General features: G+C 35.8%; 4 protein-coding genes across 5 annotated transcripts; 1 reads left to right on the top strand and 3 right to left on the bottom strand.

Moving 5' to 3' along the window:
• Positions 1-817: 817 nt before the first annotated feature.
• LOC132558768 (hornerin-like) lies at positions 818-3,135 on the bottom strand. The gene is given in 5 exon segments (XM_060223369.1): positions 818-1,385; positions 1,387-1,439; positions 1,620-1,930; positions 2,455-2,844; positions 3,072-3,135. Coding segments are annotated over 5 exon segments (1,386 nt in total).
• Positions 2,958-53,743, bottom strand: LOC132558786 (cytosolic phospholipase A2-like). Of its 2 annotated transcripts, XM_060223391.1 has the most exons (19): positions 53,600-53,743; positions 32,872-32,928; positions 27,840-27,977; positions 20,691-20,715; positions 16,935-17,013; positions 16,579-16,725; positions 15,878-15,996; positions 15,496-15,533; positions 13,860-13,992; positions 13,452-13,588; positions 12,975-13,197; positions 12,689-12,803; positions 12,148-12,285; positions 11,888-11,980; positions 10,955-11,213; positions 10,508-10,647; positions 9,829-10,007; positions 9,082-9,268; positions 2,958-5,643 (listed from the first exon to the last, which is right to left on the bottom strand). In XM_060223391.1, exons 1-19 carry the CDS (start codon positions 53,704-53,706, stop codon positions 4,940-4,942), a joined length of 3,018 nt encoding a protein of 1,005 aa, XP_060079374.1. In that variant the 5' UTR covers positions 53,707-53,743; the 3' UTR covers positions 2,958-4,939. The 2 variants fall into 2 exon arrangements, with proteins under 2 accessions (XP_060079374.1, XP_060079375.1); XM_060223392.1 differs by lacking the exons at positions 32,872-32,928; positions 53,600-53,743 and adding an exon at positions 28,128-28,160.
• Positions 53,744-81,132: 27,389 nt separating this feature from the next.
• Positions 81,133-87,792, bottom strand: LOC132558778 (spliceosome-associated protein CWC15 homolog). Its single transcript, XM_060223379.1, has 7 exons — positions 87,712-87,792; positions 86,119-86,287; positions 85,096-85,199; positions 84,733-84,818; positions 82,853-82,951; positions 82,383-82,498; positions 81,133-81,850 (listed from the first exon to the last, which is right to left on the bottom strand). The coding sequence occupies exons 2-7, from the start codon at positions 86,247-86,249 to the stop codon at positions 81,724-81,726; spliced, it is 663 nt and encodes a 220-aa protein (XP_060079362.1). The 5' UTR covers positions 86,250-86,287; positions 87,712-87,792; the 3' UTR covers positions 81,133-81,723.
• A 2,985-nt stretch (positions 87,793-90,777) lies between these two features.
• On the top strand, positions 90,778-132,236 carry LOC132558783 (tyrosine-protein kinase RYK-like; the record flags this gene model as incomplete). Its single annotated transcript, XM_060223389.1, has 4 exons — positions 90,778-90,839; positions 128,765-128,889; positions 130,774-130,876; positions 132,102-132,236. Coding segments are annotated over exons 1-4 (400 nt in total), but the record flags the coding sequence as incomplete, so codon positions are not given.
• Between the last annotated feature and the right edge of the window lie 11,943 nt (positions 132,237-144,179).

Genomic DNA, 144,179 nt, shown 5'->3' with positions numbered 1-144,179 from the left:
TAACATGATAACAATGCTATGGTCTGGGTGTCGTTTTGTCATCAATGACATGATAACAATGCTATGGTCTGATAAAGGTCATGCTATGGTCTGATAAAGGTCAAGGCGTTTCCACTATTACAATCATATTGGACGAGGTAATTAGTATGATCGTTTCTAATTCAATAGCAGAGATAGGCGACTCAAGACCAACATCTTTTGATTTCTTCTTTGTCTTCGATACATTGGATTTTGTCGACCAATTCCGAAATCAGAGGAAAGATAATGCGCAAGCGAAATTCGACAAAACAACAGAAACTGTATAAACAAATAGTTTGACGAAGTCCAATAAGTAAGGAGTTCGTAAGAAAAACTCACCAAGGTAAGGTAAGCTTTCCAAACGACGGGTTGACTTTCAATTCAATACAACTGGCTCAATGTCAGATACCTTTTATTGTCGCTTTACGTCCTATTAACAGCCATGGTTACTTGAGGACGTTCTAGGTGTGGATGGTTGAGGAGAGCCGGTGTTGCCGGAGAAATGCTTTTTTGAACCCCTGAGATTCACGTGTTCCCGTGACCGGACATAAATACCACTGAAATTATCATAAAACCCTTTACATCCGTTAGATTTGAAGTTGAATTCATTTATATCATAGTAACTATCAGCGGGATTCAAACCCATGTTATTGTATCGTTAACCTTACTGCCAAATTAAGTTATGATTACAAGCTGTATTTACGTGAGTTTGACTGTTTGATCACATATCAATACATCTATTACACCTATATAATATTCATGTACATCTTTATCAGAGTTACCTCTTTTGTGACTTGATTTAGTCACCACTTGCGTGATTTGATTCTGGTTCACCACTTGTGTGCCTTGATTTACAGTTATCACTCATGAGATTTGATTCTGGGTCACTATTTGTGTGACTTGATTTAGAGTCACCACTTATGTGACTTGATTTAGAGTCACCACTTGTGTGACTTGATTTAGAGTCAACACATGTGTGACTTGATTTAGAGTCACCACATGTGTGACTTGATTTAGAGTCACCACTTGTGTGACTTGATTTAGAGTGACCACTTGAGTGACTTGATTTAGAGTCACCACTTGTGTGACTTGATTTAGAGTCACCACATGTGTGACTTGAACTAGAGTGACCACATGTGTTACTTGATTTAGAGTCACCATTTGTGTTACTTGATTTAGAGTCACCACTTGTGTTACTTGATTTAGAGTCACCACTTGAGTGACTTGATTTAGAGTCATCACTTGAGTGACTTGATTTAGAGTCACCACATGTGTGGCTTGATTTAGAGTCACCACTTGTGTGACTTGATTTAGAGTCAACACATGTGTGACTTGATTTAAAGACACCACTTGCGTGACTTGATTTAGTCACCACTTGCGTGACTTGATTTAGAGTCACCACTTGCGTGACTTGATTTAGACTTGATTTAGAGTCAACACATGTGTGACTTGATTTAGAGTCACTTTCACATGTGTGTTATTTGATTCTGAAACACCACTTGTCTGATTTTACCATTTGGGTGCCTTGAATTTTAGTTACCAGAACAGAAGCAATACACCACTTGCAAATAAAAATGTGACTTGATACATCTCTCAGTCACCACTTGCACTTGAACTAGAGTCAACACATGAATGTGACTTGATTTAGAGTCACCACTTGCGTGACTTGATTTAGAGTCACCACTTGCGTGACTTGATTTAGAGTCAACACATGTGTGACTTGATTTAGAGACACTACTTGTGTGACTTGAACTAGAGTGACCACTTGAGTGACTTGATTTAGAGTCACCACTTGCGTGACTTAATTTAGAGTCACCACTTGTGTGACTTGATTTAGAGTGACAACTTGAGTGACTTGATTTAGAGTCAACACATGTGTGACTTGATTTAGAGTCACCACTTGTGTGACTTTCTTAAAAGTCAATATGTGTGTTATTTGATTCTGAAACACCACTTGTCTGATTTGATCCAAAGTTACCATTTGGGTGCCTTGAATTAGAGTTACCACTTGTGTGACTTGAGAAGCAATACACATGTGTGACTTTTTTTATTTAAGAACAAATTGTGTGAAATTAAAATGTGTGACAAATAAAAAACTGACCAATTTCTCTCATGACCACATGGTTTAGAATAACTTGCGTGACTTGAACTAGTGACCACTTGTGTGACTTATATCTAGATTGACCACATGTGTGACTTTCCTATTGGAAACCTTCAGTGACCACTTGTGTGACTTGAACTAGAGTGACCACATGTGTGACTTGATACTGTGATGAATGTTTTTTTCATCATACAAATTCTCATGTGTGACTTTTCCAATTCACCACTTGTGTGACTTGATCCTAGAGTGACCACATGTGTGACTTGAAATAGAGTGACCACTTGTGTGACTTGATTTAGAGTCAACACATGTGTGACTTGATTTAGAGACACTACTTGTGTGACTTGAACTAGAGTGACCACTTGCGTGACTTGAACTAGAGTGACCACTTGTGTGACTTGAACTAGAGTGACCACTTGTGTGACTTGAACTAGAGTGACCACTTGTGTGACTTGATTTAGAGTGACCACTTGAGTGACTTGATTTAGAGTGACCACTTGTGTGACTTGATTTAGAGTCACCACTTGTGTGACTTGAACTAGAGTGACCACATGTGTGACTTGATTTAGAGTCACCACTTGCGTGACTTGAACTAGAGTGACCACTTGTGTGACTTGAACTAGAGTGACCACATGTGTGACTTGATTTAGAGTCACCACTTGTGTGACTTGATTTAGAGTCACCACTTGAGTGACTTGAACTAGAGTCACCACTTGTGTGACTTTCTTAAAAGTCAATATGTGTGTTATTTGATTCTGAAACACCACTTGTCTGATTTGATCCAAAGTTACCATTTGGGTGCCTTGAATTTTAGTTACCACTGAACAGAAGCAATACATTTTTATCAGACATTTTTTTATTTAAGAACAAATCGATAAAATTAAAATGCAAATAAAAATGGAAAATTTCTCTGACGTATAACATAATAACTTAAGTACTTAGGTATTCTTGCCATTTACATCTCTCATCTGCACCATATATCTTATATTCTCGTCTTTCCTATTGGAAACCTTCATTCTATTTCTTTAACTGACGGAATAAAATAAAATTTGCGGTGTAACATATACTGTGATGAATGTTTTTTTCATCATACAAATTCTCATTCCGTACTTTTCCAATTCAACTTCTAATCTGTCATCCTCCATTCCATCCATATTATTGAAATACGTTTTCAAACACTTTCATTAACACACCTCTGACTTACGACTACATAAATGATCATATACATGATTTAACCCACATTAACATTCATATCTTCGAACTCGAACCAGCATACGTATCCGTAAACTTACAAAGCATTTCTGTTTTGCAAGTGTTCCGGGATTATGCTTTTACACTAAACATTTCTTACCAGCTTTTTTTACGGTATTGCGCTTCCTTTTGTGAAGGACATTCTTATAAATCACAATGTTTTATTGATCTCCAAATCAAAAAGAAAATCAAATGTTGACTAGGTAATTTCATCAATAGATCCCACAAGTATCTTGGCGCTCACATTTTTTTATTTTTCAAATCAACTTTGATCATTACTGTTAGATTCTCTTCTTTTCTGTTTGTTTTTCTCTTCGTTATATAAAAAATTCGCTCTCGAGAAATAGCGACGTTAATCTTTATCTGTCAAACCCAAGATAGTCGCCTCCCGGCAAATCTGGGTTTTATCTTTATCAGTCCAAAATCAAAAGGGCTCAACTAGGAACAAAAGAACCACCATATGAAAGAAAGATCCAGCCAGTAATTCTCATGAAATAGAAATAATCATTTTTCATAGACAACATCCAAAATGGCCGTCTGTCGGCCATTTTGTTTTTTCATATTAATTCCAAAATGCACAACTGGGTTCTAAGAGAAACCTGCATATGAGTTTTAAAATTATCCATCTGTTACTTTTGCAATAATAGCGATAACAGTCTATGAATGTCAATAACCAAGATGTCGTCTTTCAGGTGCTTGTTCCTTCGACCGATCCAAACATGACCTATTATGCTAAACAGGAGACGACGGGTAACGAGCAAATGAAAATTCACAAATAATTATAACAAAAATTGTTTAAGGACGGACGCACGGCGATTTGAACAGCTTACCATCTGATGAAGTGGGCTGATAATGGAATCAATATAGTAAACTGTCTACTACCAAATACATTCTACTACAATACTTTTCATTTTATTCTTAGCAATACCATATATGATGGTAAAATGATGAGATATAGTCGCAGTTTGTGAAGGTACATATTAAAGTTATAGAGGTGACCAGAGGTGTCGTTACTTGATGCTGTATGGATGATATTCAAAGTATGATGACTGATGAATCCTGCAAAACTTAAAATGGCTTTCATACGAATGGAGTTAAAAATGGTTGTTAAAATGGACCTTGTGTATATCTGCCGAAGATGTGATGTAAATATATATTGTTCATCAGACCACAGCAATAGTAAAACATTTGAAATTGTATTCGATGTATTAACTTCAATGTTCACAAAAGTCACTCCAATATCCAACGAATCCCTCTAAGACAAGAGACAAGCAACTCCTCTTTCAAACACACGTTCCTCTTTAGATGGTGTACCTTGTTATCTATTCTCGTGTCAACAAGCAATACATTCGACATGAATTTACATGCTGTTTTGTTTATTCTGCGATATTTTCCTTGGTAATATCATCAAGCTCAGCTCTGTTGAGAGTCGGCTTAAGCTCAAATAAATCGATCGTTCTGCATGTGATTTATTCAATATTACCACATGAGCATGGCGCTCAATCGTGGGCGGTATGTTTGAGCAAAATACCTATTTTTAAGGGCTGTAGTAGGTAGAGCACATGACCATCAAATAACATCTGACATGACAGAGTAAAACTGATCGTTGTCACTATCTTCATCGATAGAATCACATGTAGCATCCTCCCACTGTTCCTCCCCATCTCCTTTAGTATTTATTTTCGCTAGTCTACCTGGCCTACTCCTCAGCGTTGCGTCTTTTGCTTTTCCGTCATATTCGTCATCTTCCAAAGGAGAAGATAGCCCTCCAAGCGCTGCGAAATCATTACGGCGTGTGTGTGCGAGTCTTCGTTTGCTCTTGGTCATGGGTTTTCGTTCCGGATCGTCCCTCCGGAATCCCGCCTCGTTCGCTGACTTGGCCAGATTCATTTGCTGACTGGGACTAGAAGGCGAACCGCCACTGCTTGAGAGCACGTCTCCTGAACTGGTAACACGTGATCGCCTTGTGCCTAATTGGGACAGGTATCTGCTTAACCTCTGCCTGTTTTTCACACTGACACGGCGTAAGTTATTCACTTCCTTCAAAGAGCATGGTAATCTAGTAGGATTTTCTCTCTTTTTGACGATTTGGTCTGCAATCACAGACTTAATATCCTCTATGTGAAGCAAGGTGTTGAATTCTGTTAGCTTTGATAACTTCATGAATGCGTCATGTGAATATTTAAAATTGAATGTTGAATATGGCGTCGCAGGGTCATCAAAAATGTCGAAGTTTGCAAATTCAAGTTCTTCTTCTGTGACTCTTGGCACGCCTGCAACGTAACACACAAACAACATATTAGTCGAAAATTGATGCTATCTTTAGAAATGTTAAGGCTATATGTTCGGGACTGCTGTTTACCAAAATGTGGATAATTCTCGCAGCTGATTTAGCACCATATCTGCATGATTGACGTCCTTTGGAAAATTAGTGGGTTTTTTTATTTGAAGAATGTTGGACAATATTTGAGGGTAATGTCTCGAGTGATGTTGGACAATATTGAGGGTAATGTCTCGACTGATGTTGGACAATATTTGAAGGTAATGTCTCGACCGATGTTGGACAATATTGAGGGTAATGTCTCGACTGATGTTGGACAATATTTGAGGGTAATGTCTCGAGTGATGTTTGACAATATTTGAGAGTAATGTCTCGAGTGATGTTGGACAATATTTGAGAGTAATGTCCCGAGTGATGTTAGACGATATTTGAGGGTAATGTCTCGACCGATGTTGGACAATATTTGAGGGTAATGTCTCGAGTGATGTTGGACAATATTGAGGGTAATGTCTCGACTGATGTTGGACAATATTTGAGAGTAATGTCTCGAGTGATGTTGGACAATATTTGAGAGTAATGTCCCGAGTGATGTTGGACAATATTTGAGGGTAATGTCTCGACCGATGTTGGACAATATTTGAGGGTAATGTCTCGAGTGATGTTTGACAATATTTCAACGTAATGTCTCGACTGATGTTGGACAATATTTGAGAGTAATATCTCGAGTGATGTTGGACAATATTTGAGAGTAATGTCCCGAGTGATGTTGGACAATATTGAGGGTAATGTCTCGACTGATGTTGGACAATATTTGAGGGTAATGTCTCGAGTGATGTTGGACAATATTTGAGAGTAATATCTCGAGTGATGTTGGACAATATTTGAGAGTAATGTCCCGAGTGATGTTGGACAATATTTGAGAGTAATGTCTCGACCGATGTTGGACAATATTGAGGGTAATGTCTCGACTGATGTTGGACAATATTTGAAGGTAAAGTCTCGAGTGATGTTGGACAATATTGAGAGTAATGTCCCGAGTGATGTTGGACAATATTTGAGAGTAATGTCTCGACCGATGTTGGACAATATTTGAGGGTAATGTCTCGAGTGATGTTGGACAATATTGAGGGTAATGTCTCGACTGATGTTGGACAATATTTGAGAGTAATGTCTCGAGTGATGTTGGACAATATTTGAGAGTAATGTCCCGAGTGATGTTGGACAATATTTGAGGGTAATGTCTCGACCGATGTTGGACAATATTTGAGGGTAATGTCTCGAGTGATGTTGGACAATATTTGAGAGTAATATCTCGAGTGATGTTGGACAATATTTGAGAGTAATGTCCCGAGTGATGTTGGACAATATTTGAGGGTAATGTCTCGACTGATGTTGGACAATATTTGAGGGTAATGTCTCGAGTGATGTTGGACAATATTTGAGATTAATATCACGAGTGATGTTGGACAATATTTGAGAGTAATAATGTTGGACAATATTGAGAGTCTCGAGTGATGTTGGACAATATTTGAGAGTAATGTCTCGAGTGATGTTGGACAATATTTGAGAGTAATGTCTCGAGTGATGTTGGACAATATTTGAGGGTAATGTCTCGACTGATGTTGGACAATATTTGAGGGTAATGTCTCGAGTGATGTTGGACAATATTTGAGAGTAATGTCCCGAGTGATGTTGGACAATATTTGAGTCAATATTTGAGAGTAATGTCTCGAGTGATGTTGGACAATATTTGAGGGTAATGTCTCGGTTGGACAATATTTGAGGGTAATGTCTCGAGTGATGTTGGACAATATTTGAGAGTAATGTCTCGAGTGATGTTGGACAATATTTGAGAGTAATATCGCGAGTGATGTTGGACAATATTTGAGAGTAATGTCTCGAGTGATGTTGGACAATATTTGAGGGTAATGTCTCGAGTGATGTTGGACAATATTTGAGGGTAATGTCTCGAGTGATGTTGGACAATATTTGAGAGTAATATCTCGAGTGATGTTGGACAATATTTGAGAGTAATGTCTCGAGTGATGTTGGACAATATTTGAGGGTAATGTCTCGAGTGATGTTGGACAATATTTGAGAGGTAATGTCTCGAGTGATGTTGGACAATATTTGAGGGTAATGTCTCGAGTGATGTTTGGAATGTCAATATGTTGAGAGAGTAATGTCTCGAGTGATGTTGGACAATATTGAGGGTAATGTCCCGAGTGATGTTGGACAATATTGAGGGTAATGTCTCGACCGATGTTGGACAATATTTGAGGGTAATGTCTCGAGTGATGTTGGACAATATTTGAGAGTAATGTGATGTTGGACAATATTTGAGAGTAATGTCCCGAGTGATGTTAGACGATATTTGAGGGTAATGTCTCGACCGATGTTGGACAATATTTGAGGGTAATGTCTCGAGTGATGTTGGACAATATTTGAGAGTAATATCTCGAGTGATGTTGGACAATATTTGAGAGTAATGTCCCGAGTGATGTTGGACAATATTGAGGGTAATGTCTCGACTGATGTTGGACAATATTTCAAGGTAATGTCTCGACCGATGTTGGACAATATTTGAGGGTAAAGTCTCGAGTGATGTTGGACAATATTGAGGGTAATGTCTCGAGTGATGTTGGACAATATTTGAGAGTAATGTCTCGACTGATGTTGGACAATATTGAGGGTAATGTCCCGAGTGATGTTGGACAATATTGAGGGTAATGTCTCGACCGATGTTGGACAATATTTGAGGGTAATGTCTCGAGTGATGTTGGACAATACTTGAGAGTAATATCTCGAGTGATGTTGGACAATATTTGAGAGTAATGTCCCGAGTGATGTTGGACAATATTGAGGGTAATGTCTCGACCGATGTTGGACAATATTTCAAGGTAATGTCTCGACTGATGTTGGACAATATTTGAGGGTAAAGTCTCGAGTGATGTTGGACAATATTGAGGGTAATGTCTCGAGTGATGTTGGACAATATTTGAGAGTAATGTCTCGACTGATGTTGGACAATATTGAGGGTAATGTCTCGAGTGATGTTGGACAATATTTGAGAGTAATGTCTCGAGTGATGTTGGACAATATTGAGGGTAATGTCTCGACCGATGTTGGACAATATTTGAGAGTAAAGTCTCGACTGATGTTGGACAATATTGAGGGTAATGTCTCGACCGATGTTGGACAATAATTGAAGGTACAGTCTCAACTGGACAATATCTCGATCAGTATCTTAATTCAAGACAGTATTTTTGATCTATACATAGTATGTAGTATACAGAGATGAGTACGAAATCACACATTTAGAATTTGATACAGTAAAGCCAAATTATTGTCAAAAAAAATGTTCTGTTTCTGTGATATCGCGAAAAATTTGAGGAAATGTTTAAAATAACATTTGGTAAGATTTTCTTACCTGGGCTGACAAATTTCCGGAACTCAATGTTTACGAGGACGAAGTGGAGAACTATAGGACAGTAGGGATCGTCCGGATGTCGGAAGATGTAAAGCTCCTTCATGCCCTCTCTATCAAAGACAGTGGAGTCGATCGGTGGGAAGGAAAGTTTATTTAGTTTCGCCCATTTCTCCGCTAACAGAAGTTCCTGAAAATACAAACCAAAGTATACATACTCTAGGAATTTACCGAACTCCAGTTGTCAATCTATTCGATGTCATTTTAAACGTGAATGTTTTTTCATATTAATATCATATATCAGCACGCACAACTAACATGTTAATTTCTATTTATGAAATAACAGGTTTATCTGAAAGGACCTATTTTTATTGCTAAGATTTGCGTAACTTGCCATGCATCATTCAAGTTATATTGCCATTGAAGCGATTGTTGAAGGGCCAAATAAAAATAATACATAAAAATATATTTAAGGTCTTAAATACAAACTATGATGTCTGAACCTGTATTGTGTTGATGCTTTAGACTATCCAAGTAGTAACACATTTGTGAGTCTCTTGAAGTGAAAGTAAATAAAATCAAAACTTATGTCAAAATCGTTAACATTTACATTGTTAACGCTCAGAAAATGTCTACCAACTAATACTTTGTGCGTAGCATGTATCAACAAATAAAGCAAAGGACTTAACCACTGACTATTTCTGATTTGTTTTGAAGTTATACTCCATAGCTGTACAAGGGACGTTTTACCTTGAATGGACGAGTTGAGTCCCCTGGTCTGGCACTGAAGTCAAAGGACAGTATAATATTACAGCACCTCTGCGGACGGAGGACCAGAGGATAGGGTGAATTAAATGTAAGACCAGCGTCGACCATGTACAGGTGTTTCACATTGGTCGGGTGCATCTCTAGAAGACCACTGAAATCATCTGTAAGTATAGACACGGGATTATATACCAGAGATCACGGTGGATAAACGACAAGTTATATACACATCAATCCAATATTGACAAAATCTATCTTCTGTAATAGATAGCAATATCTATTTTACTTAAGTTAATTGGATATCTACATATGACAGTGTATCACGATATGGAATTCGCAGTAGATTCAAAACAATTAGATTATTACAAGGCATCCCAAGATATCATATTTAGTGTTAACTAAATAAGCAGCACATACATTATGTAATAACCACGACAAATGAACATTTCGTTCATATTAAGTATATTTCACGCATAATTGATAAGAAAACAACGTATAATACATCAAAGACAGCTTTCATAATGTTTTAAAAATAATAAGAACATTTTCAAAACTGACTTAATAATATATAGAAATATAAGCACAACTGATAACAGATAAATGATATTTCTTGGGAAACTGCTGGTTCTGGCTGTCTATACACTTACTGCAAAATCGTACTCACCACTGACTCGTGTGTCGGTTGTGTTGTCTGCAGGCGTGAACGGGGATAGTGGAAACGTCTGCTGCAGGGAAAGTCCTCTCATGAAGTTATGTACAACGCCTGCACGTCCCGCACGAGTGTTCAGTAACTCAACCTTTTTCCTGTGACATTACGACCACATTTTAAGTCAACGGCATTTAGATGTTAGAAAACTAAGAGTATTTACAGCCATTTTGACTACATTGTAATGCGTTTATTGCCTGTTTTACTTGGAAATAGTTTTGTTAAAGCTTTCCTTTTCCATCTTCCGACCTTTGCAAGCCATTTACATTTCCACAACATCAAGGTTGTTCTTATCATTTGGAATCAGAGTATACAAATTCATTATTTTCGTTTTGTACAATTCATTTTTTTAGATATAAACAATTTCAAAGCAATGCCGTTTCAACAATGTCATCATCAACTCACTCTAGAATTCCGGTGAGGAAAGATTGCCAGTAGGTTTTTTGCTTTGTACGTCGAACTGTCTGTTTCCGGTTGATCTGGCGGGGTGGGCCATTGCCATTCTGCATGGCAAGTTTTTTCTGTGCTTCCTCACTGAACGAGAAACGGTTGCGAACAGCCGCTTCTCGTCGGCGTTTTACCTCGTCTGGTGTTATATCTTCTTCTTCTTCGTCTTCACTGCTGTCACTGCTTTCGTCCTCCTGGTTCAACTCTATTTGTTTAACTACAACACAAATAATCTACTGTTTAGATTGGAATTCTTCGTTTTACCGCACACACATATATATACACATACTTCTTGAATCGCCAAAGCTGTGTAATCCTATTTTACATTGAGACGACAAGTTGCTATTTTAAGTTGTTCCTATGCAAAAACACGTCATCATATATGTTTCCTTTTTATATTTAAGTTTTTATTTACATTGTAAGAGAAGTACGAATAACATGAAAAGTTACCGGATTGTTTAAGGCCAGACGATTTTACATTATGTAATAACTTGTGTGTAGAAATTGTCTGATGTAGACAATTACACGTACATAAAAAGTTTTCCATGGATAATCGGGGGTAACTTAAATGTTCCCATAAAGTATGCTTACACTGAAATATCGTAACCTTGATATGGTTTCATTACTTTACATTAAACTGACAATTCGCCATCCCAACATTACTGCAAGCTCATTTGACGCTAAAAGTCAAGAAGAGAGCGGCTTCAGCCAATGCTATAAAATCTAACTCTGATCTGGTTAAAGAACTCATAACCTTTTCTCCCTTAAGTGAATGTTTAACTCATAGGGCAAAAGAGATGTTGAAGAAGGTAGAGGCTGCTACACAGTGTTGTCTATGTATAGGTATTTTAACAACAAAATGCTTTATTGAAATCCTCAAGCTCTATTTACCCATTTCCTGACGAATCATCTCCACTGGATCCAACTTCCTGTTGTCATCCAGTAGTCGTTTGAACAGGATGCAGAAAGCACTGCCCCATATACCTTTAGATAAAAAAAAAACTTATCATCATTTCCATACAACACAAATACGTATTGCTAAAAACATAGACAGGTATTCATTTCCTTAGAATATTACTAAAAACCATAGGTAAACACGCGCAAAATGCAACAGCTGTTAAGGCCTAATGAGATTAAGAGGTTCAGCTTACCTTGGAGAAAATGTAGCGGGGGCTCTGGAAATTTCTTGCAAAGTTTTCCCAAAAAGAACTTGCATCCAAACATTTCGGATTTCATAAACGTTCCATATTTTGGCAATCCGATTTCAAACGGTGAAAATTCCACCCATTCTACAATAAGGAAATGTTGTGTTTTAGGACTTTCATAAATAGGTTTCCTAGGTAACAATAAGACGTATGCTTATCTTTCAATTAATTTGTCTCTGAATGGCAAATAAATTTGAGAGACAATTGAGAGTCTCTTCTATGTAGTAATAAATGCAGAGATTGCCCTTGAATAATTAACATAACTTGAATTTACGGTAACACATGTGACAAAAAACGAACCGTATATCACATAATTAACATTGGTCACCCTAAAATTATATACACGAACAAGTGTGGTTGTGATATACATAAATAACCTACATGTCAAGCACAATCATGATTCAAATACATTTATAAAGACTGTCATCTGAATATCCTGCTAACCACGCTAAGCTGGATCACAACCAATTCAAATAACATTATTTACCTTGAAAACTTCTGGCGGATCTGTCCATTTTCACGTTCACACATGTCATCAATGGAAGGGGTCGCTGCCCATCCGACAACTTCTCTTTCATGTCTGTCAGTCTAAAGTCCAACCGCTGAAAATAAAATGTCGGAGAATTCGAATTGATTTTTTTTTTAATGAAAGAAGTGTGGTTTTCTAACCGAAATGGCATTTTCAATTTTAGTACAGCAGACCAAACGAGTGTCCACGAACACTACATGGAACAGTCCATATCACTATTACGAAATTCGTGAAAGAAACTTACATCTTTTATCAGAGTTTCACCGACAAGATGTCCGAAGATGTCCGTGAAACTGACTGGCTGGCCGTTTCTCCGTTTTTGCATGAGAAGATCCAAATTTTTGTATATACTTTGCGGTGACAGGAACCACATCAGACTAGAGTCTATATTATTTTTCAGCTCTTCTTGCATGTCCCCAGGGTTCATTTCGGGCCATTTTTTGTGTGAATACAATGTCGATATGTACCTGAAATAGAAATTTCACCATGATGGTTAACCGAACTATATCTTATGTAAAGGAATACGGAGCATGGTTATAAAAAATGAACAAAAACACAGCAGACAAGCGTAGTTTTCTATGTGCCTAGAATTAGATACAGTACAACCGAGTTATGAATTAAATAACATCGTACAGACATTTCGTCCTGCGACAACGGGCTGAAACATTATTCCAAAAAAATGTTGGATATGTTCGTTTGAAGATACAAAGCAATAACTCACCACGAAGATCCCGAAAGGCCCGCCATATATGTAGTACAGTCGAGAATTCCAGTGTCGGCCAGGGCCTTAGCCACGCCGCTGTATCCCACCATGGCACGGAAACCCCCTCCGGAACCAATCACCCCTATCACGGGAACCTGTGGACAGATTGGATCAGTAATTTATGAAATTTTCTCACTTTTCGTTTTGGTGTCATATTTACCAAAATGATAATTACAAATTGTAGCGTTGTGTTGTGTTATTAGTACTTAGTTTTAACAGGTTTGCTACCCTCGTCGTATACAGTGATTGATTTGAGAATCTAGAATTAAATACTTAATAGATTCCTTTCAATTGAATTACGCAATAGTTACTCAAGAACCGTTTATATATGAATCGTCATTTCAGCAATTTAGACAATCGGTATACCTCATCTACGGACATGGGACCTTTGTCACCTAGAATTTCAGACATTCTCTCGCGCACACGTTCCTTCCTGCGCCTGATAAATTCCTTTTCTTCATCACACAGACACAAGCTGTACCGTAACGTGGGGTCCTGACTGAAAGTAAATCCGCATATAAACCATATATCACAGATGAACCCAATTACATGACCCACATATACGCAATATGTCAAGGATATCATGAATTATCACACCTTTATTGTACATCTTACCCAACCCAATACTTAAAACGTAACCTCAATATATTTACCCAATATAAAACATATTGACTAATTCTCACTCGTTAACACATTATATAACACGTTATATAATATATTAACACTGTATATAGCACATTAGCCTATAACATCACACATATCCCATTTTATCACACAAAAGCCCGTTATATATTATATTAACCCTTTATATAACACATTAGCCTATAACATTACACATTAGCCCATACTATTACACATTAGCCCATACTATTACACATTAGCCCGTTATATCACACAATAGCTCGTATTATCACATACTAACCCATTATATCACATATTAAACCAAATTATCCCAACCACCCTACATATCAGCCCATAACTACTGCCAAAATGTGAAAATGAAAAAGACCTATTGAGGTATTTAATACTTGGTTGTCAATAATAAATATGCGAGATATTTTCATACACCTATGAGTGAATTATTCTTTGTGACCACAAGAAATGAAGAACTATGTTGTGATTGCGCCTTAATACTTCCGTGAGAAGTAAATATAGTTTCCGTAAATGGACATTTTCCTACGCAACACAGCCTAGTTTTAGTGCATGGAAGATAAACAAATGACACTTTATTTCGTTTGCTGGGATTCATCAGTGTTAAATACCGGATTAAAACAATACATGTTTAATATCTTTCTACACCAGGTTTGTTTTTTCGCTCAAAACGGAAAAAAACAAGGACGGAAAATACAAGAACGGCTTGTCAAGGGCTTTTCATGTTGGCTTTCCTAACCTTCGCCGAGTATAGCTTTGTATTATGTGGTACTAGCTATTAATAATATTAATCAAATAAATCATATCTATACCCAATTACACATCAAACCATATATCACATGTTATACCAATGTCTCACACGTGAATCCATACATCACACATCAAACCACACACCACGTATAAACACTTCTAAAGAAATGATAATTACCATGTATCTACACTATCAAAACATATAAACATTTGAGTAAGTAACTGTAAAGTGTATTTGTCATAACAGCATAAAAATTATGAAACTTTGCAGTATAACTATATCATAACACCGGAGCTTTGTTGTTGTTGTTTTTGTTTTGTTTTTTTTTTTTTTTTAAAGTTTATGCCGTTCAAAGTGTCAAATATTCAAGAGTGTTATACCGGAAGGATTTGACTTGCAATAAAAACCGATGGCGGTTGAAATATGTAACAAATAATTGCTTCCAATTTTATTTCAGTTCCTGAATATAAAAACAATGGATAAGAAAACTAAGTTCAATTAAAGGCAGATTTCGTGTCATGAATATAGAACTTACACATACCGAATGGACTAGAAAAATATGTTTGAAAATAACATATCATTTGAAAACTTGATACTTACTCAATATGTGTTTCAAACTCCATGTCGACTTCTGATACCTGCAAGGTGAGACAAAATATCAATTAAAAAAATCTTCACATAGCGACGTTGATACAGCTTGATTTAGCCAATATTAAATAACTTTATTCGTGAATTTGATCGTTATATTTCTATATATGGTTACACAATGAAACGCACCATGAGTCGTACTCTAGTGTCATTGTCTTCAATGGTTGATCTAGTCAATATTCTCATACACCACCAGAGTACTTTTATGAAATAAAAATATGTGAGAAATTCTTCAATTCATTAGCTGTATACCAAGACGTCACTAGAATACGAGTGGTTGTCCTTGTGTTAGTTTCGTGTTGTTTAAACGAGAGGATTACTTGAGACCACTTACATCGTTAAAGACGAAGGTTTTCTGTACTAGTTTGCCTTTAGGTATTTCTGTAAGATCGAACCAGACATCTCCGATCTTCTGGTCGAACTGGCCAGGATTAGCCTCCATCAGTGCTATCTCTGAAACAAAGCCAACTTGCTATTGAACAGTCTACCAAAGGAATGTAGTATACTTATATGTATTGTCAGTCTAGTCATCACAATATGTCATTCAAGAACTGTACCCGAACATCGACAGGGAGAGTGATGCAGTGTATAATCAATGTTAGATAGGATATCTACTTACTATGACAGTAAGTTGAATCGCCGAAATATTCAGTGGATGTTAAAAATTAAGAATAATTATTCGATTCAAATTACTGTTTGGTATTAAATTAAGTAATAGGCTGTCATATCATGATATATGTTGACTTCTAATGTACCCTAATGTTGTTTAACTCTATGTTGAAAATGGTAAAGAATGCCGTTCTATATACAGGAGTATTATCGGAAATTATGAAGAGATAATAATGTTTGCTTTGCTTACAATACAGGTATATTAGGCTTTATATGATAAACGACAGTAATATAGTACCACCATCCACGACCTCATTGCTATAACTGACACAGAAGACAGCGGTTCCAGTGATTTTCTTCCTGTATGTGGTATTTAGTTAACTTAAGGAATTAAAACATTTGTCTAAATATAGATATAAAACTCACGGATTTCATTGTGTTCATTTTCATCCATAAGAAATGTGAATTCCTCCGCCCAGACAGGGTTAATTTCATTGTCAATAGTGGCCGTTCTCCGCCGTCCTTCAGGTGCTGTTCGGATCCTTAACACGATGTAAGGATCGGGCGTATCAACTGAAAAGGCATTCTATTAGTAAAACTACTCACTTTCTCCGGATAATGGCGGTTCCGTATACGTAAACGAATAGGATTTAATTTTTTTTCCAAAAATATATCAAACAAAAATGGTAAAGCAACGAAAATTGAAAGAAAGCTAGCAATCCGCAATTCAAATGAAACGCTATTTTATCAATAAAATAAATATGTCGACAGTTGACACTCACGTAAGTCCATCCATCCTTTCGTGATATTTCGTCCACACAGGACCCTCACTGTCAGGATCAAGCATGGCTTGTGTTCTACCTGTTATCGGAAATATTCCAAATAAATGTTATGTGTGAAATAAAATCAACAACATAGAATGTTAGTTATCTTTCCTTTGCATTCACGATACATCTAACAAAACGGCTATCCACAAGCTGGAATTGATGTTCCCAAAAATTAAGGTGACTTCTTGGTTTTGATTGTATTTCTTTTCTTCCGTCGCTTGTTGGGTCTAGTGCACCGGTAAGGAAGATCACCAAGAGACAAGTAGGAGCTGAACATTATGAATGAGAAGACATTTGGAACTGGCAGGGTGTCTAGCTATGGTGTTGTGGTTAGAACATTTCAATGTGCTGTATAAGTGTCAATATCATCTCTGTACATGAGATATTTTATTTATATTTTACGATGTAATCTCCACTTCAGCATTACAATCCGGTTATGCAAAGTGTTGTAATAAATTATACTGCTATGGGTATCACGTGTTTACATAAACCTGAAATGTTATGTTGGTCTGGTAACACTGACAACGTACAATGTAGAAGACGGTGACATAAAACATTGCTATCTGATACATTTGTCATCATGCTTATTGAAGTTGAAATTGTTACCCTTCACTGAACTCAAGTCATGAATCGTTGGTTGTCATGTAACGTTTCAGTTACATCCACTCTTTTTCTACCTAATATCAATTAAGGCTTGATACCGCCCCTCTGTACATATACATCTTATTCAAGTCGACTTAATTGGACCAACAATGTTAGCTTTGATTTATCAACAGAAAAGACACGCTTTGTGTAGCTTCCCAGTAATGTTTCTATACTCACCTATCATACTCTAATACTTTACTTCATTTGATAAATCGTTATCTAAGTTGTAAATGTATTGCCATCAATTTACTAAGAAGTATGCAATAAATACTTGAACTGAATTGTACTGTATATTTACTGTGGCTAATGCTACGTAACCGTTCAGATAAAACATGATAACTTTGGTGTTCCTTTAAGATATACTTGCTTTAAACAACACGATAGCGTAGGGACACTCTAAACAGGAAAAAATGGTATAAGAAAGCCATCTGTGATAACGATCAACACCTTGTCAAGTTACCGCGGTATTTTTAAATGACTCTGGGCATGTTTGTTTAATCGATCTTGTTCCGTGATCACAGTATATTTATGATGCCACCGGGAAGCCGTTGACCTCTTACATATAATGGAGGTGTAACTTTGTGTTTCGTAGGATTTACTTTGTATATGAAGTTTTACGTATCCGAGTTGAGGGTTTTTCTAAATTTTGAATATCTACCAGTATGATTTTTATCGTTGTATAGATACTGTGCACACGTTGCTGGGAACGCATTGCACACCGAGACGGGATTGATTTATCGCCGTTTTAACAAGTGGGTAGTTCTATCAATCATAATACTGCAGATGACTGTTGCTAAAAGATTTAAAGACTCGTCAGCTGTTCTAATGTACAAAAGTGATCGAAAAAGAATATTTCAATAAAGTCTGTAATTTATGAATGTCAAGATAATTTTTGTATTCTAAGCCAAGTCACTTTTGTTATAAATTTAAGTATGACATGCAGGTTACGACAACGGAAAATGCGCTTCCGGGCCTCAACAGTTACTGTCAGTAAAATGAGATATAACCCATTCTTAACTCAGTGATCCAGTCTTGAGCAATAAGTAAGACCTCCGTCAATATACAGTGATTTGCACCAAACTATCACGAACAACGAACAGTTACTGCCTGGTGTTTTATCATAAACGGGGTCGTTCTATAACTTAAGTACACCCGTCAGTGATGCACATGTCTTTTACCACAATCGTTTGACAAGTGTCCACATCCGACTCCGCACCGGCCGTCACTTGTTCACAAGTGTTGTGAGAGAGCGATCAAAGTTCCCTTTATTCATTGTTTGCATTTTACAGCATATATTATAACACCTAATAATATTATTTATATGGCCTCTTGTTAACACAATGCTAAATCTGGATTGTATACACTGAAATACAAATAAATCCTTGATCCCACCAGACATTTAAACTATACAACATTATTGTAATTCATCCTTAACACTGACTAGTTAACTTTTTCATTGTCATTGTAATTAATCCTCAACGTTATTGTAATTCTTCGTAAACTTTGACATTTACACGGTTCAACGTTATTGTAATCCCTCGTAAATTTGACAACTAATTACACTGTTCAACGTAATTGTACTTCATCGTAAATCTCGACAACTACACTATACGATGTTATTGTAATTCCTCCTTACTCGTGACAACTACACTACACGATGTTATTGTAATTCCTCCTTACTCGTGACAACTACACTACACGATGTTATTGTAATTCCTCCTTACTCTTGACAACTACACTACACGATGTTATTGTAATTCCTCCTTACTCTTGACAACTACACTACACGATGTTATTGTAATTCCTCCTTACTCGTGACAACTACACAACACGATGTTATTGTAATTCCTCCTTACTCTTGACAACTACACTACACGATGTTATTGTAATTCCTCCTTACTCGTGACAACTACACAACACGATGTTATTGTAATTCCTCCTTACTCTTGACAACTACACAACACGATGTTATTGTAATTCCTCCTTACTCGTGACAACTACACTATACGATGTTATTGTAATTCCTCCTTACTCGTGACAACTACACTACACGATGTTATTGTAATTCCTCCTTACTCGTGACAACTACACTACACGATGTTATTGTAATTCCTCCTTACTCTTGACAACTACACTACACGATGTTATTGTAATTCCTCCTTACTCTTGACAACTACACTACACGATGTTATTGTAATTCCTCCTTACTCGTGACAACTACACAACACGATGTTATTGTAATTCCTCCTTACTCTTGACAACTACACTACACGATGTTATTGTAATTCCTCCTTACTCGTGACAACTACACTATACGATGTTATTGTAATTCCTCATTACTCGTGACAACTACACTATACGATGTTATTGTAATTCCTCCTTACTCGTGACAGTTACACTACACGATGTTATTGTAATTCCTCCTTACTCGTGACAACTACACAACACGATGTTATTGTAATTCCTCCTTACTCGTGACAACTACACAACACGATGTTATTGTAATTCCTCCTTACTCGTGACAACTACACTACACGATGTTATTGTAATTCCTCCTTACTCGTGACAACTACACAACACGATGTTATTGTAATTCCTCCTTACTCGTGACAACTACACTACACGATGTTATTGTAATTCCTCCTTACTCGTGACAACTACACTATACGATGTTATTGTAATTCCTCATTACTCGTGACAACTACACTACACGATGTTATTGTAATTCCTCCTTACTCGTGACAGTTACACTACACGATGTTATTGTAATTCCTCCTTACTCGTGACAACTACACAACACGATGTTATTGTAATTCCTCCTTACTCGTGACAACTACACTACACGATGTTATTGTAATTCCTCCTTACTCGTGACAACTACACTACACGATGTTATTGTAATTCCTCCTTACTCTTGACAACTACGCATAAGAACTACATTGTAAATGGCGATCACTGTATATCTTTACATCTAACAGTTAACCTGTAACAGGCGATACATTATGCCCTCAACTCTGGTAGCTATTTGGAATAAAGACAGCGTAATACAATATAAAGACTACTCACCTCAAAGACTTGGTACGGATCAAACCTGCATGTAAAAAACGAGACGTGATTATACATTTTATAATAGGATAACAAGCAAGGATATTTAGCGTCGAATCACTAAAAGGTATAAAACACTAAGGTATTTAGACAGTTTAAATAAAGAAAACTGACATGTTTGCTGTTATCTATTTGATAATCAAGTCAACATGACATGGAAATAATACAGTTTTTTTTTTTTATTTCCTGGCATTTTCATGTTGTCAAGTCACACAGGTAAATATATTTGTGGGAAAACTTAACATTAAACACTCCACAAAAGAATGGATATTTTGTATCGTCCTTTTTATTATTTTGATTTCAAATGTTCTCTATACAAATTGTCTACAATGTTTTCTATGGTGGGTTCTAGGCTACCTCATGATTCTACGATGATCACCTTCTTACGAGTTCACATACTCAGGCTTAAAACTGTTTCTATTTGTGGGAAAAGTCCTTAACATCATCCACAAAAGAATGGATATTTTGTATCGTCCTTTTTATTATTTTGATTTCAAATGCCATCAAATTGTCTACAATGTTTTCAGTCAGGTCTACCCCTAACAGCAGTTAATCTAGATACAGTCAGGTCTACCCCTAACAGCAGTTAATCTAGATACAGTCAGGTCTACCCCTAACAGCAGTTAATCTAGATAAAGTCAGGTCTACCCCTAACAGCAGTTAATCTAGATAAAGTCAGGTCTACCCCTAACATCAGTTAATCTAGAAAAAGTCAGGTCTACCCCTAACACCAGTGAATATAGATACAGTCAGGTCTACCCCTAACATCAGTGAATATAGATACAGTCAGGTCTACCCCTAACAGCAGTTAATCTAGATACAGTCAGGTCTACCCCTAACATCAGTTAATCTAGATACAGTCAGGTCTACCACTAACAGCAGTTAATCTAGATACATTCAACCTTAAGCTGACAATATACACCCCGATTTCCCTTGAAACACAATCCATCCACAGAAAATGAAATCTGCTCCGTTTCGCGTTTATTGATACAAAGAAAAACCCGCTCCGACAGGAGAGGTTTGTGAGTCTGTTTCACACATATCATATTTGACAAACGACCTTAATCTATGATCTGCATTATAGACGCTGGGGACTATTGTAGACAGGAACTAAATTTAGGCTTAGCGTAGGTTTATAAGCTCTTTTAACCGCTACCTCGGTATCTTTTATAGAGATAGGTCTTAAACAAACAGTGTCTACACACAAAAGGTTAAAAATTGGATCATGTTGGCATTTAAGTCTATCGCTAAAGCCATCATTCGGAATAAGGCAGGACATTATCTTCTTATTTCCTATACTCGGACAACATTCCGCGCTGAAGAAATATTTATATACATATATGTTCATGTACAATATATCGTTTAGGCATTATAACTTGACAGTAAATCATCTTCCAGAAATTGATGACGTATTAAAAGAGTTTCACGGATTTCCCAGCAACCTAGCGGATTTTTTATAAACCCTCCATCGATTCACTGGTTTCCAGTTGCGCTCGTTCAATAATGCTCATACATGTATCATTTAAGGAACCAGTCATATTCATATATATATATATACAAATATATATTTAAACGTTTATAGGTGTGAGTGTTCACTCCTGTCTTGATGCCGACCCTCTTAGATCAACGGTTTACAATGACCTCTCTGTTTGTGTCGACATGGTTAGTGTCCCTGTTTACAAAGATTCTAGTCTTTTAGGCACTGTTAAGGCCAAGGTATGCAATGACAGCTGAGTTGGTACCGGTCCTCCAATGCTACTCCTTGACAACAACTCTGTCTTTGTTTCGGCGCTCTTATTGCAACGGTCGGAAGGACCATATCTAGATGTCAGCCCTGTTAGTCACAAGGTTTACAACAAATCCTGTCTATGTGTCAGCCTTGTTAGTCACAAGGTTTACAAGGACCTGTCTTGATGTCAGCCCAATTAGTGACAAAGACTACCACAACTCCTGACTTTGTAACGACCTTGTTAGTCACAATGTTTATAAGGACCCTGTCTATGTGTCAGCCTTGTTAGTCATAAGGTTTACAAGGACCTGTCTTGATGTCAGCCCAATTAGTGACAAAGCCTACCACAACTCCTGACTTTGTGACGACCTTGTTAGTCACAATGTTTATAAGGACCCTGTCTATGTGTCAGCCTTGTTAGTCACAAGGTTTACAAGGACCTGTCTTGATGTCAGCCCAATTAGTGACAAAGACTACCACAACTCCTGACTTTGTGCCGACCTTGTTAGTCACAAAGTTTATAAGGACCCTGTCTATGTGTCAGCCTTGTTAGTCACAAGGTTTACAAGGACCTGGCTTGATGTCAGCCCAGTTAGTGACAAAGCCTACCACAACCCCTGTCTTTGTGACGACCTTCTTAGTCACAAAGTTTACGAGAACCCCTGTCTTTGTGACGACCTTGTTAGTCACAAAGTTGACAAGAATCCCTCTCTTTGTGTCGGCTAGTAAGACAGTAAATGGTAATTTAGATCACAAGATTTTAAAAAAAGGGTTTATAATTTTTATTCTTAAAATGAATAAAGCAAAGAAATTCATTATTCTCTATGCAAAAAAATATAACCTATATGAATTTATCGCAACAGATCAGAAAATACCTTGGATTGACACAAGGTTGTAAAGACTGACATACAATGGATAACCCGTTACAATAATATATACACAAGCCTGCGGCAAACAATGTGTGGAACATGTATTTCTATTGAATAGGTTTTACTATCTGTTTTGCTTGATTGAACGATACTGCTTAATGAAGGATATTTAAATAAAACATCTGTGATTACCCTGAGTCTACATGTTATGTATATATACATGAATTCACAAGTGGAAAAGTCATGTCTGATTCAGTATGATATACGTGAAGTCGTTTCTCGTGACGCGACAAAGGGTTAACAACATCCTAGAAACGTCTTCTTGCTACAAGTACACACTTATATAAAACATGGAGACCAGTTATCCCCTGTGAGCTGTGATTGGCTTAATGTTCCCACTGTTTCCACTCTCGATTGTGACGTCATAAGCTCATGGTGTTACAATGTATATAAATTGTGACGTCATCAAAGAAAGGGATATAAAACCACACCATGTTAGATTTTGTATCAATCAACAGTAAAATGATGTATTCACGAATATAGCAAAAGTATATGTTGTGATAAATATAAGTTATCGTTCGTTTTTATTTCCTAGATTAATTATAAAAAACCACGTCGTTTTCATTAAACATCGACAAAGGTATAAAAAGGAAAAAGTCGAGGACTCGTTTCATAGATTAAGATTTTGTATATATATTAAGATTCTGTATTTATACAGAATAGTATGGCATTAACACTGTGGTCATGAGGTTCATGCCGTGACGTCATCAGTCCGACTATGATAACACTGACTTCCTTATGTCACGAAAAAGTTCACTGGTTGACGTCATGTGAGTAAAAAGAATGACCTATTTTACACTGTTGAATTGTCGTTTTTGAATTGTTTCAATAAACAGTGTTATCGCTTTATGACACGCATCGTTACTACAGACAACTTTACATAAGCATTCACGACTTTGTCAAGTTTCATGTTGTAGGACAATAATTTTACTAGGCTTTCACGATAAGCCTTGTTTTACATACAGGATCTAGGAATTATTAGTACTATGTTACAGAACACGGCCTTGTCCCTAACTACTCTGATTCCTGCATACGACATTGAATCGACAAAATATTCGTATCGACTCTAGAAACTTAAGGCGAATCTGAGTACAAATGGTGTGTTTTCTTTAATGGTTAAATAGAGGATATTTAAGAGTGTCTTCAGTAATAAAAAATCTACTTCACAAGTGTGTCAAATGTTTTAGTATCTTTCACGAGCGCGCAGCAAAATCCCTGGCATATTTAGAACAGATATAACAGAAGAAAGCTGACTAGGCTTCTCACGGACACTCAGTATACCTTTATAGTAAAATATGGCCTGTTTTTAAAAAATCATTAAAGAAATATTAACACATGAATGAATATCAGTGTGATTTATTTCTATATTCACAAAGCAATTTGTACTTATCAATGTCACAAACAGACAAAATTTGCAGTAAGACATCCACAGAGAGTTTCACCGATGACAAGCTACTACGCGGCGGAAAAAAATGGCGGCAACCTACAATTGTCGCTTTTCTCACGTGTTCGCTCCGCCTTTGACATTCGGCTGAAGATTGGATTTCATGTATTACACGGTAGTTAGTGTTACATTGTTTGCTTACTTTCATTAAAACGAAAGATTAACAAGGAATTGTATTACCTGTAACTAACAAACAACACCTTCAGGTTTCTGGTTTTGTATTTCTTCACTCGTGAAAAATAACACATTTCACTGGCATTTTTTTTTTTTTTTTTTAAGTTGGGTTCTTTTTTCAAAGTCGCGTCATTCAACTGAGCATATTGGGAATGTTTTGCCATTTTCGTCCATGAACAGGAAGGGCGAATTTTAGATGGAAATTTGTTACAATTTATATCTAATCCTCAGCGGGCGAAATGGACATGCGGCGTATCTGTGTGTAATGGTGCACGCATTAAATAGGGCGAAGACATCTCGGTATACAGTACTAAGGTATCATATGAGGTCACACACTAAATATCATAATCGGTTTATACTTGTTACCTAGTACAACAGGCTAGCGTAACAGATCAGCAGCCATGAAAGTCACTTCCATGTATGTGTGTATGTTATACACAATCACTTTTTAAAGCTTATTACATACGGTAGTCAACATGTAAAATACTCAGAATTTCAGACAGAAAACAACACTAAAAGCACTTGAATCATCCGGCTTATAAAGCCAAACTACAAATTTTGTAACTGTCGATCTGTTCTCCTCATCATGCTTGTATATACCGTATTAATCCTAAAAAAAAGTTCTGAAACGAATCGAACATTTATCGCCATAGCAACCGTTTCTATATAACACCCATGTCCTGTACAAAATATCTGAAGCATTATAACTCCTAGCAAATTGGAACATTCTTTTCCATCTCCCGAACTAGTCCATGGTTACACAGATTTTTTTCACAGATACTTTACGATTATTTTCTTCCGAAGTTCAAGACGTAATTTACTTTGAGTTTTGACACGATTTCTAAATCTTTAACAAGTACTGAACAAAGAATTAGGTACAGATGATAAAGTTTACCCATTATCGAAATCTAAGATGCGAGAAGAATATATGAGCGCAGATTAGTCAGTAAAACACTTCGGTAAACATGCTACCCCAACAATAGTTCTTAAATCTACTTTATCGTGTTTCGAAATGGCCCGACTACTTAGAGAATTAAACCTTATTAATTAGAATTAATTAGTCCTGTAAATGAGAATAAATAAACACTTACGTAATATTGGTTTGTCTTTCAGTCTAGTTGAGTTAATCAAACTCGGAGAGAATTTCACCTCACTATACTTATGACTTTATCCAACATGTTTATTCATATAAATGAATCACAGCATTTGTTTCATCAATAAAAAGTTGTATTAAATTTAGATTACATAATCAAAAATGGAAGTATGTCTCGTGAGAAACGTAACATTATGTACCAGGTCGTTCGCCTTTGAAATGACATTTTCCTGCTGGTGTGAATTAGGTAGCCCCCGTTAAACGTTGTTAAATGATGGATTTATTCTCGATAACTATGTACAACGCTAGCTACATTTTCGTCAACCTAATGTTACTGCAAGAGGTTCAGACAGACGAAAAGGTCAGACAGGTGTAAATTGTCCATTAAGTTTATCCACCTATAGAGCAGCCTTTAAAACCCCACAAGCGTTGAGATTCTAGTATGAGATAACACCATATACTTCCTAGGCATGCAGTCCCCTAGAACGATAGTATCTACTTGTAGTGGTCAGTAATGGTCACATTCTGGGTCATACAGGTGACCTGTAACACGTTTGTAATGATTTCTACTGTTCTACTAGAAAATCCAATCCCTCAATGGCTGTATAATCAAACGCTGTCAGTTAGAGAAATGCAATTAAACTTGTCATCAACCCGAGGGCGCCTTAACAACAGAATAGGGGATTGTTTTTACTTTATATAGAATAATCAAAAAATCTACTGTTAATTTTTGGCAACAAAATTGAAAAACTTTGACAGGTTGTTGATCTATATGGGCTTATTTGAGTGATTAAAATGTTTCCTAGAATTATAATTCACTATTTGGAACCGGAATACATGTTGCTGCCTCTGGTGTTATAGTTGCCCTGTATATATTATGTATAGCGTAGACTAGTTTAGACCCTTATACGTGTCGATTCAGTGAAAAGACGAGGACTTAAAGCTGAGCTACTCCTTTTTTAACATATTAAAATAACCTTTTTATGTAAACTGACAGACAAGTAGAAATATCCAGGTAAACAAGTGTTTGACCTAAATATAGACATGGAGCGATGTACTCCTTTGTGTATAGGACATTCTAGTGGTGTCAACATTATACAGGAACGTTCCGGTATATTGTATTTAAATGAGGAAATGGCAACGCATGATAATGCAGTCAGGAAAATGAAAGCCTTCTCTAGCACACATCCACAATGTCACCTTCCTATATATTGAAAAGTCCGTGTAATTTCCTCAAAAAACATAAAATCTGTACCACTCCCTGTTCTTTCTCCCTAACCCGGCAGTTTAACATTATCTACTTATTTAAGTATATATAGTAGCAGAGACCCGCCATCAATTAATTACACTCTTAAAACATAACGGAATGTTGAATGTGGTAGTCATATACCTGTAAATGACAGATGTATGTAGATAAACTAAGGTATCTCTGTACGTGGGCTGGCATAGGTATCTTATACAATCTCTTTCGTTACAATATCACATGTCCTAAAATATTTTTTTATAGAAGCAAAAAATACATTTATAAACATTTCAATGGATGAAAACCTTCACATTGTGGCAACGCCGGCTTCTTGTACATTAACACGTTAAGTTACCACAGGATTTCAATTTCATCCTTGAGTATCTTAAACGGTTAAAATTTGCCTCAAATATATAGTTAAAATATGCTAATTTTGCAAGGGAGGCATACAGCATAGTGTTATTGGTCAAATAGAATTAAGAAGGCAACTATACTCACACTTTGTCCAATGACATCTCCTTGGGCCTGTGTTTGCTGTGTTTGGGAGAGTGTGGACTGGGTGTAGGAGAGAACGGGTCACCGTCCACTACATCGTTAGCGACGCTGTACTGCGGTACTTTCCTAACGAGAGGCTCTCTGTCAAAAACAAACATAGTTTTAACACCTCCATAGAACACACACGACCTCGCCATAACTTTAACTTAAATAGAAGTAAGCGAATCATTTTCAGATTTCTTAGTCAATTTCTTCTGATCTGTAAATTTGAGTCATAAAATACGTAGTTACCAGGTGTTGACCGGATAAATGCACGCCAACTATCTGCTAAACCGTCCTAAAGCTAGCCACTACTATTTAATAATTGTCAGTCGACAGGCAGGGAGACTCTGACGTCATCGAACCGGAACCAGGTCCTCACCCGATATCACTTACCCTCGGCAGTATACAGGGGGCGTCTCAAAAGTTTTACACCTCTACTAAAGTATGTGAAACTTTTTAAATCACTTCTCAGCCATTCATCTCGTACATAGGTAGACAAGATATGAAAAATTCGCCATTTGTGCTCCCGTCCTTGTCATGGTAATATGGGAAAAGAGAATCGACACAGAATGGCACCTGTACTATTACAGGAAAATATATATATAGTTGGGGGGTTTTTCGGTCGATAATCTGAGACTTCTAATTCATGGTAACAACATATTACATAACATGGCATAAACATGTGGTTGATTAGCATTACAAACGACAACTTAATTTGTTGCAAGACCTTTCTTGTGATTTACTGCAGAGAATGATGTGGTCAGTTTAAGTTTTCAGCTGTCAAGATTTTTGATATACATATTAATATCTTTCTGTCAGACAACACTGCTACATGTGCATTTACAGTTTTTCATTTGCTATAGTGATATGTATGTGCATAAACCTTTGGATGAGAATTGGTGCAAAGTCCTCGTACTTAAAACGCTGCATCTCCGTAGTACCATTCGATTAGAATAAGGAAATTGATAAAGTATTGCTAAATATAAAATCGCACCATACCTCTATTTAATCAAATATTAGACTGCATAAGTTTGATTAAAACCTGTCTCAGCCAACATTCGACTTTCTGCATTCCTTTCAAATCAACATTCAACTTTCTGCATTCCTTTCGAATCAACAGACAACCTTCTGCATTCCTTTCGAATCAACAGACAACTTTCTGCATTCCTTTCGAATCAACAGACAACCTTCTACATACTTTTCAAATCAACTTATAACTTTGCACATTCCCTTTGGTTTGATACATTCGTAGAAGCCTGATGATCTAAACTTCTTACTGTAATGACACTAGCATACATATCTATATCTACTCGGGGTTAATTCGCCGTCAATACTTTGTGGAGACAGCTAATCCTTTAAGACAACAAATTTATAATACCATAGTGTCATTACTGTACCTTTAAGAACTAAACGAGATTTCTGAGGAGAGGACTTGGTATATTGTCACGACTACACACCTTCGTCCTCCTGTTCAAGACAACCCGGTTAAAAAATACGTGCATACACACACACACACATGAATACGTTAAAGAGCGTGATGCGGAATTACCATAATAAACGAAAGAAGTACAAGACTACAAAAACAAAAAAATAACAAAATTACTTGCACATCCTTAAACTTGACAAGGCCAGACATTACTTACCTAACAAAGAATTATATAACGCAGTGTTATGTTACACGGACTTCCTCGTCTTAATCAGCGCGATTATAAGTAGGCACTCTTATTGAGGCTGTTTGTGTATGCAATCTATGTGAACAGATAAAACTGAATTTCCCCAGTGAAACCTAATGCTGGACAAATCACATAACTGTATCATATAGAACAAATATACTTCCTTTTGCCTAGGTCACATCCAGCTTAAATTCTCATTAAATTTCAACTATAAATAGTTGCGACTCATGTTCGTTCACTGCATTTCATAGCCGACTGTATACGTGAGTTATATGTATCTCCGTGTTCACATATCTGTAAAGATCATTCATCATTATCATTCAAGATTTCAGAAGTTTATCTAATATTACTTATGAATATTTCATGTTAGGCAATCAACCACAACTTTTCATCTAACGCATGAATGAGTGTGCGTTTCTGAAAATTAGAAAATCGTGATTTTCTTTATTGTATTGATAATGCCGAGGAAGTCACGCCCTCCAACTATTGTTAAAGGTAAATAGTCCAATGCTTTATTGACTTTGTGTACTTAAATCTAACCTTCCGTAAAATCCAGCGTTAGTTAGGTTTTTTATGTATAGAAATAACTATAATTGTAAGTATTTATCAAGAATGTATACACAGTTTGGGTGTTAATAACGCGTTTTCTACTTTTGAAACGTAGACAAACACGTCTGCGCCCCAGTTAATATTTCATGGAGTGTAAAGTGTTTTGCGAGGATTCAGAATAGCTCGTGAACACGCGACAGATTCAATATTATCAACATTGTTAACTTTACAACGTGTCATTATTACATTGTTAGAGGTGGGGAAAGCCTGGCAGGTGGAATAACGCAATTAGTTACCCAGAGGGTTTTTGTTCGGGGGAAATAGGATAAGAGAATGGTTGTCTATACTTCTGAATTAAAATCGTTTTGATCTTGTTACTCCCCACCCCAACTCCTACCAAGCCCCTCCCCTGCCAAGTACATTCGAGTAAAAATCGTCTGCTTAAAAGTACGGTTGAAGGGAGGCAACTTTGTTGAAGGTAAACAATTCCAAGTTGTATCAGAACGAACTCCGAAAGAAATTGAAATTAAGGACAATATAAGATTATATCTATTTACCAGGACTTTAGGCAATGGTGTATAGGATTAAAAGTGGTTCACCACCGTGCATGTTTTCTACCACTTTATTTCAGTAGTTTAAATCGAAGTCAGTGACCTAATTATTTGTTATATAAGGTGAGGGTGTTTGTACTAGGACAGTCTGTGCAGTAAGAAGGTTTTACTTGTCTACCAGCGTCTTACTAGCCGTGATAAATAAGACCCCAGTATCTTTTGTAACCCATTCTTGTGGCTTTACCATAATTATATACAGTATAGTCATGCAGCAATACACGTGTTGCTATGTCTGATGTAAATTCCACCCGGAACTATATAATTATGTACACAACCACTAGACACGTCATCATGGTACATGTAGTGATGCTAATTATAGATGTATCCTGAGTTATCGGTCATTATCTATCCGCACAGACAGTGCTTATAAAATTTGGGAACAAAGTATGGACTTCCCAAGTCGTTATAGCGTAGAATTTGATATATGCCCACATTGGAAGGACAACGGGTCCCAACTTATCCTAATCACATAATCTGCCTGAATTCTCGTGATTTCGACCATGTAATAGTTTTTTGTGTATGTCACCAGTGTAATAAACCCGAGATTGGCGTTAATTGGCAGAGCCACTCAGAAACCCATTGTGATGTCTAAATGTGGACGATGGCGTTACGTCATGAATTGAAAGTAACATAAAATAACTTCCTCCGTTTGATATTGTCATCTACACCGTGGCTTCAATGCCTGTCAAATGAGTTATATGTTAAACAGAATATTAAATCAATGTCTGCATGATATTAATTTCCAAGACTCGTTTCAAAAACCTCATAAGAAATGAAAACTAATCTAAGATAATATGCATATTATACGATTGCCGTGTGTGTTATAAATGTGTAATATAGCCAATTGTGACGTCAATTAATTTATTGTAATGACGTCACATGTTCACAGATTCTATTTTGACAGACCAACGGGTATCAAAGATACAGAGTCGAAATGACTTCTAGTTTGACCCAGAAATGGCCTTTCTCTGCAGTATTTACCTGAATAATCGATTATGTGACTTTAAATTCGTTTCCATCATCCAATCATCCTTCCAGCCCCGAGTCAGACGCTCATTACAATCTACCATACTACAAATACTGACGATTTTCAAAGGCTATTTCACGTGGGATTTTCCCAATCAAAACTAAACTGAGGAAAACAGACTTATAGTATGTATCAATGATATATTAAATATATGTATGTTTGTAAAATTGTTTGTTCATGTTAAAAGATTTGTTTCGTTCTGATTGATATCGATCTTGAGTTTAAATATAACAATACCGTGAAGTTGATTAATTGTAAATCAGTAGATGTTTTCACGAATTGGACGAAGGGAGACAACTCAACACAATCGTAAATAACTAGCTGTACCACGTCATGCTTAAAGTCAGTTTTAAAATTGATATGCATACATATTTATTTTTTAAATACACTTAATAACATACCAGCACTAAGCATGCAATTTAATGAAAATAATACAAGTCATAGAATCATTAAGATCCATGCTTAAAACACGTATTCACATGTCTTTAATACCCATTATCGGTCTTTTGTCGTCAACAATGGGCTCATTTTTGTATAGCCGTTAATAGTCATACATATTACATACCAGGAAAATATTATACTTCAGAGTCGGTTCAGTAAACAATTATCATTATTTTCCTATGTTGCAAAGAAAAAAGAAAAAAACCTTCCGTAGGTAGTTATTTTTTCAGAATTTTCTCTTACAATGTACATGTCAATACAATTTAGTGCAATTAGGAAACCACTTGACTATCAAACGATTTAATGAACAATAGGATACCTTTCACCCACCAAACGACTGGATGAACAAGTATACCCCGTATCTTCATATACGTTAATGAGTTATCGCTCTTAAACGTGTATTTTGAGTTGCCCAGAGTTGTCATTCCTTGTACTAAGAAAGTGAGAGCTGTGACCAGATCACGGGTAATCATTCAGCTAGTTATCTACATATATTTTTATCTGTCTGTAAACAAAATCTCAATTATCACTGTACACACTACAGTGAGGTGGGAAAACCTGTCAACCAATAATTTTAAGTATAAGAAATATTGTCGTGACGATGTTCTTTAACAACGAAATAAGTATAGGTCAGTCTACGTATTACATTTGTGTACATGTAACTATTGTAACTAAGAAGAAATACGACTTACTTTGGTTTCCATTCTTCCCAGTACCAAGGGAAGGGAGGAATCTTCTGCATTCCGTATCTGTGAAATAGAGGGAAAACCATTAACTCACCCGTATGGCATTGAGTATACATTATATTTACAAGTATAGATATTTCAATAAATAAATGTATATATATTGTTTTACAGAGAATGTTTTCAAAAAACATTCAACTTCAACAGAACGAAGCTCGCAAGCTATACGGCCATGCCTCTCACATAGTTGTTCATTCGAACGTCAGACATAAGGTTCAACTTTTTTTTATCAAATTTATACCTACTAGAGGCTGGTACTTGCACATATACCTCGAGGTGATGACATTAATATAAACAATTATATTAAAGAGACATCAACATATCATATCTATACGCTTTGTTAACATTTCGGCACTTAAATGTTCGGTATATTCAATGCAATAATGTATGTACCAGTAAGTGTATCTCACGACTGGTCATATCGAAGTATTGTAATAACTGTTCGCATAGAGACAGGAAAAAAAACAATGAATATGCCGAGTTATTAAATATAATTTACGGTGTTTCATTATTCATTTAATTTCTTAGAATAATTCTACTAGAAGGAGACTTATTGTAATTTGTAATTTAATTTAACTATTAAATAAGGTTATACTGAACGAGCTCAAACGTTAATGATGAAGAACTTTAAATACATACCACATGGACATGAATAATTTGATAAAGTTGACTTGGTTAATTTAAGTTTTTTATTGATCTTGAGCCTATCGTTTCCTCGGATTAAAACAAAACATCATCAGTTTAACAGTATTTACAATATACTCATACATGTCCATCATCAAAAGTGTCATAAAATGCCGAATACTAAATACAACCGGCGAAAGCAACCATCCAGATTAACTGGCTCCTCAAAACATCAGCTGCTTTCAATTTCTTTTGTTAACGTTAAACAATTCTATCATTTTAAACACACTCGGATTTTAAAATAACTTTTCAAAAATATATTTCACCCGTCAGAATAGCGATGACGTTTCAACAAGATATTTTAGTATTTATACCGAGTTTTATCTAACTTCCTAAACCCTTCAACATTCATTTGTACTCACTCAGGGTAGACCAAGACCTCATAATAATGTATAGCTGAATATTATGTAATTGTAAAACGTTTTTAAAATCTCTACACATCAAAACCGGTAAATACCTATGGCGTGCAAATTTAAAATCTGAATAGTATTTCATTACAGTTCATTCACGCATATATACAATACAACACGAAATACAGAACACACTAGCAGTACACAAATATGAGGATTTGTAAACAAATTTTAAGTACTTCATTCTGAATATTAAATCAAATAGAATATTTCATTGCAAGTATTGTCAGTGGCGTATCAAATGCCAACAATCGTTATTGTATCATAAATAATTCATATTTATTTACTAATTGAACTAACCGCTGACCGTAGCACCATATGATAGATATATAACACATACTTACACTGGCATTATGAAGCGTAGACACTGTAACACTGTGATCACTATCGGATATTTAAATATTAAACTACGGCGAGCGTTAGTTTATATATGGCTAGAAAATGGCCTGACAGAGAGTTGACGCGCCTCAGTGATCCCGGATCTTTATTTACTATAAACCAAGGGCTAGTCCACTATTGTAACTTCACATGAATGGAGAAAATATATGTCAAATGCGGGGGTGTGGAAAACTGCACAGTAACGAGGAATTCCCCTTAACATGGAATGTGTATTCTACACATATACCACGCGATCTAACGTGAGATAGGAAGTACTTACAGGATAACAGAACAGAAATTCAAAGAATTCACAGTTTATTTGATAAATAAGTTAATACGAGAATATGTTCAATTTTCCAGCGTTAAAACACATACATGTACAATTGTCTAGTGTTGGGACGTGAAACACACAATATATGTACCATTTCATGTAAAGATTATAATTTCAGGAAATTCGACATTTGTGAAATTTAAAAAATCGCTATTTTGGAATAAAAGTAGGTTAACACAATGGACATTTCACCTTTTTCTAGCTAACTAGAAAAAATATATATTTCACTTTTTGACCTGCTTGTTTGCTAGGCGTTTTACGTCATCGCAACAACCAAGCATATTTGAAGACAGTGTAAACTCATTTAGTGCCATCCCACTGAAGTGTCATAATACGAACACAGAAGCTTGACAATCCACTTAACCTCTTAATACAAATACCAACATAATCATCTTTGCTTCCGTGCTTAATCTCGGCCTGGGGACGGAAGCCGTGGTTAATCTCTGCTTGGGGACGGAAGCCGTCGTTAATCTCGGCCTGGGGACGGACGCCGTGGTCAATATCGGTCTGGGGACGGAAGCCGTGGTTAATCTTGGTCTAGGGGATGGAAGCCGTGGTTAATCTTGGTCTAGGGGATGGAAGCCGTGGTTAATCTCGGATTGGGGACGGAAGCCGTGGTTAATCTCGTTCTGGGGACAGAAGCCGTGGTTAATCTCGTTCTGGGGACGGAAGCCGTGGTTAATATTGATCTGGGGGCGAAGCCGTGGTTAATCTCGGTCTGGGGAAGTAAGCCGTGGTTAATCTTGGTCTACGGGATGGAAGCCGTGGTTAATCTCGGCCTGGGGACGAACGCCGTGGTTAATATTGGCCTGAGGACGGAAGCCGTGGTTAATATTGATCTGGGGACGGGAGCCGTGGTTAATCTCGGTCTGGGGGCGGAAGCCGTGGTTAATCTTGGTCTAGGGGATTGTAGCCGTGGTTAATCTCGGTCTCGGGACGGAAGCCGTGGTTAATCTCGTTCTGGGGACGGAAGCCGTGGTTAAGCACATTCTGGGGCGGAAGCCGTGGTTAATCTCGGTCTGGGGACGGAAGCGGAGGTTAATCTCGTTCTAGGGACGGAAGCCGTGGTTAACTGTCGGTCTGGGGACGGAAGCCGTGGTTAACTGTCGGTATGGGGACGGAAGCCGTGGTTAAATGTCGGTATGGGGACGGAAGCCGTGGTTAATCTCTTTCTGGGGACGGAAGTCGAAGTCAAGTGTCGGCCTGGGTTCGGAAGCCGTAGGTAATATCGGTCTTGGGACGGAATCCGTAGGCAAGTGTCGGCCTGGAAATGTAAACCGTGGTTAATCTCGGTCTGGGGACGGAAGCCGTATTTAAGTGTCGGTCTTGGGGGTCCTCTTATGATTAAACATTGATCATCATTGTCAAAAGTTAATGGGCATTAACAAAAATAAATGAAAAATTTGAAGAATAAAGAACAATCCTTTATATAGTCGCCTCTTAATAGATCTGAGAATGCTGATTATAGCGAAATATATACATTTATGATTTATATAACCGCACAAGATCGAACTAATTCACAGTACATGTTGTTTCTATGCTCCATTAAATTACATCATTACATAATGGCAATGAACTATTACAAATGAATTATAGATGGTGTATATATCTATAACTGTATTCAGATTGCAAATGAATGTTCACCTAAATCATGATAATAAAATTTACTACAATTTCCTTAACGAATGTTAACGAGTAAAAACGTATCATTGAGACAGTATTGAAGAGACACATCCGTGTTAGTACATGTTTACATGGTGATTGTTATGTAACAGATCGGCACTAAAAAAACTGCTTAAATAAAACTTGGATCGTTATTGGTGTATTAAATATAAACTGTCCACCCATTGGTCAACTGTCGAGCAGTCGGATTGCTCTACACATGACTAACGACGATACACATTGTGTGTTATCCAAAAGTAGAATGACGTTAAGGAATGGGCTTGGTGCATATTATTGTTATCTATCGTAGTCACAAGTAGGACATGTGTATCGCGTGTTCAATTTCAGGTTAGCAGGTTTCAAACCGGCATTAGATCGGCCAGTGAAATGTACAACGTCATGTTAAAACACTTCATTATCTAGTTTAAGCCCCCAAAGATATTACGTTATATTGTTAATATTATTATCCAATGCCCATTTCCCGTACTCTTTCGAAGATGAAGTGGACAACGTGTTCAGCCACAACTCTCCTGTCATCTACCCATGACTGTCCGGCTTGAATTCATCACATTCAACCTTGGCGACTTCTGATTCGCCGTCTAATCTATGTTTTCCATCTGTTTCCGTGTGTAGTTATTCTTACTCAATGTAAGGGAAATAATTCGCACCAGCTTGCAGGAGGCGGACAGACTGGCATTTGATTTTGCCATGACAACATCGAAGGATGAATAGATCATAATTGATCGTAACCATGGAAAGATCTATCCTTGGTTCCATTCGGTATTTCCCCAAAGTCTACTTTCTTTTAAGAAAAATAAGCATTTCGATGTCATTCTTTATTGTATAGTCACGTGACTTTTTATATTTTCAAGTGTTGTATTATTTTTGTCTGAAGATGTTAAGGGTTTTAGTTAAAAAGAAAAAACACATGCGTTTATCAAAAAAGTCTGGTTTGGGTAACATGACTCCTGTTACATATGTCCTGAATCGCCACATTAGAAATAGCCCAATACAACAAATGTTACTTTTGTACAGGTAAACACGACCCAAAAATAGGCGTAAAAGGCAGTCCTATGCTCTGTTTGCAGAGACTGTGTAACGCGCCCATTTATAACAGGTTGCTAAAATGAAACAAGCACACCCATTCTGTTTATCTTGCACGGGTTTCCAACATATACACTTCGATATTGGTAGTGGTGTATCATCGTACTGGATGTCCTTTGTTTGTTGTAAACACATGGTAATAAAGAACGAATGTTCAATTACCATATTTCACACAACAAACAGAAAAAAATCTGAATTTGGTGTGCTTGCTTGCTTTTTTGACAGAAGCAAACACGAAATAGAAGATACAAAATATTTACTGAACAAAGTAATGACTCTAACAACAGTTCTGTCAAGAAACAGGGTGGACGAAGTCTCGAAACACCTTCTTCTTTCCAGATACACCAATGATATCAATGTTCGTGCAATAATTTGTATATAAAAAGATCCCTCAATTACTTCGTCAATAAAATCACTCGTCACTTTCTGCTATTGCCGATTACCTGTAGGAACCCTGGGTAAACAATTAAACATAAACAATGTTCTATCTGTAATTCCACAAGCATTCAGTTGGTTATGATACCATACTTCAGCTTTAATCAGTGTGGACTGACGCCAGCTGCACTTCCACTACCTGATTAGGTTCACTAATCCTGGTTTAAGAGGTGTAGTGGAAATATCTGGTTTACTGGCCTCTCCGAAGTCTGACACAGCTCCAACCAGTTAATGGTCATTTTTACCACCTGACTATGGACATTCATTAGTTTTGATAGTGGTACCACATACGTCTGACGACATCCAACTGAGTATAGCGCCATGATGAATGTTTGTTTAAACATTTTCATGAGTCCCAAAGACAAAATGAGAAATAAGTCTTTTAACTAACGAAGTAATGAAGTCTATTGTTTTGAAACAAATAGTGCATGTGATTTTTAACTTGACATATTTTATGGGAAGGATTTAAGTTTTAGCGATCGAACTTTTTGACAAAATATTACAAGAGTGACACGATTCTGAACTTTGTCATTGGCTGGAATGTTATAACATTACTACAGTTGAATACAAAGCTGTTCCCTCGGTAACAATAGAACTCCGTCACGAGGTGTCGTGCGTTTTCCTCTCGGAGCATCTTATCTAAACGTCGTTTCCGGGGGAAGCCAGACTTTTTAAAAATCCATGGTGAAATTGGAGGTCCAGTAGTGGCTAGTAAACGATATTCTGAAACCAGTCAGAACAAGGGGAAGGAGGAGTGCAGTATAGTATGAGGGGTACAAAAAGTGTATTAAAACTGGAAGCAGAAAGTTGGCATATCACACTCTATCCCGAGGCTAAGAAACAACACTGTTTAACCTAAAGTCCCATAGTGTAAATGATACCGACGCTGATGATAAACCTGTTTCTTGGGACAGATATACGACAACAGGTGGTCAGTGATACTCAGCGTTCGTTATAGAGTCAGTAAACAGGTAAACAACAAGTAGTTACTTACTTGTTCGTATTCATGGCCGACTGAGGTACAGCTATATCCCGAGAGAGATCTAACACTACACGACCCTGGTGTAGGATTAAGGCTCTAACGGTCACATTAAAATTAATACCAGATAGACGTGAAAGTTTAAGACCTGTGCCATTGCATAAGGAACACAAATACACATTAAATATATACATCGTTTCTGTCTACTACATCTAACTTCGATACACAGATTACAAGTTTAAAAAGAATATTCTAATTTTTATTTTTATACATGTTTTTCATTACTTTAAATATGGATCTATTTCTATGGGTTTGAATATCTCTCCGTCTATCTCTGTTTATCAAAAGTTATTGGAATGGATAGTTTTAATGGGAATAACGAGAAAGACGTCTTGTGGTAGGAACTGATTTCTGGGTACATGCTTTCATATCAAAGCATTTAAATAATAAAAACTATATATAGAAAATATAGTAACATGAAAAAGTGAAAATAAAGAGATAAATAGAATCTTTGCTCCTGCTGAGCGTCGAAACAGACACCACACATACAGCGAGGACCAATCAGGACAACTGGTCAGCGGTCAGATAAGGTCATCGACTCAGTCCTGTTGGTTAAGGCAAAGCAAATAGGACACAACAACGGAAACCTTGAATTTTGAAAATACCATAGGAGTGATTTGAAATTGATATGTTACGCTCAATGCGATTACTTTTTTCTATATACTAAGATTGTGTTAAGGGTATATGGCAGCACTAGAAACCTTCGGACATAATGTAATATTCTTTCTTTCTTTTCGAAATTATAATATCTACTTACATGTCTTCAGTGTATGATTTCTTTTCGCCGTCAGAAGAGTTGCACATACTTAAACAGTTGTGACCTGTGTAATTCTGCTATGCCTAGAAACAGGAATAACGAGTGTCGAAGTTGTAAACAGAGCGAGAGTAAATTTTGTTATCACAACAACGGTTTATATCAAAGGGATACAATTAGTGTCAAGTCCGTGTGACTTGGTTAAATTGGCTGGTAACAATGGTCACTAGTTCCACAAACATGTAATACCTGTCGGATGCAGACAGAATACCAATGGATAACACCAAACAACCGTTCGTGTTCTGATACCTGTAGGCTATAGAGCCCATTGTAGTAGAAAACGCCATCATGTGGGACCTAGTTCTGTCGTTACTATAAGACTTGCGAAATGCCATGAAGTTATTTCATTGTGAAGTGCTCGACTGTAATATATTTGGCACGTGTGGAAAATAATTGATGACGTGATGAACTTTGAGCTGACTGAAACTGCTAGTCGTTATTGATGTCTCGATGTCATATCACTTTGTATGTTAAATGCAATTCGAGGCTAATATGTAGTTCAAATGACCATTTTTTTGTAAAACTTCACTGATCCATGGTCAGCGAGTCAGAAAATACCTGTATAAAGGGGACACATTGAAATCTTATTGGAAGGACACATAAGGAACTTTGAATTCCTCAAATATTCTCTAGCTTTATCGTTCCTTGTGTCTTGGCCCACTTTCCTACATCAGTAAAACAGCGCTCAAAGTTTCCTTTAAAAACGTTTTCATTTTCTTCAGTTAATCATGAACTTATTTAAGTGTATTTCCCAGCACAACATGGTACTTATTTGCGTGCAGAACAGAATTTATAATTATAGGGTTACACCCTGTCAGAGACAATAACATAATTATATTCTTAAAAATAAGCAAAGGAAAAATATAAACCATTAATTATTTACTTCGGTTGGGATTCATTGAAACAACAACCCCGTTTACGCTAATGTACATGTGGTTCGGATTTTGAAGTTCCTGATAAGGTTGCTTTGAAGAGAGACCCTCGCCGTTCATACAATGCTTTGAAATAGGAAGATATGTTTTTCAAATCATACCACAGACTAAGGCTGCATGGGGTTTAGGTCTAACCAAATGTACGTATTTCAGGAGTAAGTACACCATGTAAAACAGACTTTTCGAGTGGGAGGGCAATAGGTCACTTGCTTCCCACACAGATGTCAAGGTCATTGTAAATCACACGTGTTTTTTTAGATTAAATCGTGGTCTTGTTTTTTATATGGTTAACTTAGCGATAACTAAATACTGCCGTTTCCATGGTACCGATAAGTTAATAATTGTTTTCGACCTTTTTCAATTGAATCAAACAGCTTTGTACCATGACTTTCGGATATTAAGGTAAGGATGCAAAAATCAACTATTTTCGAAATGTTATGATATGTGTATGAAGGAAATAGAAAGGGTGGTGAAATGTTTTATCTAATTAAACGTTTCTCCGTTTCCCAGTAACTTATACTTCAAGGATACGCGTGCTTTACAGATCGGCATTACAGCATCACACGACTACAAAGTCTGTGTGATTCACCTTGTATTTGTCTTTCCCATCAATACTAGATATATAACTACTATTAATTATTTACCAGACTAAAACATTGTAAATGAAATCTAACCGACCGGCTCGTATACGAAAAACATAACATATATCCTAATTTTCTAATTTATGTTGGTCTGGTCTAACAAATGCATTTGTTATGGTCACGTGATTGGTCAATTAGGTTGTCTCCTCTCAGTGAAAGTTCACGACATTAGAATGCTGGTGTTAACTCATACATTACATAAACCGGTTATAACACCCGATAGACACATTCACCTGCCGGACCTGTAATCTATTTATCAACAACATGTAACAGTAACACAATAGGTACATGTTTATGTCATCAATGTAGATATGTGTCACCAGATTTCAAGCCTTCAGATATTGACAAATAACACGGATGACCTCTTCAGGACAAGTAGCCATATTTCTACCTAGTGCGCTTACACTTGTAGTGTACAGTTTTAACGGAATACGAATGAACGGTAGCTATGTAAACAGTACCGACGTAAGCCTGGCCTGTGTGTGTCTTTCCCTTGTTAGTGTGTTTACCTATGTCGCTATAATGAGACCGAAATTCACCCTATGACCCGGTGTTTCTAAACACGAGATGTACACACGTGGTTATAAAATGGTTTATGATGCCAGGTTAAGTGATACTGCTCCGTCCTAGTAAAACAATAACAGTCATTTCACCATAGCGAGACAAATTCCTGATACATATTTATCTTAGTTACGTAGGGCACAATCACTATGTTCGGTGTCACTGGTTTATACAATATAAACTTATGTAATTTACAATATTAGTGAAACAAGTTATCCAAATTATACTAATCACACAAAGTGTCTAATTGTGGGAGGAGACTGGAGTACCAACCGCGATGATCGGGCAGGTGACACCTCAACTTTTCACGCCCGTTCGAGGATTCGAACCCCGGATGTCTTGGTAAAAATCGAGTGCATTACCAATGCACCAGCTGGGTCTAGCCATGTTGAGAATTATTAATTTATAATTGTCACAGCAATTTTGTAATAATCCAAGTTCCTCATACCTTATCAAATCATGATATCAATCAGACACCATGTGACTCTGATAAATGATTGATCACGTGTCTGATTTGTAATAAACTGCAACATCACATTCTCTCGATGTACGAAACGATTTATCTATTGATTATGGTTTCTGATGCCGCACCCTCTGACTTAAGACATGTGATATAACAATACAATCCTTTAGAAAACTGGGCGTTATAGATATAATTCTATTGTAAACTGTTCCAGCGGTACAATACTGGTACTTTATTTACATCATTAGGCATGCTGAAAATTTACGTGATCCGTCCATGTGTAAAATGATAATAACCATGTAGAAACACATTAGATATGCTTGTAGATTTTGTTATGTTTTGACATGATTTTAGCAGATAAGGAGTAAGAAGGCTTATAACCAGTTATGTACTAACAAAATTTCTTTACTCTAAACATTCGGTTAACGGTATCATGTTTTATGTATACAGAGTGAATAGATACACAAATGGCAAAGCTAAATACACAGAAACATATGTAACACACACACATATATCTCACCTGTGTACAATATTCCACACGAGATCCAGGTAATATGACAATTAAGGTTAACACACACAGACGTATACCCATATAGCCCTGCCACGCTATAGAATATGATCTGTGAAGCATGTACTACCGGTTCCGGCGTAGCCCGCTATGGTCTAGTTAGCATCACCGCGTGCATCGCTACTAACATCTAGATTGTACGTGTATGGCGAAATCACTGATGAACAGTAAGGTAAAATCAAACAGAATTCTTATTGAATCGTGTGTTTGGCTTCCGGCGCAGACGAGAATAGCGACAAATGTTATATTCACTTAAATCACCAGATAACACTGAAGCGTGAAGGAGACTTTTCATAATGATATTTAGAAGATAAGTTGTGAAAGGGAGGAATACTTTAAGGCATTGCCTGTCATATTCTTAATACATTTTCTGAATGAAAATAAAGCAATAAAACAAAAATGAACTAGTGTTAAAAAAGGCTTGGAAATATAAGTAAATTTTTGACATCATACAGTTTGACGTCACGCTTGACAATGAGACTACGTCATTTTAAATTGGCTGTTTTACGAGATATTCTATCATTTTATGCCGTTTTATTGTAAGGCTCGCTAACAAACCTGTTTTATATATCATTACACATACTTTTAAAAAACTAACTTATTGGACTATTTATAGCTAGCTGATGATGCTGGAAATAAATCTCTATATTTGGAGATAGGATTACATCTTCTATCAAAAAACTAAAAGCGACCACAAGATATCTATTCAATGTATAATATCCTACTATAGGATAATCCTGACGCATTAATAATTGAGGTGTTCTCATGAGTGATCGATTCCATGTTAAATGTCCGCCGTACATTTATACTGGTAATGCTCCAAATCTTAATTTTTAATTTCCGTATTCCTAACAATTTTGTTGTTGTTGTTTTTTTGTTTGTTATTTAATGATGAAAATTTATTTTCGGAGGTAAATTAACGACAGATTTTGAATAGGAATTTGGTACAAATAGGGTGATTTATTTATACCTACTAGTCTACCTACAATGATATATTTCTGTATTACTGAGAGGAGAATACTTCATAAGTTGTATAACTTTTGTCTAATCAATTAATCGATTTGTTTAAAGTTAACAAACAACAATAACAAACACACTAACATTTCCGCTCCCGCACCAACTCCTAAATATATGAACTTTTCATAATACAAATTGATTAGAAATAAATCGTTGTGATCAAGATGTCTTCTGTTCGCTGGTTTTATATATTTTGTTAAATTTGATATACTAAGCTAATGTTTTGTTTTCCATGGACAACAGCGGAATCATTTTAAAGAGACCTACAAAATTCGGCATGAAATGGTCTTTCAATGACAGAATGAAATTCATCCTCTATCTCATTCACATAACATATGGAACAGACTCTGTAATACCTTGACATTTGTAGTATGTGGTACGATATTCTAAATCTAAAATCACAAGGTCGAATTTTTTGGTACCACCAGAAATGTCTTGTCCCAAGGAACACACATGTGAAATATGAAAGTCCTATTTCTACCGTGCAGTAGTTATGGACAAGGTTAAAGTTGACAACAGACAAACAAACAGACAAACAAAAACAAGAACACAAATCTACACGGGGACTCATGGAAAAGTACAAGTAAAATAATAGCATGTGTTCTAGAAGAGAAAGCATCTTCTGCTTCATTGAAGACACCCGCTAGGCTATGTACATATTGGCCAATCCATGTTAGTAATGTTACGTTCTCAAATAAAAAACAAAAAATAAACAACAACGGAGCCAACAGGTAGGGCTAACTATCGAACACCAATCACGTCCAGCTTCATGTCGCACGCAGAAATAGAATTTTTCTTAATGTCATCACGATGACGACTGTAAAACGTTCCCATAATTTTCATCAACCTGTATCTTTTGAAACCTTGTGTTACGAGTTTGTCCGTCAGTTCACGAAAATCGTGATAAGTAGAATAACTTATTTAATATTACAGCATTATGGTAACCCTAAATTTCAGACGAATAGATAAAGATGCAAGCGGTATATAATATTGAAGACAGAAAATATTGTTTCAAAATGTAAATAACATTTCTTTCAAACCTTCATAACTTTAGATAATCCATAACAACCCTATTTTGCTGTTGATATGTCTTACGGATTTTTACGTGAAATTTTATGAGACGCCGAGATAATTGATCATCTACAATACATAATTTAACCGCATTGTCAGTGCTGTATTCAATAACATCTTCAGTTATGTCTGAGGATAAAGACTTAGCTGTATACCGGAGTCTAACACACTTTTTAAGAACTTCTGCTAAAATTGCCACATCATCCCAGTACTTCAGTAAGAAAACTATTTCAATGGATAAATAGTTCTTCTGCATTTCACAATCATTCATATATAGAGACAACATAAACGGTGACATCATTTCCTAATAAAACAATGGAAGCAGCTTAACATTATTCCATCGTATCTTTTACACTAAACAATATTATATAATGACCTAATTATTGATAAAATTTTCTCCATCTATTTGTTTTCTAATCAAATTGTACTTTAGATTTTGAACTACTACCGTGATCAGAAGTCCCTTTGCTGTCCCTGAAGCAGTCATGCACTTTCTTTCGTTTCGTTAATGTCTGCTTCGTAAAGTTTTTACGTGATATACAAAATAACACATCATAAGTAAACATCACTTTCCTAAAACTTTTGTCAAAATCATTAAATGTTTGGTTGCAAATATATGTATAAATATTATTCCAAGGCAAGACACCACCCCCATGCCTTAATGATTATTGATGTCACTAACATCACATTAAAAAGTGAAATATTTCCTTGACTCCATAAACAGGGGTTATGGACTGAACTGAAATTGTTAAATAACTTAGACACTGCTGGTGGACTTTAAGTCTCCGAGGTTTGTCGTAACAAACACGCCACGTTTTCATTCATTTGAATAGTGGCACAGCTAAGAATATGCACATGTACTTGACGTTGTTCTGAAATAATCTGATAATATCATCTATATTTGATTGTGGGGCTAGTGTACCTCCCCATCTAGATAATTTACTTTTCTTTCGATCACTTTGGAAACGCCTCAACTATCATCAACCGGTTAAAATCTCTGAAACGTCACAACTATCATAACCAGTTAAAATCTCTGACACGTCTCAACTCATCATAACCAATTAAAATCTCTGACACGTCTCAACTATCATAACCAATTAAAATCTCTGACACGTCTCAACTATCAGAACCAATTTATAATAAAAACAAACTTAAGTGTCTCTGTTATTAGCGCGCTCACTTTGAGAACGTTTGAAGTGAAACCCGCGATTTTGACGTCATGAGTGTTTAAACTGTGTCACAATCATGATTAAATGGATACAAATGACGGAGAACACTTTCCCAACTACAATTACCATTCCAGGGATCGGAGAAAAGTTTCCCACATTCAATGTTTAGAAACTGGAAATCCTGTATCATTGTTGAACACACCTCATTTCTAAACAACACAGAAGGAATGCAGTATTCCTGTATGATACAGTTACACTGTTACCAATACCAAGGGAGATCAACATATTGTTTACGTACTTGTAGTGAGTATTTTGGGATGGGATCGGCGGGTATTGCACCAATAGGGTTTATAATAAAATCTACTTGACTCTTTAGAGATCACAATAATCTCTTACTGAATACCTACCGCCAGTATTTCTAATACTGACCAAAGGGTTTTAATCTATTGAGCCAATTGTTAGAGAATGTAGCGGGAGAGTGTTAATCTAATGGGTGACGCATGTGTTGTGTGGCTAATAGTTTAGTCAGAATCTACGCTGTATATCTATATATAAAACGTGATTGTTTACGTTAAATGTTTGCACCAATAAATATCCATGTACGTCAAATCCAATTTTCGATCATTATAGCGTTCAAACAATACCCACGAGACATTTTTTTCTGTACTTTCATATGCTTTATTTCATAATCTATATGTAGTATATATTTTTGCTATAAAACATCAATACACTTCATGATGTATACTAACCTACATATCTTTTTGATATAAGATATTATAAACATTCTGTACTATTGTAACGTACCTATTTATACTATTCTACATCTGTACATATATATATTTAAAATTTCATATTAACATTTTTATTTTTCTACATATATTGACCCTGTTATTTTATAACTTGTACCTACGCTATGTACACACACACGTTTCTATATATTTCTTATACTCTTAATTCCTATATATTCAGTGCTTCCTTAAATAACTGCTAATTTGAATATATTATATAATCAACGCACTATCAATACAAACAAATGCACTGTATAGATACTAGCCTACATTTTGATACACTAACCTACATACTGATACACTAACCTACATATTGATAAACTGACCTACATATTGATATACTGACCTACATACTGATACATTAACCTACATATTGATATACTGACCTACATACTGATACACTAACCTACATATTGATATACTGACCTACATATTGATATACTGACCTACATACTGATACTCTAACCTACATATTGATATACTGACCTACATATTGATATACTGACCTACATACTGATATACTGGCCTACATACTGATATACTAACCTACATACTGATATACTGACCTACATACTGATATACTGACCTACATACTGATATACTAACCTACATATTTATAAACTAACCTTCTTATTGATAAATTAACCTACATATTTATAAACAATTGACAAATTACATATTGATATACTGTCCCACATATTGTTAACTAACCTACACATTGATATATTAACCTTCATCTTAATATACTAATACATCTTGATATACTAATACATCTTGATATACTACATGTTAATATTTATCTATTCTACGTATATTGATGTAAATGTAAAACACAGTACGGCACTGACTAGCGCCTCAGCAATATTTACTGAGACAGGTGATTTCATATGTGGACTTACGTATAAATTGTTGTTTTTTTATTGAGGATGGTGAACTCGGACACGACTTAATTGCTTCTGAGCGGAAAAAGAACTTCAACACAAAATAACTTATTGGGAAGATTGAGAACCTGAGCAAACATTTGAGAACCGGGTGCGATGTACAATGTGGCTACTGATACGGCTTGAATGCATTAGTAAAGCCATACTCTGGCATATTTTTTTTCTCAATAGTTGATTGATGGTTTCGTCTTAGTACACATAATTCGTTTTATGTTACTTAGTTTAGGACGTGGCAAGCACATTAAATGTAATATAAACCACATCCCCGATCTCCCCAACCCCAATTCCTAACAAGAACAGAAGAAAATACCAAGGTGTTGACAAACATTCTCGATGAACAACAGAAAGATTTATAAGGAGATCCCTGAAATAGTACAAGGAGCATGAGACCATGCACTCCGAGATGATTTAGAAATACTTTCTGCTTCATCAACGACATCTGTCTTACTAATCTTGGCCAAGACAAGTAAAGACACAACCTAGAAGTAAGAACGGGAAAACTATCAGATATAACACATCTAATTTCATTTTTCAGAAGGAAATTCACTATTTGCCGTTAATATCATAACATTGACCATGTCACTCCACTGAAGTTTCCATTCCTGAGAATATCTCGAAAACCCATGTAAAGACAACTAGAGTAGACAAGCCTGTCAGTAGACATATTGTGAACTATTAATAAGCGTCTTGTTGACATTGAATACTAATGAGATAATTATTGAATACGTGAAGTCCCAGTCTCGTACAGTAGATAAACGTAGATACAAGATTTATAAGAGGGTCAAGTAGTGTGAACCCGCTTTCTGATGTTTGAACTTATTATAGTAAGGGACATGATTTCCTCACTATCCAAATCTATGTCACGGCCTAAATTTCACTAAATTTCATCCAAATAACAGAAACGTCCATTATACCAGATGTCTGAAAACGCCTTTTCTCTCATCCACAATTGTATATGGTCTCTGTCGCGTCCTGTCAATTTTATGTAGTCTCTGCCGTTAAATGTAAATTGCATGGATTCTCTCGCAACCTATAAATTGTAAGGAGTCTCTGTCACACACTGTAAGTTGTATGGAGTCTCTGCTGCATCCTGTAAGTTGTATGGAGTCTCTGTTGCATCCTGTAAAAAAATTGTATGGAATCTCTGACGCACACTGTAAGTTGTATGGAGTCTCTGTCGCATCTTGTAAGTTGTATAGGGTCTCTGTCGCACACTGTAAGATGTATGGAGTCTCTGTCGCACACTGTAAGTTGTATGGAGTCTCTGTCGCACACTGTAAGTTTTATGGAGTCTCTGTCGTACACTGTAAGTTGTATGAAGTCTCTGTCACACACTGTAAGTTGTATGGAGTCTCTGTCGCATCTTGTAAGTTGTATAGAGTCTCTGTCGCACACTGTAAGTTGTATGAAGTCTCTGTCGCACACTGTAAGTTGTATGGAGTCTCTGTCGCACACTGTAAGTTGTATGGAGTCTCTGTCGCACACTGTAAGCTGTATGGAGTCTCTGTCACACACTGTAAGCTGTATGGAGTCTCTGTCGCACACTGTAAGTTTTATGGAGTCTCTGTCGTACACTGTAAGTTGTATGAAGTCTCTGTCACACACTGTAAGTTGTATGGAGTCTCTGTCGCACACTGTAAGTTGTATGGAGTCTGTCGCACACTGTAAGTTGTATGGAGTCTCTGTTGCACCCTGTAAGTTGTAAGAAGTCTCTGTCGTACACTGTAAGTTGTAAGAAGTCTCTGTCACACACTGTAAGTTGTAAGAAGTCTCTGTCGCACTCTGTAAGTTTTATGAAGTCTCTGTGGAATCCAATAATTTGTATGGAGTCTCTGTTGCACCCTGTTAATAGTATAAAGTCTCTGTTGCACCCTATTAATAGTATAAAGTCTCTGTTGCACCCTATTAATAGTATAAAGTCTCTGTTGCACCCTATTAATAGTATAAAGTCTCTGTTGCACCCTATTAATAGTATAAAGTCTCTGTTGCACCCTATTAATAGTATAAAGTCTCTGTTGCACCCTGTTAATAGTATAAAGTCTCTGTTGCACCCTATTAATAGTATAAAGTCTCTGTTGCACCCTGTTAATAGTATGTAGTCTCTGTTACTCTGTCAGTTGTATGGCGTCTCTCAGATCCCGTGCGTTTCCCCTGGATGATTGCTGTCAATTCATGAAACTTGAAAATGACAAAGTGCAAGAAATAAAGTTTGAATTGCATAATATAGAAAAAAGTGGTTTGCTAAGTATTTTTCATTTACAATGATTTTTCGCTTCTCAAAGTATGGTACCTAATTTAACAGAATATTGTATTATCTATACGCTATTGGGAAACTATCCATTGTTGAAATGTAAATGATTACATATGATCACGTTGATGACGTTACTGCTAAGGCCACTGCATCTACTTCCTCGTGAAGTGGTTACAGACGCTGCGGTTACTTGTTCTCCTATTACATATAAGTCTCTTATAGTAATTGTCATACAATGTATCACACTAAATTAATATAGAGGCTATATATATATATCGGTTAACATGGAAATGGCGCCATTTTCATAATTTAAGAGATGGTATATAAGATAATAAAGACATATGCAAATACAGTCTACAATACTTTAATACTATTTATCATTTGTATCACACCAATCACTATGGTAAGTATATAAAACGTGAGAGTGCACCATTGTATGCGTTTTTGCGGCAGCAGTGCAATATTTGTGTATTTTGTCTCCTGAACTTTTCAAAAGATATCCATATTTTCACTCCTTGGCAGCACAATACATGTATCAATATTAAGACATGACAAAGTTTTTGTGACAATCGGTCCAGTGACCACATTTGAAATGAAAACATTGAACGTTGGGATATTGGCATATACAAATGTATATATAACGTCAGCCCCGCTCAGTATTTATTTATTTTTTTTTTTTTCATTTTCATTTTCTGATTCACTCCTCTATTCACTTCCCTGTAACAACTCACATGATAGTATCAAATTCCTTTTCATAATCCTTTTCATAGACCTTCCCATCTGTAGTGGTATTCACATCCGTGTTATAATGGGACTGTCTTAAGTAGCGAAGCCGTCCAATACACAATCAGCATCTGGCAAATAGTTTTATGTCTTCCAGTAATCTGATAATTCCAATAATTACACAGAGGTCTGAATTTTATATCGGGTAATTATTGTCACGTGTATTTCTATTACAACATCTGTTAGCTCAAGGTTGCTATTACATGTTCTTGTATGTATCTGTATATGGCGTTGATACACGTTTTCGGGCAAATTACCAGTGAAAAAAATGAAGTGAAAATCTTGTTACAGATAATTGATAGTTCATAAGTGAATGATACATTTCGATTTATATCTCGAATCGACTCGTAAGTGAATGCTAAGGGCAAACTTTGTTGGTAAATTTAGAAGGTGTTCAAATATTGACTGGGGTGCAAGGGTGTGCACTTCCTACATAGATAATGTTAAAATGCAAATATTGATCAATCCACCTAATAAGTGCCATGTTACCAATGAGAACAAGACAACCAATAACGAGAATTCCAGACACATATACGAGCATCTAATACATCGGATCCGATATTGTCAAAAGGGAAACAGATATTTTGACAAGAAAAATCTGTCCCATAACCCCATCAACATGCATCTCTCGTTTACCTTCTGAGAAAATTCATTTATCATCTGGCGACATCTTTTACGGAAAATACAGCTGAGAAAGAATAAAAAGAAAGCAGAAATATAACCATTCAGAAATCGCAAATTCATTAAAGGCAAATCGTAATTATTACACTTATACAACTGCGTCAGAAGTTGCCTCTGTTGGTCTCTCTACTGTTCCTTTCTCTGAATTCAGCCTTGTATGACGAGGAACGTCCAACAAATGATCCAAATACAATTTAAAGTTAACCAGAAGCTCAATGCCTCTCTCGGCACCCCTGCTCATCCCTCCAAGCTCTGTTGAGTAACCCATGGGTGTGTCGCCTAGAGCTCGGTGGTGGCGCACTTATAACAGTAATACTTGCCTAAGCCTATGACTGTATATCTTACTATGATATATTTTGTGTATGTAATTTTGATAAATTCTTTGAGAATGCCAATTTGTTGATTGTTCAGAGCAAAGTCAGTCCTCTTTTGACGCCAGCACAGTTCATTCAAAGTCTCAAAGTACACATTATCAGATCGTAGTACGCAATATTAAGTCTCATGATGACTTCTTGGGAGAAAACAGACAGAGTGGATAACTCAATTCTGACAGAACCACAACTATTTAATTAAATGAAAACACACCGTATCATATACAAGATGTAATGACTTTGCGTATTACCCCATCTAATAGTGATATAGCTTATTATTTTAAGTCATGGTTAGAAAATTAAATGACGTCATACATTCTCTGATCACAGTATTGTGGCAAAGGTTAGAGCGTAGATATAGAACCGTAAGGACGTAGAATATATGCCAGTGTAATTGGTCCTATGATAACAATTTATTTTATATTTCATATGTATATTATAAAATTCGTTTCATCTTATGTACCATGTAGTTCCTTGTTAAAACAAAATCATATTGCATTGGAAAATTTTGATGACACAAGTATATCATATTACTAAGTGTTGCAATACCAAACTTACGTATAAGATTGAATTACTGGTACACATAATAGTACTTTAAGATGATCATCACGTTGCAATTTTGAAAATCTTTAGGAACGTAACATAGTCAATATTTCTCATTGTATGGCTGTGCTAAGTTCAAATAAAAGATGTAAACTCACCAGTCCATTGTGTAATGCCAGATCCTGAACTGCGTATTGTGAAGTTATATTGCCAATTATGTAAAACTTTTTGTTGGTGCTTGCTTATACAAAAGATGAAAATTGAAAATGGTAAATATAAGCATTCATCCGATTTCAGCTCGTGTGAATATGATTCCAGCTGGAAGACACTATAACAATGACGCGTCTCTGAAAGCTGCACAACGATTACATAATTCAAAACGAAGATTAAGGACAAAAAAATCAATGTCCAAATGACCTCCACAGTATTAAAAAAAAACAGGAAATAATATATATTATCAAGTGTTTCGGGAGACGTACACATTGGATCTGTACCGCAAAACACAATAACATCTCCTGTCAAAACTAGGATGGTATGTAGGTCACTGTTTGACGCACAGTGAACCATACTATATAATAATAGGCAATATTAGCTGGATACTATGATAGATACAGAAATCTCCTAGTCACGATGATGACAGTTGCTCTTTAATAAAGATTGATTTTATCCTTTTATCTTATTAGTTAACAAAACAAGACATTCAAAAAAATTCTATAAGGAATACAGGCATGTAGTCACCACTGTTTAGAGCCTGGAGCGTTTCCTCCACGTACATTGTGTGCTTATACAGGCACATGTGTCCTAATGCGCTGTACTATAATATGTTATTCACGTGAGAATTTAATAGGATAGTAATCATTATCTGAAAATCATCTTGGACAGTTCCCGAATATTTGCATTCATGTAACAGTCACAGTTAATGTATGAATAGTACTACTGGACTTACCTCAACGTATATCGTATTCAGCAATTAAACATCGATGTCTAGATATTATATATAAAGAGAATTCGAAATAAAAAAGGAAATAAAGCGGCCTTACCTGAACATGTTGAGGGGAGCCAGTGGCATAACTAAAAGAAATAAACTTGACACGCGCTGACGTAAAACACCTTTCTCTGTATGTAACGTTAATTGATGATTACACATGTAAACGTTGACATTGCTTAATCAATTAAGTCTTATTCTAATTGTACAATCTAAGAATTAAAGCCTTGTGTCACATAGAAAAGTTTCCCATATCTTCGTATGCTTACACAACGTCAAATAAAGAGCATAGAGGAAACCCTTGTTGAAAATGTCCGGAAATGACCTGCTGTCCGGCATTCGAGAAATATTTACTGAGTGATACAAGCGCACTTAGGACATGAATCGAGCATACAAAGCCATACAGAGTGGAAAATATTGACACCCCCATAGCATTTTAATCATAAAGAATGGGCTGGATGACTTGACAACGGCAAATAAAAGCGGAAACAGTTTGTCCAGTTTCATGTGCAATGGAAAAATAGCCCAACATCTCTGTAGTATCAACTAACGATATCACGTAACATAGTTGGTTACACGCATACAAATATAATATATTACAATGTATATGGTGTGTAGATATATTACCGTATTTCTAAGACTTTAAAACAAGAAATATTACCCTCATTTCAAGCTTTCTGTTTTAAGTCCTCGATGTAAGATTTACGTCTTCATATGACCCTTGATATGGCCGTTAAAATAGTTACTGGTGTGAAAATGACCTTAAGATATCTTTATAACTGCACACGTAGCTTGTAAATGACCTCATGATATTTGTATGGACTCAGTGCAAACAAGGATGTATTGTTAACGAGTATCAGATGGCAGTGAGTATCACTGGTAGGAATTAAATAATAAGATATATTTATTTCCTCGTTGTAAGAGAGTACACATTGGTAGCTAGTAAATGATAACATGACATCTTTATTTCCCCTTGATCAAATGATATTTTTATATCTATGTAAGTGAGTGCAGATTGTGAGAAAATTATTTTTATTATCTCATCGTGAGAAGTCATGGTTAGCGAGTGAATGACAGCAGATATGTACTCCTTCATCGTACATTGCTACTCATAATCAGTCTACTTAACGACTAAACACAAACATTACAGATGACAACACGATGACAAGCTTGGACGACTACACCAACAAATGTATGTTAATATACCATAATCTGATTTTGGTTTTACTTGCGAGTCCTTGTCAATGATAGAATTAAGAACCCTACTCAGCTTATAATTTTGTTTGTAGATTGGCAACTTAATATTTTACAATTTTTAAAAAATAATTCTGATGAACTGCCCACACCAGACCAATTTATACTCCATCCCATCTACGCTTGGGTCGAATATACTTTGTATTTCATCAAATGTAGTTCTGCCTTTTTGTACCCTTTTAATATTGACGTGTTTTACAAAAATATTAAGATTACTGGTCAAGGCATTATGTATGCGATGAGTTTTCATGTTAAATCACTGTCGGCAGGTATCCTTTTGTTAATTAATACTGTATTTCCATGAGTGTGTGAGATGTACCTATGACTGTCCAACATGATACCTACGTTTTAGAAATATTTATTTAGATAGGTTACTGGTTTATATGTGACGCAGTTACTGGTATATCCTATGTGTAGTGAGTGAGTGTACTCTAAATGTTTATTCTGTTTTCAGAAAATTTTATTTACAATCATGACGATATTTTCTTTACTCTTCAGAATTACAGGCTGAAAAACAGATTTTCAGTTGTTAAATTAAATTCCCTTTCACTTTCACTTTCAATTTTGTTATTTTTTTCTTGTTGTGGGTAATTCTACACTTTAATTTAACTTTAATCATCCAGAAAGTTTAAAAAGCGTCCATTAGTCCGACCGGAAGTAGTGCTGAATGCTCACCATCGACTCAAATATACTGAAAGTCTTTATTTAGCGTCCTTTATTTTTCTGACTTAATTAAGTTCGAGTATTGTTAACTTCATACAGTCTATACCGAAGTTTGAAGTAATTTTTCCGTTTTTTTTCCATCCGATGCTGACATCGACTGTCCGTTTTGCTTTGTATTGCGTGTGGTCATCTTCATGCAATGATTGTTCAAATAAACTTATTTTTTTCTGAATTCGTCGTCCATTTCTTCGTCGAAAATACAAGAAAAAAAAAGATTTTAGTGTTAAATCTGTTACATCATTCACATCCTGTTTTGGGGCTAAAACTTGGCTGGCTGCATCATTAAGTGCCCTTTGAGATAATACTGATAAACATAACTGCGTTGATAGAGGACATCTTTCAAATAGTAGTTTTAGATAAAATATAAATCTACAGTACAGTTTTTAGCTTATTGGTTTATGTTTTCATTGGATATTCACTGTTCGATTTGTTTATTTCAGATGTTTTTAGCATTTTGAATAAAGCATATTTTCAATTAATGGGTATAATATGCTTTGGTGATTTTACTACAAACTCGTGTAATTGAGCTCCAAGTCTTCAGACAAAACTGTTACAAATTTTAAGTTTTAAACCAAAAAAACGATGAATTTTCTTCTGAGTCGATACTGTTTCACGCAGCTACATCCATGGTCAATATTTGTCCATTTTGTCAGCAAATTACGAAATCTGTGGGATGCCATCTATGTGTTATTTCCGGCATTTTGTTTGATATTGTTGACACCTATCCGACCTTGAAAACAATTTCATATCGACAGAATATTTGCTACTATATAAATGGCCTTTCTAACATCGATATTGATGAGTGTTGCTCAATACATCAGCATGGCGCCTAACCTTAGGGATTTAGATAGTTCCGCGGAGGTTTTAAGGTTACACCCTTCTATATTTAAGAATTAATGCATGATTTAGTGGTAGAATTATTTGTAATACGAGATGAAAGTATGACCGGAGGTGAGTAACACAGATATTGAATGGTGGTTAGTCACCTCTGTCGGGGAATGTGTTTTTGTAGGAAGGTATATTCATCTCCGATTAGACATGTAAAAGACATGTAAAACAGCAATGAAACACGAAAAATCTTTACAGAGAGATTTGGCAACATACCTATTGAAATTTCTGAATCTATACTTGGCCTGCTGAAAGATATCTCCTTCTATTCTCAGAGTGTTTTTTATCATAAAGTATGGACTGATGTGGTGACGCCCAATTCTTGTAGGACAAAAAAGGCAAGATGAAAACATCTCATATTGATACAAAACATCTGGTAGAGTTCATGTCCAATTGTTACCATCACACTGTCTAAAGCAAAACGCATGACTGCCCTACCACAAATACATTGCATGTCTTTGTAACACAGTGTTCAGAATGTGCCCAAAGATTGTAAGTCCCCCGTTTTCATACTAACCAGATTAAATTTATCAATGTAAGCGCATTGATATAAACACTAAATGTGGGAAACATCAGAGTTGGTTTGCATTCTACCGACTTTTGATTCAAATTCACGGTAGCTGCAGATTTCTGAATACATTCGTCTTGGGACGAAATGCTCTTCTTATCAAGTGCTCGTATATTGCTATGGTCAAAATAAGCTGTTTTAAATGTATTTTTATGAAAAGTGTCACTTTTCGTACCATAATGTAAAACGCATTTAAATTCGGAAATAGAATAAATACTTTTTTATCAATAGATTTGGTCATAAGAAATATTCTGTTATATCAAATAATTATGAAAATAAAATTAAACTGGTTATTTTTAGCTCGCCATTCATCGGTTGGAACTTAATCCCTATACCTAAGTTTATTCTAAGTTTAAGAATTTTTGTGACGTGAACTAAATTGCATGGATATTTTTGTGTATTCTGCTATCAGATTTATCTTATGTGTCCGATGAATGACATTGATTTATATTGATAAGACAAGCATTCTTTATGACTGCTTCAAACTTCTCGGCTAAATTTTCTGATACAAAATCAAAATAAAGATTTCAGGATAGGCAATTCCAATTTACCTAAAAGATGTGAATTCATGATTTCGAAGCTTTAGCCAAAATTGACGATATCGTTAATTTCCAAGCATTCCATTTCATTACTCGTCATACTTTTCCCATTATCAGCCAATTTAGCTCTCAGATCAGGACCACCAACCCGCTTCACATCTTCTAAGGAAATTCAATGTTAGTCAATAAATGCGTGTGTGTGTTTGTGTGTCGATGCCCTCAGCTGTGTATATGTAATGTGATTCAACCAGATGGGTCATTGAGTATGTTTCTGTGGGAACATTATCATTATGACACTTAGCACGTGATACATAGCACAGTGTTATATATGTGTCGTTGTAATGCCACTTGTCGTTCCCTTATCAATAAATGCTTTAAATGACATCAATTTGATGGTGCTATATATGCAGATTTTGGTAAAATAAAATATAAGTGCTTTGCTTGCATATGTTGTGTACCCCATCAATTATATATTAAGTCTGTTTCATTCGTGAATTAATGAAGGTGTTAATGACTTGATAATTTCAAAAAAGTTTAATAAAATTCAAACTGAATATAAATGGTTTTATTTATCTGAAAACGGAACTTGTGTGATTAGGAAATGACGTAACTGCAGCAAATGGCGTCGACATATGTAAATTATAAGACTTTTTTTAAAATGTCAAACTGATTAGTCTGTCTGATCTTTCATCTAACATAAAAAAAATCCAGAAACCAGAAAACTGTGTTGTACATTCGAACAAACGTGACGGAAGTTTTCCTGTCAAAATCGCAATCTTCGAAACTTGTAACCCTGAACACCCTCGGTTTTCTGTGACCCTGAACACCCTCGGTTTTCTGTGACCCTGAACACTCTAGGTTTTCTGTAACCATGAACACCCTCGGTTTTCTGTAACCCTGAACACCCTCGGTTTTCTGTGACCCTGAACACTCTATTTTTTCTGTAACCCTGAACACCCTCGGTTTTCTGTGACCCTGAACACCCTCGGTTTTCTGTAACCCTGAACACTCTAGGTTTTCTGTAACCCTGAACACTCTAGGTTTTCTGTAACCCTGAACACCCTCGGCTTTCTGTAACCCTGAACACTCTAGGTTTTCTGTAACCCTGAACATCCTCGGCTTTCTGTAACCCTGAACGCTCTAGGTTTTCTGTAACCCTGAACACCCTCGGTTTTTTGTAACCCTGAACACCCTCGGTTTTCTGTGACCCTGAACATCCTCGGCTTTCTGTAACCCTGAACACTCTAGGTTTTCTGTAACCCTGAACACCCTCGGTTTTATGCAACCCTGAACACTCGAGGTTTTCTGTAACCCTGAACACCCTCGGTTTTTTGTAACCCTGAACACCCTCGGTTTTCTGTAACCCTGAACATCCTCGGTTTTCTGTAACCCTGAACACCCTCTGTTTTATGCAACCCTAAACACTCGAGGTTTTCTGTAACCCTGAACACCCTCGGTTTTCTGTAACCCTGAACACTCTCGGTTTTCTGTGACCCTGAACACCCTCGGTTTTATGCAACCCAGAACACCCTCGGTTTTCTGTAACCCTGAACGCCCTCGGTTTTCTGTTACCCTGAACACCCTTGGTTTTCTATAATCCTGAACGCCCTTGATTTTTTGTATTCCTGAATATCCCGCGTTTTCTGTGACCCTGAACACCCTCGGTTTTATGCAACCCAGAACACCCTCGGTTTTCTGTGACCCTGAACACCCTCGGTTTTCTGTACCCATGAATTCCCAGGGTTTTTTGTGACCATGACACACTCGGTTTTCTGTAACCCTGAACACCCTCGGTTTTATGCAACTCGGTTTTCTGTGACCCTGAACACCCTCGGTTTTCTGTGACCCTGAACACCCTCGGTTTTCTGTGACCCTGAACACCCTCGGTTTTCTGTAACCCTGAACACCCTCGGTTTTATGCAACCCTGAACACTCGAGGTTTTCTGTAACCCTGAACACCCTCGGTTTTCTGTAACTCTGAACACCCTCGGTTTTCTATAATCCTGAACGCCCTTGATTTTTTGTAATTCTGAATATCCCGCGTTTTCTGTGACCCTGAACACCCTCGGTTTTATGCAACCCAGAACACCCTCGGTTTTCTGTAACCCTGAACGCCCTCGGTTTTCTGTAACCCTGAACACCCTTGGTTTTCTATAATCCTGAACGCCCTTGATTTTTTGTATTCCTGAATATCCCGCGTTTTCTGTGACCCTGAACACCCTCGGTTTTATGCAACCCAGAACACCCTCGGTTTTCTGTACCCATGAATTCCCAGGGTTTTTTGTGACCATGACACCCTAGGTTTTCTGTAACTATGAACACCCTCGGTTTTATGCAACCCTGAACACCCTCGGTTTTATGCAACCCAGAACACCCTCGGTTTTCTGTGACCCAGAACACCCTCGGTTTTCTGTGACCCTGAACACCCTCGGTTTTATGCAACCCAGAACACCCTCGGTTTTCTGTAACCCTGAACTCCCTCGGTTTTCTATAATCCTGAACACCCTCGGTTTTATGCAACCTGAACACCCTCGGTTTTCTGTGACCCTGAACACCTTCGGCTTTCTGTAACCCTGAACACCCTCGGTTTTCTGTGACCCTGAACGCCCTCGGTTTTCTATAATCCTGAACACCCTCGGTTTTCTGTAACCCTGAACACCCTCGGTTTTATGCAACCCAGAACACCCTCGGTTTTCTGTGACCCAGAACACCCTCGGTTTTCTGTGACCCTGAACACCCTCGGTTTTCTGTGACCCTAAACACCCTCGGTTTTCTGTAACCCTGAACACCCTCGGTTTTCTATAATCCTGAACACCCTCGGTTTTATGCAACCCTGAACACCCTCGGTTTTCTGTGACCCTGAACACCTTCGGCTTTCTGTAACCCTGAACACCCTCGGTTTTCTGTGACCCTGAACACTCTCGGTTTTCTGTGACCCTAAACACCCTCGGTTTTCTGTAACCCTGAACACCCTCGGTTTTCTATAATCCTGAACGCCCTTGATTTTTTGTAATCCTGAATATCCCGAGTTTTCTGTGACCCTGAACAACCCGGGTTTTCTGTACCCATGAATTCCTAGGGTTTTTTGTGACCATGACACCCTAGGTTTTCTGTAACTATGAACACCCTCGAATTTCTGTAACCCTGATAACCCCGGGTTTTCTGTAACCCTGAAAACTCCCGATTTCCTGTAGCCATGAACATCCTCGGTTTTCTGTAACCCTGAAAACCCTCGATTTTTTGTAGCCATGAACATACTGGGTTTTCTGTAACCATGAAGACCTGAGGTTTTCTGTAACCCTAAAGACCGAGGTTTCCTGTAACCCTGAACACCCAGGGTTGTCTGTAATCATGAATACCCTTGGTTTTTCTGTAAACCTGAAGACCCGAGGGTTTTGTAACCCTAAAGACCGAGGTTTCCTGTAACCCTGAAGACCCAGTGTTGTCTGTAATCATGAATACCCTTGGTTTTTCTGTAAACCTGAAGACCCGAAGGTTTCTGTAACCCTGAAGACCGAGGTTTTTTGTAACCCTGAATGCACAGGGTTCTCTGTTATCATGAATACCCTTGGATTTTTACTGTTACCCTGAAGACCCAAGTTTTCAGTTACATTTTGTATCATGTCAAATTGTTCGGTATTAGTGTCATCGATATAAAATACACGCTTGAATTTCCTTGGAAGTCATTAGATATCCATAAATAAACAGTCTGATTGAAACTTTAGGAAATATTTCCTGGTACTATTCTGGATTATTTTTTGAGTACTAGAAATAACTGCATTGTGCAGGTATGTTGAGTTTTTCGGCATATTCTATATAAATCACCTATAAAATGTTGGGAGATTATGATAATGAGGAAGTTTTGAAAGTCCTCATCATGACCTCATTCGGATAGATTCTTTGTCCGCTGGCGATATGGAGATGGACTTGTTTGATGTTCGTAAGTACATGTATGCCTTGGAGTTCTGTTGTTGTTAAACCTATTTTCTTTTGGGAATGTGGCAATTTGCGAAAATGCGTTTGAATTTATTTTCAATTGAACTTTAATTTTATATTTATTTCGTTTACAGGAATACGAAATAAAGAAGAGAACGCAAATAAATTTTACAGATATTATGACATCTAGCTGTCCTAGGTTTTAATGGTCAGTGAATTTTATCGCCTCTGGAAGCTGTGTAGCCTCAGACACAGGTGTGTTATAAAACGCTATGACGCAGGTCATTTACACTAACATCATGACAAACGCAGACGACAGGTATACTAGTTGACATCATCTCGTCCTCACCTGTCTGTGTCCAGATGTACTTCAGTAATAAATTAATTTGACATTCTCGGTTTCCTTAACAGGCCGTTTTTTTTGTGGTTGTACGATGGCCTATAAAAACAGGATATACATTTCTTTGTGCGCCGTGGTACACTTTCCTTGGCTCAGTCATACAAGGTGTATGATAAGACGTACCATGAAACGTGGTTATTTGACTTAGAGTATTTTTCTCGTTACCTGGGCAGGTGTATCAATACTTTTTACGGGTGTGAGATAGAATTTTACAAATGTTTGTTCTGTGGTCAAGGAGATCTCAATCAAAGTTTAAGACTTTGACTCACCAGCACATTTTTCTCACATACAAAAAATGTAAGATGTCGCGAAACCTGTTCATTACACAACATGAATTGAGTGTCGAAACTGATGACGTCATTAATCTACGATATGGTCAATCTTCATAAAATGTAAAGCAACGTAATAGCAACAGCCCACACTAGCTGTCTTTCCCTATCTCATACGAGATGGAGTAATCTCATCCCTGGCGACTATTGGATCGCCCTGTGAAGTATGAAAGAATCCCTTGTCTCACCTTGTCTAGAAACAGGGGATTCCCCTCATTTCATATCTCACATACCGGGGAAAGATTATTAAGTTAGCAAACATTCGCCAAGCCTCTTATTTCCCTCAGATTGAGACTCATTCCCAGATTTCCTGTAATATGTTTTAAAAATCAATCCTACGCAAGACTTTGCTTTGAGCTTTAAAACATTGGACCGCCTGTCCACATCCTACGGGAGTGAACGATTCTATTGATGTTCGTGCCAAAATAAAGTACGTAGGTGGTGATGTCATATCGTTAGTGTTGACACAACGTTACTCCTTATATGATTTTGTTCGTACTGCTTAGCGCACTAGTTAGAACTAAACAAATTAAAATAAAAGATATGTGGATAATCAGAAAATCTATGTAAAAAGTACAGAAATAATTAGGGTAAGGATTTCGAAAGGCTAATTTCACCTCCTTCCCTAGAATTCTCAAGAACGCTAATTCCATAGCGACAGCATTTCACACATTTCATACCGAGAAAGGCTGGAAATACCGACGAGGATGTAAACCACTGCAAAGCTTCAATAGTCTAACGTCAAATGATGATCTGGAGGTTAACAACGTTCTCCGACACAACTGTCCTTGAAGCCCCAATATACGTAAAAATCACTGTAAAAAAACAAACTTTATCTTATTTTCCCCGTAATATATGCAACTAAACAAATACTTTCCTTTAATTAAAGAAAAATAAAACTGACTGTTTTCAATTTAAATAAAAATTGAAAAAATCTGAAAATAAACAATGTGGGACCCACAATAATTCATACATTACCGCTCGTAGCGATAACATTGCGCATGCGAATATTCCGCGTGTATAAACATGGCAGACACAGTACAGACGTTCACCAATCGCTTCCTTTTTTTCCAATCATACATCAGGCCAGTTCTGCATTCTTTCGTTATAATTGTGTGTCGTATCGTTTCTAAACTAAATATTCCTTCTAATAATTTCCCAAAAACTGAATGTTTATCACATGAATACCTCAAGTCTACGACAAGACTTCGCAAACAATGTTTGTAAACAAAAACTTACCGTAGACATATCTGCATGTGCTTCCTCTATAAGTAGAAACCTCAACTCTCGCGAGATCAGGTCACGAACTTTCCGACGTCGTTCGGCAACAATCGTAATTTCGATGGCGGCGTGTTTAAAATGGAGGTGTGTTTACAAATAGCGAGTTTCAACTGCTCATATATCAATACTTTATGCAGAAAGTCGTGGTCACTATTGTTTGAATAACTTAATTTTAACTACATCTTAGAGAATATCTCAATAATTATGTGTGATTCTACACTAAAGTTTTGGTGAATGTTACGTATATTGCGCTTTAAAGCGCTCTCCAAAGCGACGCTGTAATGTGATCGTGCCACGAGACGGCGCAGCGCGACGATACGCCTTAGTGTGGCCATCTTTGATGTCCTTATGAAACAGGAAAAGATACACGCCCGAAACCGACTAGTAGAGCTGAGATGTCCCTTGCATTGACATTACAAGATGTTCTTTAGCTAGACGTCGTGGAATGTATCATGCAATCATCCTGTTTATCCTAGCTCTTTGCCTTACTATCTGTTGTTCAGCAATGCTTCTGCCGTTATTGCAGTGTTCCATGTTTAAATATCTGGCAACTGCCTAAATATCATCGTTCTACTTTATTTCTACAAGCCATGTTAGTCACTGACTTCCTGACTCATCCGTTTTGGTAATACCTCAAACACGATCGAACAACATTTCTGAATCACAAGTGCCAGCCCAGTAAAGAAAGCATCGTCCAGGTTAAACCTACTACACTACCAAGTGTAAGGAGTGATCAATGAGTGCTCTGCTTCACTGAGACTTCCTCTCAAAATATATCAAACACAGTTGTCAGAACTGCTTTAAACAATGTAACTGTATTGTTTACAATCTCCAAGTTTAAGCACGCTGAATTAAAAACATTGAAAATAACAATATCTATCATTACTATATAAATTTCGATGAAATTTAAATATTGTTAAACCGAGGCTGTATTTCTAAGGCCCGTTTATTTGTGTCCATGTTTCACTTCTTCGATGCCTTAATACTTGGGTTTCCTTCCTTTTGTTTTTCGTCTGTTTTTCATTTTTTTATTTTGCCTAGTCAGCATTTTTATGTGTCTTTACTGATGTTTCGCTGATTGCATTCCTCGTGTGCGTTTTGTTATTTCACTAAAAGTGCAAATTACTTCGTTTAGAACTTTTATTATTGTAGAAAACAATTATTGTTCAAGCAATTCTAAAAATATCCATTCATCTATTCTTTTACGTCTGTCGGAGTTACATTTGATTGTCGTTTAGATGCAATGTTAGTTTATAATATACCAGTCACGCACTGTTACTTATCATAAGATCTCTAAAAGTTTGACGTATTTCTTAAATTGAAGACAGTACATAAATAAAGCTATATTTACACTTACCTACGTCAATTCCACTTTTATACTATAGCTATTTAAATCATGTGGTGACATATGATAAATTCCCTAGTTTAAAGTCATCGTTATACACCTGTCATATCTGATACTACGGTACGCCTCTAACGAGAAATAAATCCTTATAAACAACTTAGGTGTGAAGTTATTTGTATTTGTTGTAAAAACCTATGTATTGCGATAGACAAACCACTTTCAGATTAAATGGAATTCCGTATTTAGCAGACAATATTAACACACTTATATTACAGTTTCAAGTTTCAAGTAATTTTTAACCGTGATTTGATCCTATCTAAGTGTCGTGGCTTAACACGATTCAGTGCACAAAAATATGCTTTAATGACTTCCGGGTGAATTTTAACATGCAATGCCGTGTTATCATGCAAACCTTATTGTCATAATGGATACACCATAGATAATTACATACGTCATCTTACGATGATAAGTAATTATTGGTCGTTTGTAAATCAGGCAATTCGACTTTTTCTTTATAACCCTTTGAGATAGGGTTAAAAGAAGTATACACAAAAACTGTTTTAAGCAGATCTAATTTGGTCTGAAGTTACTAAATTACAACTGTTTATGCCAATAAAAAGAAACATTGGTTAAGTTGACTTTTGCGTGATTTATAAATATGATATATCCTGTTTTGACAGAAATGTATGTATATAAGTACAATTTACCTCTGTTATCGATTGTTAACGTTAATCGGTTTAATGATGTATATCCTGCTTCCAATTGTTATGTGGGCAGGACATGTCAAACCAGTACACACCACCCTTAACTGTGTAATATCCCATAAACGTTTGGTAAAACCCGAAGTCTGATAAAAAAAATGTCACAGTGTCACACATACCCTCATGCATGTAGGTACCGATTCCATTATACCTGGAACCGACCTGTAATCAAAGATCTCTCAATTTGCTTCATTAGTCGTACGCTGTATATTCAGAGTGTTCAAGCATGAACAAAGAGACCCGTTTGCCACATCATTACCCTATCTTCAGAGTAATCGTACCTGTTACATAATTTTGTTTTGACCACATTCAAGTGGGACGGTGATTGGTTAAAAGTTCATGTTATTTCAATTGTAACGTCAGAACTTCCCGACATCAAAGGCATTGTGATGTGATCAAAGAAATATATTTGATATGATTCCAAACAGTAAAATAGGAGTGCTGTATGGTAATGTTTGTGTAAAACCAACAAATATATACTCGGCCTTAAATACCTTAGCCGCTGGAAGTTCAAAACGGACAGAGTGTTATCTACTTTTCATTGGATAAAATTATGTCTTCGCCAACAAAATATCATTTCAAGCTGTCATGTCGAAATTAAAACGTATTCAAAGTCTATGTTTCAATAGAAGATAACACACTTTATTACTGGTATAAAACGCATGCTGCCGGAAACTTAGGAATGTAACAATTATTTCCTGTTTGAAAACTTATATGGTTGATTATATATTTAAAAACTTGTAATCTTGTTTCTGTTTATCCTTTAATATAATTATAAGTCAGTCCCAAATTATATACAGTGCATCTCACTGATCAAAAAGCGCTCGCGTTTCGGCAGCGTCTATTTGATATTAGAATTTCTGTTTTAAATGTCAGATTTATGAATTTTGCTAATATCTCGCCAGACTCTCTTGAAGTGAAAATGATGAGACTCCCTCATCTTATTTATTTATCTGTTTATTTATTTATTTTCCATTAATTGTTTACCATCTCGTCACACTATTGATTTAGTACAGCCGAAAAAGTTAGCCATTTTCTTAACATCTCGCTCACTGCGTACGACGGTGCTAGTACGCTCCACACTGGTCATTTGTCTGATGAAAGTGACCGTGTACTTCTACTGGTGTGCTAAAAGATTTTTATCTTAATACTTCGCCTCGTGTCCTAAATAACAAACCAAATGGAATATCATTACTGATGTTATTTATGTTCACTTCTCGGCAAAGTTTTCCAATAAATATGATATATTGTAGTTTTTTTTTAATTTGTCTGTACCCGAAGAGGATATGTGACTGTTTTGTTTGACGTCAATAAATGCGTTTGTCGGGTCGTTAGATTGTCATTAGAATCAACAGCTGTCTATGTTCCAGTGTCTGTACACATGTATGTAGGCACGTTGGTACCCATGAACTCAGAAATGTGACGGGTGGACCTTATTGCTAGGGCCATGTACTGGGATAGAGAACACACACTTTCAAGGAAAGACACCTGGCAATTTTTAAACACACCCTGAATGTCTCGGTGCAAGAAAGGTCTAATCACGTTTTATGGTATTGCATATCCAATAACACAATGAGTTAAAGTACATACTGCATACATACATTACAAACCAACACGTGCGCACGTGACATCAAACATGTTTTTCCAACCCTCCTCATCAATCTAAAAGACATTTTAAAAAGAAGGTCCATGTTTGAAACTTGTTGCAGTCCAATGGATATCAGAAAAACATTCCTTAATTTTGGCTATTAATAGATATCCTTTTCGTGAGCAGTTGCCTGCGTACATCCATATAGTTTTAATATGTAATTCATAAACATCACATAACCCTCAACATATATCATATAGACATTTTATTGGCTATTCTTGTAAAGCGTATCTTACCTGTTTAGAATATGTGTATAATTTTTTTATCTGTTTTCTTCACTATTTTATGAGTTGCTGTGAAAATTGTGCTTAAAATTACTTACTATGTCATTATTACTGTTGATAAGACATTGATATGACATTGATATAAATATTTTGTAACATACTATCGTTTTCATGTGCTTTGTTTGAATATATATTGTGTATCAACGCGCGATATCCAATAGAAACTGTATGAAATATGTGGATTGATAAAAAAAGTATTTGATTGAACAACCCTGATTAATTAGTCGTTCTATATTCTATGAAGCTAATCAATCCTTTGAAGAATATTGAATGACTAAAATGAATCATCTGTCCGTAGCCAATCTACTTTTTATAAAGATAGCACTGAAGACACAGTGAGATAGTACCTTGGTTTACACATTTAGAATAAGATACAGTAAAGTGAATGAAACTGCATCATACTGTTGTCCCTTTCGTCTTGGAACCTTGATGCTTAGGGTCTTAAACCTGGGAGACGACTGCAGGGAACCAAAATTGATCGAAAGAACAGTCATATTTTACATAAGGATGTTCACTGGTCCCAGAATTCTATATATATTTCGTAATTTCCAAATATAGTATAATTTGAGAAGAATGTCAAAATCGTGACAAAATCATATGAAGTTTAAATGATTCTTTATGAAACTTAAATAACTCACTTAATTTACAGCTTGATATTAGAGGAGAACACGATACACCAAAGTACCAAACATGGTCGTCGATGAAGTAGAAAACGCTTACCCTTAGAGAACATCTTATCTTATTTTCCTCTTTTTTTTTAATATCTCCGTATAAATCCTTCTTTTTTTGGTCACACCTTGGCCATGATTTGTGTTTTAATTAAGATTTTTTGACATGTCGATTCATGTATTTTCTTTTTATATAATTCTATAACAAATGTAAGTGTATTATGTATTAATGTTTTTATCGTTCACTCTGATTTAATTTGCTTCCTCCTTATTTCCGTAAGTACCGGAACAGGGCATGTTACACCAGGATATGTCACCAAATAGGATCAAATTACAAATATAGGCATTCTTAAACTGTTTACGCCCATTATAGTGCGGCGAGCCTCTGATAATTAAGAATATGAGTTTTAGACATAGGCAGTGTATCATTGGCAATATACTATCGATTGGTTTTGTTTTATAACACAACCATTAGTGATAATATTACATAGTTTAGAATCAACATATTATTCGCCTCAACATGGCAACAATATTCAGACAACATTTAAATTTTAAAAATGTTTATTCAGGATTTCTTCTCATGTGATGCATATCTCGTGATTTGACGTGAAATGTGTTTTATCATGTTCCAAAGTGATGTGCATGTATGTAAATATTTTCTCAGTTCTGTTTTCCTTACCAAGTAGTCAATTGCCAGCTCCTACACAAATCGTGACATTGGACCTACATTATAAATTGCTAATCATAGTTAGTTTTCTTGATTGTAGTTTTCTCTGTATGATATATAACAACCTGCTGTTAACGTGACGATATCAAAAAGTCAAATGTCATACCGGAACAATGAAGTAAAAAACAGTTAAGAATGTTTTTTATCAATAGCTTCTACACATAGTATAAACAACCTATTCATATAAATGACGTTAATTGATGATAATATGGTGTGTTTTTGTTTTCACAGTGTACTAGCAAGCCCAATACCGCCAGACTGTATGAACTTTTACTTAAAGTCATTCAACGACAATGTGGAGGCGTGTTCGTCATGCTTGCGTACCTAGATCACCTGCTGTCACCTCATTGATGAAACCAATAGTGTGTAATCTTGGCGTGTAATACGGGGTCACAATTTAGGCCGTCAATATTACCAGACGTCACAGTCATAGTGACATCGTCTCCTATGTTGTCACAAAATCAGGCATGGCGTGATCCACACGATTGTTTCCTTCTATAAAATACTCAGGTTCAAATATGTTCTGGTTTTTATTAGAAAATGTAACTTTCTTGTAGTTTTCTTTCCTTGTGTAGACAGATCGCGCTAACTCAAACACTCTGTAATTGTTGAAGGTTAGACTTAAGTGTTTCAGTCATAAATCTACACACCAGTTCCGAGTCCAATACTCAGAGAATTTTAACGGGACTTGAATACTGTTGATTTTAATCTGATACTTGAATTTTACATCGTGGGACCAACTGATTTTAGAAATAAAGTTGATAGCGACTTATGAAAATAAATTGTAGACTGCTTACCAACTGTTTATGTACTAGACATTTTTTGACGGGTTTCCTTGTATTTTTGCTAATGAGAAGAGTATAATTTGGATCATTACGAGACCGTGGGCGGATGTGAGATCTATTAAGTTTGATTCGTTATCAAAATTTTTATTGTATAAATATTATCATTGTATTTTTTTCACATTATGAGACATGTCATTGGTGGGGAAAATGTGTTATATCGAAATAATAAAATTTTACGATCAGATTGTTGCATGTGTATCAACATATTATAACGTCCCTGTTAATCTGTACTTGAACTGTGCAGGCTTTGTATCATATATCCATTGTGTATTATAACCCCCAGGAAAGCACCACCCATATCATCTACATATGAAAATTGAAAAGGTTCCAAATTTCCTAGCAATAACATCACAATTTAACATTTATGTAAACAAACAGGCATATATTAGAGAGTTCAGAAGGCTTTATAAATTTATGATTTTTAATTTCATACGTGTTCATTCGTTTAAGACAAACGGTAGGCTTGCGACACACAAGAAAAGTCGCGTCTTACGTATGACCAAAAGAGTTACGTCCCTTTAAGTTCTCATTGCGGTAGAGAATAGTCATCCAATATCCGACAAATGTCAAATTGTTTGAGTAAGGAGGCAAGTTCATCTCACTCAATGTACCGTTAAATCTGTTCGGATCAATTATCAATTTCGTCAAGTCCTCATTTTATTACAAAAAAACAAAATGTGCATAATTCATTGTGTCTCCCTATGTAACTCCCTTACTTTATCATTAGCATGTCGCCAGAACACTGATGTACGGTCGCTGAGACGATGCCCGGACACGGAAGAGGTCAATGAGAAGGAAAATCTGTCAACCAAACAACAATCCCTACCATGGTGGTCACACATGGAACAACCGGTCTGTTTTATACTGGCTAATTAATACCTAACCCTCGAATTAATCAAACCAACAACAATAACTTCTTTGCGTGAGCCTACCCAGCGATGCACTATAGAGCAGCATTTATTGAAACAGCAACGTAAACACTAATTTGTAACAAATGTTTTTAAACATGTCGATGCGTACAGAAGCCCACTCGTTCAAACATCGCAGTATTACATTATGAAGCTGTCTCTACCTTTAACCATTATCCTATATTTTGAATCAGCCTACGAACAGAAAATTATAAATGACGAAAATATCCAGGATTAAAAACCTGAGCTAAAACTTACACGGCCAAAAACTCTGGAAAACCTTTGGACTTGCCTATTGACAATTATTTTGAAAACCACAGGCACTCGAGGCCAGGATATTATTTTTTAAACATTGATTTTTGTTTTAGCACTCATGACTGACGTTATTTAAACGAAATATCAGCAGAATTCACGTTTATATGCCGGTTGACAAATCCGAGGTCCACGGTCATTAAAAATACACAAGGCAAGCAACTCCAGATTTTAAAAAATCGACCCCTCGCTTGGAAACTGGCTCAAAAAAAGTAGTTATGATAAGTTCCTTGTAAAACAATATGTATCCGTAGGTAGTGTGTATATTTACCTTTTATTTGGTGCATAACATTACAGGCAACGAGAAATTCACAATACGTACATGAGATTAACATCTCAATAACCGGAGATTTTATCGTCCATGTAATTATCTTTGACGGAAGTAACATGTCATTTCAAGGGCGGTCACTCCGAGTTTTTGGGAGAGGAGTTCCGGATAGCACTATACCAGTGAACAGGTAAGAAAGGTTCCGATGTCATTACGCGCGTAACTTCAAAATAGATATTTTTATTTCTACAAATACATTTGCGGGGATGGAAAAATAATGGCTGGGCAAAAAAGTCCACATTTGCCAACTCGGATACAATATCATGGTAAGGGATTATACAGAATGCATCAACTTTCAATCAAGCTGGCGGTAATGAGATTTTTTTTTTCAAAAAAAAAATAAGAAAAAAATCACGCAGATAATGAAATATTACTTTGACATTATATTCAAGGTCATGGATAAACCCTTAAATAACATCTTCTGATAACCAAAAAGGCCTTGGGTCATGATATTTGGTCAGGAAGTCCATTGTATGGACGTTTGCCAAAACATACAGTACATGTAGCAATACAAGCCCTTTGGGCCTCTTGGTTAATAAGTAATATGTATTTCTTTTCAAATATTCTCAATAACTTGACAAAAATCACTATGGAAAAAATCATTTAATTTCCAATTTCTAAGTTAATATATTTCCCCCACGATATTTTTCATAAATTGCGCCCTTTTTTCATTATCTGCATGATTTTTTTCTATTTTTTTTTTGAAAAAAAATTCTCATTACCGCCAGCTTGATTGAAAGTTGATGCATTCTGTATAATCCCTTACCATGATATTGTATCCGAGTTGGCAAATGTGGACTTTTTTGCCCAGCCATTATTTTTCCATCCCCGCAAATGTATTTGTAGAAATAAAAATATCTATTTTGAAGTTACGCGCGTAATGACATCGGAACCTTTCTTACCTGTTCACTGGTATAGTGCTATCCGGAACTCCTCTCCCAAAAACTCGGAGTGACCGCCCTTGAAATGACATGTTACTTCCGTCAAAGATAATTACATGGACGATAAAATCTCCGGTTATTGAGATGTTAATCTCATGTACGTATTGTGAATTTCTCGTTGCCTGTAATGTTATGCACCAAATAAAAGGTAAATATACACACTACCTACGGATACATATTGTTTTACAAGGAACTTATCATAACTACATTTTTGAGCCAGTTTCCAAGCGAGGGGTCGATTTTTTAAAATCTGGAGTTGCTTGCCTTGTGTATTTTTAATGACCGTGGACCTCGGATTTGTCAACCGGCACATAAACTTGAATTCTGCTGATATTTCGTTTAAATAACGTCAGTTATGAGTGCTAAAACAAAAATCAATGTTTAAAAAATAATATCCTGGCCTCGAGTGCCTGTGTTGAAAACAGCAAAAAATAAAAAATGAAAATAATATAAAACATGAAAATGTGTTCTGGAAATTTCAAAAAGCCTTTGCTAGCAGATCAATTTCATCCAATCCCTCAAAAAGCTGTAGAAAAAACAAAAACAAATTAAATTTACCTGTTACCAAAAACTGACAGTGCGCCTTGGGGTCGCCGTCATACCTGTACACCAAGCGACCTATCCACACGTCACATAAATCACGTGCAGCGCTCTCGATCTCATAGATATTCATCAACTCCAACTATTGTAACAAGCAGACATACATTTCCTGCTATATGTCGTATCACAATAGCTTGACATTTCGCTTTTCTTGGATTTGGTGCCATAGGTAGATCCAGACGTGGTCCTAACGAGCATCAAACACATCTAACATCATATCACACACCGGAACCGCCAGACAAAATAGCGAACTGTCACATCTATCTTCATATTACACAACAGAACCACCAAACATACTAACAACCATCACACACATCTAACTTCATATCACACAATAGAACTACCAGACATACTAACGAACACCAAACACATCTAACTTCATATCACACAACGGAACCACCAGACATACTAACAAACATCACACATATCTAACTTCAAATCACACAATAGAACCACCTGACATACTAACGAACACCAAACACATCTAACTTCATATCACACAACGGAACCACCAGACATACTAACGAGCATCAAACACATCTAACTTCATATCACACAACGGAACCACCAGACATAATAACGATCTGTCACATCTAACCTCATATCACACAACGGAACCACCAGACATACTAACGAGCATCACATATATCTAACTTCATATCACACAACGGAACCACCAGACATACTAACGAACACCAAACACATCTAACTTCATATCACACAACGGAACCACCAGACATACTAACGATCTGTCACATCTAACCTCATATCACACAACGGAACCACCAGACATACTAACGAGCATCACATATATCTAACTTCATATCACACAACGGAACCACCAGACATACTAACGAGCATCCTATATATCTAACTTCATATCACACAACGGAACCACCAGACACACTAACGAACATCACACACGTCTAACTTCATATCACACAACAGAACCACCAGACATACTAACGAACATCACACACGTCTAACTTCATATCACACAACGAAATCATCAGCCATACTAACGATCTGTCACATCTAACTTCATATCACACAACGGAACCACCAGACATACTAACGATCTGTCACATCTAACTTCATATCACACAACAGAACCACCAGACATACTAACGAACATCACACACGTCTAACTTCATATCACACAACGGAACCACCAGCCATACTAACGAGCATCAAACACATCTAACTTCATATCACACAACGAAACCATCAGCCATACTAACGATCTGTCACATCTAACTTCATATCACACAACAGAACCACCAGACATAATAACGATCTGTCACATCTAACCTCATATCACACAACGGAACCACCAGACATACTAACGAACATCACACACGTCTAACTTCATATCACACAACGGAACCACCAGACATACTAACGAGCATAACACACATCTAACTTCATATCACACAACAGAACCACCAGACATACTAACGAGCATCACACACGTCTAACTTCATATCACACAACAGAACCACCAGACATACTAACGAGCATCACACACGTCTAACTTCATATCACACAACAGAACCACCAGACATACTAACGAGCATCACACACGTCTAACTTCATATCACACAACGAAATCATCAGCCATACTAACGATCTGTCACATCTAACTTCATATCACAGAACAGAACCACCAGTCATACTAACGAGCATCACATATATCTAACTTCATATCACAGAACAGAACCACCAGTCATACTAACGAGCATCATATATATCTAACTTCATATCACAGAACAGAACCACCAGTCATACTAACGAGCATCACATATATCTAACTTCATATCACAGAACAGAACCACCAGTCATACTAACGAGCATCATATATATCTAACTTCATATCACACAACGGAACCACCAGACACACTAACGAACATCACACACGTCTAACTTCATATCACACAACAGAACCACCAGACATACTAACGAACATCACATATATCTAACTTCATATCACACAACAGAACCACCAGTCATACTAACGATATGTCACATCTAACTTCATATCACACAACAGAACCACCAGACATACTAACGAGCATCACACATATCTAACTTCATATCACACAACAGAACCACCAGACATACTAACGAACACCAAACACATCTAACTTCATATCACACAACGGAACCACCAGACATACTAACGAACATCACACATATCTAACTTCTAATCACATGGACTCTCCAGACTGATATAAAGAAGTCGATAGAACTTTCGAACGTCAAACATATCATCAATTTCATGTCGTTCATTCTCCAACGAGATCATGGTTATGACCTTATAAGGTCATGGCCTTCAAGTGCCTGATTCACGTTTTCATCTAGTGCCGACATGAATCACTCTCGCACTTCTCCCACCATTAAATCGGAACATTAATTACTTCAATTAATTCTAGATACCATTTACGTTTTGATTTATATGAGTTTTAGTACCTAATAAGTCAGATATGGTTGGGCATATTGTTTATGGTTATTTTATTATGTATGATGTAAAATATGTGCGACACTCAAATAAAATATTCCAATTAATGAACGATATTTTCATTTCAAAATATAATTACCCAAGCTATGTGTTTGTATGTTTGATTTTAGCGAATGACAAACTTTCTTGCCATAAATATGATCTGCAGTCGTATATCATAATTTATTATCATAATTATACTGAGAGGAAAAAGAAACGCAATTAGGAATTTCCAGGTCAACTACGGGAAATAGAAAAGGGTTTTAGAATGTAATTATGGTGTAACTGGAAGATAGTTGACCACTCTGTCATCTACGAGAATTTCATTCGTGTACGTTAAGTAAACCTTTCTGGACCCATCAATATAGTGTGTGCCCCCCGCGAGCTGCAGTAACTGTACGAACTCTTTTAAGCATTGAATTGATCGGGGTATTAACCCTCCTTATTGGTATACGATTCCATTCCTCATCCAGCGCCAACGCCAACTGAGCGACGTTGATTGGAGGATTGGGCATACGTCTTATCCTTCTGTCCAACTCGTCCCATAAATGTTCTATTGGGGAGAGGTCAGGGCTGTATGGGGGCCAGTCTAGGGTGGGACATTGTTCGCTGCGAGATAACCACGGCAAACCCTCGCTACATGCGGCCGGGCGTTGTCCTGTTGAAACGTCAGTTGACGCTGCTGTACTAGAGGAACAACATGCGGCGCTAGGACTTGATCTCTATAGCGGATGGCCTTGAGATTTCCCTGAATAACAACCAGAGGAGTCTAGATACCATGCGCAATCCCTCCCCATACCATGACCGATCCTCCTCCAAAGCGGTCATTCTCTATCACGCAAGCATCTGCACAGCGCTCGTGGGTACGTCTATAGACACGACGTCGGCCGTTTGCCCGGTAAAGCGAAAACCTGGACTCATCTGAGAACAGGACCCTTCTCCAACGTTGCACTGGGAAGCGTTTAACGGAATGTGCGTTCAGCCATTGCATTCGTCTGGCACGTCGCCGCGCATTAAGCTGTGGTCCAACATATGGCCGCCGCGGTCTTAGACCGAAGGCACGCAGTCGAGTACACGCTGTCTTTGGATCAATTGGAACATGATGACGCCCGATTGTGTTCCTTGCTGCTTCCGTGGCCGTCAGAAAGCGATTGCGTAGGTGCGAAAGTCGCATTGCCCTATCCTGCCGACGAGTCGTCACACGAGGGCGACTGCAACCCTTCCGGTGGCGTGTAGTCTTTGAATGAGACGGCAAATGTGCAATGGATGGACTCCAAATTGATTAGCGACCTGATTTTGCGGGGCACCTTGCATAAGAAGTGCAATGGTACGACCACTGTCAACTTCGGACAGTCGTAGCATTTTTTACGGTGATCTGTTTATGCTTAAGATATGGGAATTCAAGATAGATATGTCTGAAGATTCGCACACACAGATTTTGAACCAATCTTTTATACTGGGTTCGAGATATCGTGCTTTTGTCTCTTATTCTTTTGTACAAGCGGCGTGCGCAGTTTAGTTATGCATCAGTGATTTTAATACGGTACCATAGGGACCTAACTCAAATGCACACATTTGTCAAGTTTCAAGGGTGTACGTCAAGGATTTAATTTACAATATTAACTTTCTGCTAAATGCGTTTCCTTTTCCTCTCAGTATATAAATGATGATGCTAGTTTGTGGTTCATTCCTAATCTTTGCAGTCAGTACTTTATCGTACATTATGTCGGCAGTGAGGAGACAAAACCAAGAATTATACAAGTGTGTAGTAGCAGAGGACCAGCCTACTGATGGTCAATATACTGAAAACGATTACTTTTAGAAGGGTTATAATTTCCGCTAATTTCGAAAATGGAATAAAATCACAAAAATAAAAATAAAATAAATAGAAAAAAAGTTATATAGTTCGTTCCATGGCTTTCATAGAAATCTTTTTGAAGGAATATGTTTTTAGAATGTGACATATTTTTTACCATGATTTATATGGCAGGTGTCATAGATGAAGCAGAATGCGCTTACCCTTCTAGAACACATAGTCTTCGTCTCCTTGTACTTTTTTCCGAGTCTTTTTGTGGCAATAAAAAATCAATGTCAACATGTCAACATAATCATAATCCAAACTCAAATTCCATAAAACGGGCAAAATATGAACAAAAGAAAGATTTAAACGGAGCTCCCGAAAAAGTACAATGAAAGTAAGACCAGGTGTTCTGGGTGAGAAAGAGACTTTTGCTTCATCGACGACACCCGCCATGCAAACCTTGGTCAATCCAAGTAAGAAATGCCACATTCTCCAATGAACACATAAAATACAGCACTGAAACCAGCAGGCAAACCAGAGAACATCAGATAGTCCAGCTTCATATCACACAAAGAAATAGAATATTTCTCAATGAGATCACAATGGCGACCATGAAACTCCCCATAATTTTCATCAACCTTTCTTTCGTTGATAAATTTCATTTGCTTTATCGAGTTTGAGTTTGAATTAAGATTCTGTTGACAAATATTTTCTTGTTTATTTAACAGAGTCCACCACTAGACGTTGAAAGTCTTCACTCTGTATCTGTTCAGTTACAGTTCACGGGAAGAAATGGTGGCTGTGGTCGACAACTTTACGTGGTCCCGAACACAGTAGAGATTTACACTCAATTAAATGCAGATAATGACACAGATTGGTCATTGAAATTCTAATATTTTCGTAAAATGAGCATTTCAATGTATCATCACTTTATTGTCCTGAAAGGAACCAATTGTATTGTGCAAATTTATTTTGTCATATACCACACATCCCAATACTTCCTATCTAGAAGTGTCCTTTACATGTGCACATTTCTGTAAAGATCAGATATGCGTGTATGCAAAACATGGACAAGAGATCCTTAAGGGATCTTGGTGCCAACCATTGTCTGATCTTTATTTTTGGATCTTTTCTCCTCTGTTTTTACTCATAATTATAAAAAAATTTGAACATTCCTCTCAAGAAATAGCAATATTTTAAACTTTAACTACCAAATTCAAAAATTCGCCTGTCAGCCATTTAGTTTTCCTGATCTGTCCAAAAGTCAAAGAGAGACAACTAGGGAACCAGGCAATTCTACAAATGAAATTTGAAAGAGATCTATCAATTGATTCTCAAGTAGTAGTGATAACAAACATCCTTTTTAAATTCCAAGATGGCCGTTTGTCGTCCATTTTTGTCTTTCTGATCAGTCCCAAAATCAAATGGGAAAAATTATAGGGACCAAGGGAAACTTACCTATGAAATCTGAGAAAGACCCATTCAACTTCTCAAGAAATAGCGATGACAATGCTTATACAGCAAACTTGAAGATAACCTTCCATCAGACATTTTGTTTTTTGATCACTTACAAAATCAAACAGGCACCACTATGCGATAATGGGAACCTATATTCAATTTAAGAAAGATCCATCCAGTACTTCTCAAGAAAGATTGATAACCAATGAAATAATATTTGCAATAACATAGGGTGTTACTGACTTATATACAATACAATTGGTGTTAAATGTTAAGATCATCAGGGTGTATGTAAGGAATGCTGACCTAACAACAAAGTAATATTTTACACATCACATTAATTCCTGTGTTTTACCATAACAACATATACACAACAGCTTGTTGATATCATACTACAACAATGGCTGTATCATTCCATAACATTGAATGTCCATGTGTTTTATAGTGACATTTAGTTGTAAGTGGACCAATACCGAGTGACAAAGCCCTCCATTCACTTAATATGAGATATAATTTAGATAATATTGATGTGTTTACATTAGAGTACTTGCAATAGTCTTACATGTTGATAGTTCTTGTGCTGCTAAACATAACTGTTTTTGGTAATAAAAACCTCCAAGCAATTATCACTGGTAAATAATAAATAAATATAAACTTTATTTATTTTACAACAATTGCGAAACAACTTATGTCAACTTATCCTAATCACTCTTGTTGGCCTGGATGTAAGTGCGCCAGGAGTCTTATTGTGGGAGGAAATCGGAGAACCCGGGGAAAACCCACGTGGTCGGGCAGGTGACTTACCTTTTCACGTCCTTTCCTGGAATCGAACCCCGGTCGGCTAGGTGAAAGGTGAGTGCGTTACCACTGCACCACCTTACCACCCTGGTTCTGATTATCAAAAACCAATAATAAAACCACGGAATCCAGATGATGATGCTCCATCTTTTATGTCCTCTGACTTTAACAAAGTTATAGTATAACGTTGATCTGTTTCCCTGTATGGGTATCTGTGGCTGGAAGATTAAGCACTTCTGCTTAATTAATAATGCTATGAAAATCTGGATAAATCCAAAAAATGTCAAATTTCAAAGTTAGGCCCACATCAAAAACAAGTTAACTACAGTGCATAATAATTAGCATGGAGCTAATATGAATATAGTCCACACAAGGAAGTAGAATATTTCCCATTGAGATCGTGATGGTGACCATCACACTTTTCTGTAGTCTTCATCAATCTCTTACAACACTCTGTTGTATGCTTTCCCATCAGCTCTCCACATACAATGTATCTATTGGGAAATCATGATATTGATTATGATATTGTGAGAACTGTAACACCTAAACAACAAAGGTTGTGGAAGTAGGAATACTACTGACTAGAAACAAGAATTTACAATAGAGAAATTAATAAAACAAAGGCACTGATTTGTCTAAAATTTTATTTTTACATAGTACATATAATATACATTCACAGACAAGTTGATACATTATGAAGAAAAACTTTACAGGCCATGTGACAAACAGACATATTAAAATCTACACAAGTAATCTCTTAGAATTACTACCAGTATGACAAGCATCACATGACACAATTTCAAGTCTAAATATTTAGAGCTTTTTGTATATTTCAAATTAAACCAAAATATCATAGCAAATGATATTTCAATTTTTACACGAAATTTCTGAATACTCATTCCCTTAAAACCTATTTACTTCATTACTGATTATAAACAGTTAAAATGCAATGTCTACCTTATGGACCAAATAGTTTTCAAATGTTTTCAATTAAGCTAAAAAACCAAATGTTCACATCATGTAACATTTACAAATCAACAGTCTAAGACTGGTAATAAACATTATTGTGATTGGTTTGATCTGAGGACATCAGTCTAATCACTGACATCACAGCTCTTCCCTAACAATTTTCATGTTTAAAAGTTACAATTAAAAAAATTAAAAATGGAATTATAAATGCTGATGTATTTTGACAACATCAAATAAATGAGAACATATTTTCAGGGTAGTTTTAAAATTTGAACGACAACTGATCCTATAGTGCTACAGTGATATAACCTGTGGACACTTTTCCCAACAAAATACAACTTTCAAAAAATTATTGTCTTTTGAACACTTTATAGGAACAATGAAATATCTTGATAGTCAGCACTCTGGATCCTGTATAAAGCAGAACCTCTTTTATAAGGAATCTTTTTCATCAGAACAATTTGTAAACTGAACTTCTTTCAATAGGACAATTTGTAAACTGAACCTGTTTTGTCAGGATAATTTGTAAACTGAAGAACCGCTTTCGTTAGTACAATTTGTAAACTGAAGAACCGCTTTCGTTAGTACAATTTATAAACTGAAGAACCGCTTTCGTTAGTACAATTTGTAAACTGAAGAACCGCTTTCGTTAGTACAATTTGTAAACTGAAGAACCTCTTTCAATAGGACAATTTGTAAACTGAAGAACTTCTTTCAATAGGACAATTTGTAAACTGAAGAACCGCTTTCGTTAGGACAATTTGTAAACTGAAGAACTGAAGAACCGCTTTCGTTAGGACAATTTGTAAACTGAAGAACTTCTTTCAATAGGACAATTTGTAAACTGAAGAACCGCTTTCGTTAGTACAATTTGTAAACTGAAGAACCGCTTTTGTTAGGACAATTTGTAAACTGAAGAACCGCTTTCGTTAGTACAATTTGTAAACTGAAGAACCGCTTTCGTTAGGACAATTTGTAAACTGAAGAACCGCTTTCGTTAGTACAATTTGTAAACTGAAGAACCGCTTTCGTTAGTAAAATTTGTAAACTGAAGAACCGCTTTCGTTAGTACAATTTGCATACAGCATAACCTCCGGACTATTCCACTCTTTTGTTTATCATATTCTATTTTCGGTATAATGCAGAGCAGCTTTATTCCAGATACTTTCTATTGATAGAGATTCCCTTCAGCCAAATTAAGTATTTGCTCCTATTCCATCTGTTTCAGAATAGTCAAACACATGTACTTGTATATAAATATACACAGATCTTCAATTGAACGTTTACTACTTGCAGATGTGGGATGAGATGTACTGATGATTTCAAAACATCTAATGAAGTTGACAAAATGAAAGATTCTGGTATGATGAATTACTTTACATACTTTTCCATGAATTTTTTATGGAATTCTGAACGTAAAGTGTCATTGATAAAAAGTCCTTTCTTCTTGTCTTCTTCAGCTTTGGCACAGTTCTTAAACACCACATCATCATCCCATCTAAAATATCAAAATAAAAATTAACAAATGCATCCTGTACCAGATTCTGAATTTCATTGGACCTTTTCTCTTTTACATCCTTTTACAATACTTTACATCATTAATTTTTTTACAATTACATAACCCTGTTATAACATAATGAGGGAGATGAATTTGTGTATAATGGTATATGAGCAAAAATAACATGGGGCAAAAATATCCTGGTACAATGCACTATTTTTTTTCATTTGTTGAAAAATCTACTTTTCAATCTTTTTCAATTTTGGGAGATTTGGGAATCCTTATCATGATATATGGAATGACATATAAAAATGACATGTAAAATTAACTGTTGTCAAACGACAATATACATGTAATTTGGATTTGCTTGTTTCTACAGGATGTACAAATACAACTGGTGAGCCTAAATTTTCATAATTATCTTATCAAATGTTTAAAAAATGCAGCAGCAGAATCACTGCAATTTAAAGGTTTTGAAATAACTTTTAGTATTGTGCTTTCATAAGAATGACTAATAACACAAAAAACCTACCTTCTCTTGACTTTAAAGTCTGCAGCTGCCTTAGCTTCAGCCTGGTTCATAAGAGGGTTTCCTTTGAGAATGTTCTCTGTTCGGATTCTCTCCTCTTCAACTTTCTTTTCAGCATCCTGTAATCAGTTTTGAAAAATAAATTTTGTGGGAATAAGCTTAAGTCTTCATCAAAATACATGACAGTTCAATATTGTTTAACACACTAAAATTATAACATTTAATATGCTATGTTTAAGAACTTTATTCAGTAGAGAAAAAATTCAATACTTCTAACACAATTAGAAATCTTCAATTAAAAAATAGAATCTAGCAATAGATACATTTGATGTTATGATAATTCATATTTCCTCAAAAATATCACAAATGATCATGAATCTATGGGACTAAATTACTTAAATACAAAGTTAAAATATTCTTTAATGTAAGCATTATGGAGCACCAATCTCACAATGTAACACTGTATTACTTACTAATCGCACTCTCTCATTGGCCCGTTCCTTTTTTATCTTCTGAAGTTCTGCCATCAATTCTGCAGTGTCATCCTCATCAGAAGAGGAGTCGTCATCATCCTGAAGTAACATGTCACATATATGTACTACTATACTACAGTATAATCAGGTGGACAATACACAATCTTTGACTTCTTGATTAACCAGACCACTTATTCCTAGCTGGATTATGAGTTATCAGACTGCCAAGTTATGTCAACCACCAATCTAACCAGAGTTATCTCCCTGGATTATATGGCAAAATAGTAGTTGTTCTATACACTATTTACTGTAAACACAGGTATTTGTAAATGTTTGTTTCCATTATCTAATCATATTTTACTTTCATAAATAAAAGTAACTGCATTACAATCACCAGTATGAAAGTTGCAATTCATTAGTCCAAAATCACAGACATTATTGACCTGAATCTCTTATTATCTTTAACAGTCCACGCTTCTTTCCTATCTTTAAGAATCAGGTGAATTGGCAACAACAATCATGTGAACACACAGCAGACTCTTTGATTAAACACTAAAATTTAATTTTGCATCATATGTATGAGAAAACTGATCTCCATGCCTTGATTTTCCTTAATAAATATATGGATGTATCGAGAGTCCCCATCATTATTAATAAAAATTCACTTTCAATTTTTATGTTTTATATCAAATATTAATCACATTTTGAAAACAAAACCAGAATAACACTTGATCTATTTTCTAAAGGGTAATATTCAATTGCAACAAGTCCAGGGTACAAAAGAGTATATTTATTACAATCTGTCTACTGGTTTCGCCCGAACATGTGGGCTTCTTCAGGACCTATTTTCTTTACAATTACATATTAATTATATAAGTACCATTAACTCTGACACAGGTTCAACAGATAAATGCCCTGGTGATAATGTGGCAACAGTCGCTATGACTACATACAATATCTATTCGTATGCTCTACACCTTTGGCACACTTGACTATGGCAGGAATAATAGTGTGAAAAGTCTATTTTGCTCCCAAAAAGTATTTCTGGTACAGGAATTCAAATTTCTGGACTGGTGAAGTAATGAATAAAAATTAACATTACAAAAAATTGTTCCCCAATATATCCACCAAACTGCCAAGTTTTAAAAAAAATATCAGTGCCCACATTATCAAAGATAAACTGTATATATTCTTAATCTACAAGAAGGACAAAGGTATACAATAGCACAAGTCTATTTTTAATTTGAATTGGAAACACTGCTGCAAGGAACATACAGTGCAAATCCACCACCACCAGCCATTCAGCAGTCTCAAAACAATGGATTCATTTACTAAAATTATGAATGTAAAGTGGAAAATAATATTGTTTTCTGAAAAACATTATTTCAACTGCACATATTTAGTATTCAAAAGAACCTTTATGTAATTGAATGTGTTATTCAGTACTTACAGTAGCTCTACAATACAATCATTCTTGCAGATTTTCATTTTATAGAGAAAACATAGTTAGTGTCATAAGAAATAAGTGATACACTGATAATGCATCTATTTATCCTGCATCATTCCCTGTAAACTTAAATTTAGACCATATAAATAACAACAAGTGGTTGTTGTTTCCATAGATGTATGACAAAATAATGGCTTTGACCAAAAATACAGTTTCAAACTTCAATGTATATACATTGCACAATACAACAAACAAAATCAATTAACAGCTTTTCACATTCTTAATTAAGTACATGTATTTAAGCCATTCAAAAAGTGGTAGATAACAGGTGCATTCCTATAATAGCAGCATCAGTTGCAGGATAAATATGTACTAAGTATACCACCACTATCTTTATTTCATATTCTCTCTCTCTCTTCTAACATGTACATACATCGTCATCAATGGGGTCATCTGCGTCCAAGTTGGCAGCTGGAATCTGTTCCAAACGAGGGCGCTTACTACTGCTGCTGCCTGATTCTGTAACACAGTAAAACATTCATGATTACACCTTTAATACTAAAGTTGCTATTTTGAACCAAAAACACATTGATGAAATCATTTCATTTTTATCTAATTGTCAAAGGTAGATAATTCAATAGTTCTTCAGGAGAAACTGAAAGATTCTTAGTTACTATCCTTCAATGAATGTTATCTTTTCCAATGAAAAAAACAGTAACTTAAAGTGCAGATGTTTCAAGGATGGACAATTCCTCATTTAATCAAAATTTAAATAATAGGTTTTAGGGTAACTTACCCCTATTTCTGTCTCGTTTGTCACGTACTGCCCTCTCACGATCTTCAAGATCACGACGGAAATCACGTCCTCTCAGCTCATCAACAGTTCCCTGTCCTTCCTGTCTGTAATCATCATAATTTAAAAAATAGTATTGAAAATATTTTACACATGAAAATTCATAGAAACCAATGCTTGTCATGAATGAATACCAATAAATGTAGGCTATTGTTTGTGTTGATAATTTTTATCTCAAGAATTATCATTCCTTTGTTTACAATCTAGGAATCCTTGTATAAGCTAACCATAAGGCCAGGAATTAGACAGGGTGAACAGATCAATTTGAGTATCATTTGAAAAGTCTACGATAGTATCCATGTATAATGAAAACAATTTGGGTCCTAAACACTGCAGCAAGACTCTCTTTCAATTCTTGTCATTCTAATATTATACATAGAATCCTTTGATCAAAGCTCTGATATTGAAAAAAGTTGTGATAAAAAGATATTCACAAACAGGTGTGTGATCACAGGTTTTCAGTTTTAAAGTTATTATTAGATATTTTACTGAAAGGGTTGCAGTTGTCTCTGATAGGGTTGTGAGCATAGATCTTAGTTTTAAAGTTATTATCAGATATTTTACTGAAAGGGTTGCAGTTGTCTCTGATAGGGTTGTGAGCACAGATTGTCACTAGAGGGTTGTGATCACAACAATCAGTACCACTTTCCACTTACATGATATTCAAGACAACATTCAGCAACAGTCTGATTCTGTTAAGATCTTTTTTGTTTTGTAACTATATTTTTTTCTTGTTACGTTATGTAAATATACATGTATTTAACTTCATTCAAGGCCATTTTCTTATACACAGTGTAATTAACCTTCCCCCTCAAAAAAAAAAAAAAAATATATATATATATATATATATGCATAAAAGATAAGCTTTGGATTGTATCATAATATCTAATTTTGTTTAGTATCTGTACAACTGACTGTAATATCTTAACTTTCTCTCTTATAAAGCCATGTACTAGTATCTCTTACCTGTACTTCAGCTTGGTATGTGAAGGCAAGTCCCTGCTGGAGTACTGTTTGGAAAGGGCACTAAGATCACCTTCATTCTTCCCTCTGCCACCACGGGCAGGCTCAAATGTTGGGCGTGCCGCAGTTGTCATCTTTCAATTTGTGAGTAAAGTTCAGCAAACCAAACTCACTGTAGAATATTGATGAGGATTCAATTAATTCAAAATTTAAAAAAATGATAAGATGTATTTAGTTCTTGTTATCATATAACATTCAATTTGAGTGGGTCATTAATCATGTAATAACTTTATTCTGAGTTTATTTCTCTCACAGGATAAAGTCAGTTATGACTACACATTACATCATTTTATCATGCAGGTGCTAGGACATCAGATTTAACTACATATACAAATCTGACAATATAGATATAATTTAAATGCAAATAAACAAGTTGAAAAATGGTTGACTTCTCAGGTTAAGCAGTGCATGGAAGAAGTATTTGCCTATGTACACTATTTCAGATGATCTTTTCTTAAACTTTCGTTGTTTTTTAGTCTACATAAGTACATTAGTACTCCTTATCTAGTATAAAACTATAGTGGGTTATTACAATATGGCACCATTCACCTATTGTGTTATCTGCAGAAGCATCCCTTTAAAGCAGATTCCTGCCACAGGCATGCTAATTATGATAATGAAATAAGAAAATTTCATTACCATCAGAACATGGAGATAAAGGGATGCAAGAACCAAATTAATACTTCAACAAAAAAATATCATCAAACTCTGTCTTTTCGAAAATGGTATTTGAATAGGCTATGACAAGAACCTTTATTTCAGTGACTTGCTCCCCTTTTCTTGACATTTACATGATTATCATGGTCAAGTATGGCCCATTTGTTTACTTTTGATCTGTAAACCTATAATTAGATTTCACCATTAGGCAAATCTGCATATATAGCCTCTTCTATCAATACAGTAGTGTATTGAAGAGGTTGATATATCATCAGACTGGTAAGGGTGCATTGTATGTCCAACACATCCTATCTTGACCACTAAACACAGACACATTAGTGTACAATAATCATATAAAATGCTTTATACAAATAACCACACTAATATTGCATTCCTCATAAACCGAACAAGGCATGCCTGTTATAAATTATGTGCGTAAAAAGGAAATTCGAATATGTGTTGTCTAATTTATTTACAATTCAATCACCATAAACTATACTGAGTAACCCAATGGATAGCCACAGTAAAAGCAAAGGTAAGTGAACCTATTTCAGCATGTGCTTTGGTTTGCAAATGTAGTTTACTGTATACAAAAATCATCGTGTGAATGAGTATAAAATGCCCGCTTATAAAAAAACACACTACTTTATGACCAGCCTATACACCAAAGTGTCTGAGTTCAGAGGATTTTTTCCTCTGTAAATTAAAGAGTGGACGCGATGTTCCCAACCTGTTGAGAGCTGTAATCAGTACATTTCAAAGATATTCTGGGGAAACGACAACATCTTGGAATCAATTATGAAATGATATTTGGCCTCAATTTATCAAGTACACGTAGTGCTAGTGTTAAGAAATTATGTCTGAAAATAGTAAACATACCCGACACAAGACGCACGTATACACAATGTTTCTGTTCCAGTAATTTGACCGGAAATTGAAATATGGTCTCAAACATTCAACCAAACTAAAAAATGAACGAATGCGATACCTAAGTAAACAAGAGTGGTTAAAGTATATAAATTATTCCATAAAATCAGAAAAGCTATGACAGATATACAAATTTTGCTCTAAACTGTTTAATAATCTAATCAACGGTTTAGAGAGTATTGTAATCACTAACAAACAAAACAGAACAGTAAGACAGCGTTTTTGCTTTCCGGAAAATTTGAAGCATATTACTTTGTAATAATAAAACACTTGAAAGAGTATAGGGAGAGAGATTAAAATGATATTATTGATGTGATGTCGATGGCGAAGTCAATATTTGTAGTTGTGGTGGCGATGGTGGTGACGGTAGTAGTGGTTGTAGTGAAGATGTTGGCGGCGGCGATGTTGGTGGTAATATTGGTGAACGGTGTCGTGTGTGGTGGGGAGTGGAAATTGTAGTGATAATGATAGTGGTTAAGTGTGGTGATGAGATTTAAATTCAAACATCCCGTCTCATATTAATCTTCAGATGGCATCAACAGAAACCCGTGTACATATATATGTTCTGTACGAAATCTAAATTAGAAAGCTTTTGTGTTTTTCTTAATTCTGCAATATCAAATTCGCCCGTGAAGATATGTATACACATTGCATACCTTGAACCATTGACAGAAATTTGGGGCAAAACGTCGATATTAGATTTGACAATTACAGACAAATATTAAACAAGTATAACATAGTGTAGAGCCTCAGAAGTCTGTTTGTTCTACGCTCTTTAGGATTTGTTTTTCATTTTCTTTTTTGTTTTGTTGTTGTCTTTATTTCATTTCAATTTTTAATTTTGTGTTTTCATCTTTGTTTTATTTTCGTATTTTCATTTTTGTTTTGTTTATTTGTTTTGTTTTCGTTTTTTCCTTTTGCTTTAGAATATTGCTTTGTTTTAAAAATACTATAAATATTTCTTTGCAAGATCAACTCCAAGTACGCGGTACAACATTCCCCCGTTACTTTTCTATAAAAAAAAATGCTTGAACATTCCGACTGATGTACAGGAGGAAATGCACAAAGTCTGTTATCAATATTATCAAATCTTTACTTTAATTAACGTGTCAATCAATCTTGTAATCAATTTCTACTATATGATTACAGAATTGTAGATATGATTGGCAGCATAAATCGATATCCAGATGAAATTTTGAAAAAAAAAGTTTAACTAATATGTTAGGGTAGAAATATATTTAAATACAAAGGAAACGATATAAATACGAAAAAAGATAACAAAGTAGACTTTCCTCCGGTTCCCAGTTCAACTGCTGTTCTGATATAGAGAACAAGACATCAGAAGCCATACAAATTCCATCGCTCGCATTTATAATGAAGTTGTGTTACATCTAAGATTTTCTATAAGTAGTTACGTTGACCTTAACATTGACACTACTACACTGACACACAAACTCGTTCATAGTATTATGATACATGTCCATTATGTGAAGTTTGATTAAAAATGGTTGAGAAATGAAGTTGCTAGAGTGATGACAAAAATTGAAAATGCGTAGGTACAGAACATTGACATATTGACTGGTATTAGAATATATGATAAAAACATTTTTAAATAAAAAAGAACACATAAACCCTTTTAATTTCTCACGGTGCCTTATCAAGCATTTTTCTCATTGAGGTTCCCCCAACATATAGGGATGGAAAGTCGTAGTTTAAGGGTTATTAATTTTACAAAAGCATGAAGGAGAAGAGCAGTTCAGGATTTTTAAAAAATGAAAAATATACCGACATGTTAATCTTAATTTAATTACAAGTCCGACAAAATGACGTAAAATAAGAATGAAAGAAAGATTTTCACGGAAACATCCGAGAAAAGACCAACTGTTTCGGAAGAGTAAGCGTTTTCTGCTTCATTGACGACATCCGCCAATTGAATTTGGTCAATCCAATTAAGTAATGCCATGTTAACAAATTATAACATAGTAAACAGCAACGGAACCATTGGGCAAACTAGCGGGCATAAAACACGTCACACTTCACATCTCTCGGAGAAGAGGAATGTTTCTCAACGAGATAATCAAGACGATCGAAAAACATTCCCGTAGCCTCCATAGCTTTAGTTACCCCAGAGAATATTCACGAATTAAACCATATTCGTTATTGTAGGACTCGTCAGTGAAGCTAAGGACGAGATTTTGGAACCTTCCATGCAATAACAATACATCTAGAGGACCAGACAGGAATGCACCGTATCTTGTCGGTACGTGTATGTATGTAACCGTGCAAAGTGTCAAAATGGGGAAGTTAGGTAAAAAAAATATCTTAAATCATATGTAGGATACGATTAAGAAAATTGGTCGAAAAAATTCAAAATGTATACAGGCAAGTGCACTAGTCATTAAATGCGAGAGCTTTCGTGATTTTCAAATATCGGATAATTTTTTTAAAAACCAGTAAAGTGATATACCTGTGTATAGAAATAAAACGTGGTGTGCAGTTTATTAAGACAATAATTTATATGATAATTGAACTAAAAATGAATCTGATTATTGATATCGGAATGCATATGTTAAATCTCTGCCTTGTAACTTCTTCTGGGCAAAATTCATTTTTTAGAATTATAACATTTTTGCGTGTTTGCTAGTCTTAGGTCTTGATAACTTAAATTTAAAAAAAATCTTAATAGTATAAGTAATATCAGATAGTAATAACAACACGGCACTGTGTATCTTGTTGTTGGTCGTAGAAACATCCATGCTCTTTGCTTTACATGTTCTTTGAATTTTGTTAACGTCAACACAAAACATTTCTCATGTAGGATGTGCGCTGTTGCTTCACAGTACCCAATCCGGATCTCCAGTTCCGTTCCCGGTATTTGCTCCGCCCATTGGTTGACTACTGAAAATGTCAATAAGCCTCGGTCATGTCGGTGTACTCGAGGTTTGTGTATCGGAGCTAGCACAACAAAATGCCTTCTCCGTGTGTGTACCTCGGATCTATAATCTTTTTAGGATTAATGACATGTCCGGCTGCACATTTCAACATGTATCTTGATTCGGCGGAAACGTTTAGGCTTCTAGGTAAGTTGTAAACACAATTTTGCTGCAGAAGCAAACAGAATGTCGGGCATTTTGTTTCAGATGTGGTTATGTACGTGTAGAAGTATTGTTTTGCCAGTTTTCTGATGCTGTTGGGCACTAAGAGAGCAGAATTATCTAAACAGCGTTATGGGATTAGTTGGTGACGATAGTTTGTGTACAGATCTGTGTGTGTTTGATTTAAAAACCCGCTAATGTTGTCGATTTTCATGGAACGGCAATACACATCATGTGTATTGCCCCAGATTTTTCAAGACAGCGAAAGTTTCTTGCCTATTAGTCACCCCTAGAGAGACCCATAAATATTTTGTTCTTCTTTCTTCTAGTTCCTAGTTGATAATAACATTATAAATATTAAACTTAACTGCCAAAAACAATCACAATGTCTAGATAAACTTAGTTTATGTACTGTAGAGATGCAATTTAACACACTGCAGATACACGTGTGCACACATACTTCAACACACGTGGTGTGTATGTTGTCACACTCTCGTACCTTATTAGCATAAATAAAAATATTTTTAATTGTGTCAGTTACGTGAGAACTAATTTAAACTTAGTGTTTATTTTTATTGTATTGTAATTAATCTTTGTTCTTAATTAGCAACCTAGTAAAATCTCTATTACAGAAGGCCTACATGTATATAATACATTTTATATTAAGCATCATATCACTCACATGAAATCTTTGATAGGGCTGAGTAAGATGCCCAAAGTGCCAACAAGTTTATGTCATGCAGCAATTGTAGTGATTATACACGTTACCTGTAAATTAGCTAGAAAAATGTTGTGATTTGTGAATAATCTTCTTAATACTCAATTACGCAATATTTATTGGCACAGTATGCATCTGCTAAAACCAAACTGACATAACATTAATCTGTCGAAGGTTGTTTAGAGCATTTTATGTTTTACATTTGTGAGTACAACATACACCGTAACATGTCGCAACATTTTTACTCAATACTGTATTGTGCATATAACTAAAGGTATGCCCCTCATTATTGTCTGTTTAAAGAAGACACTGTGGAGGCCTATCCTGTTCTTTTATCAGCTATACAAATAGTATTGGCTCCTGAATAAAATTGACGATGTTTAAGATCTTTATTGTTGTGTCACCTTGATTGTTAAAGTACGTCCGTATTATGTTGTTACAATTTCTGGTTATTATCCTTTTGGGAACTGGATTGTACTTGTACAGTATGTCACGTTACCTCAAGTGCTTAGTTCATTCTCAGCTTCTGAATGAAGCCCACTCTGAGGCAAGAAAAGGCTATACACCCAGATTTTGTTAATTGTGTCTTTAAAAATGCATTTTTAGATTGAACTAGTCTAGTATTGTATCTTATTTATGTAAATAAAAAAATCATTCGAAGGAATCTTAGGCTTTTATAAATTAAAGGGGCATTTAAGATCCAATGTGTTGGAAAATGTGTTTCTTTCTTGATTTTTATGAAATTATGACTTTTTTTCAAAGCCTATAAAAAATTCAATACTCCAGTCCTTGTGTGTTTAGGTAAAATTTGTAATAGAGTAATTACTTCTGGAGTGAGAGGACCTACATGTATTGTAGAAAAAAACCCTCCAATTTAAAATGATCAAGTTGTCAAAATAATTGCCATTATGATGAATTACTTCCTTTGAAAAAAAATGATAATAAAAGTACAAGGAGTTAAAGACCTATTGAAAAAAATTGACACTTTTAATCCATGGAACAAATAGTCCATAGCAAATCCTACATAGAGAAGGTCGATTATGCAGTCCCCTGACCTTAAATTGAGATCTATGATATCTAAATTACTGTAATACAGAGATACGGATGCATATATTACACCCGTCAATGTGTAGGTGGACAATGGTTTTGATGTTACACTGTAGAGAAAATTGTGTCGACTGGCGTCAGTTTTTTTTTTCCATTCCATATTTGTTTGATGTACATAGATATTAATATGAGAAATGTAGATGGGAGGTATCATAATTAAAAAGAAAAAAATGTTTATGCTAGATATATGGAAAATGAATTGAAAACATGGATTTAAACCTGACAGTTATCTTATTTTCTTGTCTTATTTAAAGATGTAACATTTTATCATGCATTAAACTTTTGCTTGGTAATTTGGCCACCCATGTCTAGTTAAATTCTTCAGAATGTTATAACATTGTCACAGCAATCTCAATTTTATTCAATTTCAGTCAGTATTTATATAAATGTATTATAAATTTTTGGTAAATATGATGTAGCATATTTAATGAAATGCTAGTTTACTGACCTCAGGAATTTTTGGGACAAAAATATTTTAGTCCCGGACTCCTGCTGTTTGAGTATAACTCTCTCAACTTTTGAGAATCCATTGTATCTCTTTAGTATTGGGACTCCTCAAAATTTTAAAACTAGCATTTTGGACTTGTCTGAAGAAATTGCCAAAAATTAGTGAACCTGCAATTATTAACCAAAAAGTGCTTGAGTCCCTAAACTTTGAATTAGATTGTGTTCTTGACCTCTGGGTTTAACAGGATAACTACAATGGTGTGTGTGTACAACAAGATATGATTGACCTTTTCATGAAAAAAAATTGGAGTAATTATGATTAGATTCCTGGAGGGTTGATTTGGTTTTGTGTTGAAAATGATTTATTACTGGTTAATTTTAGTGGTAACGGTTCTGTTAGTACCAAGTACTTATAGAAATATTATCTGTATAGCATTGTGCCTGTATGGTGAGGGGAAATAATTGTAAAGTGCTTCTTTCAGTGTAGATTTATACACAATATTTTTTGCAACCCCTACACTACTTCACAGTCTCAAAGATAATATATATGAAAACTTTATTCAATGGTAACATACTCAAATCACTGGTGCTTTTTGCTTATCTAACATACTCAAATCTTCGGTGCCTTTTGCTAATCTAAAATACTAAAAAGTGATTTGTTTAAATTTTACTGAAAAAAAAAAAGAAAAATTTATGTTACTTTATGTATAGGAAATCTTAGTTATAACAGTCTTTACTCTACTTCGGTATAGAAGCTAACAAGGTTTTTGAACAATATATGTATAACATTCATACTTGACAAAGTCGTGGTAATTATATTACTACAGATCATTAGTTAGCTTTTGTTTATATCCAATGAATTATTCTTCTAGTTTTGATAAAAATCTGTTAATTGGTTTAAAATATTTAAACAGAAAAATCCTGGCGATCTTGTCAACAGATACATGGACAATGTATACTACATACTATACACTGTGTTTTTGTTTGATCACTCTGTGGAGCAAGATTGTATGATTTAATTTGTTGAGAATACTATGAGCTTTGTTTTTTTTTGTACATATGGTGTAGATCACGTTACACATGTACACATAGATAAGAAATTTATTAAGAAGGCGTAATTATTTCATAGGAGGTGTGAAGTTTAAGTATATAAACTCTGTGGAAGTTGTAATTTTCTTTTAAGATTTTAAAATTTGTGATAGAAAGAGTTGATAATCTGATGTGGAAATCATAGGAACTGCATGACATCACTCAGCAGAATAATTTTTATGTTTCTGAATGGTCATGTGACTTTATGTCTAGAAATGTGGATTGGTACAGCTTTGTGCACCTATGTCCACCATAAATGTGTTTAAGTAAATTGTTCAGAGCTGAATCACATGTATCACAGAATGTGGATGGCTATTTCCTGTCTATTTCTCAAATTCACCTAAAAATACATTTTTTACCCCCAAAATATCACTTTTCTGATTCAGGTACGATGGAAAACTTCTGTGTAATAAATTACGATTAACAGCAAAAACATTTTTGAATGAATATTACAAGATATTATAGTAATTTATCAAGAGTTGAACTTTTTTATCGCAATATGTGTACCGTATTTTCTGAATTACAAGCCATGGTTTTTTCATAGGTAGTTGAGTGTTCAGATTATATACCAGTGCGGTTTATATGCAGATGAAAAAAAATTTGGCTGTATGAAAAGGAAATGAAGGGCATCGGTTCCAGACCGTTATTTATTTTGGAACAGCCATTTTGTTAAAGTGTATCACATGCACTGTTGACCTGCGTGACCCCGCACCCTGATAATTTTTGTTGCTGTTAAATGTCACATTTCCAGGAATAATAATAGAAATCAGTTTGTTGATTTAAACAAACGATACCAGTACACCTGTACAAGACCCCGATACCCAGTTTTCTAAGAGTACCTGTCCATCATGTGTTTGTGACTGAAACAGATCATCTAGAACCGTCATTTGCAAATGTATACAGGATGATTTAAGATTGAAATTAAAATCACATGCTTATGGATTTAACTAATAATACATTTAAATATGAATCACAACAATATCTTCTTAACTTTCACGTTTGCTTCAGGAGTAATAGTGGAAGAGCACAATAGCCTGTTGCAACCTCGGATCGATAGGTCATCAGGTCAAATTTGACCACCATGCTTGTTTATGATAAAAATGGCTTCATGTGACTTACAAGAAATAATATGGTGCTATAAGAATTATATCCACATGCAAGGACCTTTGCTAATATCTAACCGTTAGAAACGGTGTGACTTATATTTCTGTGTGCTTAATATGTAGATCAAATCAAAAAATGGATGAAAATTGGTTGTGCTGCTTACATATCGGTGACGTTTCTAACCTGGAAAATACAGTATGTATACAGTACAGTAAAGAAAGTATGAGGAATATTGTGATGTCCATCTATGTATACTGTAGTGTTTAAACTTAGTTTGTAATGGAATTTCTCACACTTTCTCAGCAAAAAATCCCAGTTACATTAAAATACCAAACTGATAGGTCCATTTCTCAGCGTTCTTGTTTACCATAAAATCAGGAAGATTGTGTAAATTATGGATATGTTTAGGTGTCCATTTGTTTAATTGTGAACCTACTTGTAATATCTTAAGGTTTGCTCAGAGCTTGGCTTATAGTAATACTTTTTTAACCACCAATCTCACTTTGTAAACTCAAAACTTAAAGGAAGTGATAAACTGACCTGATATACTTGTAGCATTTACAGTCAACATAAATGACACTTTAAAGGCAAGTATATCAAAGTGTGCAGGTGCAATATGATATATTCTCAGTAAAAGCAGAGAGGTTTGTTTTTTTCATGGTTTTGGATAGGGTTTTTTGCCTCATTTTTGGGAAGAAAAATATATGAATTGGGAAGGAGGTTTTCAGGAGTAAATACTAAATTTTTGGAATTTGGCTTAAATATTATAAAAACATGTAGTTTGGAGCTGAAGCTTTTTGTCAATATTTTCTCATTATGGCGGTAATTTTCTAGAAGGATTTAGATCTTCTAATCACTTGTGAAGGGGTATCTATCACTGAAAAAATATCTAAGGTGAAAAACTGCAGGAATGAATAGTTGTAAAACAGGAGTGAGGATGCTCAAAGCTCTCAAAGTTCTGTAAGTAGGACAGCATCAAAATTGTTATCAAAATGCTAAGATGAGCAGCTCCTTTCTGCTGTAACAATTAGGTGACAAGCTCAATTCTACTGTACATCAAAATTGCGAAGAAAATTATTAGTGACCAGTGGCCTATTCCTTTAACTGGTTGACACATTGAATGTAACATTTTAGGCATCAATTAAGACAAACATGTATATGTTAATACCAACCTCAACAGACTTAGTCCTCCTTTACCTCATAATTGAATAACCCTTTTTGAATTGGTCAGTCTGATAAATGAAAATAGCCCTGCTCAATTCTACTGTGCATCAGAAGTGCAGAGAAAATTAGGTGACCAGCTCAGTTCTACATGTACTTAGGGATTTTTACCAGTATACTGCTGCAACACACAAATCATATCATGGTACAAAAAACACATACCTGTAGATCCCAAAGTATCAAATTTTCAGCATTTGATATTAATTTCTTAAGGACTTTTAATAAATTAATACTGTAGCTAAACTTGAGCTGGGTTTGCATGTGTTTTTTATTAGATGCTTGTGAAAGTGAAGCATGCCTGAGACCTGTAAGTGCTTATGAAACATTTGTGAGACCCTGTCTCTGTTGGTAACAAAAGATAGCATTTAGTTTCTGACGTCTTCTAACCTTTTACCTGACAGTTTTCTGTTTCACGGCATGCAAAGGGAGACATAATTTATGTCAAAACTATGAATGGTGATGTATTGTGATACATATCGTTATACATATTGTGATACGTTTCGTGATATATGTCGTGATACAGTCTATGTGTATTATAATATACAAAAATGTATTACAATATACTTCAGCCATATTGTTACACCCCTAATTCTTCTTACAGAAACATTCAGGGATCCATTAACAAATAGATGACTGAGTATAACTAATGTATGTGTTGTGGAGTTTATATAGCAGTTAACTGAAGTATCACAATTATTTCTGCACATGGTGCCTGAACTTTGATGGAAGTCCAATCAAATCAGAAATGATTTGATTGCAGTTGATTGAAAAGAGCAAATTATGGACAGAAAAAACGAAGAGAAATATTCAGATATGATGGCTGAATATGAGAATCAGTTGCTAAGGTCAAATGAGTAATACAGATGACTCTAACGGACCTATCTTAAATGAGGAATCCAGGATACAAATGAGAGTTCACGAAACACAGAGATGACTCTTACTGAAATGAAGGAAAGGAAGCAAAGAGAAAACAAGTTGATGTTATATTGACTTATACAGTAGTCAGGAAAGAATTTCAATCAAAGGATGACAGAGGATATGCAAATATTTGATGTTGGTTTAGTATGTGGTGGTCAAAATATGGACATTTTGAGTGGCTTGGTAGATACATCAGGGAAAGACAAGACACGTATGATACAACAGGGTAAAGTCTCACTCTCAGAAAGGTTTCATCAATTTCAAAAGATTTCAAACCACTTGAACCTTTCACTATATGAATAAAAACAAATATTTGATTAGGTAACAATATGTGAAAGAAGAAATGATAAGAGGACTAATTGTTGTATCCCTTAAATCTTCTCACAGACAAAACTCATGGAGTTGAATTGTGTGGACATTTTTGTTAAGATTAACATAATTTGGAAATGTTTGCTTACTATGATCTGTAGTATATTGAAGTTTATGAATATCTGAAACTGAAGCATGATGCTTGTGTATAAAACTTAAGGTCCTAAGTAGGACCAGTGTGGTAGGACATGCTTACCATGTATCAGACTTAACTTGTATGGAACATGAAACTGAATGTTTCAGCTATGCTTTGAATGTCTATAAGAAGATTATTTTTAAGGTATATATTGGTGATGTATCATAATCAAGTCATGAATGGGATAATTTTTTTCAGTGAAAAATCTCTTGGGAACACGCTTATTTTTAAAATGTGTGTATGTATAGTGATTTAAATTTCATTATAAAGTTTGATTAAAAATCAAATCCTGTTTGTATAAGCATAAACATTGGACTTTAAGCTGTTATTTCTCATTGTATCGTAATCCCTGTCTGTAATTGGTATGTAGCAAAAACATGGGAGATATTTAATATCAGTTTGAAATTCAAGCTGTGTTACAGCAGTGTAATGTATGTTGGAGCAGGCATCAATCAAATGCCATATGTACCATCAAAAGAAGTCAAGGATCAATTCTGAATTTCAAAGTGTGAATTCAGAAATCTTTTCAAAGGAGGGGAAACCTACTTCAGAGTAACAAATTACAGAGAAACAGTAGAAACATATTTTATAAAATGGCTTTATTACTTTAGTAAATATAAATAATTGAGTAAAAAAAATTTGAAAAAAAAATGTTAAAAATTTGTTAAAATGCAAAATGTTACTGAACTTTATAATGTCATTTTGAATTTTAAAAGTGTGAATGTAGGATTTCAATTAAAAAAGATTGCCTCAGATATATGAACTTGTACTTTTGAGCACACTCCAATCTGTCAATAGTAAATCTACCTCCCTGAATGATTTGCTAAACAGGAAATGGTGCTTGAAAGCTCTGTAGCTTAATCACTCAAAAAGAAATATAATAATTACATTATTGCAAAAAACGTGAGAAGTATAATACTCTTACTGACCCACTCTATCCAATTAGTTTGTAAGATCTTTAGAAAATCATTAGCTGGAGACTCCACAGCTGATACTATTGATAGATACAATACATGAGCATTGCCTTATGATATTGTTAGCTGTGTAACACCTTAATGTAATTGTCAGTTGTGTAACACCTTAATGACATTGTCAGTTGTGTGACACCTTAATGACATTGTCAGGTGTGTTACATCTAAATGACATTGTTAGCTGTGTAACACCTTAATGACATTGTCAGTTGTGTGACACCTTAATGACATTGTCAGGTGTGTTACATCTAAATGACATTGTTAGCTGTGTAACACCTTAATGACATTGTCAGTTGTGTAACACCTTAATGACATTGTCAGGTGTGTAACACCTTAATGACATTGTCAGTTGTGTAACACCTTAATGACATTGTCAGGTGTGTAACACCTTGATGACATTGTCAGTTGTGTTACACCTTAATGACATTGTTAGCTGTGTAACACCTTAATGGCATTGTCAGATGTGTAACACCTTAATGACATTGTTAGCTGTGTAACACCTTAATGCCATTGTCAGTTGTGTAACACCTTAATGACATTGTCAGGTGGGTGACTATTTAATGACATTGTCAGGTGTGTAACACCTTAATGACATTGTCAGTTGTGTAACACCTTAATGACATTGTCAGGTGTTTAACACCTTAATGACATTGTCAGTTGTGTAACACTTTAATGACATTGTCAGTTGTGTAACACCTTCATGATAATGTCAGCTGTGTAACACCTTAATGACATTGTTAGCTGTGTAACACCTTAATGACATTGTCAGTTGTGTAACACCTTAATGACATTGTCAGTTGTGTGACACCTTAATGACATTGTCAGGTGTGTTACATCGTAATGACATTGTTAGCTGTGTAACACCTTGATGACATTGTCAGTTGTGTTACACCTTAATGACATTGTTAGCTGTGTAACACCTTAATGGCATTGTCATATGTGTAATACCTTAATGACATTGTTAGCTGTGTAACACCTTAATGCCATTGTCAGTTGTGTAACATCTTAAGGACATTGTCAGGTGGGTGACTATTTAATGACATTGTCAGGTGTGTAACACCTTAATGGCATTGTCAGTTGTGTAACACCTTAATGACATTGTCAGGTGTGTAACACCTTAATGACATTGTCAGTTGTGTAACACTTTAATGACATTGTCAGTTGTGTAACACCTTCATGATAATGTCAGCTGTGTAACACCTTAATGACATTGTTAGCTGTGTAACACCTTAATGACATTGTTAGCTGTGTAACACCTTAATGACATTGTTAGCTGTGTAACACCTTAATGACATTGTCAGTTGTGTAACACCTTAATGATAATGTCAGCTGTGTAACACCTTAATGACATTGTCAGTTGTGTAACACCTTAACGACATTGTTAGCTGTGTAACACCTTAATGACATTGTTAGCTGTGTAACACCTTAATGACATTGTTAGCTGTGTAACATCTTAATGACATTGTCAGTTGTGTAACACCTTAATGATAATGTCAGCTGTGTAACACCTTAATGACATTGTTAGCTGTGTAACACCTTAATGACATTGTCAGGTGTGTGACATCTTAATGACATTGTCAGGTGTGTAACACCTTAATGACATTGTTAGCTGTGTAACACCTTAATGACATTGTCAGGTGTGTAACACCTTAATGACATTGTCAGTTGCGTAACACCTTAATGGCATTGTCAGGTGTGTAACACCATCAGGATATTGTCAGTTGTGTGACATAATCAGGTGTGTGCCACTTAAATGACGTCACATATGTGACACTCCAATGACATTGTGTCTTGTTGGACTCCTTAATGTTACCTCTGTATGACATCTGAATGATGTTGTCAGTTGTGTGAAATGTGTACAAAGTTGTAATTACAAATCAATGTTCATATTTATGGCTGCATATATAAAAGGTGAATCGTGGATGGAAGTGGCCTGAATACACCATACTCCTTCATCAATATTACTCTGAAGTGATGTTGGAACACTACAAACTAACTGTTTAGTCAAAGACACTATCCTGTTTGGCAGTCAGCCTTGTTAATCTACAGGCGCTATCATTTGTTTCTGTTTGTTTGTTTAGTAAGACTTATAATGCTAGCTGGGTAAAGGGGATAGACAGATCATGTTCTGTGTAGAGAGAAAAAAGGATTGTTATGTTAAATGAAGAAGGAATGGAAGGAGAGATAGCATTATAGTGTTGAAAGAGATAAATTATTCTTGTGACCTTGACCTGGGCTGCAGCCTGCAAGGCTCCTGGCCTCCATTATAATTATAATCCTTTACGTGCTTGTCATTGATGTGAGTAGGTTTCAGTACATGCACTAGCTAAATAAAGATCACAACAGAAAGTCATTCTGGATGTAACGAACTCTTTTTCAGAGATGAAACTACAAAATTATCATTGTATTCTGTTAATATCTTCACTTTTTGTAGAAATAGGTTTATTTTTATATCTATTTATTAGCTCCCAGTTGGAGACTATGATTCAGGTAAACATATGAAACACTTGCGTGTAAAGTCAGTGGTATAAGTCAGGAACAGGATAAATGCATGAAATCACGAAATCTTCAAATTAGATTTTCTAAGATCTGGATGTACAGTATTGTGTGTCTTGATGAGGACACCAAAATCACAGACCATCCTCTGCTGGTTGCCCCAATTGTTGTGTGTAGCAATATGAAATGTACCTCCAGAATGATATTCACCAAGCTTTTCAAAGTTATAGGTCTACATATAGTTACCGGCGTCTCCAAGGAGTCCTTTGTTGCTTCAAAATAACCCAGGTGTTTACAGGGCAACTAACCGTGTGGACAAATAGACTTTGTTCAGACCATTGGCGATAGATTACCTTTGATCAGTGAAATGTGTGTCTTATTGGATAGTTATATATGGATAAAATGTTTACTGAGGATTTTGCATTGCATAATCAACAATCCTTGTCTCTTTATTTGTAATCCAAGACTTAAATTATGATTAAAGAAAGCATTTCATGTAATGTTTTAAGCTGTCTTTTTCCTGAGAAAATGCATTTGTTTTCTTATCAAAACATATGATCATCTTTGCACTGAAATTATGATGTTTTACCCCGATATGTTGAATACAATAGATCAAAACAAGCTGTCTTGACGCGAATATGAAAACCTCAAATTCACAAGAGAACTACAAGAGAAAAGAGAAAGATTGGAAGAAACAAACAAAACTTGTTGAGTAACGCGAAAAAAATCTGGTATCCTAATTTGTACACAGCATGCGGACATGGTAGAGGATAGTTATACAGTTTGGTATTCGCACTACAGAGCAGATTTATCATGTTTTCTGCTGCGAGTTTTAAGATCTGTCAATATTGTGCGAGGCTGCTAATGACAGAAAATCATTGGAGTTGAAAAATATATTCCCAGCAATTTGTTTCCTGGCAAAAAACATTATATATCTCGGATGAAATTTGCGTAAATCCATCCTTTATTGATTTGTCTTTAGAGAAAAGAGTCGACCTTGAAAGATTACTCTTGAAACATGAAGAAGGGAAGGAACATCAACATATACTGAAACATTGCAGTAGATTGTTGAATAACAGGAAAAAGGGAATATATGAAGGCTTATCATAAAGATAAAGTATTACCTTTTATTACTTGACTGATTTCCTGTCAAGTCGAATATCTTTATTCATAAACCTGTTTTCTGTAGGGAAGACAAACTATTTTCTTCATTGCATGTTTTCATCATTGGGAACTAGTTTGTGGTGTAACATAGAGTTGGTTTTAGTATTAAAATTGTTACCTTGAATTGAAAGGAATAGAGACCTTTTCAGTCCACTATCATCAGATGTTTAGGTGTATAGATTGCTTATTCTTCGCCTGTCTGTTTGTCGTCCATATTTATCGAGAAGTACCAGATAGATCTTTTATCAAGGAATTTCCCATGATCCTTAGCTGTGCCCATTTGAGTTTGAGATTGATCAGGAGAATTAAATGGTGGACAGGCGACTATCTTGGATTTAGCAGTATTATATTATCATTGCTATTTCTTAAGGAGAATTTTCAAATTTTATATAATTAAAAGCAAAACTAGAGGAAAAAATAGAAAAGGAAGGAAAAGACACAATTTTTAAAGAACAAAACGAAGACCTAACAATGGTGGGTGCCATGATCCTCATTCATAAATACATCTCTCAGACTTGAATTTGGGGTCATTACTGGAGCATCTCACATACTATCAAAAGCTATTCAGTAAAAAGACTTGCCCAAGGACACTACAATCAGTACAGGGCAGTTGATGATCTCGGATTCCTGACCAAAACACAAACCGCCCTGATCAAACTAGTACTGCAAACCATGAAATGAGAGGACTGAGTGTAAAGACTCCATGATTTTGTATATGTTTTGTATGACCTTTCCTGATTTACACAACGTTTAATACATGTTTCGTACATTAAGTCATATGATCATTCCCTACTGGTACATGTAGATAGCAAATGCTTATATATAACACTAATAAAGGACCATTCTCGGATGAGTTAGAACTGCAGAGTTCTAGGGTCAAGGCTACCATTACTATTTTAAGAACGTTCTTGTCAGCACACTAGTATCTAATTAATTCCTATAAGAATTTTGAAATAAAATTTGATTTGATTTAATATTTGATATAGTCAAGGTGGAATAGAGAATTTGTATCATTAGCGATACCTTATTTTACATGTCACTGATATGTAAAGACCATCGATGTTTTGTCATTCACAAAAAATATATATTGCAATCACTTAGAAACCATTATGTTTCATTTATATTACATCTGTAGTTCAAAATTAGTATTCCACTGTAATTTATCTTTCTTTTTATGTTTGTTTTCATAGGATCATGATATAAATGTGATTCCTCATGTCAACACGAACACAGGATAATTGTAGCCATTGACTGTAGCTTTATAACAAACATATACACCATTGTGTGTCGCATTAGGGAAACATTTTCTTATATCATAGGCTTTTAACTTACTGATATAAATAATCTTTGTTTTAGACTGGAAACTGTAATGCTGGCCTCTGGTTTAGCTAGATCCTATCATTAAATTTACCACAACACCACTTCCATATCTATGATTTTAATGCAAGGACCATCTTATCGCAACAAATGTGATGCTTTCATACTTGATAGATTTAATTTAATCAAATTTATGAGAAAACATGGGAGACTATCAGCTTCTTTGCTACTGCTGCAAGAAATGGGCAGAAGTTTTAGCCAATGGTTCCATTAAATTTCAGGAAAACTGCGTTCTTAACGACTTGGGTATAAGGTCTTTTATGATTAGCCAGATATAACAGTTGGATGTTGAAAGTGGGAAAAACTGTTTTGTAGGGCAAAGAAATAATCACCAATTTTATGGCATTGAAAACTTCAACGAACTTTTTACCTTATCTATTTTAAAATCTACTTCTGATATGATTGCAGCTGAAATGACTGGTCTATTGGTAAACCATGTGGCCATTTAATTAGTAAATGTTGTGTAAATGCAGTGCACCTGTCTGTTTCTTAAACTCAGCATTTTGAATTTTTAAAAATATTTATGAAAGTTGTGAGATCAATAATTATCTATTTATCCTGATCAGGTAATTTCAAAATACAACAAGTTTAGACCAGTATTAGGCATATCAATACATGTTGCTATATAGGTTAAGCTGTCAAGATTTTAAAGACTTTGTGCTGCTATTTGAAGTGTCTGACAAGATTCGAGGCCCTGAGCGATGTACAAGACCCCCAACGGAGTAAAAGTTTTATGTTCGTTTCTCTGAAGCCTAAAAAAATTTACATTGTGTTTCTTCAACTTAGTGGTTGATTCATGAGTGTGGATCAGTCACCATAGCAACCATTTCTGTTATTATCACTACAAGAAAAGCGTGCCTAATCTGAAAATCTTTACATTCAGATGTATTGATCATGAGATACTTGTTTTGCATCCAAATAAAAATCAAGCTGGATATGCTTTTGAATTCAGAAACAGGCTTTGTTTGGTAAGTAAAGATTTGTCGGTAAACGTGGACAGAGGATTATCACAGCATGATGGGCATTACATAGTAGGAAGCTTTGAACTTATCCTGGTTGATAGATTGTGACAAGTTTCTTCTTCAGGCTAAAATCTTGTATTTAAAATTGTTATATATAGGATTTTTTGGTGAATATGAATTTAAGGAAACTAGGTCATTCAAATTTCAATTTGTAGATATAGTTAGCTGTACCATTTTTAATAGAAATCGCTCAAATTTTTAGAACTAATTGAGTTGGAGATTGGGTTTCAATGTTGTGTCCTTTATGTTGTTATATGACAGAACTCTAAACACTTTATAATGGACATATTGAGGACAGGATGCTCCTGGTCATCATTTAGGATATTAATGCAGTTTTACGTGGTGAATAATGGGTTACAAGTTTGGATAGAAATATAAACAAGTCTTGATAAGTACACCTGGATTAAAACTAACTATACTTGGTAGATCACTGAATTATAAGTCTTGATAAGTACACCAGGATTAAAACTAACAATACTTGGTAGATCAGTGAATTGTAAGTCTCGATAAGTACACCTGGATTAAAACTAACTATACTTGGTAGATCACTGAATTATAAGTCTTGATAAGTACACCAGGATTAAAACTAACTATACTTGGTAGATCAGTGAATTGTAAGTCTCGATAAGTACACCTGGATTAAAACTAACTATACTTGGTGGTTCAGTGAATTACAAGTCTCGATAAGTACACCTGGATTAAAACTAACTATACTTGGTGGTTCAGTGAATTACAAGTCTCGATAAGTACACCTGGATTAAAACTGACTATACTTGGTGGTTCAGTGAATTACAAGTCTTGATAAGTACACCTGGATTAAAACTAACTATACTTGGTAAATCAGTGAATTACAGTTTGCGATAAATACATCTACAGATGGATTTGAACAAATTCAAACAGTACTTGGCAGACGAGGAAAGTACCAATCGGGATAAATATGCCTGATCAGTGAGGAGGATCATTGTGCTCACACATGTCTGAGCATAATCATTGGGTTTAAAACCAGTCTTTTCCTCCCCTAAGCTTTTCACTTCTAAAATATTCAAACTACTATTCTGCCACTGTCTGACCTGTCTGTTTCGGAGCTACAATACCCTGTTATGTATATCTGTCCTGTTTGTGAGGTGGTTCCATAATGTACCAGGTTTTTTTCCCTTGCACTTTCAGATGGACTATTCTGATGAAACAGCAATTCCCTACAACAATGTTGTTATATAAGAGCAGTATTTCTGTAGTGAGGTCTCCTTACTTATGACGTTTTTCATTTCAGTTTCATCTTCATTTGTGCCAGATGACAAATGTTTTGGATGCCTTAAAATAGTTTAGCTTTCTATTTCGTTACCAGGGCAGCAGGATTTGTAAAGGAGGATTATCCTACTTGTTTATTGTACAGATATCATTACATTGTATCAATATTATGTCACATTGAAATTATTCTTTTGTAGAAGTTGAGAGTACAGGTTACCTTATGAGCCTCAGCTAGTGGGAATTTCCATTTAGTAAAGCAGTAGTGTCCGGTTAGAGACCAAATGGTTGCTATTTCGAACCCCAGTGGGGGCAGGGTATTTTTCATTACTCCTTATTACAGGTTTGGTGTTGTTGACTACTTTAAGGTTAGAAGCTCTAGGAGATTGAGATGCTTCCTTGGTGATAGTGAAACTGGGTTGTTGTTGTCTTTGGGGTAAAAAAATTTCTTAAGGAGGGAGTAATTAAGAAGTCGAGAGTACAAGTCACCTTGCAAGCCTTAACAAGTGGGAATTTCCCTGTAGTTGAGCAGTAGAGTGTCTGGCTAGAGACTGAAGGGTCGTTAGTTCGAACTCCAGTGGTGGCAGTTTGTATTGGAGAATATGCTGTGTTTTTGCTGATTAAATTAAGTGTATTAGTAATTTATTATAATTCATTAGCAAAGACACAAACCTAGTAACTGATCTTTCCCATCATCTCATGAAAGGAATTTTAAACACTGGAAATTATTTATCAATAAATCAAAAAAGATGGATATAGATATGATATCTATGTTAGCTTGTATATCAGGGGAATTTAGCTATGATAAATGGGTTGAATTCATGACAAGGCCTATATATGTCTGCTTATCTCTGGACTGTGCCATTTAATTCACTTCAACCAGTGATAAACCTTTGATAAATAAATATCAAACAATCTGTCTGTCACTGACAAATCCGAAAATAAAAATCAATCATTCTATATATCTTATCTCTTACAAACATTACTGAGATTATGACTAAGTATATCGACACTGTCATGAAGTTTTTCCTGTCAGAGGTGGGATTAAGATTTTCATATTGGAAATATATTTGTAGAATATTATGATTGATACTGAAAGCAAGAGGGTCTCTTCATTGAACAGTCAATGTTCTTTTATTGTATGTCATTATGAATTTTAAAAAATTCAGGCAGATAATCATGAATTTTTCAGAAAATATTCAAATACCACAGAATGTATGTGATTATGATCATTATATTTGTACAGGTTTGAATTACTCACTGTGATGTGTTTAGTTATGAATATTTGTATTATTGACTGAAGCTTTGAATATCATAATGCTGATAATTTTGCAGAGTAATTGCCCTTTGTGTACATACATATGTAAGGTAAATGCATAAAAGAATTACAAACTACTGGTAATACCCAAATGATTGGCTTGGACCTTCATGTTTCCATCCTATTTCCTTGAAATTGTGACCTCTGAGGACTAATGCTGACATTCATATGCCTTCCTTTCATAAAAAAACATATCTAGGGGACTGAATATTTGTGAAGTGCTCTTGATCAAAAGATCATAAGAATGTTATACACTAATAATGCAGATATGTAATGTATATAGAAGAGCCAGGTAAATGTATGTATTTATTTTGATATATTCTAGGATGAAATATGCTTAAATTACATACATATGTTTATGAACTTTGAAATCATCATTAAAGTCCATAAACACATGATCCATATGATTACAAGTAGAGTCCAAAGAAAGGTATGTATGTAGAAATGTTACATTATATCAGTATAAACAAAAGTTGAAAGAAAAGTGTATATATTATTAGAAGTGTACATGCATTCATTCATTGAGTATTACACATAAATAGCATCAAAACCTTTCAAAAGAGATCATTTCAAAAAATATGTCAGAAAATTAAATACAGAACTCTAACTTATTTTGGTATCTTGAGCAGGAGATCTCCATCTTCAGATTAAACTGTTTGAGAAAATTTAGATAATTATAAAAGCAGGCATTTCGTATTTATTTCCTTGTTCATCTTTCAGAACACACCTGATGTTTTCACTTTTTGCAGGAGTGAGGAACAAAAGCTGATGTGATTAAGAGAATCATTACCATTTAAAGGTTAGACCTCACTAATGGGAGGGGTGCTTTTGAGAAGAGGTTTAGCCACACTAATGGGAAGGGTACTGATGATATCGGGTTTATCCTGTATAGTGGATTGGAGGCCCTGTAAGTTCCTCCAGTGCTGCTATTTTGTAAGTGAGTAACCCTCAACTCTGTTCTTATGATGTTGGCTGTGAGATCTAGTTGTCATCAGCGATGTCAAAATACCACTCTTTCACACATATCTATTGTGTTAATTGGAACACAAGAAATCGAGAAAACGTCTTACAGGATTTTTTTTACCTACTTAAACTATGAAGTCTTGTCACTTTAGCAGACTTGCATTAATGGAGGTGAACTTTCAGTAAATATGATGAGTTCTCCATCGAGGTAGATGTATGTTGGCGTGTTTGTTGAATTATCAGAACACACGGTTTGAAGTGTTAGCTGATTTTTCCTGTATAACAAATAGATTGAGTTCTTCTGTAAAATGATGTCCACAGTCGGCCTTCAGGGAGGAGGATACTCCTCTGTAAGCAGAAAAAATGGAATGATTTCCAGCAGTATAGGAGTATTATAAGTTCTTTAGGTACAATAGTTATTTCTTTGATAAATAAACATCGGAATATAAATTAATAAATCAAATTTATTATGCTTAATGATTATGATAATGTTTATTGAATTAATTTCCAAATGTTTGAGAACTTAATCAATGTGGGATCAAAATGATTTGTCATGTTCACCATAGATCATTCTCGGTTGATTTATTGTGGTCACAAATTTAATACAGGTGAAACATATAAATGTAGTCGCAAGACTTAGATATTCCAGATAAAGTTCAACTGTTAGCGTCATTTTGATTGGACTATATTAAAAAAAGGACCTGTAGGGCCTGTATTGCATCTGACATTACATAGAATAATTTCAAACACAAGTAAGAGATATTTACAAATAAATTCAGTTAAATATGTTGCTTACCAATCGTAGAATTGAAAAAATGAATGATAACAAATACCTGTCACTCAGAGGTTTGACCACAGAGAATAATAACTTCAATCTATCTGTATCAATGAAATATACCATTTTAACACTGTATTTATACATCAATAAGTCCATGTCTGATAATAAGCCCATACCTGGTAGTAAGCCAATGTCTGATAATAAGCCCATGCCTGATAGTAAGCCAATGTCTGATAATAAGCCCATACCTGATAGTAAGCCAATGTCTGATAATAAGCCCATGCCTGATAATCAGCCCATACCTGGTAGTATGCCCATGCCTGGTAGTATGCCCATGCCTGGTAGTATGCCCATGCCTGGTAGTAAGCCCATGCCTAGTAATAAGCCCGTCCATATATATTACTCCCCAGTAAAATTGTAAACTAAAACTGTTTCATTGTCCTCAAGTTAAGCTAACCACTTGACTTTGAGTTAGAAGTATTATATTGGTGCTAATTATTGCAGGATGTATATAAACAGCAGGTTTATATTGATGTTAAACAGACACATTTTTAAGATAGTAACATTAATGCATGTTAGAATTATGAAAACTATATACATGCAGTATACAGTTAAGTATTGTTTTGGTCTAGTTACAAAATCACTTTACATTTGTAATGTCTGATTATAAAATTTCATTTTTCAAATAAAAGATTTTTAGCATCACCATTATATTTACCCATAAAAAAATTAAAACTACACATGGTACTGATTATTGTGATTAGAATCAAGTAGTTAGCAGACTGCTTTCTTTGATGAGTCAAATCTTTATTTTGTATTGATTTTTATATTTAATGTTGTGTAGAAGTACTACATCATTCAGCTGTAGAATACTAAATGCATTAATTCAGCAGTTAGCTATTGTGCTCACTTGGGAGATATTATTTTAAACAAGTCTCTATCCCTACACTAAGTTTTATTGTTTTTCCGGCAGACTTACAAACCATTGCCAAATTAAAACACTTGAAATGAAACCAAAAATAATTGAATGAAGAATTTTGGAACCTAAACAGTATTGACTTATAAATCTCAGTTCTCAGAGCTAAGGCTGTAATATATTGATGTCCTTCATTAGGACAATGAGCTGGAAGAAGAATTCACATGCAATTTACAAATTCTGTCTTTAAAAATGTCAAATCCTGCATGCCACACTTAAGTGTGAACAGTGGCATGGTTTAGAATATTACACATACAACGTACTTGACATTCTTTTAAAATTATCAGAAATTTGAAAATTACACAATTTATTGAATTATGCGGTATAGTGCACCTCCCCTCTCTGTTTTGACATTTATTACAACCACTCTGGATTTTTCTTCATCACCTCCAAAGTTATAAAATTTAGGCGCTTAACATCACTGTCAAGTCCTAGAAGGACAAAACAGATGTGTGCTGCAGTGTAATTCACAATCTGACTCTTCTGTAAATTCTAATTTTGTATTGAAGGGTGCTATTCACCTGTATGGCTTGTACAGTCTTGAAAAATTGTGGCCTTTTTGTGCTCTTTGAAAACCAAAATGAATAATATTCATATCAGTTAAGAATCAAGGTTTGAATCACAATGTTACTTTACAGGTACATTGTAATACATGATATTTCAAGTTCAAGGTCAGTTCTCTATATGTTTTGTGAATTTAAGATTTAGTTTTGATATGTTTGTATTCAATATGTAAAGTTAAAAAATTTAAAGGTCACAATCACTATCCACAACATCAAGATTGTTTAAATGGCAAGTTCAAGTTCATTCAATTCAAGGTATTTGATTCCTTATGGGCGTATGTAGATGTCAAGTTCAAGGTCAGATTTACTATTGGGTTTTTTGGGTACTTGACTGCAGGATCTCAATAATTCTTGTATGCATGTTCTGCATGTCCTGATTTTCACACATATATTCTCTCATTTCATAATTTTGTCATTTACAGCTCTTCACTTCCTGTTCACGTGTATATCTTTATTAACTATAAGACATTGGATTTTCCATGATGACCTGTTAAATTTGATGTCAATATACCTCATTGCTTTAATTACTGTTTCGTTCAACTTTTACAAGTCATGTTTGCCTGTAAAGTAGTGAGATTGAAATGACCTGCTTTTACCCTTTAAATTTACAGCAAGGTTATACATTAGCCACGCTAAAACAGGAATGTTCCACATGTGGTATGGTCTGTGACATAACTTCTTAGTGGCCAGTATAAGGTGATGCTTGCAGAGAAAAAAGTAGATAAAGCCATAATAGAGGATAAGACAAAACTGCTTCAGTGCTTCTACTAGTCATCGAATGTTGTCTTCATGACTAGATGGTAATAAAAATGAGAACTACATTTCCTTATAAACAGATAAAATAGTACTATCTCAGCCAGATGTTCTGTCTGTAAGATTACACAGCTTGTTTTTCCTACTGTTTCAAGCTCAAATTGGTTCTTGATGATCAGCGGTATGATGGAGGGGCCAATATTTCCTTTTATTGAATGGAACTACACAGTACGGTACATATATCAAATAAAAATAATGATTACTTTGAGATTAACATTTTATCTATGTGCTGATATAAGATAAAGTTGTATAGGTGTGTTACTGGAGCACTTTACAATATGTACCAGTAAATCTTTTTATAAATATATTGTCAGGAAAGAAAAAAAGAAAATTAAAAATTTGTAAATGTTGCAATACATTTCAGAGTCAAGCTATTTAAGTATATGTAAGAATGGTTTTGATATTTCAACGTATTTGTAGAAAGCTTTAGAAGTACATGTTTAAGCCATGCGATCATAAGGTAGTGGATATTTATCAGAAAGCATGGGGACATTTGTACCCAAGTGAGGAGATTATGCTCATCTGTGTCAACATTGATGAAATACTTTAATGGTAGCCACTTAAGATAAAACCTGCTGAGTGACAGCTGGGTCGATTAAATTGAAATGTGACATCATTTTTAGAGTGACCTTAGTCCTGGTCACAAGGATGTTTGTATGCTATGAGGATTATCATTTCACAAGTCAAGTGGATTTTTTCTTAACAGTAATGATAAATTTCTGTTTTCAGATAAAACAAAATGGGAGTTCCATGTGAGGAGATTCTAAAGTGTAATCTTTGTTTATCAATTATTCTTTAAGTTGTTGGTATAAGGACCAACATTTTTAAAAATCAAGTTGAGTAGTTATAGACACGTGGGAGTTTTATGTTTGGAAATTGTGCTATTTCAAAAACACTGTTCTGTACATTTTTAAAAATGGATATAAGAGTTATTAGCTTTGGGCATTTGTTGAGGGCTTTCTATGTATATGTTAATGAAATACAACTTTACATTCGGAGTTCCAAATGGTTGAATTTTTATTTCACACACAAATGGAACGTGACTGCTTTGTAAGGAATTTGAAGCAAGTAGAAGCTTAGATGATCGGTTGAATTCCACATCTTATTGCCTGTCTTCGGTCTAGATTTTAAAGCTCTGTTAATTTTTATCAAAATTGGATCACTAGAATGTTAGAATTGAAAACCACCAGAAGTTTTCAGTATACTATAATCTGTTTTGAACTCTTATTCAGATAATCATGACATTTTTCACTTCAATAAATTTCAAGAAGTTTTGAAATATCTTCATTAAAAAGTCTCAATAAATTATGATCATGATGAAAATGCTGTTAGTTGAAAGTGCTATGAGACTCTGACCCTCCAGGAGAGGAGGGTACATTCAATAGATGTGGGAGGAGCCTGTCAGAATTCTGTTAGTATTTCACATTCTCACACATTTCACTGCTCTGATCTACACATCTATCTTAATTGCTTGAAGATTGTTACATAGCACCTGTATAATTACCTCAATAAATTAATTAGATTATCTCAGAAAGCATGCTGATTTATTCCCTGTTTAGCCTTTTTAAATTGCCAACAATCACAATTCATTTCAGGGTTGACCAGATTTAAAGGTTTGGTGTCAGTATTACGTGGCCTCATAAGGGCTGTTTTTTGGAAGCATTGTCAACTCCACAAAATTTTACTTAAAACATACCTGAATTAAGGCCAGCTCTTTATAATTTGTTGGGTATAAAGTACTATATATTTCATTATGACAAAATCATAGATTTTTTTTATTATTATATCATGCTTTATAAATATTGATTTACCTGTATAACACAACTTGACTTAAGCTTACACTCTTGTTGGTCGACTCCTTCCCTCCCCTCGTAAGATAAGTAGTACCTTCAAACAAGATTTTGGACTTTACAGAATTCCAGCTGCTCCTAAAGGAATTTTGGATTAGTGCAGGACACAGCAGATTACAATATCATAGAGAAGTTACCAAAAAAAAACATATTTATAACCATATTAATTGCTTTTTCAGTTTAATTATTTGAAAATTTGCTCTATTATGTAAACAATAGAATTTGTTATTACATTGAAAGATGTAGATTGTAAGAGAGATACTTATAAAAAATGTGTTTAGCGGCTAGACATTGTTGTACTCTTTTATGTCAGAATGACAGCAAATGGAATGAAATGTTTAGAAAATAATCTTATGTGTAAAAGATTGTCTTAGAATTAAAATGTCATCTAAGAGTATTAGTGTCTAAAACGATGAAAATAGGATCATGATGGGTAAATACAATCTCCTCCATTAATCATTGCAACTTTAAATTTTACATAAACAATTCAGTATTTTAGTACACACAGTTTTAAGGAATTAGTCGTAAATAAATCTCTGAAGGTCAATTTGAATGATTCCACAACAGCGTTTTATATTCTAATCTGGTGGATTTGTCTGGGTGAAGATTGGATAGGAATCATGATGAAAACCATCACAGAAACTGACAGTGGGTTTTTAAAATTAACAGATTAGAAGATGCATAAAGGGTTCATGTACAGCTTTTAATTATGGACATGGACACCGGAGGAGCTGACAGGGTCAATTGGGGTCACCTTGTGTCAGGAAATGCCCTTAGGTCATAGAATGGTACCACTGAGCCCCAGAAAGCGAGAGAATTAAAGAGTCATTTTATTTTCTGCAAACTTTCATCCACAGGACACTTTTTAAGGGAATATAACTCGGCAATTTGACTTTTTAATAAAAAAAACTTCCTTTTCATTAATAGTGGTACATACGTACATGTAGATAACAAAAAAACTGGTACCTGATTTGAAATAGGATGACAATGCTTTAGAAACACTTTTACATGTGTGAAAATTAATTAACAAGCTAAAAAGTGTGGGTGGGCATCCTATTGCTTTTACAGATCTCTGCATCCCCAGTGACAGGGGAGAAAGTTTGACAGGGGATGATATTTATCATATACTGGCCATCCTGTTTTTGTCTGAACGTTGTGGGGGCAATATGGATTTTCTACTTACAGCAACATATACATTCATCAATGTTTTTAGTTTATCCAGTACAAAATCATGATAGTGTTTTCCTGTTACGGTTTAGTGACGGTACAGTTTGTCGCTAATAAGTAGAGCTGTCAGAAATATGAAACGTGTCACAGAGTTGCTAATCCATATTGCAGAATTTGTAATCAGGTTCAGCTCCAGTCAGAATATGCTGATAGTAACATTTCTGTGTAAAATCTGTTGTTTTTACAAGCTATAACAATTAATCAAATTTCAAATCAGGCAGAATTCACAGTGTAATGTATATATTTATATGATATATGAATAATCTGAAAATTTATCCATTCATTGTCATATGTTAATTTGAAACTTATTCATATTTTGAGATCGGCCATATGCAAATTTCACAAATATTGCTTGCTAGACTTGGCAAATATTTCCATTTTTCACTCAGGCCTAAATGAGGAACCTGTAAGTCTGATAGTACTGTCACTAATGCATGTGGCATACTTTGTAGTTGAGATTGACAGTTGTTTTCCAACTGCAAACTGCGGCAAAATATTTCAATATGCCAGGGTATGTGTTGTCTGTCATCTGTCAATTAATACTTGATCAGTTTTTACCTCATTGGTTTGAGTAAAGCATCGCTGACATACCTCGGGACAGGCAGGGTTTTTTAGAACTGGAGAGTTACAAATAGCCCCTAGAGCTGGAGATCTCACTTGATAAGTAATAATGTATTTTAGTACAATATAGTTGATCCAGTGTCTAGAACTGATCAGAAGTAGCCTTATGAGGGCTACATTCTATATTTTAGTTGGTACAGATTGTTCCATTGAATGTCTACAACTTGAGGCTTGTCTGATTAGTAAAAAAATTTAGTACAGTTAGTTAGACAGTTTGTTTAGAACTGGAGAGTTGTCTGATGAGTAAATATTTTAGTATAGTTAATTTGACAGAGTGTCTATAACTGGAGAGTTGTCTGATGAGTAAATATTTTAGTATAGTTAATTTGACAGAGTGTCTATAACTGGAGAGTTGTCTGATGAGTAAATATTTTCAGTATAGTTAATTTGACAGAGTGTCTATAACTGGAGAGTTGTCTGATGAGTAAATATTTTCAGTATAGTTAATTTGACAGAGTGTCTATAACTGGAGAGTTGTCTGATGAGTAAATATTTTCAGTATAGTTAATTTGACAGAGTGTCTATAACTGGAGAGTTGTCTGATGAGTAAATATTTTAGTATAGTTAATTTGACAGAGTGTCTATAACTGGAGAGTTGTCTGATGAGTAAATATTTTAGTATAGTTAATTTGACAGAGTGTCTATAACTGGAGAGTTGTCTGATGAGTAAATATTTTCAGTATAGTTAATTTGACAGAGTGTCTATAACTGGAGAGTTGTCTGATGAGTAAATATTTTCAGTATAGTTAATTTGACAGAGTGTCTATAACTGGAGAGTTGTCTGATGAGTAAATATTTTTAGTATAGTTAATTTGACAGAGTGTCTATAACTGGAGAGTTGTCTGATGAGTAAATATTTTTAGTATAGTTAATTTGACAGAGTGTCTATAACTGGAGAGTTGTCTGATGAGTAAATATTTTCAGTATAGTTAATTTGACAGAGTGTCTATAACTGGAGAGTTGTCTGATGAGTAAATATTTTCAGTATAGTTAATTTGACAGAGTGTCTATAACTGGAGAGTTGTCTGATGAGTAAATATTTTCAGTATAGTTAATTTGACAGAGTGTCTATAACTGGAGAGTTGTCTGATGAGTAAATATTTTTAGTATAGTTAATTTGACAGAGTGTCTATAACTGGAGAGTTGTCTGATGAGTAAATATTTTTAGTATAGTTAATTTGACAGAGTGTCTATAACTGGAGAGTTGTCTGATGAGTAAATATTTTTTCTATAGTTAATTTGACAGAGTGTCTATAACTGGAGAGTTGTCTGATGAGTAAATATTTTCAGTATAGTTAATTTGACAGAGTGTCTATAACTGGAGAGTTGTCTGATGAGTAAATATTTTCAGTATAGTTAATTTGACAGAGTGTCTATAACTGGAGAGTTGTCTGATGAGTAAATATTTTTAGTATAGTTAATTTGACAGAGTGTCTATAACTGGAGAGTTGTCTGATGAGTAAATATTTTTAGTATAGTTAATTTGACAGAGTGTCTATAACTGGAGAGTTGTCTGATGAGTAAATATTTTTTCTATAGTTAATTTGACAGAGTGTCTATAACTGGAGAGTTGTCTGATGAGTAAATATTTTAGTATAGTTAATTTGACAGAGTGTCTATAACTGGAGAGTTGTCTGATGAGTAAATATTTTCAGTATAGTTAATTTGACAGAGTGTCTATAACTGGAGAGTTGTCTGATGAGTAAATATTTTCAGTATAGTTAATTTGACAGAGTGTCTATAACTGGAGAGTTGTCTGATGAGTAAATATTTTTTCTATAGTTAATTTGACAGAGTGTCTGTAACTGGAGAGTTGTCTGATGAGTAAATATTTTTAGTATAGTTTATTTGACAGAGTGTCTATAACTGGAGAGTTGTCTGATCAGTAAACATTTTTAGTTCAGTTAGTTTGACAGTTTTTCTAGAACTTGAGAGTTGTCTGATGAGGAGTAAATATTTTTAGTATATTTATTGTCATTTTGACCGAGTGTCTAGAACTGAAGACTAGTATGGTGATTCTTAGTACACTGGGATCCTATTTCTAGAACTGAGATACCACATGATGAGGATGTTATGTTTTAGGGTCTTTAACCTCCAGTTTTATCAAATCTTTAGGTGATATTGGAGATGACTAATATTTATTACATTGATTTAATGGTTGACAGACGAAAATCCCTCTGCCAAATTTTTTGTTTTGGAGAGTTTAAATGAGTTCTAAAATGGTGTCTATTACAAGAAAGACCAAATGATTCATAGCAAACTCCCCACATAAATAAACAGCTTGTCTAATATTTCAGCATTCTGACAATTTCAATACAGCTCAGTTTCCTTTAAAATTAACAAAAGTGCATCAAGTGCTTGACAGGTACACCACATCCTTATACATAGACATGGCTGGTTGTAAGGTGTCTCCACAGTATTGTTGGATTTTTCTGGTGGTGTAACGGAGGATATTGCTAATGGTTACATATTCAAGCTCTAGGTACTGAATTGGGGAGATAAGACTGGTAGATCAAAATTTTGTCACCTGGTTGAGAAGATTGAACAAAGTCATAACCAGGTTAAATAGATGGTTAACATGGTTGTTTGTCACCTGGTTGAGAAGATTGAACAAAGTCATAACCAGGTTAAATTGATGGTTAACATGGTTTTAGCACAGACAGATGTAACACAGTAGTACCTTGAGTGTTTGTTCATTGAGTTTATTGCTCTGTGAACAGATAAGGGATGTTATATGGTGGAGTCTTCTTGTAATTAGCTGATGGTTGCCTCACTGAACAACATACAGAAGGCCCAAGTACACAACCATGACAGTACAGACAGGTCTATTCTCCAGGTTCCTGGTAAACACATGGGTAGGGAACATTGAACCTTTACCTGATGTCTCATTCATGTCACTGCTCTACCCACAGAGTTGTCACAGCCTATTTTTATACTTCAGAAATGAATATAGGTGTTGTAGTAGCATAACGAGTAAATTATTTTCTCCTTAAATTGGTTGTTATTCTTATATAAACTAGAAATTGATTATAATTATGAAAAAGATGATGCAGTATGATTTGTACTGTACTTGTACATTGTATAATTTGGTAACAATTTTAGCAGTTCTATGAAAACCTGGTTATATTTTGCAGGTATAACATTAGTTATTTATAGTTTGGCAATTTTAATCTGGTTACATTGTCAAGAGTTATAAGTTTGGGTAGACAGGTTTTAAATATTTTACAAAAGACAGTGAATTATATCTTTAATTAAAAATCAGAATCAGATACAGAAGAACCAAAGAATTAAGTAAACAGCATCATATAGCTGTTTGGTCCTTCTTGGACATGTTAATTACTATACTAAAATATGAAGAGTCTGAAGTTTGAACCTTAGGAGGTGACTGAGGAAAATAAAAATTGATTGAAAAGAAATGTCAAAATTTTAATTTCAATAAACTTGCAAGAGGAAAAAACTATCCGAAGCAAAATGAGCCTATTGGAATATAGTAATGTTCTCAGCTTCAGAAGATATATTTTGTTCTGATTTTTTTTGGATTTTAAGCGGCCTCTTTGAGAATGTTAAAGATTTTTATTTGAGTGACGGACAGACTTTTGAAGTATCATCACCTTACCGGATATTACATGATTCATGTTTATTTTGAACCTGTCTGATCTTTTATCTCTGAGAAATTTTAACTTGCAATAACAAATTTTGGATGGAAAATTATCTTTATTGATAGAAAATTGTATTGGTGCATATATATATAGGACTTTAATGCTCTCTAAATCCTGTAGTTGACCACTTAACTGTCAAATTACAGTGCCAATGTATAGGGACCCCTGAAACACTACAACATATATCATGGTCTGACATAATCAACTGTGTGTAGATCTACAAGAGACAATGCATTAAATTGTCAGTGATATGTGAATAACATTGGGCAAAATATATATTTTTTGATATCAGGGTATTTAGCAGTATAACTATGGACAGTTATTTTTTTCTTTGTAAGCCATTAGAGAAAAATAAGGAAAGCATTGCTGGTGAGGTCACAGGAAAATGGGACAAAGGTGAAATGTGTTTCAGAGCATGGATGAAAACATAATCATTTCTGTATAACTTCCTTACTGTAAACTTAGAGACACTTAGATTATGTAAATACTCTTGTTACACACCTCCAATGAATAGGGAACAATATACTTTAGTAGGTATGCTGACATATTTTAGTACAACATGTTGAATTGGCTTGGATTTTGTTTTTATCTTCAATATTTTATCTCTTAATTGTTGCTAATGAGGGCAATTGACTCGCACTGTCTTTGTATATAAGGTATACAGCACCTTAAATATCTCACTGATAATTAAAAAAAATGTCAAGTAGGTGTGGTTGAAAAACAGGCTTTAGGCCAGTCTTATTTCCTTGCAGAATGCCTTGTACAACTACACCTGAAAAAGTCATGTTGTCTTTAGAAAAGAATTGAAAGGTTACCAGCAATATATATGGACAAGTTGAAATGTTATCAAAATTTATTGCCAGTCTGGAAGAAATATTATCGGGATTATTTGTCAAAAAACATCTTCTCAATTTCAAAACTGATCATTGTAAACAATGGCTGGAAGAGAGAAGTCACATACCTCGTAACTTACTTCAGGTTGATACTGTGACACAGAACATATCATTATCTGGAGTACCAAGTGTTCATTTTCACTATGATTCTGATAGCTGAAACATCAACTTACCTAGAGCATAGTCAGCTTGATACCCTTCTGTGTCTCATTTCTTAAGGCAGAAAAATGTGACAGAAAAAAATCTTTTTATCTATTACTCATATCTTTATTGTGAATCAGACAGTTTAAGAAGATGTTTTGTCCCTATTTGTTTCTGTGAGAACAATAAGCATTATTTCTAGCTGGTCAGGTACAAACGAGTTGATTAACAATGTAATTTTTAAGTTCTGATAGTTTTATTGTAACCTTGTACCTGCCCTTAGATTTATGCCCTGTTTGTTTTCAGAAAAGTCAGAGTGCAGGCAATTTAAGAGGAAAACACTTACAGATTGTTGTAGTGGTGTCTGGCTAGTGTGCTTATAACATGCAGGGGGCATTGTGTTGATGGAACAGCCACACACAGAACATGTGGGGTACCCAAAGGGGGCAACATACTACTCTGAGGTCACATGGGGGTACAAAAACAATTTAATTAGTTTTATTAAGAAAGATATTTCACAGTCTTTCAGTAGCCAGACAAGGAATGATTATAGAAGAGGTTTTCGTATCATCACAAATTTTACGCCTTGATCTCTTGGTAAAATATCACAATTCTTTGGCACTTGCAACTGCCTAGATGAATCTGAAATATCAGATTATGAGAACGTTTCAATACAATTTTATTTCTATTTAAAAGTTAAGGTAAATACTGGATACTAATTCACAGGTGCAAAGGGTTGTCAAAAGAATCACTTATAATTGAAAAGGGAGACAAATCACAACCACTGCTGGTTAATATTACTTGTAGTTGCCACCAGATCTACCAGTTCAATCAACACAACTTTGATGTTTTCAATACCCGGTAATTGGTCTGAGTTATCTACAAAGACATATACCATACAGAAATTACATGTTGTACCTGCAAAGATCCAAACAGAAATTACATGTACCTGCAAAGATCCAAACAGAATTTACATGTACCTGCAAAGATCCAAACAGAATTTACATGTACCTGCAGAGATCCAAACAGAAGTTACATGTACCTGCAGAGATCCAAACAGAAGTTACATGTACCTGCAGAGATCCAAACAGAATTTACATGTACCTACAAAGATCCAAACAGAATTTACATGTACCTACAGAGATCCAAACAGAAATTACATGTACCTACAAAGATCCAAACAGAAGTTACATGTCATACTTGCAGAGATCCAAACAGAAGTTACATGTTGTACCGACAAAGATCCAAACAGAATTTACATGTACCTACAGAGATCCAAACAGAAATTACATGTACCTGCAAAGATTTATATATACCACACAGGAATTACATTTTAAACTGGTGTCTACAAAAATATGTATTGCAATACATAACCAGTAATATCTGTCCAACATTAAATTTCTGGTTTGTAATTTCATATCATTTATGTGTAAAATTATGTTAATTTAAATGTATTAAACAAAAAACTTAAACACAGCAAGGACTATGAATGATATACAAAATGCATAAAGTGTCAAAATATTTTCTAAAGAATTATGTAATGTGTCCAAGCTTAATGAGTGGAGGACTGCCAGCACATGCAGAACAGACTGCGACGTCTGTTGAGTGGTATGGTTTTACATACAGGAAGGTGCACCAGCTGATTTCATTTAGCTCCAGTTGTTGACTGACAGTTCACATACCTTTTATGTGATTTATATTAAATGACAGTCTAAAACCTCTTGGAGGTAACATATAGATGATCAATATTGTTTAAAGAAAATGGTTTGAAATAAAAAAAATCACTTTTTGTTACAATGTGAAGATAGTACAGATGTATATATGTATATATTCAATATATAGATGAATTTTGTAAAATATCCTTCAGATATATATTAATCTGTACTATTTTCTATTTCTTCTAGTTTCAAATCAGTATTGTGTGTTGAAGGCTTTCTATTTTATATGTTGTTATATCAGTGGTCTCACATAGCCCGATTTCCTCAACTTCATAATGCGCTATATATATATATATATATATATATGTGTATGTCATTTTATTCTGTTTCTTATCTGTCCCTTAAAACAATGCATGCAGTTACAGTGAATATGAATACTTCATGGCAGAAAAAGCAGTGCCCGTATAGAAGAAGACAAATTGTAGGAATCATGAAAGATTCAATTAGCAGTTTCTGCAGTGTATGTTGTTTTTCTGTTCAAATAATCACATTAAGGTATCCCTGAAAACCATTTGTTATACAAATAATCTGATTTTAGGTTCTTTAATTAGATTTGTATATAACCGACACTTGACTGCAGGAAGACTTAATTGATAACTGTACTCGTTTTAATTGCTTTGCCTTGAAATATTTCAAATTCTTACTGAATTCATTCTATTATGCTGTAAACCTGCTTAGGTTGAACTAAGATATTAAGATGATGGACGGATAAAATAGTCACTTTGTATGCAATAATGGAGAGATTCCTGATAAAGGTCATCAGGTATACAGAGTTGCTGTAAGGGGAGATAATCAGAACAGATACCTAACAATAGTGTATTTGTAGAGGTTTCAGAAAGTGTTTTTCTTTTGCTCATCTCCAAATAGGATATATAATCTTTGGTGGTATCTTTAATGTCTTTTGTTTAACATTCTTTTGAGGTTACATCACAATGCGCAATTACAAAACCATTGTGCATCCAGCACGGCAGGGAAGGTTATTATAACTAATCAAGGTAAGAACATGGCAGAGAGATGACACTGCCTTGTGGAGCTCTGTTATAATAGTTATCTTGCTTCAGGTTTGTTCTTCAGGCGTTGTGATAGATTTTGAGAGCACCACTCCTAGTTAATCTTATGTATTGTTTTCTATGGAAAATGTAAGGTATGCCAGTGTAATAATGCACAAAAATTTGATTGTGTCTCATCATGTTTACACACTTAATCTGACTGTTAAAGTCATGGTATCATGATCTTGTATTGTAATTGATCAGAGATGTTAATTGGAGATAACTCACCAAAGCTGTATTTAGCTGGTAATATATAGGGGAATTAACTGTGATATATAGGGGAGATAACTGTGGAAAATAGCAGAGATAACTCATCTATGTAGTTATAAAAAAAAGCTAATTAAGTGTTTAAGTTGATATTGTAATATAGAGAAACTGATCTTATCAAGATTGATAAATGTTACATAAGCTGTGCATGGGGAAATTACTGAGTAATTCATTTGGCTGGGAAGGGGAGACAATAAGCTATGAAGGAATTTTAAAACTGTTGAAGTTCATGAAAATGTTATAATAAGCTAAAGCTTGAAAGATCTCATAAAAAATCATAAAATCATTTTATCAAATTAATAAATGATTGGTTATCGTTATCTAGATCTTTCAGGTGGATATACCCCCCAGAATGTCATGAAACAAGTAGTAATTCTAGAGGTTTATCAATATATATTTGCAATATTTTGATAAAAAAATTTCGATATTAGTATTTGTTCAGCGTGTCTCTTAAAATTGTGTTGTCTCTACTGTCTACCTTTAATTAATGAAGATGAAACACAGACACAAGTTTATGCAAGGAATTTAAATAAATTTGAAATATTTTGGTTGTCAGAGTGAAAAATTAATATGACAGTCAATGCCTCTGGTCTTTACGAAGGTGTCGGACTTGGCAGGACAAAAATGTATGTTTTTATATCTCTGTTCCAGACCATGTTGAAACTGGCTGAAGTTTTTAACCCATTTGTCAGATTTTATCAACATTATCAGTTGCTATCAGATCAATTTATACTTTAATATTCTACATTTGGCCAAGGAGTTGACAGGATACTACCTGCTGAATGAAAATTACCACACTGGCTTGATAAATCTGTGTACAGAGAATTTATATTGTGGGTGTCACCATTCTGTCAGACTTATGTACACTGTTCTGTCAGACAGAATGTGTGGCCAGTGGTGACAGCTAGAAGGCTAGATTGGACTCTAATGGATATTGGGAAAGATGTGAACTTCCACAGCTATAAAAAATATATCCTGCATATTTTCTCAGCAACATAAATATTCAGATAATTGTTAAATGGTATGGTGTATAAATGTATGCAAGAAAACAGCCATTTTCCAATTTTTACTTTTTGGCTAAATTTTCAATTAAAGCTAGAATAGGGACATACAATTGTTTCACAAACATGTTTCTTGTGACATGAAGTTTAAATGCAAGCTTATATACAATTTCAGAGATATGTATATTGACTAAAGACCCTCCTGTTAGCTGGCTCCTACTAAATTCTGCAAGCAATTATGTCATGTGATAGTGTTCAGTAGAATGATCATTTAACTTAAATTACTATGAAACATAGAAATAAGAGGAAAAATGCCTTTTTTCAAAATATCTAATTTACAATTTGAATTTATTGTTTCTGTGTTTGCCTATAAAGAGTGTAAACATGGGTAGTTGATATCAATTAAAGCTTTTCTGGGACTGTTTATAACAGATCTGTAATTACCCTTTAACGGTAAATAGTGCTTTGTAGGTCAGGGAAACGTTTGGCATGTTGGAACAAAAATAAAATTAAATCACGTTGTTAAATCCATTCAAATTATACAAAATTCTGTTGTGAAAATAAATTAGAATTCAAACTATCAAAATTGACATTGCCTTAAATCATGATGATGTATTTAAAACTGTTTGGAAAGGTTGGAAACATCATTCAGTAAAAAGAATAGCCTGTTTGGGATATTGAACAACATTTCAATTATAATGGGATTCTGTTTTAAAACACTTATAATTACATGTTGAACGACTGCTCACAAATGGCAGGTTTTGTTTGTTCTTCATCATGTTACACATCAAGTCAAAGAAACCATGAAGTCTGGAAAATAAAACATGTCTGGTTGTGTATTGGCTGAAGTTAGCATGGACATGTCAGTAGACAGCGTTTGGTTTGAGACTTAACGGCTATGGTTTAATGCTTATTAAGATTGTCTCATCAGTGTTTAAGAAGCTTTTTTTTTCAAATCTTACAATTGTTTATTTGACATAGTCTTAGCACAATTAATTGTCCAAGTCTTGCATCTTTCAAATTGTCTGTTTCTACTTGCTGTTACGTTTTCAGCGATTGTCTCAGTCTAAACACTATTTTGGACTGAGATATATTTATGGTTGATTTCAGAAAGGGTTCTAGTGTTGAGTGTATATTTACTTGTCTACATATGATGATAATACTAGCACTAGGTAAGATTTACTATGAAATAATTCTAATGAAAGAGAAAGCTGAACACCCAGGTGAAAGCCATATAACATTGCATTTCAGATGTTTTTTTTTCCTTTTTATTTACAAGGCGAGTAACCATAGAGAATTTTTGCTGTTTCTCAAATCTATGGTAATTTCCTGTCAGTTCTCCTACATAAACTATGTGTTTTTCCTTGACATTAAGTCTGTGTTTTGCTGTAGATTTCATCATTTGTCCATCACAAGTATTGTTTATTGTGTGAGGTTATAAAGCTTTGTGGGATTTTCATTATAAATCTTACACAGTTATTTATGGTATATTGTCTTTGGCATGGTCAGGATAGTCTACATATGATTTATTCAAAGCTGACTGTGCAACTTTATTTAAGGCTTTCAAAATTCTTTCCGAGATTATCCCAGTATATTAAGAAGTAAATACAGCCATTTTAGTTTTGTGTCCGTTAATATGGGGAAATGTTCGCCCTGGATTTCATTTGCCCTCGCATAAAACTCTCTGCAGAGTGTTATGAAGTTGAAATCAAACTCTAGCCCACCTTTTGTTTTTACCCTATTGAAAAAAGATTGAAATTTGTTCTATATACAGTATTTTATTAAGATGAGGTTAGAGTAATCCGGGTAATGTATGCCCAAACTCTAGCAATTTCTCTTCTAAGTGGCTGTTGCTTAATTAGGTCAAGGTCACTATTGCTATTTATTGAAATATTGGTATCCTCCATAGTCATTGATGTTGTAACTTCTTTCATTGATTTCTTTTGATCCAACTAAACAAATCATTAAGTTAAGGAAACTTTAACCTTTTACATATTGAAATTTCAACTGTTCACTAATCATGTTAATGAAAGGTTAATGAATTGATTCACACATTTGATTTATACCCGGGCCTTGTTTATCTCAGTGGATGTGTACCTGGGATTTAATGAAAATGGACAATCGTGTAGAAATAAAATTTTCCCAGGCTCGGATAGATTATTGACACAAAGTATGAAAACTGAGACTAAGCTAACACTATATAATTTGACCTGTGGCAATGTTTGATTTCCATTTTAAATACGAGTGTGAAATCATAATGTCTGGGCTGGTCATATTAAGCTAATATTGTCTTAATACTTAAGATATTAGTGTTTTCATTTTGGGAGATTTGTTATGTTTACTAGGGATAGACAAAAATTCTCTCAATTAAATTCTGTTTCTGCTGATATTGAGCCAATATCACGCTGCATAAATATTTCCGTTTTGAAATGTGTAGCACCTGAGTTATGTAAAGCCTTAGGGGAGCACATTTTTCTCCATGTTGTTTTTATTTTTCATATAACTTACCTATCTAAGAATTCTGGCAAAATGACAATTAAGGACTCTGAAATGCAGAACTAATTTGTTTACAACTATATAAATATAGAAATTCCTGCAAGTTTTGGTCTTAAGATAATGATATGTTCCTAGTAATTATTGTTTTAAAAAAAGGAGAAAATGAGACCCAACACACCTGGAATCATGACATTCACAGTTCTGTTGGATATTTGAGCCCAAGAAATATAAGAAGAATTAATTAATGAACAAACATTGGTGTACTCTGACTTATTATATTAACTGGTACATAATTAAAATAGTTTTTATTTATTTTTTTTTTAATTTTCCAATCTGTACATCATGTATGATACAGGTACCAGAAAATGTATTTATGTGTTCATAATTGCTTTAGTGAAATGAATTTCCTTCTCATAACAAAAAATTATTAATATCAAAGAAGGCTAAATGTTATGTACCTGTACATACATGTTAAATGTTTCATTCAGACCTACTATGACCAGCTTTAGCTATAGCCTTCTCGAGTGTATCATGCTACAGGTGTTGTAATCAGCTTTGTCAATACCAGAATTCCCAGTAATAACAGCTACAGGACATTGACATCCAATTAAAAACTTGATAATTGATTTTTTGTCTATAAGGTTTATGAAATTCTTGCTTGGGTAACCTCAGCTGTCACATTTTTTGAAAGCAGTAATTGAATTTTGTGAAGAAATGTAACTCTGTACAGATTGCTGACAATGCACATATTGTTATATAATTTGTTGTTATCTCATTTTCTCAGGTTTATGGCCTGTTTTACTACTTTTACTTGACAATTAATTGAAGGTACTTCTGTAGAATGTAACTCCATTTTAAGAATTTATCACATCACATTAATGAAAGTTAACACCATTTGATGCTACTTCAGTTTTATCAGAGGTATATCCCTTTTCAATTGAAAACTCATAAAATTAGTATTCATAATTTTTTCTTGTCAACTGTCTGAAGTATTAGTCACAAAACTGCAAAACTTTTGTTATGATGTGGATATCGAGGATGATTATAATGTTGTTATACACCATTTTGGTTACTTCTTATCTAGGAGTTGATATTGTACAAATTACTTCACAAAAATTCGATATATTTACATTTTCCAATTAAATACATTTAATGATTTCATATTTTCCAATATTACTCATTACTTGGAAGAGTTCAAATATATGCTTTGTCACATTCAAGGGGAAGCAATTTGACTGTTGAAGCTTTCCAAAATTAAGATATATCATTGCATAAAGTGATAGGATAGGGGGTTTTGTATTGCACCATCAGTTTTTAAAACTGTTCAAAAGTTCCAGAAATTTATCTTAAATAAATTAATGATTGTAGTAACTGTAATGTTAATGCAGTAAAAATATGTATATGGAGACTAACATTCATTGCTTTTCCAAAAAAAAACCTGTTTGAACAAACATTTGTGAACATGGATAAGCATAACCCAGTTATTTCATTAACACTAATTTAGCAGTTCAAGGACATATATAAATTTGTAGGTTAAAGGTACCAACAAAATTAACAACAATCAACATGCCTCAAAAAAGGAATGGTTTTACAGTACATAGGAAAATAATCCATTCACCACAAAAATGAATGGTTTTGCAGTACATAGGAAAATGATGCATTCACCACAAAAATGAATGGTTTTACCGTACATAGGAAAATGATCTATTCACCACAAAAATGAATTGTTTTACAGTACGTAGGAAAATGACCCATTCACCTCAAAAATGAATGGTTTTACAGTACGTAGGAAAATGATACATTCACTACAAAATATGACAATTAATGTTGGCACTTTGTATTATGCTTTCTGTTTCCTATTTATTTGATATTAATTGTAAATTGATGTTTTTGTTTTCATGTATAATAAGTCCTTTCCATGTTTAGTCATGATGAGACTTTAATTCTCTCTCCGATATTATTTCCTCGGGTAATTACTTTCATTGAAAAAACAGCATCATCCCACATGAGTTGCAGCCTCCTTCTGGCAAAGTTAATTATTAGTATCAGTACGGTGATTAAAAGATTAATTTGAAAGTAGTGTATAGTATATCAGTGTTGAAATCATTGATCAAAAGTATGTTTTTGTTTGTTGTATTTGAAGTTAGAAAACATTGATTATTTCACTGACTTTGGATAATTTTATCATTACAGGCATCAATGCCGAGCTGTACTATGTCAGAAATGGGATCATCAATGACTATGCTTTATCATTTGAACTTCTGATACAACCCAACATAGACAAGATCTACTTTACATGGCAGAGTATTCGTCAGCAGGTAAGATCTTAATCCATCAGTTGCTGTTTGACTTTCTGGGCCCATGTCTGAGTCCAGTAATGGCTGTTTGTCCTTCTTGGCCCAAGTCTGAGTCCATTAGTAGCTGTTTGTCTTTCTGGGCCCAACTCTGATTCCAGTAGTAGCTGTTTGTCTTTCTTGGCCCTAGTCTGTGTCTGTCAGTGGCTGTTTGTCTATCTGGGCCAATGTCTGAGCCCAGAAGTAGCTATTTGCCTTTCTGGGCCCAAGTCTGAGTCCAGTAATGGCTGTTTGTCCTTTTGGGCCCAAGTCTGAGTCAAGTAGTGACTGTCTATCTGGACCAATGTCCAGTAATGGCTGTTTGTCCTTTTGGGCCCAAGTCTGAGTCAAGTAGTGACTGTCTATCTGGACCAATGTCCAGTAATGGCTGTTTGTCCTTCTTGGCCCAAGTCTGAGTCCATTAGTAGCTGTTTGTCTTTCTGGGCCCAACTCTGATTCCAGTAGTAGCTGTTTGTCTTTCTTGGCCCTAGTCTGTGTCTGTCAGTGGCTGTTTGTCTATCTGGGCCAATGTCTGAGCCCAGAAGTAGCTATTTGCCTTTCTGGGCCCAAGTCTGAGTCCAGTAATGGCTGTTTGTCCTTCTGGGCCCAAGTCTGAGTCCAGTAATGGCTGTTTGTCCTTCTGGGCCCAAGTCTGAGTCCATTAGTAGCTGTTTGTCTTTCTGGGCCCAACTCTGATTCCAGTAGTAGCTGTTTGTCTTTCTTGGCCCTAGTCTGTGTCTGTCAGTGGCTGTTTGTCTATCTGGGCCAATGTCTGAGCCCAGAAGTAGCTATTTGCCTTTCTGGGCCCAAGTCTGAGTCCAGTAATGGCTGTTTGTCCTTTTGGGCCCAAGTCTGAGTCAAGTAGTGACTGTCTATCTGGACCAATGTCCAGTAATGGCTGTTTGTCCTTCTGGGCCCAACTCTGATTCCAGTAGTAGCTGTTTGTCTTTCTTGGCCCGAGTCTGTGTCTATCAGTGACTGTTTGTCTCTCTGGGCCCAACTCTGATTCCAGTAGTAGCTGTTTGTCTTTCTTGGCCCTAGTCTGTGTCTGTCAGTGGCTGTTTGTCTATCTGGGCCCCAGTCTAAGTCCTACAGTGGAGGTATGTCCTTCTTGATCATAATCTGAATCCCATAGTGGCTGTTTGTATTTCTTGTCTTGTCCGTCTTGTCTTGAGTGGTACAGTGTTAGTCTATGAGAACTTTGATTAGTCAGATCCTGGTCCACTCAGAATAGCTTGCTTCAGTAAATTCTGGACCACAAACTACCTCAAGCATTACAGCTCTCTGCTTTAACACCTACCAAATAATTGACCTACCTCAACATACTAGGTATCAGGTCATTATAAGATGAAGGATGGTTGTTTGTATGGAAAGTAAGACAGAGGATTCTAGCTTTTGGAAAGATTAAATTTAAAGATATCCAAGGTGTTATCAGTTACCAGATCTGCCAGGAGTTTAATCCATTCTTGTATAGTTCTTGGTAAGAAGGAGTATTTTCGATGGTCAGTATTCAATTCTTGTGTAGTTCTGGGTAAGAAGGAGTATTTTCGATGGTCAGTATTCAATGCATGTATAGTTCTGGGTAAGAAGGTGTATTTTCGATGGTCAGTTTTACCGTCAGGTATTGAGATGTACTGATAGATCCCTACATGTTAAATTTTCATTTTTCCTTTCATCTATAATTCCATAATATATCTACATTTGTATGTGACTTTTATCCTCTGTCAACCTCGAAGTCCTAGGGGTTACTATCACTAATGATCTCTACACTTATAGTCATCATAACCCCTGGAATTTCAAGGATATTCCTCTCTGTGTTTAACCCTATTCTACGACATTTGTTAACAACAAATGCTTCTTTTTTTTCAGATAATGTTTTACAGTTTGAGAACAAACACGTCTAATCCGAGGGCCATGTTGCCACCTGTTGCTAACATTAGCAGTGAGGGCAAAGTCCCAAATACTCTCTCAGGTGAGTTACACTACAAGGGTGTGAGGATGGGAAGGGGGGTGTAAGGGGCAAAGTCCCAAATACTCTCTCAGGTGAGTTACACTACAAGGGTGTGAGGATGGGAAGGGGGGTGTAAGGGGCAAAGTCCCAAATACTCTCTCAGGTGAGTTACACTACAAGGATGTGAGGATGGGGAGGGGTGTTTGAGGGGAAAAGTCCCAAATACTCTCTCAGGTGAGTTACACTACAAGGATGTGAGGATGGGGAGGGGTGTTTGAGGAGAAAAGTCCCAAATACTCTCTCAGGTGAGTTACACTACAAGGATGTGAGGATGGGGAGGGGTGTTTGAGGGGAAAAGTCCCAAATACTCTCTCAGGTGAGTTACACTACAAGGATGTGAGGATGGGGAGGGGTGTTTGAGGGGAAAAGTCCCAAATACTCTCTCAGGTGAGTTACACTACAAGGATGTGAGGATGGGAAAGGGTGTTTGATGGGAAAAGTCCCAAATATTTCCTAAGATGAGGTTTATCACAAGGATGTTATGATGGGGAGGGATGTGTGAGGGGCAAGGTCACAAATACTTTCCTAGGTGAGTTATGTTACAAGGATGTGAGGATGGGAAGAGGGGTGTAAGGGCAAAGTCACCAATTTTCTCTCAGGTGAGTTATGTTACAAGGATGTGAGGATGGGAAGGGGTGTTTGAGGGGAAAAGTCCCAAATATTTCCTAAGATGAGGTTTATCACAAGGATGTTATGATGGGAAGGGGTGTTTGAGGGGAAAAGTCCCAAATATTTCCTAAGATGAGGTTTATCACAAGGATGTTATGATGGGAAGGGGTGTTTGAGGGGAAAAGTCCCAAATATTTCCTAAGATGAGGTTTATCACAAGGATGTTATGATGGGGAGGGATTTGTGAGGGGCAAGGTCACAAATACTTTCCTAGGTGAGTTATGTTACAAGGATGTGAGGATGGGAAGAGGGGTGTAAGGGCAAAGTCACCAATTTTCTCTCAGGTGAGTTATGTTACAAGGATGTGAGGATGGGAAGGGGGTGTAAGGGGCAAAGTCACCAATTTTCTCTCAGGTGAGTTATGTTACAAGGATGTGAGGAGGGGAGCAGCCATGTGAGGGGACCCCCTCACACACCCCGTAATTTTTTCTTTTAAAGAGGTTATTTATATGTTTTCTGATTTACATACTGAAACTTTGAAAATATCTTATAAGGAATATTGTTTTATATTTGACAGTGTTTCACGTGAAGGTTCCCTGTACAGGACGACTCAACAGAGAGGTGCATTTCCTCATTCAGATGGAAGTCAGCATCTTCTCCGTCGTCAACAAAACAGTCATTAACATCCGACGCAAGAAAAACTGCCAAATAGGTATGTCTGACGAATTCTTTGTGAACACACGTTTTAGAAAGTTTAGAAAAAAACCATGATATTTGAATTGATGTTACTAGAGATGTTTTAAACTTCACAAAGTGTATGGTTCACCTTCTGTCTTGACTCCTAATAGATGAGATTATTTTGTTAGCTATATTTATCCTACTTCTAGTAGAATCACTTACAGGCTACACAATGGATTAGTCTTGTGAATGACATTTCCTCGTAAAGATCTGAATGATATTAAAGGGTAACCTTAATTATTACTATAGCACTTGTATCTTACTCCGTATAAATAAGACTGTATATTGAATGTCCATGATACAATTAGTATCTTGTCTTGTCCAACGATTGTTTAACCCTATATGTACATGTGATAGAGGTACCATTTCTGCGTTGCTACATGTATCGTCTTGATTTAGTTTAATATGTCTGCTTCAGACTAAAGTACTCGGAGACATTTGTATAACTACCAAATTTTTAATTAACGACTTTCAGTTAAATATCAGAGGTGAAAACTGCTTGTATGTAAAATGTCATTGCAGAAATGGGTCAAGGTTAGTCTGGAGTGTTAATATATTTTACATGAACTTTTCATTTGCATACTCAAGTTCCAACTACACTCTGAATCTCCCACTACACTTCAGATGTCTAAGATCTCCCACAACACTTCAAACCTTTCTATACACTTCGTATTTAATCTCCAAATACACATACGCTAGACTTTCATATCAAACTTCACTTCAGATCTCCAACTCACGACAGATCTCAAACTAGACACCAGATCTCAAGCTACACTTGAATATCAAACTTCACTCCAGATCTCAAGCTACACTTGAATCTCAAACTTCACTCCAGATCTCCAACTCATGACAGATCTCAAACTTCACTCCAGATCTCCCACTTCACATCAGATTTCGAACTACACTATAAATCTTCCATTTACATTAGATCTAAAACTACACTCAGATCTCCCAATACACACCAGATCTATCAGTTCATTCCAAACCTGCCTATTTCTACTCCAAATTTCCAATTATTCTTTAAATATTCTATAGCATTCCATATCTAAAACTATTCTCAAAATCTCCCATAACAAGCCATGTTACAATCACTTCAAATCTCCCATAACAAGTCATGTTACAATCACTTCACATCTCCCATAACAAGTCATGTTACAATCTCTTCAAATCTCCCATAACAAGTCATGTCACAATCACTTCACATCTCCCATAACAAGTCGTGTTACAATCACTTCAAATCTCCCGTAACAAGTCATGTTACAATCACTTCACATCTCCCATAACAAGTCATGTTACAATCACTTCAAATCTCCCACAAGTCATGTCACAATCACTTCAAATCTCCCGTAACAAGTCGTGTTACAATCACTTCAAATCTCCCATAACAAGTCGTGTTACAATCACTTCACATCTCCCATAACAAGTCATGTTACAATCACTTCAAATCTCCCATAACAAGTCGTGTTACAATCACTTCACATCTCCCATAACAAGTCATGTTAAAATCACTTCAAATCTCTCGTAACAAGTCATGTTACAATCACTTCAAATCTCCCACAACAAGTCATGTTACAATCACTTCACATCTCCCATAACAAGTCGTGTTACAATCACTTCAAATCTCCCGTAACAAGTCATGTTACAATCACTTCACATCTCCCATAACAAGTCATGTTACAATCACTTCAAATCTCCCACAAGTCATGTCACAATCACTTCAAATCTCCCGTAACAAGTCGTGTTACAATCACTTCAAATCTCCCATAACAAGTCGTGTTACAATCACTTCACATCTCCCATAACAAGTCATGTTACAATCACTTCAAATCTCCCATAACAAGTCGTGTTACAATCACTTCACATCTCCCATAACAAGTCATGTTAAAATCACTTCAAATCTCTCGTAACAAGTCATGTTACAATCACTTCAAATCTCCCACAACAAGTCATGTTACAATCACTTCACATCTCCCATAACAAGTCGTGTTACAATCACTTCACATCTCCCATAACAAGTCATGTTACAATCACTTCAAATCTCCCATAACAAGTCATGTTACAATCACTTCAAATCTCCCACAACAAGTCATGTTACAATCACTTCACATCTCCCATAACAAGTCGTGTTACAATCACTTCACATCTCCCATAACAAGTCATGTTACAATCACTTCAAATCTCCCATAACAAGTCATGTTACAATCACTTCAAATCTCCCATAACAAGTCATGTTACAATCACTTCAAATCTCCCATAACAAGCCATGTTACAATCACTTCAAATCTCCCATAACAAGTCATGTTACAATCACTTCAAATCTCCCGTAACAAGTCATGTTACAATCACTTCACATCTCCCGTAACAAGTCATGTTACAATCACTTCAAATCTCCCATGACAAGCCATGTCACAATCACTTCACATCTCCCATGACAAGCCATGTCACAATCACTTCACATCTCCCATGACAAGCCATGTTACAATCACTTCAAATCTCCCATGACAAGCCATGTTACAATCACTTCAAATCTCCCATGACAAGCCATGTCACAATCACTTCAAATCTCCCGTAACAAGTCATGTTACAATCACTTCAAATCTCCAGTAACAAGTCATGTTACAATCACTTCACATCTCCCATAACAAGTCATGTCACAATCACTTCAAATCTCCCATAACAAGTCATGTCACAATCACTTCAAATCTCCCGTAACAAGTCATGTTACAATCACTTCAAATCTCCCGTAACAAGTCATGTTACAATCACTTCACATCTCCCATAACAAGTCATGTCACAATCACTTCAAATCTCCCATAACAAGTCGTGTTACAATCACTTCAAATCTCCCATAACAAGTCATGTTACAATCACTTCAAATCTCCCGTAACAAGTCGTGTTACAATCACTTCAAATCTCCCATAACAAGCCATGTTACAATCACTTCAAATCTCCCATAACAAGTCATGTTACAATCACTTCAAATCTCCCGTAACAAGTCATGTTACAAACCAATCACTTCACATCTCTCACATCAGATCTCCTTATTAGGTGCACTCTAAAACAAAACCATGTTTTATCAAAACTTGATTTGGTTTTGAATGAATTCTTAAAACTTATAGATGATACATTGTAGTATTAAGTGCAAGTTGAGTCAGTAAGGTGTGGACAGCATTAGGATGGTTGACTGCTTAAAAAAACCTATAGTTGGCAAGCTATTGTAGGGTCAGTCACTGTGTCATAGACTTTTAAATAATTAGTTTGATGTTGTTTGTCTTGATGAAATATCTTCTTATTTTATTCCAGCTTTATGTCAAAATGTCAAAATGTGCAAGAAAAAAAATGAATGAAAAAAAATGTTTAGACAATCTGTTTTTGAAGTGTTTATTCCGGAATATTTGAAATACTGCATATGGCTATAGGTGGAACTGAATCAGTTTTCTGTTCTCTGTTGTAATCAGAATCATTTTCACTCCTTCATTGTGTGTAATGAACCAGTAACAAGTGTTGCTCTGCTCCACCTGTCCATTTACATTTGTTCTTGTTGAACTGAGCAAAATATCAGAAATCATGAAATCATTTTTACATATCTGGGAACTATAATGAAAAACTGCTCAAAAACAGTTCGGTTTTGATTTAATGAAAAAGTCCAGACTTTTAAAAGAAAGTTGTGTTTACCTCAGGGTGGTCATCTTTACACTATCTCTACAACTGTCATACAATGTGTAATGCATGTGATTTAAATCTCATTCACAATAATAAAGGGCATATGTTAACAAGATTCAGTGTTTCATGGTTTATAAAGATTTTCTGAACTTCAGTAAAAAAAATTTTGTATCATGCAATGGGCAAGATATTCAAGGTAACTTTAAAATTGTAGCTGAATCTTTGAGATTTAAGGTCATTAAGCTGATTTCCAGGTAAAGAGTTAACACCTGTACATCAATACTCTGAGATTAAACAGGTACAATCAATTTCTTATCACATCATAACTAGAATGGGACAAAAGCTCTCAACTGTTTTTTGTATCTTATCCTGCTGGAATTGACTAGAGAACTAGATCTGTTTCAGACAGTCAAGTACATGTGCTGTTTTATTAGCTACAGGCAAACATTATCTACAATCTGATCATCAGGGTCAATTGTTTTTCTGACTTTTGCTGGTTTCAACAGGTCTCCAGTGTTGAAATACACAAATTCTTGAAGACAGAATTACTTGTCTGCTTCTGTTGAATTAGTGAGGGATAAAGAACTCTTTATGGGTCCACTACACAGGTCCCCTAAAAGGTGCTGAGGGATGCCATTGATGGGATATAGATAGCCCCAGGTTTGTTTTCCAGTGAAACCCAAAACTGCTTCAAAGGCCCAGTTACTGCCTCAATGGTGCATGAGTTTGAGGCATGAGGTCACAACAGTTCAAAGTTCATCAGGGTCAAACAGGTTCAGATAAACATGGATGTATGCTGTTGTATTAGTGTAGTACTATTACCTAAACACCCCCTTAGCTGAGCATGGATTGATCTAAATGAACAAAATAGACATGTCTAATGTCGATCTTAGGGTGGAGAGGTGTATCTTATTTGGATTTATTTGCCTGCTTTGAGAATTATAATACATTACTGTAGTTTTACATGCAAACAGGTGCAGGGCCAAGAACACAATATGACCTGATATTTGTGTCATTCAGAAACTGATGAACTTTGTGGTGCCTGTTGATACACAACACCAGAAGATGAAACATGTACTTAATGTAGAAAGATTTTTCACAAGTATCTGGTTACCATTAGTGTAATTGTATTTAGGCGTGTGAATTAAAGTATTTTTACTCAGACATCAAAGGTGCCTAACTCCATTCAAAAGTTCTTCTGAATGAGTTGTGAGGTTTGGTTTTATAGCATGAATATTTAGTGCATAATAAGTATTAGGTATACAGTAATTATTGATCAATAATCACATATGTTGTAATATCCCTCCCTCTCCCAATGTCAAAATTGTGTTATTATGTATATAACATTGATGTCCTACCATAAGCCCACACCCAACTTTGAGTCAAACTTTATGAGCTGGCTACCAGGGGGAAAGAGAGAAAAATATAGTTTTTTTGTTGCATCCATCCATCCCATCTATCCATCCACCCATCCACATTGAAACTTAAACATTTAGAATATCTAGAACTTCATGCTTAGGATAATGGTTCACCTTGGTGAGGTGGTGTGCAGCATGTCAAAAGTAGGTCAAACTGACCAACATTTTGACCTTTGACCTACTACAAAGAGAACATTTGTCCAAGTACTACAATTCTTGAGATGGTATACAGAATTGATACCTGAGAGAAAGTAATTAATTTACTACAGGACTCATATAACACTTTATTGTATAAGTTTTGTTATAGATAAGAATTTCATATTTAGTTAAAAACTTTACAAAGCCTAAGATGTCTTATGCTTGAAGAATTATGAATATTGGAAAACTGCCTGTTTTATCATCAATTATTGGTATACAACACTTAAAAGTATCAATTCTATTTATCATAAGCATATAGTGTAGATGTATATTACTCAAAATATTCATCAAACTTTTAAATCAATGGCATGAAACATCATTTAAAGAAGCCATTAAAACTTAAACTTGAATTTTAAATTATCAAAAAAAGATTATGTTTGTTGTCATTAATGAGTTCAGAAAATTGTGTGTATGCTTACTGTATATTCTGATTAAATAGGTTTGATGGGAAACTTTTGAAATTATAAATAAAATTTAACAAAGCCTTTCATTTCAGTAAGTACACCAAGTCCTTATACATTTTAATTCTACTTATTTACACTTTGTGAAACTTACTTCATGCAGGATAAAAAATGGAACAAAAATTGCAACGTAATTGGAGCCTAATTTTCCTTGTCTGTTAAGAACAAAACATGGAAAGAAAGGAATCATTTATTTGTCACGACATACTATAAACATATTCACCGAAAACAAATTTTTTTCTGGAATAACTATAAAAAAAATGTAAACCAGGCTTTTAGAATCAGATACTGTGTACATGCTTATCACTATGTGGAGACTAATAGATGTGAGGCAGAGCTGTGTGTGCATGGTACCTGTTGTGTGGTGATAGAAAGCTGCCTAGAGAGCTGCTGATGCTGGTGGAAGGTATTTGACGAATGATAATCAAATTAGCTGTTTGTGATAAAAGAAATAACTTTGTCAAAATAGGTGATGTATCACTTCTCAACTGAAAGGGTTTCTACAGCAAAATATCCTGTCTCTAGATAGTTGGGGAATTTTTGCAAATCTTGAAACTCAGCTTACTGCTGTAGCTTAAAGTCATGGACACACAATAGTAGCGCTTACACATTAATTCATTTTTACCCAAATCATTACTGACACTAACTCTTTTTTACATTTCAATTTTGTTGTTATGACATATAGCAAAAAAACAATTTTAAGTTTTGTAACTTGAATTCAGTTTTGCCAAAATTGTTTAAAAACAAATTAGGAATATTGTTTTTTACTTGGCTAAAATCTTGCTGAAAATAATCTGCAAAAATCTGTGAACAATCACAAAATGCATTTTCCTATTATGGTTTGAAATTATTTTGTAATGGCAGTTGTAAAGTTTCGCTTTTACTTGTTTTTCATATTCAAAGTCTTTGAACTTTTCCCAAATGGCAGCATGATAATTTGAATTGTAGTTACAGTATAGAGTAGAGGCAGTTCACAGGTAGAAATTAGATGGAAACTGTCAGCCAAAATTTATGAGGAATGTTTGCTTCTGGCAAAAAAAGACCAAATAATGGATTTCTCAAGTTCTTGTGTAATGTGCAAAAACTGTGGCAGTACCAGGAAGAGTTTTAATTTCTCATTTAGTTTCTCAGTGTTATCTGGCTGAGGTTTACTGAAGTTATACTTAGACAAATGATCCTCCTTAACTTGTCTAGTGTTTGGTGCTACACTCATATAAGTTCAGGGAAATTAGTATAATTGATGGAAAGGATGTCTTTATTTTACAAATTACCTGTCTCTACATACACTTGTTCCACTGCCTGTTTGGGATATTGCTTTCTATAATGAACTGGTCTAAAGAATAGTGGTATTTACTGTTTTTGTTTTCAATATTTCTTCACTTCTATAGGTATCGACAACATATAAATGTGAAGAATTATGACCTCTTGTTTCACACGTCACTGTGACTGAGCGGAATAAAATCTCTAAAATCTCTGACAAACCAACTTATGTATTTTTCATGCTCTGTGAAATATATTATGATATCGTACTTATCAAAGTTAATTTTTCATGCTCTGTGAAATATATTGTGGTATCGTACTTATCAAAGTTATTTGAGAAATTTTTAAATAACTTTTAATGCTAGCATTAGTCATAAGAATATTGATTCTTTAGTGGTTTTAGGTACATTTACTGTCATACAAGTTTTATTTCACATTGTAATGATGTAATGTGAGAAAAGTTTACATGTTAATTAATATACATTATTAATGTTGGGATTCAAAAAAGTGGTATTTAAAAGAGTACAAGTTTTATATCATTTTGAAACTAGTTATTTTCTAGTTTCTATGCATGATCTGTACTTGTATGGAGTTTTTATAATGCAGTGCTTTTTATGACTTGGAGAATAAAAATAAAATAGAGGTTGTCAGATATGAGAAGTGTCTTTACATAGCTGATTTGTGCAGTTTAGTCGGTGTGTTACACCTGATTGAGGCAGTATAACTCTGTGCATAACACCTGATTGAGGCAGTATACACTGTATGTTGAAGTGGTATTCTCTGTGCTACAACTGAAGGGTTGGAGGCTGTTGTTTGCTGTTATTGGCTGAGATTTTTTTTTGAGGGCTGAGGAAGGAAGGAAGAGAGTCAGAAATCATTCTCCTTTTTTTCACCATTTGTATCTACTTTTCGTTTTATTCCAACATCATTTTTTTTTTAATGACTGAAAAAGTGTTTTCATTTCAGTAATAATTACCATAACTTTAGTATGCAAATACAGTACCTACACCCATCTTTGTATCCCAACAACAAAAGATTCAAAAGAAAAACAATCCCGCCCTCCCTACGATCCATGAGCCATCACGACAGGAACGCAGAGTGATCTCCCTTCCTCTTACCTTTATGGCTGCCGACGAGTGCGGAGGTGTCTGAGCTAAGTGCTTTTCTTACTCCTTCTCTTCGTACTGCCATTGTCGTTTGAGTATATTGTTACTCTATTAGTAGTCTATAAACCCATCTCCCAACTTATATTGTGAAATTAAGTATTGTCATTTGTTTATTTTGACCGTATTTCCGGCCGTTTTTTTTTTCCTCCACGTATTCGAGTGCGTGACTACTTGTCTCGTTGCTCGGATTTGCGTGAAGTTGGAATTTGTTTTCTTGCTGCTTTGTCGGCCGTGTTGTACGGCCGTTTTATTTATGCAGTGCAATCTTGCTGCGTACGGTAGGCTTTGTGCTCTCGTTCGTAGTTTTTTGATTGTTCGAGAACTTCGTTTCCGGCCGTGTTTTTACTCCGCGTGTTCGAGTGAGTGACTACTTGTCTCGTCACTCGGATTTTCGTGAAGTTGAAATTGTTTTCTTGCTGCTTTGTCGGCCGTTTTGTACGACCGTTTTCTTTTTTTGCAGTACAATCTTGCTGCGTACGGTAGGTTTTATGATCTCGTTCGTAGTTTTTTGATTGTTAGAAAACTTTTTATCCTTGTTTTCATTGTTACAATTTTTTATTGTTTCGATGCTGGATAAAGGTGCCGGGTTTACGTCGGGGGTCAGCGCATGGATGTTCCTATTTCTATAGATAATGGGAACCCCATGATACCTGTCCCATTTGCCGACATTACAGCCAGACCTCACTATGTGAACTTTGTTTGCACATGGAGTCTGCTGCTTAGGCTTCCATGCCTTTCCAGCTAACTTTCCGCCGGAAGAGGGATTCGTCCTCTTCTTCCGGTAAGGGAAGTAAGCTTTTTAAGACCTCCCTCCTGAAGTTCTGAACCAGAGCGTTCCTGCTGGGGGTGCTCTCGTTCCACCGAGCTCCGCCCTTCAGCAGGGGGTGGCTCCCCCTGTCCAGGTGCGTCCTGGAGTAGGGGGGGGGCAGCCCGACCCTGACTCGGCGCAGTCAAGGGTCGAATTGGCCGGTAGCTCTCGATAGGCGGCGGTGTTACCGTCGGAAAGGGACTTCCGGTCGAGGTCTCTGATTCCTTCAGGGACCTCGGCACGCCAGGTGGCGTCGTTGGTGGGGGCCGCTTTGACTCCGGAACTGTGCCTTCGGGTATAGGTTCAGGGGCCACAGACTTTTTGTCAGGATTGTCTGTGGCTACGGGGATTAGTGACACTTGAGTTCACTAATCCTGGTGTCAGCGCGGGGTCTGTTTTCCCACCCTCACAGGCTTCTGGCTCTGGGACTTCCGTCCCAATCCAGATTTCCCAGTGCAGGGTTTCCCAGGGGGTTTTCCTCCAAGGGTTTGGGGCTTCAGGCCAGGAGTCCGGTTTCCGGTCTCCCTTTCCCCCGGGCTCAGGGAGTAGGGGTGCCTGCGGGCACTTATTCCTGGGTCGCCCAGGCCAACCTGCGGATGGTTTTGGGTACCAACAGTTACTCAGCAGTTACGGGCTTAGCCTGTACATGTCTGGGTTTCCACCTGGTGGGAGTGGCGGTTCATCCTGGTCCTTTGGACAGGATGTCCAGCCCCAGACTCAGGCAGGCCATCTTGGCCAGTTCTGGGGTCACTCCCGGCCCGCTGGACCGTTCCCATTCCCTCAGGGGTTTGGGTTTTTACCCCATGGGTCTTCACTCGTGGAACCCATAGGGGTTGGTCTCTCCTCTAGGAGATGTTATAGCAGTGCGGAATCCCCCCAATGTTCTGCTACTTCGGGGGCCTTGTTGGCCGGTCCTATAAAGGTTTGCCAGACCTTAAGGACTTCCGCCTCCAGCGCGGACCCGTCGGTCTCCTGTTCCCAGGGGTCGGCTTCGGGTCTCCGACCCAAGCCTACAGCTACAGCTGTTGGTCGCGCTGCGTCCAAATGCCATAAAGAGGAGTTCCCCTCTGCGGAGATGGCTCCTCTGGCGGCCCCTGTTCCTCCCAAGGGGACTTCGGTCTCTATTGAGGAGGAGATGGACATCGAGGGTGCGGGCTCGGCAGAGGAAGACGATGTCATTCATCTTTCTCCTGGGCCAAGAGGGTTCACAAGGGGAAGATGGCCCTGAGACTGCTGAAGCTGAGGCTCAGCATGTGCTTTCTGGGATGCGGGTCCTCCGGGCCAACATCTCCCGGATTCTCAGGGCGGAGGTTTGCCCACCGCCTCAGCATCGTCGGCGCCTGAATCCACCATCCTTCTGGGTTCCCTGGTGGCTCCTCGGGCTTCCGTTCGCTCAGATCGGTCTCTGCCAGAAGGCAATATCATGTCTTCGGTTCTGGCCACGGCCCGGGCTCCGGTTTTAGAGAAGGACTCCTTCTCTACCCGTGCTCTCGGGTTTGTCGGTCTGCAGCTCAGTGTTGGTGAATTGTCGGAGGCTTCAGCTTCCGACTATGCCACACATGATGGGCAGCTGGCCTCTCAACCAGCACAGCTGGAGTTGAGACAGCTGGCTGCCTGGCCCGGCAAATCAGTGGACCAGGTGGTGCTCGATCCCAAAGAGCACCACAGGATGGAGAGAATGTTGCACCTCTCCATCCAAGTTCTGTCATACATAGACTTCCTGACAGTTTGTCTATACAGGGTATCCGATTTGCCTGAGTGTCGGTTATCCGAGACAGAACAGCCGACATACAGGACACGGCAGCCTTGCAGGTTCTCTGCTCGTCAATGCCGTGTTGGCTAGGCAGTTTTCAGTTCTGAAATTCCGCCCAGTCCAGTAACCCTACCGTTTCCGCTTGTTGAATGCCCCCTTCTAGGGCTCTACCCTGTTCAGGGGAGCTCTTCCTTGGGTTCAGAAGGATATGAAGGAGGACTCGGTCGCCTCAGCACTTCTGGTGAAGAGGTTTCAGGCTGAGAAGGCCAGTGCCTCGCAGGGGTCAGTGCCTCCTAAGAAGAAGGCGAAGTCTTCGGCTGCTCAGTTTTCTGCACAGCCCAAGTCCCAACCTCACTTCAACGGCAACAAGGGGAAGGGTAGGAAGGGTAAGAAACCTCCTGGGGGCAAGAAGAAGGGTTCCTGACTATTTCTGCTTCTTGGCCGCGAAAGGCGAAGGGTATGGCCGGGTGGACGGTGGTTCTCCTTTCCCGGGCTCATGTCCTTCTCCTGCAGGCTCAGGCTCCGGGTGGGCAGACGATTCTCTGGTCTGGCAGGGGCTCGATCTGCCCCATCCGGAACTCCCTGTGGGCGGACGTCTCTCTGCTTTCCTTTCCTAGTGGCAGGATATTACAGAGGACGCTTGGGCTTTTGTCGGTGGTCAGGGAGGGTCTAGGTATTCCCCTTCTTCAGGATTCGTCCCTCACCTCCTGGCCGTTTTTGTTTCTTTCCTCCTCCCGGGGATTCAGAAAGGGCACGGGTGCTCCAGGAGGAAGTAGGGACCATGCTGCCAAGGCAGAGATGCCCTTGGGGCTCACGACAGCTCCTTTGGTGTTCACCAAGTTGCTGCTGGTGTTTCCTTCACTCCTGCAGAATAGACGTCCACATCTATTTCGACGACTCCCTCATGCCTCTTTTGGTGTGGGAATCGTTAGTGAAGGACACTCGTCTGGTCCTGAAACTCTTGCTCAGAGTCGGCTTCATTCCTTCCAGAGAGAAGTCAGAGGTTCCTTCATATTAGGACTTCTTCTTCCTGGGGAACCATTTTGACATGGTTCGGGGCTTAGCCCTTCCACCTCTGGAGAAGTTTGAGAAGGTCAGGGCTCTGGCTCTGACTTTCATCACTTGGTCACTTGTCCAGGTACATTGGTTCCTCAGTTTTCTGGGGTATCTCAACTCCTTGGCATATGTGG

This window comes from Ylistrum balloti, unplaced genomic scaffold, assembly GCF_031769215.1.
Source record: "Ylistrum balloti isolate Yb309-2 unplaced genomic scaffold, AGI_CSIRO_Ybal_v1 Utg370824, whole genome shotgun sequence".
Lineage (NCBI taxonomy): Eukaryota > Metazoa > Mollusca > Bivalvia > Pectinida > Pectinidae > Ylistrum > Ylistrum balloti.
This window is presented reverse-complemented; position numbering and strand designations above follow the sequence as displayed.

Bases quoted from the DNA above. Each gene is read 5' to 3' on its own strand.
- LOC132558786 (XM_060223391.1), bottom strand. From the start codon at position 53,706: ATGTGTAATCATCAATTAACGTTACATACAGAGAAAGGTGTTTTACGT. The intron at 13,993-15,495 runs GTAAGTATCAAG...ATTTACTTTCAG, and splicing joins GAGTTTGAAACACATATTGA to TCAGGACCCCACGTTACGGT. The intron at 11,214-11,887 runs GTAAATAGAGCT...TTTGTGTTGTAG, and splicing joins GATGATTCGTCAGGAAATGG to TTAAACAAATAGAGTTGAAC.
- LOC132558778 (XM_060223379.1), bottom strand. From the start codon at position 86,249: ATGACAACTGCGGCACGCCCAACATTTGAGCCTGCCCGTGGTGGCAGA. The intron at 84,819-85,095 runs GTAAGTTACCCT...ACTGTGTTACAG, and splicing joins CAAACGAGACAGAAATAGGG to AATCAGGCAGCAGCAGTAGT. The intron at 82,952-84,732 runs GTATGTACATGT...ATGTTACTTCAG, and splicing joins ATGACCCCATTGATGACGAT to GATGATGACGACTCCTCTTC.